This window comes from Sturnira hondurensis, unplaced genomic scaffold (assembly GCF_014824575.4).
Source record: "Sturnira hondurensis isolate 20B ecotype Veracruz unplaced genomic scaffold, ASM1482457v3 Scaffold0005252, whole genome shotgun sequence".
Lineage (NCBI taxonomy): Eukaryota > Metazoa > Chordata > Mammalia > Chiroptera > Phyllostomidae > Sturnira > Sturnira hondurensis.
The window spans coordinates 641,416-785,594 of record NW_028077883.1 but is presented as its reverse complement, the minus strand read 5'-3'; the positions used below and the strand labels follow the sequence as shown (position 1 = coordinate 785,594).

At 39.5% G+C, this 144,179-nt stretch overlaps 2 protein-coding genes across 5 annotated transcripts; both read left to right on the top strand.

Annotated features, from left to right (window-relative positions):
- Positions 1-3,305: 3,305 nt before the first annotated feature.
- Positions 3,306-4,211, top strand: LOC118987371 (taste receptor type 2 member 7-like). The gene has a single exon (XM_037046486.1). It carries the CDS (start codon positions 3,306-3,308, stop codon positions 4,209-4,211), a length of 906 nt encoding a protein of 301 aa, XP_036902381.1.
- A 34,606-nt stretch (positions 4,212-38,817) lies between these two features.
- Positions 38,818-116,371, top strand: SCIN (scinderin). Of its 4 annotated transcripts, none has more exons than XM_037046378.1 (17): positions 38,818-39,163; positions 47,834-47,988; positions 52,138-52,299; positions 68,255-68,404; positions 91,316-91,408; positions 93,527-93,562; positions 93,887-93,983; positions 94,396-94,484; positions 95,474-95,689; positions 98,146-98,267; positions 102,013-102,103; positions 106,231-106,401; positions 110,308-110,485; positions 110,742-110,863; positions 113,449-113,526; positions 115,106-115,166; positions 115,556-116,371. In XM_037046378.1, the coding sequence occupies exons 1-17, from the start codon at positions 38,965-38,967 to the stop codon at positions 115,681-115,683; spliced, it is 2,148 nt and encodes a 715-aa protein (XP_036902273.1). In that variant the 5' UTR covers positions 38,818-38,964; the 3' UTR covers positions 115,684-116,371. The 4 variants fall into 4 exon arrangements, with proteins under 4 accessions (XP_036902273.1, XP_036902272.1, XP_036902271.1 ...); XM_037046377.1 differs by having other exon boundaries at positions 93,527-93,589; positions 93,914-93,983; XM_037046376.1 differs by lacking the exon at positions 93,887-93,983 and having other exon boundaries at positions 38,819-39,163; positions 93,527-93,659.
- The last annotated feature ends 27,808 nt before the right edge of the window (positions 116,372-144,179 follow it).

Genomic DNA, 144,179 nt, shown 5'->3' with positions numbered 1-144,179 from the left:
CTTCAGTCTTCTTAGTGATTCATAAAGCACCAAAGTACTGGAAAGTAGTAGCAATTCAATGTGCTTGTTTTAAAAATTCAGACGTATGTGCAGTTATAACCAATGAGAACTAAATAAGCTGATGGCTGTGCATAGGAGGCATGCGGACATAATATCAATGTTTAAAGTTCATCCTATTTTTGGAGCAATTTACGAACATCATCTTCGAATTAGGTGACTCTTACTATGTTGTTCAAAACAAACAAACAAAAACCTCCACTGGAAGAATGCCTGTTTTCAAGGTTCATGTGAGCATTTGGAAGAAACTATGTCAACGTCTAATGTGAAATTCACTTAACAGATCATAAATATCCAATGTCTCTTGGTAGATATTGTTATTTCTTTTTAAAAAGTATTTATTTTTAGTAAAGCTTTTAGAGATTGTTTAACTTGAAAAAAATCTCTCTGGCTGGTGCCTTTCCAGATCTAAAAAGAAGCCTATGAATTATTAACTTCAAGACCCTCTTACTCTCAGTCAACTTTTCCCAGGTCTGAGAAAGAGCTCTCAACTAAAATGCCCTTTCCAAAATGAGATTCAAAAAGGGCAGATGCAAAACAGTCCACCTAAGACAGGAAAATCGCAAATGCAAATACAAACCAGCTAAATTGTGGCCAACCATCAGTGACATGTTTAGAATAGCTCTTGGAGAATTCAAGCTTTCTTTTTAATTAACTGATGTGTTTAGGAAGGCAAATGAAAGCTGAAATGCAGGATTTCAGAATAAAATCAGTTCCAGGTAAATTCAAATCTCAGCAGAATGGTATACTCCTGGACCATGCTGCCAGCTGCAGCTGTGTGAATGTACCAAATGCAAAGTTGTTTTAAACTGACTCAGTGACAAATTTTAAAGCACTTGGACACTCAGTGAGTATAGTTTCCCCATTACAAATTAATTTTTAATCTAAGAAATGAGATTCAAGCTAACTGTTTATAAAAAGTTTTGTATGATTTTATATTTTTAAGGATTTATGTATCATAGTATATGTACATTCTGAGGTAGCTGTTAAAGTATTCAATTTAAAAAATTGCTTTGTACAAAATATAATCTTCACAGATAATTCATCTTGATTACAATCAACTTGCTAATTTCTCTTTTTTTGGCTATCAAGAGTATCTGTATATTGATCCATTTTTATTGCCCTAGTTTACCATGGAAAATTAAAAGAAAGGACCATAGAAAAGGAATTAATGGGGAGTGAAGAAATAATATGATTATTGTCTTCCCAAATACTGGATATATGGTAAAGATTTGAAATTTTTAAAAATCCATTATTGGTATACTAGAATAAGATATACATATTTTGGACATATTCATATAGTCTTTGCAACAGTATAGGCACAAGCACTGAACATCTATCATAATAAAAGCAATTACCCTAATGGTCAACATGGAGTCTCCTATTTTAGTCTAACATCACACAACTAATAACATGCCATGCAAATATAAACTGGCTGGTTGTGTGTATGCCCATTATTGTTCATCATTTATTCAAGCATCTTCAACAAGCTCATTTGGAGAAACATATTCATAACAAAATATTAATTACAACAGAATTTTTGAAAAATAAAACACTATAGTTAATTGAAATTTAATTTTGACTAAGAACCAGAAGCTGTAGTGGTCTACAGTATTTGAAAACTCAGTTATCATTTCCTTTTACATGCCATCATTCACTTCAGATATTGCCCCGTCCCAGAGAGGTAACTTGAAATACTAAGCTATAAACTGACCAAATCTCATTTTCTTTCCCTTCACCTCAGGAACATGACATTGGCCTACAGAGTTTGCAATTGAGACAAAGCTTCTTCACCTACACGTAGAATGGGAATAGCTTCCTGAAGGCCATGAGGCGAGGTCCACTCAGTGGGCAGAGTCACATGTTCTGGACCAGGAAGATTGCAAGTCCAAAAACCAAAGGCAAAATTGATGTGCAGCTCTGAAAACCAGCATTTTCGGAGAGCTGGAGATAGGGCATGGAAATGCCCTTCCTGCATTTTGGGTAGGTGTGATGTTTAGAAGATGAGTGGGAGAGCGATAAAACTGTCCAGCGAATGTCACACAGGTAGCCCTGACATTGGCTTTCATGGGCTAGTGAATAAACATTCTGTGGATGACTCTGGAAGGCGTTACATACCATGAGTGATGTTGGCAGTGGGTGGCAAGCCTAATTCACTACCTTTTTTCTATTTTCAATGCTCTTACAGTCTTAATTCTTATGGAAAATGTTTAAACTGTTGAAAATATTTCTAAATAGAGTCATTATTTTCTTGCTGGGGTAAACACAGTATGAAGGCAGACATATAGTAATAATAGTTAACGTTTGTTGAGTGCTTAGCATGACCCAACCACTGAGCTAAGCACTTTGAGCACTATACTTTCTTTATGAAGTAGTAATGATTTATTTACATTTTACCTGTGACGTGGCTGAAGTTCAACAAGGTTAGCGGAACATTTCTTGAAAATGAAGAGCCTAAGCTGGTTTTAACACATAGGTAATTACGCCCTCTGCTGGTGGTTGGAAGTTTCTCTACCATCTACCTTTCACAGGGTGGATGCTCTTCAGCATGAACATAGGATGATGTCAGGAGTGGATTAATTATGCACTAGTTTTATCACTTGTTTGATGACCCTCAGAATAGAATTCTACCAAGAAGGCTATAAAAATATAAAGTGTCCCTTAGGGGAATGCAGGATTTATATACAGAATTAGTGCCCAGGAAATGATTATCATGTGTGGAGAAAAAATTGTCTTTGGTGGGGTTTGGGGTGGGAGGGAAATGTATTAAAATATCTTGGAATCATTATCAGAAAAAAAGTATACTGAGCTTGGATGCTTGGATAAATAGTAGAAAGTAGTGGTCTGGCCCAAGGATGTGGCATTTGCCATTAGGAAAAAAGAAGACAAAAAAAGAAATAATAGTAGCCCTAAGTAAAACCTCTATAATCATATTTTTGTTAAAAATGAGTAAAAGTGAGAATTGGGTGATGTCAGTATGGCAGTTTTTTCTAGGATATAATTGGAAGACAAAACCATCATTCAAATCTTTGAATTTGCATACCCACCGGCTCATTAAGGGCATCAGGTTCAAAAACTAGTCTCTCTGGTTTTCTTCTTCAGGGGAAATGTCCAGTGTAAGACTCTACTTATGATCTGGGAGTGGGCAGAGGATCTGATTTTTCAGTACATGTTCCCATCTGCAAGATCAACTGGAGGAGGTATTTAACACCATCCACCAGGAAGAGCTAAGATTTGTGGAAGGAGACATGCCCTTCTCGTTATCAGCTATTCCTCATGTTATTATCATGCTGGCAGAATTTTTTACAGGGATTACAGTGAATGGATTTCTTATCATCATCAGCTGTAATGAATTGATCAAGAGCAGAAAGCTAACACCAATGCAACTCCTTTTAACATGTATAGGGGGGTCTAGATTTGGTCTTCAGATGGTGTTAATGGTACAGAGTTTTTTCTCTGTGTTCTCTCCTCTCTTTTACCAGGAAAAAATTCATGGTGCAACACTGATGTTCCTTTGGATGTTTTTTAACTCCGCCAGTCTCTGGTTTGCCACCTGCCTCTCTTTATTTTACTGCTTCAAGTTAATAGGCTTCACTCGGTCCTATTTTCTTTGGCTGAAATTCAGGATCCCTAAGTTAATGCCTTGGCTGCTTTTGGGAAGCCTGCTGGCCTCCGTGGGCACTGCAGCTCTGTGCATCCAGGTGGAGTACCGTCAAAACCCAGAGGATGGTGTCCTCAGGAATGTCACGGGAACTGGGTGTAAACTCAAGTTAAAGCATACGAATGAAGTGCTTCTTGTGAACTTGGTACTCATATTTCCTCTAGCTGTATTCATGGTGTGCACTTGCATGTTACTTGTTTCCCTCTGCCAGCATGCTCGTCGGATGCAAGAAGGATCTCGTGGTTTGGGAGGTGTGAACGCAGAGGTCCACATAAATGCCTTAAGAATGGTGCTAACATTCTTTCTCTTATTTATTTCTTATTTTGGCGCCTTCATAGCAAACCTGACCTTCACCTTTCCTTACAAAAAGCAGCACTTTGTGGTAAAGGACATAATGGCCGCGTATCCCTCTGGCCATTCAGTTATAATAATCTTGAGTAATTCTAAATTCCAACAACAATTCAGGAGACTTCTCTGCCTCAAAAAGAACTAATGAAGGGGAGGACCAATGTAAACATTTCGTTGTTTTCCTGGCATGGAGTTAATGGGCTTGTATTTTGCTTTGTTTGCTTTAGATGGATTTTGTGTGCTCTCTCTGGCAATCCCCTGTCCATCTCCCTGCCCACAGGACATGCTGATGGATAGGATATCTCTTTTTCTAGGGCTTATGTACTTAAAAATATTATGATGGTAGCACATTTCTAAATAACTAGTGCTTGTTTTGGAGTGCCAGAAATCAGAGTACAATACTAAGGCTTCGTGTGGCTGCCCACGTAGTTCTGTTATGTCTTCCCAGGTTATTGAGAATCTTTTGTTTTAGATGAGGAAAATCACATTGTTTTCATCTAAGACTTGGAACAATATGATGATTTGACTTTTTGGTTACACGTAGCAATTTTTCAAAGGGAGTCATGAATGTAATCATTGTTAAATGAAAATTATACGTTGAGAAGGTATGTCATGGTAACGTACTCAGATATACAGGTTAATGTCTTATTTTGCTTTTGATTTGCCACTAGTTTAGGTTGATAAATGCTAAAGTGCAAGTGGAACTGTGTGTGTGCTGGTGTATGTAACGGGGCAGGTCAGACTAGAGATTACTGGAGAAAAGGAGAGACCCCAGGTCCAGGGAAACCCGCCCCCGCCCCCCCCACCCCCCCCGCCCCGACCCTACCCCTGCCCCCACCACCACAGCCTAAATCCAGCAAAAAGGCAGGGGGCCTGGAAGGCTGCCACTAGAGCCGGAGCGTAATAGCACACAGCCTTGAGCTCCTAGCTTGCAACACAGGCCTGTGACAGTGCCTGTGAGCTGTGAGGACTAGATACCCCCCACCCAGGGTGACTGGAGACTCCTGCCCAGGACTGGAAACAGGAGCAAAGACAAACAGGGTCATAGGTTAAAAAGCAGGGCACTCCCACTAGCTTCCTGTGCATGTGGTGTTTTGGGAAGGCCATTTTTGAAACAAAGTCACGGAGAAGCTGCTCCATTCGTTCGGGGCTTTCTTGCTTTACAGCTTGGTGCAGGCTCCCTATTGACTGTTGCCTCGTGGAACTTGGGCTTGGGACTTTTGGTTGCAGGTGCGCTTGGGCGCGCTGGGTCTCTGGCTGGCCCTTGCTCTCCACGTGGATGGGAGTGCTCGTCGGACCGGACCAGGTGGGCAGATGCCAGGCTCACTGGGGGCTTAGGCCCGCACTGTTGGAAGCCCACTCCTGGGGGCAGGATCCCATGCTGAGACACGTGCCTTCCTGGGCTCCAGCCTCTGGCGTACTATGGTCCCGTGCCGTGAGGCACACGGGTCCTGGACCGCTACGTGGGGACTGAGAACAGCGCACCCCAGATCCTGAAAGAGAGCTGCTTGCTGCAGGAAGATGGCGACTCTGAGACCCACGAGTGCACTTCCCAGAGAGGATGAAGATCTTTTTGCATCGCTGGCTTACGAACAGATGAGGAAATGGGGGACTTCAGAGTGGTGTTTTTTGGCTTGTAGCTTTTGGGGGAGCAAGAGAAGTTCTGGGTCTTGTGGGACAGGAGGGCTCAGAGCAGGAGTGCTCTTAGCCCCCGAGAGTTGGAATCCTAATAATAAAAACCTGTTTCCTTCAACACAAATCCTTGGGTCATGTGAACTAAGAGTGACAGGCAGCCGAACCCCAAGCTGCACCGTTACACCTACACACGTAGTTCAGTGTCTCCCGTTTTTACCAGACAAAGAAATACTTTTCAGCTCTCCGCAGTGATAAACTCATGCCCAGAGGGAATTGTGGGAGGTTGCTGATGACGAAGTCTCAGCCCCAAAACCTTCAACTGGTGCCTGGATTTTCTCCAGCTGAGAATGTCTCTACAGTGTGGCAGCAGCGAATGACTTAAAGATCTAAGGGAGGATTTTGAACTCTGTTGGTAAATTTGAATGCATTCTCCTCTTTAAGGACCTTGAATAGTCTTGCTTTGGGGAAGGAAAAATTTTTACAACAGCTTACGTCTCAGGATATCTGTTTGAATCTGTGACATCTCACTGGCTCTTAAGAAAATAACAGATGTTTAGTTATTTTCATTGTAAATAAATTGTAATTAAAGTAGATAAGAAGTTGCCAGGATGAAAAAGCAAATGAGGTGTGTGCACATGTGTATGTACGTGTATGTGTGATTTTTTTTTACTTTACAAAATGTTTTTACATACAATTTTTTACTTCCTTCTCGGAGCACTCTGTAAGGGAGGCAGTGGGATTACCTCACTTTTACACTTGAAAAAATCTGGTTTGCGTAAGGTCCCTCACCCACACCTAGTGATATAGTGAGAACCGGAACCTGACTCTTCTGTCTCTAGTACCGGTACCCTCTCTGTTCAGTTTTCTTTTTTATTATCTTTACAGTAACTTTGGATTCCAAAAGCCATAGGAAGAAATGACATTTCTCCCATGACCCGTGACATCCTGTAACATTTTCCCTGTATGTCCCTGGGAAGTCAGTTAAGAAACATTTCACACATCTTTGAACTATTTATGATTTGATCAAATTATTTATTTTCTATTTTATTTCATTTTAATACTTGGCTTACTAGCAGTCTGAAGAGATTTAAGTACAAGTGCCCCAACTGACAGTCAGTGTCAGTTGACATCACGTAGTAGAGAAATTACTAGGCCAGACTCACTTGTTACAGATCGGGGGTAGGGGCCGGTGGGGAGAGACCAGGACAAAGCCCTCCGCTGGGAAAAACTGGTATTCACTCTTTTCACAGAACAAACCTCTGGGAGAACCACATGACTCCTGGGGTCCCAGGTCCAAGCTGAGGGTCTTTTCCTTGCTAGTTCCTGAATCACACAGGTAGTCATGGAAGACATTTCGTACCGAGGTCTGATGTCCTTGGGCCACTTCTATCCTCTAATAGAGTAATTTATTTTTTAACTTAAAAATAATTTTAATGTTGTTATATTGTGAAATAATACATAGGTGATACAGAAAATTTGGAAAATACCGAAATACAGGAAGTGAGCCTAATATAGTCACTGGTAAAATTTTCATACGCATGCTTTCAGGATCTGAAATACTATGTCTGTATGTGTCAGTACATGGGTGGGGGTGTGGTGTGTCATGCATGGGGATCACGCTGTGTGTGTACACCTTATCCTGACCTTTTATTTAAATTACATGAGAGAAATTTTTCATTTTTAATGGCTATATAATATTTATTTTTATAGATGTAAGTTGGTTCTTAATTATTTCTCTGTTGTTAACTTCCATATCTCCATTAATAAAAAGAAATGTAGACTTAAAAATGTTTGTTTTATTGAAGAAAAAAGAAATGTACCCAAAGAAAACAAAGTAAACCCCCCAAAATAAAATAGAAGTCTCAAATAAAGAAAAAAGAGAATCTGTTATTATTATTACTGTTTGTACATGACTAACCAAATCAGTCCTAATTCCTTGGAAGATTTGGGCATGGGGATACCTAGAATGGTCCTGTCGGCCTGGGGACGTTTCGTGACTACGCTGTGGCCCGGGAATTCCTGGAGGGGGCTGTGGAGTATCAGGCAATCTACCATTTCGTCAGTCGGCATAAAGAAACACCAAGGCCTTAAGGAAGTTCAGTAATCAGGTAGTTAATTTTCTATTCCACAGTTGCTATACTTTTCATGTCTATTATCTCACTGATCATCAAAACCATGGCGGAGGATGTTATTATCTATATTAAAGATGAGAAAATCTAAACTTGGAAAGACAAAGTAATCATTTACTTTTCTAAGTCTGGATCTTACCTTCTAAATCTAAATTCTTATTTTTTTCTAACTGTAATTGTGCATCAACATCACCAGGGAAATATTTTTGAATTGTAGATTCCCAGGCTTATCCTAGACATGACGCGTATAGGCTCTGGGGATGGAACCCAAGAATCTGTACCACAAACCTCCATCGGCAATTCTGATACAGCAAGTTTTTGGACCAGAGTTTCTGGATCACCACACTACAGCATGTTAATGCCACTAAAAGGAGCCTAAAAATATATTCATATCGGTATAAAGTCTTTGTTAGGAGACACTTCTAAAAGCATTTAAAAGATTAAAGTTATAACTCACTCTTTTATTTGTAGTCTTTTGTTGTTGTTGTTGAAAGGAACTGATTCACATTTTGGTCACCTCATATAACAGGAGACACATGAGGTGAGTAAGAAGAAACCCTGTCATGGAAACCCAAAAATAGAAGCTGAGACTGGCTGAGTCAAAGGCAACTCTTTTGAGCTCAACAGGCATAATTTTTAGAGCCTTCTCTAGAGCTCGTCCGATGCTGTGAATCAAGTGCTCTCTGCACGTCTACTTCCCTCCCCTCGCTACAGACATGTGTTCTTTGCCTTCTGTGTGTATCTTTTCTCTATCATATTTTTCTCCTTACCGCTTCTGCTTATACATAATTACTGCTTCATTATATAAGCAATGTGCTCTGGGCCTTGATTTGAGCTCACGACTTCTCTCTAGCTATCCATTATGCTTTAATTCATGTTAGTATCTGTGATTTGCTATATTTGTCTCAATTCAAGGTATCCTAGAGTAAATCTGATTATGCTTTGTTGTTATTATCAGCCCATCTACTAGGATCAATGCTTAGACTAGGTACTACTATCCTGGGTTCAGGATCCAAGTCTGAACCAACCAACCAACCAAATTGAATCTGGAAGGTGATGCCGCTGATCTTTCCAGGACGGCCCCTGCCCTTTCAGCTGGGCTGTGAGCAGAAAAGTTTCTCCGAAAGCATCTTGGGGTGGCAGGGTGATTATCACGTGTCTGTATGCTTCTGCAATGCCTTGTTTTTTCAGGACACAGTTGAGGCAGAAGAAACCCACGGATTCCATGACGGCTTTTCATGTCATTAAAAGTGTAAAATCCACGAACAGGAGTTTGACTCATCTTCCCTTTNAAATCTGATTATGCTTTGTTGTTATTATCAGCCCATCTACTAGGATCAATGCTTAGACTAGGTACTACTATCCTGGGTTCAGGATCCAAGTCTGAACCAACCAACCAAATTGAATCTGGAAGGTGATGCCGCTGATCTTTCCAGGACGGCCCCTGCCCTTTCAGCTGGGCTGTGAGCAGAAAAGTTTCTCCGAAAGCATCTTGGGGTGGCAGGGTGATTATCACGCGTCTGTATGCTTCTGCAATGCCTTGTTTTTTCAGGACTCAGTTGAGGCAGAAGAAACCCACGGATTCCATGACGGCTTTTCATGTCATTAAAAGTGTAAAATCCATGAACAGGAGTTTGACTTATCTTCCCTTTATTTTCTAGATAATATTTTTTTTATCAAAGCAGACTTGTAATTAATGAAGGTGAGGTCTTTTACTGTATAAGACCATATATATATATATATATATATATATATATATATATATATATATATATATACCGTATTTCAAAAATAAGTAAATACGGAGAGTTAACTATCTGGTCACACTGAGAGGTGCACATGTTTATACATTTACTGTGATTGGGCACATCGGAGCTGATTTAAACCTAAAAATGAGTGTGAAAACGCCTGTAGGTACTGTATTTCTTCTGGCTTTGTCCTCAGTAGACACAGGCCTCTCTCACTCATCTCAACACTAGAAATTTTATCTTTAATTAATCAATAAAAAGTTTTTGTTTTAGTTACTGAAGCTAAGTTATTTGAGAGAAGGCTTTTCCAATTTGAGCCTGAAATCATATCCTCTTCCGTGTGAAACTTCTTAAATGGTAGATCTTTAAAAGGATTTAAAAGCTTTCTCTCCACAGTACATACCTATCTATCCAAACTTATAAAAAGATCTTATTGCTTAAGAAATTACTCCCCTTTGTTAAAACAAGATTCCTGGGTTTTACTGAAGGGATAGGTAGGAAAAGACCAGGAAGTTTCACATAAGTAATTGCAGGATGAAAAGAGATTGTATAAATTTCCCAAGGTTGAGGTTTTGGATGGGCCACATGCTCTACCGCGACACCAAAGGTTGGGATGTCGTTAGCAGACGGAGGTAGTCTGACAACAGCATGAATTAGTGTTGTATCCATTACGTGGCCCCTGATTTCACAGAGTGAAGAGAGAAGGTCAGCTTCAACGAGAGGGTGCTGGCTGGAAAACTGTAACAACTCTCTGTGTGCTGGACTTCAATGGGGCGACTCTCAGTATGAGAACCAGTGTGGGTGGGATAAGAAAGAGGACAGTGGGAAATAAAGAAATGTCGTATCAGCTTTGTAATTTTGGTCTATGTTTCTGCTCTGTGTCACAGATTCCACAGGGCAGGGGCTCCCTGAGCCGTGGAGAGTAATTGCCAGATTCCATGCTTTCAGCTGAGGGGAATGAGTCATTAATGGGTTTCTCACGATGCTGCACTCTAAGCTGATGCTATATGAAAAGACAAGTGAAAGCATGTATTTAAATGTCATAACACAGAGGGGCTGAAGACAGGCACTCCCTGGAAAATCACGAGAACTAGAGAGGATAGGGCTTTATGAACCCAGTTTTCTGTGTTATGATTTTTAACTTTCAAATTTAGGTTTTCATTTTTGGAGAGCCTTGTTGTTGGGATACGTCTCACTAATTAACTTAGAATTGCTAAGTCTATGCCTGTGTCCCTTTTTAAAAGCTTTGCTTCCCCATTATGGTCTATTGCAGATTTTCCAATACCTAGTTTCAAAAAAGTGTAACGCAATGGGCATTTTGCCTTTAAATTACGTTAACGTCATCATAGATTTTATTTTTGTTTTTCAAATATATATTAAGTTTTCTAAGGAATTTCTGTAGCTCTACCAGTATTCTCGACTTTCTAACATGCAGCGTGTGTTAAAGCTTCTGTAAAAAAATTACCCAACGAGAAAGTACTGATTTGTTACCAGATAAGACAGCCCCTCAACAAGTTTCCAGAAGGCGCCACCTCATTTCCCACTGCCTGTTCTCGTGTTCTGAAATGTAACTCCTGTGGTTTTATGAGCCTGAATGCATATAAATAACTGTTATTTTATTATCTTCTCATTTATCTCCAGCTTAAAATCGTTCCTACTTATGTTTGTTATTTTCACTTTGGCAATTGTTCCCTTTCATTAAGGAAATAAAATGGAAGGTAAACTGTTTAGCTACATTACAGCATCTGCTAATATTACTCCTTCTGTCTAAGCAAAGAAACTTCTTTCTCTTATTTTTTATTCTGGCATAATGTAAAACCGATGTTTCTTCATTATTAATATACAGAGTATTTCAAACTGCAGGTGCTGGTTAGATGATGAAATTATTAATACAATAATTTTTAAGTTAATTCATTTGTATAACATATCTTACTCATCGTATTCAAGTAACTTTTTCAAAAGTCTGAAATTCTTTAGTACCTGGAACCATAAAAGCCAGAGTGTTGAGGTTTTAATTTCCCAAAATATGCTACTTCCCCAAATCTGTGGAAACTGAGTGCCGGATCTCTTGTGCATCCCACAGATGCAGTGCAGTAACATTTTATTATATGCCCCCAATTTGCTACCTCAGAGTAGATTTTTGGATAATTCTATACATAACTTGAGTCACTTGACCAAGAAATAATATTTTCCTATCAGAAAATTCTGGAAAGGCATTCATGAAAACACTAAAGAGAATTCCAGTGGTTTTTTATGCTCGTCGCCCATCCAAAACCAACACCTTCTTCTCTTTTTGATGAAGAATTCTGCTGTCATCAAGGGTGAAAATGGATCTTAGTTGCCCTGAGAAATCTGCAGAAATATTCTCAGACTTCAGGGATCTTGAATTTCCTATAAGAGGAACCGTTGGGACTGATCACTTGGTGTTTAGTACCATATTCTTACAGGTCTGTATCTTTTCTAGCCCATTATTTGTGATTGAAATCTGGGGCTATGTTATATGTACTTTGGCGTCCTAAACAACTAATGTTAATGAACCCAACATTCACAGACACTTGAACACGGGCTTTTGAGAAAGAATCGTATGCATCTCTACAGGGAGGGAGAGAGAGAAGTACCAGCATCAAGACAGGTTAGTTTCACCCTGGCTGGTGTAGCTCAGTGGATTGAGCACAGGCCTGCGACCAAAGGATCACGGTTCAATTCCCAGTCAGGGCACATGCCTGGGTTGCAGGCCAGTTCCCTGCAGATCAACTCCCAGCAGGGGACACACGAAAGTCAACCATACATTGATGTTTCTCTCCCTCTCTCCTTCCCCTCTAAAGATAGATAAATAAATAAATATTTTTTTTTTTTTTAAAAAGGACAGGTTAATTTCGTTTCTAAAACGGCAAGGAGTTGAGTAAGCACAATTCTGCTGTGACTTCCAACAGGAAAAAACATGATCAAATTGGCCACTGGTGGAACCAGTACCCGAAAATGTATCCTTGTGTCTCAGTTCATAAACTGGGATAAAATCATAAGGAATGCACTGCCACCCAGTGGCAAACTTTCACTTAAATAAAATAATGGTTAAAGGAGTCAAAAGACTACAGACATTAGGAATCTTGCTTCTGAAACTTTATACCCCGTTAGAAAAAAATGTGAGAAAAAAAGAAGTTAACACTTGGGTCATGGGATATTCGGGGCCAAATGGGAATAACTAGCCCAAATCAAATGAACAAATAATAAAGAAAAAGCAAAATTATTTGTGACTTTAGGAGGTAACTGGAAATTTTGAATTTTGCTCACATACTCGATATCAAGGAATTTGTGTTCATTTTTTAGATGTCATAGTGGTGCTGTGCTTATGTGTCAAAAATAAAAGAATTTTGCCCTGGCTGGCGTAGCTCAGTGGATTGAGCGCGGGCCTTCGAACCAGCTGATCGCGGTTCCATTCCCAGTCAGGGCACATGCCCAGGTTGCAGGCCAGTTCCTTGCAGGCTAACTACCAGCAGGGGATGCACAAAAGGCAACCATACATTGATGTTTCTCTCCCTCTCTCCTTCCCCTCTAAATATAAATAAATAAATAGAATCTTTAAAAAAATAAAAGAATTTTTATCTTTTCGGGGGAACCTCACATAATAACTGATAAAGTGATGTGCTACATCAAAATGCTAGTAATGAAGGGAGATCCGTTGGAGGTGCATTTGAAGAATTTGAGCTAGAAGTTGATCATTTTCAGGCTGGGTGATAGTTACATGGAGATTCACTGCCAGATTCTGAGTAAATATAGCCTGTACTTAGACTTGTAATTAAAAACATAACTATGGCTCTATAACTGCTAAGTAAAGAGAAAAGAAATAAGACTAATAATACAAAAATAGCTAGAAAAACAATAAATATATTCCAGTAGGAAAATACAGAAACCTAGTTAAGTGTGTGGACTCTGGGATCATGATCCCTGTTCCCTTACTCTCTAATAATTCTGGACAAGTTATTGAGCCTTTTTCCTTCTTTATAACATGCAATAGCAGCGCTACATTTTATGGTCATTTTAAGTAATGAAGGAGCCAGTTATATACAAAGTGCTTACAACAGGGTCTGGTATAACAAGGTATTCAGCAAATGTTAACTCATGAACTATTAGGATAAAAACTGCAAAATCCAGAAAGCCATAGTCCATAATCCTCTGTACTTATTCAGAGCATCTAATCACTTCTAGTCATAGTAAAGGAAACTGTTACCTTTGGAGATGTCATCAAGTGTCATTGGTTTAGTTAAACGTTTCTCTAGTTAACAGTTAGAATTACACAGACTTGAGTTGAATTAATTTTCTTGGAGGGAGCGTAATATAAACTGTACTACCACCAGGTGTCAGGATTGTTACATTTTGGACTTCAACTGAAGCCTTTGTTTAAAACTTGACCTCACATATTAATTAGAGTGAAAACCCTTAGAAAGTGTCCTTCCTTGTAACTTTTAACATTTTCCCGACTTGTGACTGGACCCAGAGTCACCTCCTAAGAAGAGAATCCGGTTTAACTTTGGCTTGATGCCCCAAGGGACTTTTTCAAGCGGACATTTGTGATGTTTTATTTGATTCATTTCAGAAAGAGCAGATTCTCTTTCAGTTCAAACTGGTGCATTTAAACCATCTTTAAAAACCTACTTTCTTTTACAGCTTCCTGAAAATAATAAACAGTTACTTAATTTGAGGCTCAGAGAATTATTTTAGCTTTGTTTACTATTTTGTAATGTCCCTGAAATAAGTTCAGCTCCAGAAATATGTGAGTCTATGTGCATTTAAGATTAAGTTGCCAACTTTTCAATAGATTCCCTTACCTTTACCCTGTTTGAAATACCAGTCTGATTTATTTACATAGAATAAAAGAAGTATTGCTCTTCACCAAAGAGTGAATTGTTTGTACAGTATCTTGAATCTCAGATTGCCTTTTTCCAAATTTTCATCTGTAAGTTGTAAGTATTACAACAAAATCCTCAAAGTTGCATTTTTCCAATAAAATATTTGTTATTTAGAAAAATCATATTCCATATACTGTGAGAAACAGTATTTATTAGTAATAGTATCATCTTCTCTTTAAATATCTAGTATCAATGTAATTTACCAAGTTTTGTGTTAACTTATAAAAGAGAACTTTTGGATTAAAATTTAAGTTGTGACACTAAATCATTATCATCAAATTATTAATACGGGAAAGATGGAGGTGTAGGTGGAAATACTGTACCTCCTCACACAACCAAATTTGAGAACAACAAAGATTTAGAAACAAAAACACAACCAGAACAAACAGAAAAATGAACTATACCAAGTGAACCATTTATCCAGACCGGTAAGAGGGGCGGAGTCAGTGGCCAGCAGAGAGGGCTCCTGGCAGGAGGAGGTGGTTGTTGAGACCCAGGTGTGGGGAGGAAGGGAGCAAACTCAGTGAGACGCGCAAGGTGGCTGGCTGACCTCAGACACACATTCGCGTACAGATAAACCAGGCAAAAAAAGGGGCAGTGAGACAGACCCTGCAACCCAGGGCCCCAGTGACAGGAAATAAAGCCTAAAAGCACCGACTGAAAAAACTTTTAGGGGTTGAGGTGCCAGGAGAGGTTCCCAGGATCACAGGAGAGTTCCTTGGAAAGGCCCACGGGGTCCTAGAATGTACACAAGCCCACCCACCCAGGAACCAGCACCAGAAGAGCCCAGTTTGCTTGTGGGAAGTGGCAGAGGGACCAAAATCCCAGAGAGAGTGGAACAAGTGCCACTACTCCCTCTCTGACCCGACCCCCACATATAGCGTCACAACCCAGAGGCTGGGTTGACCTGCCCTGGAGAACCTCTAAGGCTCCACTCCTCATGTGTAACAGGCTCGAATAGACCAAAACATTATGACTGAAACAGAAGAATAGATCAAAGCAGCCCCAGAGCCAAATATTTCTAAGTGACCAAGAGATAGCCAACCTATCAGAGGCACAGTTCAAAATACTGGTGATCAGGATGCTCACAGAATTGGTTGATTTTGGTCACAAATTAGATGACAAAATGAAGGGTATACTACGTGCAATGAAGAAAAATGCACAGGGAACCACCAGTGATGGGAAGAAAACTCAAATGGGACTCGAATCAATGGAGTGGACCAGAAGGAAGAAAGAAACAATCAAACAGAAAAGAATAAAGAAACAAGAATTCAAAAAAATGAGGAGAGGCTTAGGAACCTCCAAGACATCTTTAAACTTTCCAACATCCAAATTATAGGGGTACCAGAAGGGGAAGAGGAAGAACAATGAGTAGAAAAGTTATTTGAACAATGAATAAAGGAGAACTTCCCCAATCTGGCAAAGGAAATAGACTTCCAGGAAGTCCAGGAAGCTCAGAGAGTCCCACAAAAGTTGGACCCAAGAAGGAACACAAAGGCACATCATCATTACATTAGCCAAGGTTAAAATGGAGGAGAGAATCCTAGAAGCAGCAAGAGATAAGGGGACAGTCACCTACAAGGGAGTTCCCATCAGACTGCCAGCTGATTTCTCAAAAGAGACCTTAGAGGCAAGAAGGAGCTGGAAGGAAGTATTCCAAGCCATGAAATCCAAAGATAATATCCAAGATTGCTCTATCCAGCAAAGCTTTCATTTAAAATGGAAGGACAGATAAAGTGCTTCTCAGATAAGATCAAATTCAAGGAGTTCATCATCACCAAGCCCTTATTATATGAAATGTTAAAGGGACTTATCTATGAAAAAGAGGATATAAAACATGTATAGTAAAATGACAGCAAACTCACAATTACTAACAACCACACCTAAAGCAAAAACAGAAACAAACTAAGCAAACAACTAGAACAGGAACAGAAACACAGAAATGGAGATGACATGGAGGGTTAGCAACAGGGGAGTGGGAGGAGGAGAAATGGGAGAAGATACAGAGAATAAGTAGTGTAGATGGTAGGTAGACAATAGACAGGGGGAGGGCAAGAGTAGTATGGAAAATGCAGAAGCCAAAGACACACGAACATAAAACTGAAGGTGGGGAATGGGGGGGGAAGGGTTGTGCAGGATGGAGGGGAATGAAGGAGGGAAATGGGACAACTGTAATGGTATAATCAATAAAATATATTTTAAAAATTATTAATAAGGTAGAAAATAAACTTTTACATTATATATTAATAGTAATATACTGGCATATAACTAAAATGGTGGATTTTTACCACTTTTGGTAATATGGTAACTTTTTAAGTGCTCAGTTAATTAATGGCAATAATGCATTTACTTCGTCACCCACACTTTTACTTTATTATTGAAAGTTGAGTATGTAATTCAATGCATAGAGAAATGATAGCATTTGCATGTGAGGATATATATACTCTGGAAGCAAGCTGGGTAGCTTTGAACTTTGGCTTCACTGCCCCAAATTATCTGTCTATCTCTTGCTTTCCTATCTGTAAATGGGGGTGATAATAATTGAATTCTATGATACAATAATTCTGTATCATAGAATTATTGTAAGCATTAAATCTGTTCTGCCATATGTAAAGCATGTAGTTAATTATGCATGTAAAGCACGTTGTCTGGCACATGGTAAATACTGACACACCATTATTGTTATTATGGGGCCATTTGTACAGTATTTACCTGGAGTTAATTTGTTTTACCCAGCATTCTTTGTTTGGATAAGTGTGAATAATATATGCATGCTATATTTACATATTATAATTATTTACATATAATTTATAAACAAAACAATAAGATGTCAACAGGGGTTGTCCCTGGGTATTGGAATAAAGGTTGAATTCTATTTTCTTTCCAAAGTGAGAAGCAAATAATTTTGTGATTGTAAAATTAAGATAATATATTTTCAAATGATGAACACATTTTAGCATGGTTTATGTTTATAAAAGTCTCGTCTAAGTGTATAATAAAATGGATTGCATCCACTTCCCTTAAACACACTATGTGAAAGTCAGTGTGGAAGACAACGCCAAGGATATTTTGTAAGACCCAGCCTTTCATCTCAAGGAACATCTAAGAAAAATATAAGGTAGAATGCAAAATATACTATTCAAGTCACAAGGCACTAATGAGAAGTTTTAAAAAGACGTTTACAGGGAAATAAAAAAAGATGGGATTTGATGTGGAGGTTGAAGAAGGACATTTATTTCAGCAGAAAGAGCACAAAGAAGAGGCCAACTTTATTTAGATTTGCATTTATAAATTTCCCCCACTTTATTGCTCCTGGGTCCTGATCTCCAAAGCGCTACCACATTCTGGGACACATCATGAGCAAAGACTCATGTAATTGTAAGTTGCTCATTTGTCTTCACACCTCTACTCCATGGGTGTTATTGCTGAAAGATAATAAACAGAAGAACGTGGCAGAAAGATTTATCACTCACAAGCCTCCTGAATGCACTCGGGATTCAAAAGTAATTTTACCAGAAGCCCGGCGGCCCATTAAATCTGCTTCATACACAGTGAGTTTGATTCTTTTTGTACAGCTGTGGGGAAATGTCCTGAGCAGAGACATTTAACAAATGTTTTCCTACTAGCTTGTGGCAGGGTGCTTGTTAATGACTGCTTTAATGCAGGAGTTTTTAATTTGTCGATGGTGTATATAGGGAAGGACACTCCTGCCATCAAGAGAAAAGCCTGCAGATCTCTGCTTTTTTCTTAAAATGCAGAGTACATTATCTAGTATTTTGGCTTTCCTTTGTTCATTAAGGTAGTTGCCAGGATGGATTGAGTTGTGACGAGTCATCCCCAAATTGAGTCCTGCTGCACTTGGAGCAGCCCACTCTGAGCAAATCGCATGCTGGTAAGAAGGCCTGAGAGGAAGACTCTGTCATACCCTCATTAAAATACATTGAAAACATGCTTTTACTACGGCTCCGCTGCTACTTGTGGACAAATAAGGCTGCTTGGTAGCCCTGTGTGTCCAACCAGAACAAAATGTGCATTTGGCATCCATGGCAACCTTTTAAAGCAAAGAGTATTAAAGAGCAATTTCAAAAAGATAAACAGCCATTAAAGCCAACACACAATTGCTTTCACTGACTTCCTTGTACCTTCCATCTTCCTTATGGGACACAGAAGGCCCAGAGGTGTCTTAGAGTGGAGGGAAAGTCTACCAAACATGCCAGAACAGGTGGGCAAAATGTTAAGATTTGCTGTTGAACACTTACCTCAACTCTTTATAATTATTACTCAAATGAATGTTCTCAATAATATGCACTTCACCCTATAGAAGCTCTGCTATCATAGGAACTATAGAGTATTTGCATTGTGCTTAAGCCATTTTCAGTGGAGCCAGGAAGACTCCAGAGCCTTAGTTATGTAATTCATTTTTCCCCCTGGTTTTCAGTGGAATTCTGAGAAATTACCAGTGACAAGTCACCATTCCAGCTTTGGCAGACACTCCTGGTGCGGCCTATGCCTGCTCAGTCTTTATCTTGCCAGAACATTTCTGCCTAACTTCCTCTCCGTGCTGGGAGCGTTCTCTGGTTTCTGGAGCTGCCCACAGGGCAGAAGTGCTGAGGTTTAGTATCACCAGCAACAGTCCCGAAGCCATAACTGAGGTGATTGTTTTGCAGTGTTTCCCTAGAGGGTTAAGCTCCAGTTGCCCCACTTCGTTGGCTTCTTTCCTTTTCCTGTCTCCCTTACTCAGATTCTCACCTTTGTTTGGGGGATCGCCTTTGGTTTCTCCAGAATCCTTAAGTGTCTGCTTCTGGAGAAGCCTAAATCAAGACACGAGAAGGCAATATTATGATCTTAGAAGACAGAAAGCCTGGCTGTATGTGTCAGCCTTGCTTCATGATCTTGGGAAGATTACTTAACCACTCTGGTCAGTTCTTCACTTGTAAGATGAGAGTAGTGGGTACCATCCTAGACACAGATGGGGCTGGGCAGAGTCTGAGTCACGACATGCCTTTTAACTTCTCTTTCCTGTCTTCAGTCACTTGTCAGTGTCATCTATGGGAAGGGGGTGTCCGGGCAGATTATTACAGTGGATGAAGTTTGGCCTTTTGAGTTGGGTGAAAGTGCTTCAAATTCCTACCAAACTGTCAATAACTGTGTAATCTCATGATTTGCTTAAGATTTTTTAGTCAATGTCTCTCAGGTTTTAGAAGAATTAAATGCATTGGCACATATAAGTTGCTGCAAAGTCCCTTATATCTTCTATATTCACTTATTATTATTACTAATAATAATATTAATAATATAGAAATATGACTTTATATTACAAAGAAAAGTTACTTAATTTTCTGTGGCTCAGTTCTCTCATTTGTGAAATGATAATAACTATAGTTCCAACTTCATAGAATTGTTATGAAAAGTCATAAGTTTATATTTGTAAAACACTTGGAACATAGCATATCACACTTAGTTATTGTTATATTTTATGACAAAACAGTGGGCAAATAGCACGTGGAACTTTGTTGTTGCTATATTTTATGAATAAAAATTCAAAAGCTATGCATTTTCTGTGTACAAAATAAAATTTACACAATGTCCAGGGACTAGCCAAGACAAGAGTTGACTGAAAGGTGAATGTGTGTGTATTTGTGTGTGTGTGTGTGTGTGTGTGTGTGTGTGTGTGAGAGAGAGAGAGAGAGAGAGATCATGTTAGTTTGGTAGGATTCATGTGGATTTGTACAAATGCGGTGAATCCAGAAAGTGAACTGTCAGCAGACCACTCTCTCAGAGGACCAGATTACACATAACTACACAAACAAGTGATAGATGACCAGAAAACTGTCTTCAAATGGGCCAAAGCTCATTGTGTATTTATAAGTAGTAGGTATGGAATCAGTCCACCACCAGTGACTTAGGGTGCAGACTTGGCCTTACACAGTTTACAGCCTGGTTATTTTAAATTGCAGGATCCTGGCGTACATAGGAGAAAGTCTTGATTGCTACTGTACTAGCAGGGGCTTCTCCTCTACAGACACTGTGTTTGAGCTTAGCAACTGGGGACGTGTTGCTAACTACTATCTTGTAGCTGAACATAAGCTCCGACCACAAAGGAAATGACATGGTCGTCCATTACCAAGTTTCTCAAAGGCGGTTTCAGGAAATCCTAGACCACTGGCGATGACGGCACAATGGATTCACGGCCTCCAGCCTCTGCCTGAACCTCGCCCTTCCCAGCCATCACTGGGCAGCATCTTCTGCTACCTTCAAGAGCAAATCGACCTGCATGCCCCATGGGCTTCTCAAAATAAAAATGTTTTGATCTCAAGTCAGAGTTTCCCCTTATTTTTCTCCTTTTAAACAATTCGATATACTACTTAGCAAACTGAACCCTGTGAAGGTTCAAACAAAATGGCTTTATTTTTTTTTTTCAGGTCATGACTTCCAAATGTACTGTGCTGGATCTTTCTTCCCTCACCTTGAGCTCCCTTCCCTTATTGGCTTTCAAATCATGACTTCCAGATCCACCGTTTTGGCTCTCACTTCCCTCCACCCCCTCCCTCCCTGAGAGATCCCGGAACTTCTCAGCAACTTTGCCTGAGACACTAACAGTGTCATTTCTGCAGTTTACACCCACGTTCTGCCAGGAAGAAGCTCAGACAAGGGCGAAAACGTGTGTGAGTCCTACCGCACGCCGCCCGTACAGAAAATCAATTTACATGGATCGTAGACCTAAATGGGCAGAAAATAAAACTTCCAGAATAAAACTGAGGTGTGAAAGAAGCTCTTACGACCCATAAAAAGTGGTATTCATAAAATGTGCCACTTGTGCGTTAGAATTCCAATCTTCTATTTATCAAAATACATCATTTAAAAAAAAAAACACTATTAACAGAATGAAAAGGCCATCGCAGAGATCAGAGAAGATATTTGCTACTCATATAACCCAAAAGAGTTTGTATTAATAATACAGGGTGGAGTTAAAATAGGTTTACAGCTTGTATGTGAAACACAGAGTTTATTCTTATATTATTATTAATTATTGTATTTTTTCTAGTACAAGCACCTGCAAACCTATTTTTGCCCTACCTTGAATGGATGACTGTACAGAAAAAAAAGAACAAAGTGTCACTACATGCAACAATGTGGATAAAAGAGAAAGATAGAGATGGAAGGACGGAGGGAGAAATAAAAACATGAAGGAAGCCTCACTTACTGTAAATTAAAACTTGCATCTCACAACGCCTTTGCTCTCCTCAGCAGAAGCCTGCCCTGCGGTTGAGGGATGGACAGTGGGGAGGAGAGCATTGTCTCCCTCTGTTCCCCTTCTGCACAATCGGACATGAAACAGTGCATTGTAACACTTCTCAGCACTTTTCTGCCCCCTGTGGCTGGTGGAGGAGATGCTTACCTGTGCGAAACAGTGTGTTTAGGAGTTCTTTTGCATCCTCTCGTTGTCTTTTAGCAATCAAACTCAGCAATGTGCAATCCTTTTCATAGGCACTTCACTCAGTTCTGTCCGGAGTACACAATGTTTAAGTTAGGTATCATTATTACTAACCATCATGATAACTATTATTACAATTTTATAGACTAGGAAACGAAAGTTCTCATCAGGAATTTAATGTTCAGAGCATGTATTCAAGATGACAATCCCAAACACAATATGCTGCAGATCACAGGGGCGTGTGCATGCTTTCTGATGAATAACCAAGAAAAATTGGCTAACGTGGTACAGTCAGTCCTCTTTCCATATCATACTTGTAGTCCTGTTCTGCTATTCCTTTTTGTTTTCATGCAGTGATGAGCTTGGTTTTGGATGGATAGCACCATAATGAGATGAGAGGCCTGAGCAGATGACGCCCAGCCTTTGCAGTCAAGTTTCTGGTTCTGGAAGTGACGTATCAAGTAAGCCTCACCCGTTGCAGAAGTTGATTCAGGAAATTATGGTCTCATATTTCTCTCTCTTATTCATTAATACAGCTGACAGGCCAAAACCCCACCGGGCTTCCCCAACTCTGTCTTGGGTGTTTATCTTCTTTGCATTTCCTTATGAAAACAGATGGATTTGGGCACCGTCCTGGATTCTGGGGAAATATGCACTCTCCCAGAGGCACGAAAGTGTTCTGAAATAACAAGCTTTTCAAACCAAAGTTGCCTACATTGAAATTACTTTGTTGTAACAGTGGTAAGAATATTGTCTGCAGGGTTATGATTTAGTTTGTGAAAGTTAGCTCTCCCAACTACGGTGGAAATGCTGATGATGCTGGTACTTTCTGTTAATGCCCAGAGTTAAAGTGATGCTCTGGCCTCAGGTCAAACTCAGCAGATAATAACGCTCCCTCATTTTGACCACTAAGCTTCTCCAAAGCAGGCATTGCAAATTGCACTTGTTTGCATCCTTCATAGTAACAAGAAGAATTCCTTATATATAGCCATGTATTCCCTTAGGGGATAAATATTACACTATCTGGGGGGTATAGCTGGTAAGGAAAAAATTTGACCTTGAAAAAATAGAGAACAATGTAGCAGCCAGAGTTGAAGTATACAAAGAAGACACTTTTCCAGGAGGATATTCCAAAGGCAAAAAGGAGCAGTTTAATTTGTGGTACAACACCGTTTCTTAAGGATTAAATTGTTCCCACAAGTAGATTCCTTTTCAGAAATATTAGGGTATTTATTTCTATTTATTTCTCAAAATATTCAAGAGTTATATACATGAACTTTATGTTCATATTTAAAAGGCGACATGGGCTAAAACAATCAGATGCATTTTGTATGTTTTATGGCATATTGAATCAAAATCTGAACCTATATTTTTCATTTTTTCCAATACATATTTTGATGTTTGAGACCCTCAAATATATTAAAATAGAGATCTCCAAGTGAGACAAATTATGCCCTTGAAGATTAGGCTTGGAGAATTTAGTTTCAAAGAAGGAATAAGTCTTTCCTTTATATTAATTAAAATTATTTTCTAAAATTTTGTTTAAAAATCTTGTGGGAAAGCAGACAAATGACTTCAAATCTCTTTGTAATCAATATTTGACAATTATTATTTTAATTCATAAACAAATAGGGGGTGTATACTCATATCACTGACATTTTTATTACATGAGTTATCTTGTCTTTTTTCCATTTTCATTATAAAAACTAATTGGAATAAAGTCAAATAAGTATTTAATATCTCTGCTTGCATAAGCAATATTAAGTGGAAAGATGAGGCAATGAATTATATCATTTCCCAAAGGATGTTCTACGTGATTAAAATTCCTTGGAATTTTAACAGTTGGGTCATGTAAGGGAACTGTATTCTAAAACAATAAATTTTAAAAAAGAAAAATAAATGGAGTAAATACTGATTAAATACATTAGACAGGTGAGTGTACTCAGGATGTGCTAGTAAAAAAGGTCGAAACGCCCTGGGGCTCTGGTCTTGGCTGTTGTCCGTTTCTGTTTACAGACTTCGTGGTCTCACTCATTCTTGTTGCTTCAAATATCATCTACATGCTGAAGACTTCCTCGTGTGAATTCCTAGTTCTGGCATTTCTCCTGAACGCTAGACCCTTACACTCTTACGTATGACAACCTACTTGATGCCTCCTGCGGCGTCTACCAATCCTTGAAACCTTGACCAATCCAAAACTTAACCAGGGTTTTCTGCCCGTCCTCTCACAGCTTTGCCTCTCTCACTGAAGAGCAATTCCATTCTTTCATTTCCCCGGGGGGGAGGGGCGGGGGGGGTGCGGACGGAACTGGAGTCATCCTTGTCTCTATTCTTTGTTCTGCGCCCTCATGTCATCAAGTTTTGTGTTTTTTACTTTACATTATACCATAAACTCAGCTAATGTATTCACTTCTAGTAAATACACTGGTCCAAATTCCCATCAGCTCTTGCCTGAATTACTGCAATAGCTTCTGATCTGGAGGTCCCCTGGAGGCCCATGCCTACTCTTTCTAACAAACAGCAGAGTAGTTTGACTCACAGAATGCAGTTCCAATCACGCCATTCTGCTCAACCCCCTCCAATGTCTCTACATTTTAAGCCTAAATTCTTTCAATATCCTACATGGTCTCCTTTGCTGTCTGGTCCTGATTACTTTTCTGTGCTCACCTCCTACTATACTATTTATTTACTCTTCTCCAGCCTCTGGGGTTCTCCTATTAACTAACAGGGAAGCTTCGTGGAGACAGGGGATTTGTCTGTGTGCTCACTCTGTGTTCCAGTGCCAAGTAGAATAGTTGGTGCATAGTAAGTGCTTATTTAATACTTGTTACATATATGATTTCATTGGAATAACCTGAGAGCTGCATGAGGCATAGATAACTTAGTTATTGATTTGCACTCTTAGGAGTCAATGAAGCTAACGTCACCCACTGGCAGTTGAAGAGTACTGGGTTATGTATGTAGTCTATTTATCCTTCTCTTCTAGTTTACAATAGGTGAAAACAAACTTTGATTTCAAACTTAATACCTTTGTGAAGCAATGTGTCCTTACACTACTTTGTATGTGTCAAGAATGTTAACATTTTAAGATTCTTGTTTTTCGTACTTGAAAGGGAATTACTGTCCCAAGGGGTAAGAAATGAAGCTCTTAGAATAAATGCTTGCACTTAAATAGTTGGTATGTCTTTTCATCAGTAATGTTGTTCATCAGGTTTACTGAGAACATTAATGATTAACTGCTCAAAGTTGCATGAGGGAAATGGTCTAATTAACATAAACCTCTTTGATAATTAGTAGTCACAACCTTGTAAACAATGGATAAAGGTTATGCTATAAACTTATGGTTACATTTCTCTTTGTGGGTTGTTTGTGAATTGTGAATTATAAAGTGACTTTCAGAAACACATTATTTTATACCACACCTGAATTTTAAGAAATACATTATATAGTCACTTTACTGAAGAAGGATAGTAAAAACCAGGCATAATAAGAACTTTTTGTATCAAAGTATGGTTTTCAGAAAGCTAAAAAAAATACTTTAAGGTATATTATTAATTGGAAATAAACTATTCTAAATCATATATATTAAGTCCACTAGAGTGAATGCTTGATGAGGTTTTACTAACTCATTATTAAGGAAATTTAAAAGATGGCCAAGCTGGTTAAAGGCCCTTTTGAGATTATGAGTATACATACACATTTTTTAAAATGTAGTAATAAGATTCTTAGTTTTTTTTAAAAAATAGAACTGCTTGCTGTCCTTTACAACAATAAAATTATAACCTGTGAGGTTATCTTTTCTACCAGAGAGGAATCATTTTTGTCCTCCCTAGAACTAAATTTACAAGTTAATAAATAACTTGGCAGAGTTTGGGACTTAGTTAATGGTGAATAGTGAGTCCTACAAGGCTATATTCTTTGGATCAGCACCAACCAATAGTAATAAAATACCAGCCCCATACAAAATTCAAAATTTTCTTGCAGAAACATTTTTTTAAAAAAGAAAAAGTAAAATAATTCTAATAATAAACTTTATTTAGCTAACTATATCAAGAATGTTTGGATGTAACATGTAAATATAATGAATTAATGAGGCACTGTACATTTTTTCATATTAAGTCTTTAAGACGTGGCGCCCATTGTACACTTCCAGCAGGTCTCAGTCCCAACAAGTCCAAGTTCAAGTGCTGAATAGTCACATGTGGCCAGTGGCTGTGTTAGAAAGTGAAGTTTTAGATGATTAAATAATTATTGAACAAGCTTGTTAATATCCCAGGAGGGTGTTGAAAGGCCATGTTGTACTTCTCTGGCCTTATTTCCAAGTTTTGGGTCATTTTACCTTGCATTTCCAAGCAGAAGTTTTAGGTTTTGTGTTTTTTTTTTCCCCAGTGGGTCTCAGGACATTAAAGGATAGCAAGTAGAAGTTTTCTACAGCACAATAAAAGTGTTTTTGTTTTTTTTACTTTTAGTGCAATAAAAGTGTTTTTGTTAAAGTGATTTTAAAGACATTTCTGTCCATCATATATATTATGATGCTTAAACTTTTAATGAAAGATTCTTTGAATTATAATTGAACTGCTCTAGCAAAATCTATCACACCACAGAGAATCACAGAAATGCATAGGGGATTACCTTGAGCCAGCAACTTTAAATTTCTTTATATTTATCGTTTACTTTTATTTTTATAAAAATTCTTTAAGATATCATTGTTTTAGAGATGGAGACACTAAGAGAGTTTATGTTACGTGACAAAGGACATAGCATCTGTAAAGGGGACCTGCAAATAAGTTCCAGGCTTCTTAACTCCTGAACCAGTCCTGTTACTCACAATGCTTCGTGCAAGCATGACTTCAACGTGAACTCTCCCAGCCCACGGCAGTGAAACAGCTAAACATTTGCTAGGCAAATTAAAATTAAAGTTAAAATCATCATCCTTTCTTTACACTGAAAGAATGATTTGTTTTCCACAAAAAGCAGGGAGAAGTTCTACCCACCAAAAATGCTTTTATGAGTAACTGTAGGAACATACTATTTTTTCATTACATAAAAAATTACGTAAGGGAGAGAAGTTACTTAGAGTAAATTTTTTGTAGTGGAATAAAATACAACACTGTTTTTCGTCTCTGCCCTACTTTATAGGCTTACCTTGTAAACTGCTCTTATCAGAAGAGACTAATTTTGATTCTCACTATCACAAAATATAATTTTGAAGATTTTTGAAATTGAAAGAGAAATGAAACTAGGAAAACCTTGTTGCTTAATCATTTTGAAAGGCAGAGACTCCTTGAGGAAATGCAGCCCAGGGAAATAAAATATGGCCTTATAAAAAAAGTTTGGCATTTTTCCTCTTTTCCTTTTTTCTAATTTAATATATATAACCTAGGGATTAACACTGTTTCCTGAATATATGGTAGGAATTACCTATGCAATTTAAAAGAATTTTAATTACATTCAACATACAATATTACATTACTTTCAGGTATACAATGTAGTGATTAGACATTTACGTAACTTATAAAGCGAGAAATTTGTAACAAATAAATGTATACCCATTTGATACCATACATAGTTATTGTAATAATATTGACTATATCCCCTATACTGTACTTTATAAATTTTTTCTTGTACTTTCTAGGAGAGAAAACTTTCAATTAGTAATACAATATATTTAGTGGCTATTAGTCTCCCTGAGTTGTTTTTTTCATCTTTTGCTAGTTTTGTCATTTCACACTTGTATTCTTTGTTCACTTGGTTTTCTGATGTACCATGAAATTGTTATTTACAACATAATTCACTTTCTACATATATCTGTTATATCTTTAGTTACTTTACCTACTTTAATCTGTGTTTAGTTTGTTCATGCACACTCTTGTAAACCATATCTCTTTTCTTCCATTTCATTTTAGTGATGTTATCTTTATTATTTTCTTTTTACATGTTGTCCTTTGTTTAGCTTGTTGATCTTCCTTATTTGAAGGCACACATAATTAATATTCTTTTTTTACTTCCTAAATAATTTTTAAAGATTTTATTTATTTATTTCTAAAGAGGGGAAGGGACAGGGAAAGAGGAAGAGAAACACTGATGTGTGAGAAAAACATCCATCTGCTGCCTCTCACGCGTCCCCAATTGCAGACCTGGACCACAGTAAGTCATGTGCCCTGACCAGAATCTATCAGGTGACCCTTCTGTTTATGGGATGACACCCAACCCACTGAGCCAGGATGGTCAGCGCTCTTCTCTAAGTAATGTTTTCAAAGTCATACATTTACTTCTATTCACTACGGTACTCACTTTGAATTACCTCCTAGAATAAGAAGTACACATTCTGCAACAATTCATCATGTTTTCTTAGCTCTAGTTGCTGCATTGGTCTGCTATTCCTTATTTCTTTCAAATACTTCCCTTCTCCCATGGAAAATATGCTCAAAAACTTAAATTTGTTATGCAATTTCTTCATCACAGCTTCCTGCTGAAGCAAAACGCTATGCTGCCTTTCTAGAGTGGTGACTTTCTTTGACAATTTGGCTTTTATAACTGCAAAGATTTCTTGAAGAGTGGGAATAAAACATAAGGGTTAAGAATTGAGAGTTTTAAAAATTAAAATCACATGAAAGGTATATATTCTCTCCAAAGGCAACAGAAGATTATAAATGCATCTGCCACCAGGCTTCCCAGATTTTAACATATTTCATTGTTGGGAACGGCCCTGCCTGGTTTCAGGAACTGTAAGCCCCCCATGGCTAAGGCTGAGTGAGCGACCTTTGGACCATAAGCCACTAAGGAGACAAAGCTTATCTCCCTGGCAGGAGCACTGCTTCTGCTCCTTTTACTTCACCCTGCCTGGCCCCCAATGCTTGATCTGTTAACCAATGATGAGTAAGATTCCCCAAGGGGGGAATGACCTAAGACAGGCATGATCACAGGGAGGCCCCAGGGAAGGACTTGGGGGGCTATGGAGAAAGGGGGTGATGGACCTTTGCCCCTCGGCTTTGACGAAGACTGACTCCCCTGAGTCTGAAAGAAGTGTCCTAAATTTCTTGGCTATCTTGCCTCCTCTGCCTGACTTAAGCCTGAAAAAATGACAGAGGATGGTGCAGCCCTGCCCTGGAAAGGGCGGGCCCCTGAAGTGATCAGGTGAAAGAATATGTAAAATCGTATGAAGCCTACTTTGCTAAGAATTCCCTTAGTTAAAATGATAAAGGCCCAAGCAGGAAATGAGTTTGTTTCCCAAAGTTTTATAGCCCTTTAGCTAACAGACCCTGACTCAGAATAGGCCCTCATAGTTCTCTGTATGCTATCTGCTGTTTGATCCTTATTGCCTGACAATGATTAATGAGTTTTTACCTGTATTCCTGTGCAAAATGAACCCAGTAAAAGCCTGTCAAGGCAAGGGTCAGAGTGCTCTCTCCTTGAGAGAGTAGCCAGGCCGCTCTGAGATGCTGCCCCCCTTAAGAAAGTAGCCGTGCCATCCCTTTTCTTCCACAGGACTCAGTTGTTCATGTGAATTTGTCTCATATCTCATCCATGATGCCACGGGTACCACAAGCTGGTGTACATATGTATACACATAAAGAATGGAAAATACATGAAAATATTTAAGTGATTATGTCAGCCCTAGCCAGCATGGCTCAGTTGATTTGGTGTTGTCCTGCAAAGCAAAAAGTCACCAATTCAAGTCCTCATCAGGGCAGAGGCCTAGATTTTGGGCCTGGTTCCAGGTGAGGGCTGTGCAAGAGACCACTAATCAATATTTCTCTCTCATATCGATGTTTCTCTTCCTCCTCTTCTTTCCTTCCCCTCTCTCTAATAAATAAAAAAAATCTTTTTAAAAATTTAAGTGATTATGTCAGAATAGTTTTTTGTTTAATCTATACATTTTCTAAATTTAATTTATATGCATTAATTCAGTAAGTAGAAAATAAATAATAAATGCTAACAAACAATTCTAATAAAAATTAAAACCAAGTTAAAAACCATCCCTCTCAAAAAACAAATTTGTACCACAGATTATCCCTTTAAAATTTTTGTCAAGTGTACCAATGTATTTTAAGATTCAAATTTCATGTTTTCCTATATGAGCCTAGCCTACAAAATTGACATTTATATGTAGAATATTAAACTATTACTTTCAGAAGAAGGGTTGTGGCAAATCAGAAATTGAGGAAACTCAGAGAGCTTTGGGGGGAAAAATCTTAAAAGAACAAGATTTTGAAATTCCTCCCTATCTATCTGAAATGATGTTGTAAAGGCTCATGACTTCAAGGAAAGGCCAGAATATCCAGGAGGGGAAGTCAAACATGAAAGTGGCACCAGACAGATTGCTCAATACAAATCTGTGTGGCGGGTAGGCCGTGGCAAGAGATGACCTCTCCAAATTTCAAACCATTCATCCAGCATTAATATTCCAATCAATTACCCTGAATGTGTGGGCTCATTACCTGGTTTTGTGTGGTGGGCCCTAGCACCTGAATAGCAAGATATGACTGTGGACTGAATTATCCTTCAAGTTCCATCACTTCTCAATTTCTGTATCTGATTTCACTTTTATATGACTATGAGAAAATTGGCTACTCAATTGATAGAAAGATTAGAGTTACAATCACCTTTGCAAAAGTATTTTATATGTAGATTAAATATTTAAAGAGCAAAACCATAAGTATAAAATTGCCTTACAGCCTGGTTAGTGTTGTCAGCTTCTGAGGATCCCAAGAATCCTAGAATCTCTTCAAGGATTCATTCATAAGCATTTTGAGAGTTCTCATACCTGTTTTTAAAGGCTTGGTCTCTTTTTCTTTTCCAACAAACAGGTGGCTGAATTCTATCTTTCATCTCTTGATTAATACCTCTATGGAATGAAATGCAGGGTCAGTGAATTTAAAATGTTTAAGGTCCTATTAGACAAGAAATAGCCTTTGGAGAAAATTCTGGCACTCGTGTGACAAGAAGCTTTTTGTTAAAGTCACAGTAACACTGATGGAACTCTGAGCTTGATGAGGATACCAAGGACTGAAAGCAGTTAGGAGAAATGGTCTATATTCGCAGACAGTTGTAAAACGATGGTGAGCTAGAGATGGGCCTGTTCACACTCCAAAGGTCACCTAATTGCATTAACAATTGGTAAAGATCGAAGTATAACCTGCTGCTTATTTTTCTCTTTGTGAAAGTTTTGAGCAATCAAGTAACTATCCAAAAGGAATGACATCATCATCGGAATCATGTGAAGAGTATCAAGTACTTATTTTAGAAAAAAAGAGCAGTGATTTCTAAAGCTAATTCAAACCACATGCAGTTCAAAACTCACAGAAAGTAGTTTTCCAATTAGAAAACTGTGTCTCTTTCAGGGCACTTAGGGACAACATTCAGAATCATTCAACTGTGCAAATAACATGTTGCATTTTTACTTCATTCTATACCCAAAAAGTGTTTCTACAACTTTTCAAAACAATTGTTTTTCCAACTATACATATTTACTCATATATATATTTTAAAGCAAACATAAATGCTGTCCCAGAGCACCTAATAACTAATATATTTATAGAGCAGCACTATACATGTTCTAATTATTTGAATCTTGTACCTTTTATAGGCAATCTAATTTAATCTTTATAATAATGTGCATATATTTTAATATATGTGTGTTTTTGTGTTTAGTATATATTCATCAGCACCATTTTACAGATGGGGAGGTTGAGGAGGTTACTAATTTGCCAAAGGCCTCACTACTTAAGAATGGAGAATTTGGAAATCTGGGTATTTATCCAAAGAAATCTGAAACACTAATTTGAAACAAATATATGCATCCCTATGTTCATTGCAGCAATATCTACAATAGTTGAGATATGGAAACAACTAAGTACATCATTAGATGGTTGAATAAAGAAGAGGTAGTGCATATATGCAATGGGATACTACTCAGCCATAAAAAGAAATGAAATCCTACCATATGCAACAACATGGATGGGTCTAGAGGGTATTATGCTAAGTGAAATAAGCCAGTCAGAAAGACAAGTGCCAGAAAATTTCCCTTACATGTGGAATCTAATGAAAATAAACTAAGAAACAAAATAGAAACAGACTCATAGAGCAGAGAACAGACTGACAGCTCTCGGTGGGTTAGAAGGGCTGGGTGAAAAAGGTGAAGGGATTAAGAAAAAAAAATATATAGCCCTGGCTGATGTAGCTCAGTGGATTGAGCACGGGCCTGCAAACCACACAATCATGGTTCGATTCCCAGTCAGGGCACATGCCTGGGTTGCAGGCCAGTTCCCAGCAGGGGACTCATGAGAGGCAAACATACATTGATATTTCTCTCTTTCTCTCCTTCCCTATAAAGATAAATAAATAAATAAATCTTTAAAAAATTAAAAAAATAGATACAGACAACAGTATGGTGATTACCAGAGGGACAGGGTGTGGGGAACTCAAAAGAGGGTAAAGAGGGGATGAATGGTGGTGCACAGAGACTTGACTTGGGTGGTGAACTCACGGTATAACAGACTGATGATATTGGAGAACTGTGCACCTGAAACCTGCACAATTTCATTAATAATGTCACCAAAAAATTCAGGTAAGAATTTTAAAAAGACAATCATAGTGACATGATTTTTAAAACCATTCAAAGTTGCAGATTATTGCTTAAAAAATAAGATTAAAAAGAATTTTAATCTTAACCAAAGTTCACCCCATCACTCATTATCAACAATTGTTATCACTTTATCAATTCCATTTCATTTCTTACTCCCCAAATTTCTTCCTGGAGTATTTCAAAGTAAATCCCACACATTGTGTCATTCTATTCATAAATATTTCACTATATCTCTAAATGAGAATGAGATGCTTTTATCTTTTTTACCTCTTCTTTTAAAGTCATATGTACAATGCATTTTGTTATTATTTAAATAATTAAATATTGCAATCACATAATAAAGGTTGTAAAAGCTAGGGGATAGTAATTAAGACCATTGGGAATAATATAGCTTCCCAAGAATACAGTAAAAATATAAGAAGAAAACGTTGAATTAACCTTTAGTACTAAGCTGATTGACAAAGTACCGATTGTTCATCAAAGCAGCAGACATCGAAGACGATTAAGAACTTCATCTTAGTATTGAGCCATGACTAGGCCTTTATAGTAAAAGCATGTGTAATTTTAAAATGACTCATTAATGAAAGAAAAAGTACTAGATCCCAATTGATGTTTTTTTTAAAAGATTTTATTTATTTATCTTTAGAGGGGAAGGGAAGGAGAGAGGGAGAGAAACAACAATGTATGGTTGCCTTTCGCTCGTCCCCTGCTGGGAATTGGCCTGCAGGGAACTGGCCTGCAACCCAGGCATGTGCCCTGACTGGGAATCGAACCGTGATCGTCTGAGTCGCAGGCCCGTGCTCAATCCACTGAGCTACACCAGCCAGGGCTGATGTTTTTTTTTTAAGTAGGTGAATTAAAAAAACAAGTTTTAGTTTTGTCTAGTGTGGAGAGGAAGGATGAAAATACACTTCCTTAAAGCACATTTTCACTTTTAATCATTATATATATTCAGTAAGTACTGGGGCTGAGCATCCCTGCTGGTTATTAATTAACTGTGTTTATTGACTATGTTCCCAGGACTTTGACATCCATTATTTCTTTTAATCCTCCAAGCACTCAAGCTTTCTCACTTCAGTTTCTATTCTTAAACCCTTAAATAATTTGGCATCAAACATAAGTTATTAAAATTTAGCAGGATGTGGGGGCAGAAAAATGATACCTTTTCTCCTACCTTCTAAGTTCTTCTAGCTGGGCCAATAATCAGATGAACAGAGACAGAGTAACAGGAGAAAATAAAATTTTTTGTGCATATGCAGTAGAAATTTCACGAAATCATGGAAATTCCAAAGACAATGAGCCAAAATTGGGTATATGTGACATTTTGAACAAAGGAGAAAAGGAGAGCTATGGACTTAGATTTTAGAGGCAAAAACAGGCAATTTGCAGGTAATTGAAAAGAGCCTACAATTAAATTTTTGCTAGTCAACCCCAAAATAATGAGATGGGGGGAGTAATCTAATAAACATGCCCCTGCTAGATGCCCTCCCATCCACCAAACTCAATACAAATTAGGTCAAGGTAAATATCTTCAGATTTCTTTCCTGGAGATGGTTTTTCAGTCTGAAGCTTCAGGGCAGAAAATGGGGGGAGGGTCAAATATTCTTTCTGACATTTTTTCTTAATAACCAGCTAAAAATCAATACCCCAAAAGGCAAAACTTTGGGGGTGGCAAAACTTGGGTTCCCTTTAAGGACTACCAGTAAAAGAAATGCATTTTTAATAATATGCTTTCACGGTTTATAATCAAAGAAAACCAAAAAAATAGCTCATGTGAAGCATTTTTTTCTCCTAGGACAGGTGCGAATCCTGTCTTTCCAGTCTTTTGCATCCATTTACTCTCAACAACTCCCTGGTCACAATGCAGCAATGGAAAGAAAATAAGAGCTTCTCAACTCTAAGAGTTTACAACTTGGGGAACGAAGATTATTTGAAGCCAACTGGTTTTGTGTGTGTGTGTGTGCGTGTGTGCATTTTTTGCCAGCTCACCCCAATAAATTGCATGCATAATGAATGAATTATAGTAGTTAACATGGTTATTTATTTTCAGGACTAAATTATGCAACATTGCCCTTGGGCATTAACATTCTGGAAGAACACCTACCTTGAACTCGACCACAGACCCCACACCTCAAACATCCTGACTGTTAGTAGTAATAAAAGACTTATTCATTCGCCTTTGCTGTTTCTAGCTGGACTGAGAGAGGACTGGTAACTTGAATTTTTTTAATGTAATTTAATCCAAAATCAACTATTCAACCACATCTCCTCAGCATGTATTCCCTTAAAGCCAGAGAGTAAAAGAATGAGACCGAAGTCTCTCAGTCAACCTGTAACCTCTGGGAGAAAGCACACTTCAGAGCGTGGGAACTGCTATAATTCAAAAGTATAGCAAAAGCATTTGAGGCACAGAGTGAAACTTAGTGAAACCAGGAGAATAATGATGATAAAGACAAATATCTTCAGTTAAACCTTAAAGAGTTGGTAAAACTTCAACAGACAGGTAATGGAAGAAGGGCAATAACATGAAGGGGAGAAAATAATCTACTTTTAAGAACCTAGATGTGAGAGAGAGAGAGAGAGAGAGAAATAAAGGCATAGAAAGGAAATTGGCCCATGGTTTTAGAGACTTTTTTGTATAGGAAACTGACAGCTCTTGTCTGAACTAGATTTGGAAATATATTCGTATGGGATTAGGTTTGAAGAAGTGAATTAAGCACTCATCAACCACAGTTGAGTTTACTGTCACTTAGTATATGGAGGCACCATTCCAGGTTTATTATTGTCCTGGAATAAAATAATCTGTCTTTATGACTTTATCTCGCTGAGCTCGATGTGTCAGTGAGCCACTTCTGCTTCCTCTGGCATGTCGATATGCTACTCACTAAAGAAATCTAGCCTGTAGCTTAGAAGTTACTGGGAGAGATTTCCCATCTCCCCAAGGAGATGAGGAAGGCGATGCTGGAAGGGTGAAGTGGGACGCAAGCCGGACGCCAAGAGAGCTCTTGGCGTCCGGCAGGAAAGAATTCAAGACTCCAGCTGGACAAGAGGTTAAAATGGCAAAACATGTTTTACTGAGCAGAGGGGACAAGCAAGAAAAGCCAGTCCACAGACGGAGGAGCCGACTACCCTCACCAGAGAAGGAAGGGAGACCCCAACCATCTCTAGAGGTTGAGTTCCTACACAGCTGTAATTGCTGGCATGGGGAGATAGAGAATGGGAAAAGATTGAGATGAACTTCAACCTTTACAAGGTGTACTTTGCGGTCTTGTGTTTTCCCTCCGTAGTGTGGGTAAACAATAAGGTGTGGGTGGGGAGCCATCAATCAATCTTCGCCGAAATTTTCTTTGTCCCGAGGCTCCATGTCAGGTGGCAGGTAGCAGCCCCTTGATTTAACTTTGACTTTAGTTAATTTGTATAGTTTTCATGCCCCTCTCCTAAGTTAAAGTTAGGTACAAAAATAATGATTGTCTATCAAAATATTTATACTAACTTTGTGACTGAGACCGGCATAATGGGAATTTGAAGTTTCACCATCCCCCTGGGACCTTGCTGATAATCAGATGTCTGCAGTTCATCTCTTACCTCCTGACCCCAAATTCCTTTGGGTCCCCACTTCTTCTGATGTAAAAGAAGCGTCAGAAGCACCCGAATTCTGTATTTTCCCAAGACAGTTCTTTCAGACACCAGTCTGCCATCTTCTCAGCTTGCTGGCTTTCTAACTAAAGTCACTTTTCTTGCCCCAACTCCTTGTCACTCAATCTATTGGCTCTTGTGTGGTGGACAGAATGAGCTTTCACTCAGTTACATGTTTATTTATCTTGTAGTTCCTACTCATGACAATCCTATGAGGTAATTTCTATCAGTCAAAACGAGACACGATAAGGTGAGGTAACTTCTCCCAGCTCAGTCAGCTCAAAAGTCCTGGGGTTAGGTAGGATTCAACCTACATCCAGACCATACCGTAATCTAGGCCTCTTTACTTCGCTGCACAGCTCTCCTGAAGATGGGAATCAAAGAAATCACAAGTGGGCAGCTGAGATGTACTTGAGAAATATTCTGAACACCCTAGTTGAATGAATACGAAGATAAAATGAGAGTGCTGAGTCAACATGAAATCATGCTGTTAATGAAATTAGAAAGAATAGGAGAAACGTATTTGGAAGAAACGATGAGCTTGTTTGAGCATGCTGAACTTGACCTTGGCAGGATCAATTAGGTAGCTATGTCTAGCAGAAAGTTAAAAGTTGAGTCCAGAGGTGGCTTAGGCAGGTCAGAGCTAGCATGATGCGGGTGAGCTCTTATCTCAGGCACAAAACTTAAGGGGTTGGCCCCCCAAAAAGCAGTAATCAAGATCAATACTATTTTAGTGTAATATGTTTTAAAATATCAAAATTAATGCCCAAGATGATAAACCAAGTATCAAAAGTTTAAGTAAAGAAAGATTAGTATTTCCTTTAAGGCCTCAGCCTCCAACATGGTTCCGTGTAGCTCTGCTAGCAATCATAATTGATTCTGCCTTTATCATAATTGTTCACATTAATTTAGACTTTTTAAGATATTGCCTCAAAAACAGTATTGACCTTGATTACTAAGCCTTTTTGTGTGCATCCCAGGCATGTGCCTCAGACCTGGTCTAAGTGAGAGGGCATTTCACTTACCTATTTCAAAGTTTTCTTTTTATTTCTTTACCAGAAGGAAATTATTTCCTTTTATTCTTATTTCTTCACTTAAAGGAATCACTTCTCTAAGAGGAAAGGAATTACCACTAAAACTGAAACTGAATTTAATAACTCTGATTACATGTCCAAGAGCATAAGTTCTCATATTTTTTCCCTAGAGAAAGCAAGAGAAAACAAGATTTCCACTTTACAGATAATGAGACCAAGACATACAATGAATGACTCAGTGACGAAGTTACAACTAAACTTCTTGGTGCTGCATTTAACTCACAGGATCAGAAGCCTCTCTAGGTACAAGCTGGAAGAAAATGAAAATATTATGTATACTTAAGTAAAAAAAAATCTTGGTCCAATAATTTGGATTGAAAAAATAAGTTTTTGCAAGCAGCATGTGCTTTTGCACTGGACACAATGGGCTTGAATTCCTCTTTGGGAGACCTCTGACAAGTTCCGAAGCCTATTTCCTCATCTGTAAAAGGAGCCTTACACACCTGCCTTTCATTGTCTGGGGAGGGCGTGGGGGTGGGGTGGTGGGGGGTAGAGAACTTAGCTAATGATATTTATCAGCCAGGATCTCAACCCACAACAGATAACACACACACACACACACACAAACACCAAAACACAAAAATTTCAGATTTAAGTCGCAGGTGAAATGGAGATAAACTTTATTGCACATCTTGTACTTTCAAAGTTTTTTTTGCGGTCGTGTAATACTAATTAAAAACTAATTAAGGAAATAAGTGAATTATACAGTATTAATAACTAGCTGGAACTCTAGTATTTGGGAATCGATGACGGGAAATGTGCATGTATAAAAGTCATCTTTCTTATTCTTTACATGGTGAACTATTTGCGTTTTCAACAATGGGAAGTAACAGTAATCTCCTTTGCCATTTCAGCTTTGGTGGAATAAAAAAATGCAAAATATACAATAAACTCTCCATCTGTATTTTACAGTGCTTTGCCTGTACTGGAAAAGAAAAACCTGTAGGGAAAATAATGAGGAAATTAGCACTTTGAAGCCAGGTAACAGGTAACTCACAAGGCAGTGCGGGCATAATACATCAGCCACAGACAGCCTTGCCTGGGAACACCCCCAGGAGGAGGGCTGCTGTGTTTTCCAGCAACTTTCTAGGCCAGCGGAGGCAGGTGGTAGCTGAGAGCTTAACCACAGGCCCTGAACGCCCGGGGAATACAGAGCTCTGTATTCCCAGAGTAAGACCTCCAACCTTCCAGGTTTTCATCCTTTCCGAGAAACCTGATGTGCTGTTTTTTCAAGGCATAAGCGAACTGGGAAGGTCAAGACACAGGGCACCTTCAACCATCAAGAACGGAGAGAGTGACCTGTGAAACGACATCGATGATTAGGGTGATCATTACCGGGATAGGCAATCTTGTTTCAAAACGATGCACCATCCAGGTATAATTGTTAATCTCCTCCATCTGTTGCCAGGGAAAACGCCCTAACTTGGAGGAGGCATTTCCAAGAGTTTCTATAAATTCCCTCCGGATCTCGAGACTTCAAGATTCGGATTTCTTCCTCCTCCCCTGGGGAAGGGTGTAGGAGTTTAGGCGCTGCCCAGGAGGGAATCCGCTCCAGGCCTGCAACTCCAGCCTCGGCACTTAGCCACACCCTTTTCGGGGCCCCGCCTCCCCGCCGGGCAAACCCTATAAAGTGGCGAAGAGGGTCTTTCTGACAGCTCTCGGTTCAGTCCGACGCCAAGGTCAGCAGGTCCTGTACTTCCTCTCCGGAGCATCGAGTGCCCGAGTCATGGCCCAGGAGCTGTACCACCCGGAGTTCGCCCGGGCGGGCAAGAAGGCGGGACTGCAGGTTTGGAGGATCGAGAAGATGGAGCTGGTGCCTGTGCCCCGGAGCGCTTACGGCGACTTCTACGTCGGGGACGCCTACCTGGTGCTGCACACCACCAAGGCGTGTCGGGGCTTCACCTACCGTCTGCACTTCTGGCTAGGTAAGGGCTGCGGGCACCGGACCTGTACTCGCCCAGGTTTGGGAGGGGCGAGTCCACAGGGAGCTGAGATTTCCCAGGGCCGAGAAAAGAGGGCGCAAACGGGGCTGTCCTGGAGACCTCGCGCCAGTTGCGCCCTACGGGTCCGCGCCTTTGGGGCTGGCCACTTTCTCCCCGCCTGACGCCAGGCACTGCGAAGTTGGAAGCAGTTTTATTCCACTGGCTTTGAACTTTGCCGTGTTCCTCTCCTGGGTTTTAAGACTGGTTCCTCCAGCTGGTTCCTCCCTCTTTCGCCTTCCAGTTCCAAACCATTCTCCCAGCCAGGGCCGCTGTTCGGCGCACAGAGGCGCTGGCCAAGTCCCTCTCACCTGCGGACAAGTTCAGTCCTGGCTTCCCTGTCAGGGAGGGGATGAAGTCAAGTTTGTGGGCATCTGCTGCAGCTGGCGAGAAGTTTTGTTGTTTGTTAACTAATCTTTTTTTTTCCTGTTGCGTAGCAGCTTGCATTTCTCTACTAATTGCGTCCATTAATGTTTGGCTACTTTAAGGCAGGATCCCACCTGCACCACGTGGCTCGCAGGTGTGGCTAACATTCCTGTCTATTAAGATGCTGGCCACCTTGCATACAAGAAGGAGACAAATAATACAGATACTGTCAATATAAATAAATAGCTTTATATGGCCTATTTATGTCTATAAATGAACTGCTTTTATAATCATTTTTAAACTCAGTGTTTATCTGTTTGAACAAGGACACTCTGGAACAAAACTGCCCCTTCAGCTGTAATTATTTTGTTGGGCTGCACTCATGCCAGACTCTCAGGACACTGGGCCTTGTGTGTTCTACTTTTTCCACCTTCTACTTTTACTCGTAAACATCCTGAATGTCCAACCTCTCCCTGTGAGATCCCGGGCCAGTGGGCACACCCCATTTAACAACGTGCTGATTATCTGAGCTTCACTGACTTTTAAAATTAGCCTGCCTCCCTTGGACTTGTGTTTCTTATTTTTCATTTTATTCCCAAGTTTATGGGGAAACCACACAAAACCACACATATATACACATTTTGAAGACCCTTTGAAAGCCACGAAAAGCCATTACTTTTACTTCCTAACATTTGAAGATTTTAAGAAAAAAAACCAGTAGAAAACATTAAGAAGCTATGTTCTCAATGTTAGTCAGCACTTGGAGCAGATGCCCAAATGACAAAGACATAGAGGAAGAAAGGACTGTATTCATCACCGCCTTTGACATTAAAGCTTTGTGCTTGTTTGAGGATGCTGAAGCTCCTTTTGGTTTCCCATTATAATCTCACTACTTTATACCAACACCCCTCAAACACTGAAACCCTAATATATAACCATGTTCATGACTGAGTGATGTCAAATAGAATAATAATGCCCTCACCTTGGTCTTCCTATCTAGAACTTGCCTTTGGAATGAATACAAGTGTCTGAAATGCTGCATTTGCCCTTTTGGGGAATTGAAATGTGAAAGAACTTCGTACTTTGCTGTGGACAACAGTTGAGTTTGACTTTGTCAGAAGATTGCGAGAGGGCTTTGAATACACCTTTAATTCTATAGGTTCTTTCTTACCCAAATAAGGTCTTTGAGCACTGAGTTTTCTAAGGCTTACACAGAATCATTATTAATTATTGACTCTTAATTACTCATTTAGTGCTCATTAAGTTAAAAAATATAATAGAAGATGCTTTGGGCAGAAAGATCTTATGTTCTTTAAGATCTGCTAAAGCTGAAATTAATAGTGTGTTAATTAATAAGTTAATTTCTTCAGTAATTATTCAGTGTGCCCAGCATTGTATAAGGCATTTTTTGCACAGGAATTATTTATGAAACTTCCCTGAAAATTTATAATCATGGAGGTACAATAAATCAAAACATGATATAAGACAGGTCTAATGTGATAGGCACCATGAAAGAGACACTCCGTGTCCGTGGATGGGGGAAGCAGAGAAGCCTTGAGAGAAAGGAGGAAAATGAGGGTAATTGGGAGGGATCTTGTGTCAAGAGAAGATCATGGGGAACATGGAAAAGTTTAGAGTAAAATAGCCAACAGGCCTTTGGATAAGATTGTTCAGCAGCTTCTCCTACTTCTGTTCCCTGAAGCAAGCATAATTTTATCCAGAATATTTTACTCTAAGATCTAAAATTGGATGAATTCATGAGGAGTAATAAGACAGATTGAGTGGAAGTTCCAAAAGGAAGAGGTGAAAGTTCAGAGAAAAAGAAAGTTTGACGTAGGAAACCAGCTAGGAGGAAAATGGAAGAGAGTGAAGTTAAAATCAGACGAAGATGAAGAGGGTAGAAACAAAGAACAGGCCAAGGAGAGGGAAAAGGGGGGAAAAGGAAGAAGTGGAACATAAAATAGGAGAACAGAGAGTCGTCTTTCCTGGTATTTCCCTCAGTGTCTTTCTAGAATACTCTTGCATATCTCAGATTATTTTATTTTTATTTACAAAGTAAGAGTTTGTTGCATGGGACTGAGAGTGTTGCATTGGTCTTTCCTAAACATGTCAGCTTTGTACCTAGTGGTTTAAACGCACCCACCTTCTGCTTCTGGTTACTTACAACAGCATTATGTGTATGATCAGGGCTAGATGATAAAGCTACTGTTGGTTACATCCTGGATTTACAGGACACGCTTTCGCCCTTGGCATTTCTCCTTGCCAGTTTTAAACTTTACATAAATATGTTTGAGAGCAACAAACATTTATGGTACAACTAGTCTGCGCTGTGCTCTATGCAAGGCACTGGGAATCTAAGAATTGGATCACACTATACAACATACAATGCAAAGAACTTATACAAGGGCTGGCGAGGATGCTGAAAAACTGGATTTTTCTCTATTTTTTGGAGGAAGACTATAAAATGAGGGGTATGAGTATTATGGAAGAGAATTTGGCAGTTCCTTGCAAAACTAAACACACAATTACCATATGATCTAGCAGTTGCATTTGTGGACATTTATTTCAAAGAAATGAACATTTATATTCATTTATAAATCTATACAGGAGTATCTATAGCAGCTTTGTTTGAATAGATCAAAACTTGAATCAACTCCAAGATCCTTCAACAGGTGACTGGTTAGACAGATTGTGGCACATCAATAACAAGGAATACTACTCAGCCATAAAAAAGGAACAAACTCTTTATTCAGCAACTCAGATAAATGCTTGGGCAATTATGCTGAGTAAGAAAAAAAGCCTAATGCAAAAATGTTACATACTGTATGATTTTATTTGTGTACCATTTTTTAAATGACAAAATTTTTGATTTGTTGTTACCAGAGGGTAGGGATGGGGTCAGGCCAGGGTAATGCAGGAGGGAGGTGGGTGTAGTATAAAACGGTACTATGAGAGATTTTTTTGGTGATGGAATTATACTGTATTTTGACCGTGATGGTGGGTATACACATATGATAAAATTATATACAGTAAAATTAAATGTACAAGCACACAGATGAGTACAGGTAAAACTGGAGAAATATCAAAAGGATAGGTGCCTGTATCACTGTCAAATCCTGAGTGTGGTATTCAGTGCTGTACTATTCTTGTATACTTACACATTAATATAATGTGATGTATGGAACTATACTATAAACTTTTTTTCTGGCTACTTGTCATTTACTTTGCACTTTGTGCAAGATACATAGTTATGGGAGGTCAGGAAGGTTTGTGTGTGTTTTGGGTAGTAAAGAGCAGGATTTTTCCAACTTCCTTTTCTGTGTTTTGCTGTTTGGCTATAAAAGAACCCAATTGCTTCTGCTTGCTGCAGCTTGCCTAGTCTATGGGGTGGGTGAGGAGGGATGAGGGAAGGGGCTCAAAAAAGCCTAGCACCTCTGGAAGTTGGGTGACTGGTGGTGGTCACTCAGGATGGGGGAGGAGCATATGCTTTGCTGGGACTGCCACCAGCCTTTCCTCCAGGCTGCCTGAGCCAGGTCACAGGTGACCGTGCTGCTGGAGGCCTGGGGAGATTTCCAATGCTGGGGCCTTGAACAGGAGAGTGGAATTCCTAAAAAAAAAAAAAAAAGTTCATCCACCAGTGACCAGGAGAGGCTTGGGGGTACCAGGGTGGTAGAGGATGGCTTTTTCCTCGTACTCCACACTTCTGTGGCAGCTGTCACTGGAAGTGGAATTGGTTGGTGGTTGGTGGTCACTGACGTTGGTGGTTGTTGGGGGTGGTATGAGCGAGCCACGGGAGGGATGGCTACCATGGTCTTGCTTGTGGGCTGCTGGAAACCTTGGCAGCAACCGCTCAGGGGGCCTCAGCATAGTCACGGGTGGCAGGAACTGGGTGCTAGGCCATGGAGCCCATTTGCAGAGGAGACCGTAGGAGGCCACTCCATGACTGACAGGTGCGGAGGTCCCCACACCATAGTTTTACAATGTGTTACCACTGAGGGAAACGCAATCTACTGATTTGTATGTCTATCTTTCCACCAATACTATACTGTCTCAATTACTGTAGCTGTGTAGTGGACATCAATATCAGATAGTTATTTTTCCTAGCTTAGTTTTCTTTGTCGAAGTTGTTTTAGCTATTCTAGGGCCTATGACTTTTCGTAGAAGTTTTATAATAAACTCATATGATCTATAATAAGCCTTGCTGTGATTTTGCCAGGAATAGCATTAGGCCTACAGATCAGTTTGGGGAAAACTGACATCTTTATTATATTGAGTCGTACAGTCCACGACACCTATATCTTTTTATTTATTATGGTCCTTGATTCTTTTTATTGCCATTTTGTAATTTTCAGCACATAGATCATGTACCGGCTTTGTTAAATATATACTTGGGGTTTTTGGAGTGATTGTAAATGGTGTGGTGCTTTTCATTTTGATTTTTTCATGTCTGTTGTTTCTATACAAAAAGACTGCCTTTTGTTATCAATTAATTTTTATGTTGCCATCTTGCTGAACACACTTATTGAATAGAGTTTTTTATTTATTTATTTTGTAGATTTCTTCAAATTTTCTATGTAGGTGATTCTCTCATTTATAAATAGAAACATTTATTTCTCTTTTCCAGTCTGTATGCTTTTCTCTTTCTACCTTATTGCAGTGGGTAGAACTTCCTGTATAATGATTGTAAGATTAATGAGAGTAGGCAGACTTGCCTTGTTCCCAGCCTTAGGGGAAAGCATTCAGTCTTCCACTGTGAAGAATTATGTTAGCTTAAAAAAGAGAGAGAGAATTTATCAAGTTGAGCATGTTCCCCTGTATTCCTAACTGGGCAAGAGTTTTGTTGTTTTATGCATAAACAATAATATAATATAAAATAACAACACAAAACAACATAATATTGCTAAAATTAGTATAGGGAAAATAAATGAGATGAAGTTCATAAGTTACTATTGGCTAGGATTTCATCATGACACAGTTGAATCTGACTTTGGTTTTCACATTCAAAGGCTGCTGTTAGTTTCATTAGTAACTTTCAACCTCTCTAGAGCAAGGACTCTGGCTTATTCATACTGATATTTTGTAGGCTAGCACAGTACATAAACATCAACAAATGATAATATAATTTAATTAACTTACTTCCAGTCTATTCATTAATTTACACCTTCCTAAAGAGACTCAGGGTTCACCTTGTACTCAAGTAAGAATACTTATGCCAAACACATCATCCTTAATGGCTTGATATTAATGTTTAAGTTTTCTTTTTAAAGCATCGCTGTACAAATCTATGTCTGTGCCTTTATCAGTGTTCTCATTTATGGATGGAAAAGCAGGCTTAAGAATGACACCAGAGTCCTTTTGGACCACAAAATTGCATGTGCGTTTTTTGAAGTGTGTTACACAATTTCCTTTGACCACAACAAGTTCACAAAAATGTATCACATCAAATGTTCTTCTAGCTACTAAATTTTTTACTAAGAAGATATTTGCTATACAGATCCTTTTTGAACGTAATAAGAATTGTAAAGAAATCAAAATCTTCCTTCAACCTGGCTGACTGATTTCCTTTCTCTAGCTTTCGTGAATATTATCAACCTGGGTTTCAGGTGAACGACCAGGCCTGTCCAGAAAGTATCCAGCCACACACTATGAAAAACAGAGGCATTTATTTTATAAGAAGAAGAAAATGCAAAATACAAGAAACATTGTACATAGGACAATGATGCCTTAGTCTCCTTCAAAGTAGATACCTTGGGACCTCACGCAGTTCTCCCAATTGCCATCAGCCCCATTGCATTTTCCCGGGGCTGATGGCAATCTCACTGGGGCTCTAAAATCGGTTCCCTTTTAAAGGTGATTTTAGTTTTGGAAAAACCATAAGTTGCACAGTGCCAAATCTGGTCTGTATGGGGGCTGAATCACCTGGGTGATTTGATGTTTTGCCAAAAAGTTCTGCACAAGACAGGATGCATGAATGGGCATGTTGTAGTGATAACGTTGCCAGTCACCACTTGCCCGTAGCTGCGGCCTTCTGAATCATCTGAATAGTTTTTTTGAGGAATATTCAAGCTTAATGCAAAATTGGATGCAGATTCATTGATCTACTCAGTCATTTTGAGTGTGATGGTCACACAGTACGTGCGCTCACTCAAGTGCATCTACCTCCCTGACTAGTACAATGAAGTCATCATTGTTCACACATGCACATTCCAGTCCACTCTCCTTGGCAGTCAGTTTACATTAATGTCATGCAAATCATTCTAATTGTGCTAACAATGGCTTTTTCTGGACAGATTTCATATAATGTTGTTATAGCTTCGAACTTTTATGCATAAATTATTCATGAAGAAAAATAGCATACCCCTGTTACCACAAAATCTTACTGTGAATGAGAGTCTGAGTATACATAAAAATAGTCTCATATTGTAATTTCTAAGAGCCTGTGCCTCAGAGTCACAGATAACTAGTTCTGGGTGGAGTTCTACCGCAGGTCAACTGTACGGTCTCAGGAAAGGTTCTTGGCAGCTGTATGCCTCCAATTCCACTGTTGTGACATGGTAGAATGTAGCTTCTGCTGCATGGGGCTAAAGATTAAATGAGATCATCCATGCAAAATAGTAGCACAATGCCTGGCCCATAGCCAAGACATTATAAATGTATAAATGTTAGCGATTACTATTTTTACAGTCATTTATGACTCTCACACAGCTTGGGTGTAGTAAGGGTTTTGAAGTGTCTTTTATAAAATCTGAGTTTCCTTCAGGACTATCCTGGCTCAGACTTTCTTGTACACTGAAGATGCTGGTTCTTAAGACTTGAGGTTTATACCTCAGTGAGGTTGCTGGGATGGGATTTAAAATTAAATGTGTTGTCAATGGAATTCTATGCAGCAGAAAGAAAGAAGGAGCTCCTACCCTTTGCAACAGCATGGATGGAACTGGAAAGCATTACATTGAGTGAAATAAGCCAGGTGTTGAAAGACAAATACCATATGATCTCACCTTTAACAGGAACCTAAACAACAAAACAAACAAGCAAGCAAAATATGACCAAAGACACTGAAATAGAGAACAGGCTGACAGGGACCAGAGGGGAGGGGGGAGAGAATCACAGGGGATAAAGGGAAGGATTCACAGGAACACGTATAAATGACACATGGACAATAACTAAGGTGGGGGGTGGAAATGGGAGGGAGGTGGGGAGCACTGGGGGGTGGGCAGGGCTGGGAATATAAGACAGAAAACTGTACTTGAACAATACTTAAATTAAAAAATATAAAATAAAATAATAAAATTAAATGTGTTGTGCATTACATTCCTGGGATAGTAATATATGCATTAACATCCAGTAAGTATCAGAATGCTAGTTCCTTTCCTCTCCCTTTTCCTTCGGAGAATATTACACCATTAAGATAGTGAAGTTGGGACAATGGGACTCAATAAGGGTGAGGTCAAGTTGTGTTCTTTGCCCATTCTAACAATCACTTTCTTAAGATGTTTAGCTATAGCCTATCATGTGCACATTCCTTACAAATACTGATATATTGACATTGGATGCCTAGAGAAAGACACATGTTTTATTGTCCTAAGTGAAATAAGTCAAGCAAGGAAAGACAAACACCGTATGATCTCACTTATAACTGGAATCAAAGGAATAAAACAAACTAATGAGCAAAGTAGAATCAGAGGCACAGTAACGAGGAACAGACTGACAGCAGGGAAGGGAGTGGGGAGGTTGGGACTGGTTGAAAGATGGTGACGGGACTAGACAAAGAGTATATATATATGTGCATCACCCATGGACATGAACAAGGGTGTGGGGATTGACTGTGAGAAGGGGGATAATGGAGGGAAGGGGGCAAAGGGAAAAATTGGGACAACTGTAATAGCATAAAAATTAGAAAAAAATTTGAAGGTGAAACAATTGCAAAATGTTTTCGTAGCTTGATGTTATTGACTGAGTGCATCTGAATCCTACTAGAATATATTATTATATCTACTGAGCATATTCAGATAGTGGTGTTTTGTTTTTTAATTTTAAAAAGAATCAGAAAGCAGGAATGCAACAATTATTTTAGTTGTTAGCAACCTAATTTATATCACACCATTTCTACTCCAAGATTGTTCTGTTGAAGATGATTTGTTTTATGGATAGGTAATTCAAAGAATGTTTCTGAGTTTGTTTTGCATTGGAATTCTTGCCATAATCCTTTTCCTTGCTTGACACGTGGGGCACTTTCCCTTGCTGTTTCAGGAAGGGAGTGTTCTCAGGACGAGAGCACTGCGGCCGCCATCTTTACAGTGCAGATGGACGACTACTTAGGTGGCAAACCAGTGCAGAATAGAGAACTTCAGGGCTACGAGTCTACTGATTTTGTTGGCTACTTCAAAGGAGGTTTGAAATACAAGGTAAGCAGCTCCCTCAAACAGCTTCTGTTATAACCCCCTTTCTCCTTCTATCCATCCGCACCTCGTGTCTTCATCACAGTAAAAGTACATGTTTTTTAACAATTTTATTATTTTTTTATTTTTTTATCCTCGCCTGAGGATATGCTTATTGATTTATTTATTTATCTATTTTAGGGGAGAAGGAAGGGAGAGAGAGAGGGAGAGAAACATTGTTGTAAGAGAGAAATATAGATCACTTGCCTCTTATATGTACCCCAGCAGGGGACTGAACCCAAGACACAGGCATGTGCCCTGACAGGGAATTGAACCTGTCACCTTTGGTTTGCAGGATGACACTCAGCCAACTGAGCCCCACTGGCCAAGGCAAGGGCAGAGATTTCTGTTTTGTTTTTATCTGTTTTTTTTTCACTGATATGTGGCCAGTACCTGCTGGACACATAGTGCTCAGTAAATGTTTGTGGAATGTATAGGGCAACCTGTGAAGTATTCTGATTTAATTACATTTAATGAGTTGCCTTTTGATAAAGTTAAGAGCTTTCAGTTATGTTGTCACAAGGAATTATTGAAGTAAAGTTACTTCAATAATTAAATATTGGTAAATTGGGTATTAGCAGTTTTTTGTTTTTTATAGTCTGAAGAATCTCTGAGTTTGCTGCAAATAACCCATTATGTGAGAATCTCAATTGTTCTAGAATATCTTAATACAGTATTTATAACAATTATAACTTCTGTTAATACAGAGAACTATGCATATCTTTCTCATATAGTGTGGTTTGATCTTGGAAATGATACAAATGAAACCATGGAGTTGAACATGTGTGGTTCGGCCTCATAAATTCAAATGCACATACACTGGCATGTGCACACAGTTTATGTATATTTATTTTAAAAAAATTAAAGAAAAACTCAAAGTGTTAAGTAGTTCTGTCCTTGTAGGGCAATTTCCAGTAAAAGATAGCTTTTGCGGGAGAATCTCCCAGTTACCTTTGCACATGGCCATCCTTCACCATCCCCCCTGCCCCTGGAGTGGTCAGGTAAAGTCTGAGGAGTACCCTCCCTAAACTAACATTTTAGAAACAGTCCCTTTCAAAATCAAACATGCTCCAGTAGGAATTCTGCAGAGCCTGCTACTTCCCTCCAGTGTATTAGCCTAGTGAAGACCCAAGAGCTCAGAGCTAAACTAGAATTCTGAATATATACTAAATTCACCCACTACAATGCCAAGGTTTATTTTTCCTCTCACCTGATTAAAGACTGAGTTGAATATTTTGTGATGCCATTGAGATGGGGACAAAACACAAGTTCTTACATCTCTCGGAATCATTTTTCCACTCCAGGATGTCAACCAACCTAAATATGGACCTGTTACCTCTCCTTTTATTTAATTCATATGAATTCCTACAATTTATGGCACATGATCCTGAAACCTCCTGTATGTCGGTGAATCCAATATTTTAAACAGCTGGGTCTTAGAGTTACTAGAGGCCTGTGCTGTGTCATCAGAATGGACACAAACCCCTTTCTTCCATATGGTACTGGTTGCCTCAGGGCAAGTTTGTAAGCTTTCTGTGCTCAGTTTTCTCCAATGTGCCATGGGTATAACAACAGCTTCCTCATATAAGTGTTGCAAGGTTAAGGATGAATTAAATAATAAAATACCTATATAGTACATACACGATCGATAGGAAATGATGTTACTAGTAATCCTTCTGGCTATTTTCAAGACATGATAAAAATAATTTTATAGTTATTGGATAATTATTTTCTAATATCAGCATTAAAACCATTACAAATCAGCCTTTTTTAGAAAGAGCATATTTGCAAATGGAGGTCAAATTTATCAGCAGAAGAAAAATTAGGTCACTGTCTTATCAACAGCGACCAGAGCAGAGGAGATGTTGAAGTTGCCACAATACTTGATAGGAAATGTAAAAGCAAAGAGTTTACTACCTGGAATAGCACAGATTATTATGTTACACCTAATTCCACGCTAAGCACTTCATGAACATTTTCTCATTTAATCTAAAGAACAGCCATGTGGTGCAGTTTCTATCATTGTCACCTTATTAAAGTAAGTAAAGGGGAGCTCAGAGAGACTGTGTAATTTTTTGCCAAGGCCTAAGAGCTGGTGTGTGAGTGGGTGACCGTCTGGCTCCAGTACCCGAGCTGGGAATGAGTATACTGGGATGCTCTCAACATAAGTCAATGGTTAAAATGCCAGGGCCATTTTTTTATGTCTGTTTGACATAGAGAAAAACTTGGCAAAGCCTACAGTTACTCAGTCAACCCAGCAACAACCACATGTAGTTGTTACATGCAGTGCAGAGGTACAGGTGGGAAACATGAAGACCGTCTTCTATCATTTCAGTGACTTGAGGTTTGTCCTTTGTGAGGCATTTTGGGGGTTGAGAGGGGCATAGCAGACTATTACCTACCACCGCCTCCTCATTTTAAAACTCCAGTTAATCACAGCTTTTCTAGACTTGAGAAGGCCCAGCCCTCAGCAACCATCTAACATACCTGTCAACCAGGAAAAGTGTATTTTTGGTGCCACAGATTTAGAGGAAGTTGTTGAATGTAAACATCCACCTTGTTTTCATTCTCTGGAACAGGTAGAAAGAGGCAGGGAGTTTCTAGGGTCAATTCAAACGATGTCCACAAACTACTTACTGTCTGATCCAGACATGTATGTAACAGTTTTTTTTTTGTGCATTTTTGGCATTAATATTAGAGGCAAAATTAGTTTTCAAGATACTGTTAAATGTTCTGATGATTTACCATATGAAATCGGCCTAAATGTAGTATAATATGCACACTCAGTCTAGTCTAGAGTCTGTAACTCTTTTTCAGATCACAGTATTCTTAGACTGTTTTCATTAGATCACCGTGTACATACTGAAAAAAAATGGAAATGGCTAAGAACAGTGTATATGTGAAAACAACTTCTATGTATTTTCATTATATAACAGTTTGTTCAGTCAAAAATATGGCAATCTTTGTAGAATTATAAACTAAGAAGTTATTATATATTTCTTCAATTTTTTTATTACAATTGCCCTAAAGTTATTTTGCCCATTGCTAACAAAACCCTTCTGTTCATGAGGGCCTTTTCCTGGAGAATGGGGAAAATTTAGTCCATGGAAACATAAAGAAACATAAAGATCACATATGCAGCTAAACCTCTGTTTTTGGATTCACTGTATATGTTTATATAATAAATTTAAAGTTAGATTATTTTATAGGTTTCTTATACTGTTAATTTTTGCACCATATGATCATAGGAGACCTTTGATCAATGAATGGCAGATATTAGTTTATACTGAATCTTTATTATGTATATTACCTCATAATTCATTAGGAAAATAAGGTTTACTGTTTCCAGCAGGGAAAAATGAAAAGATGAAAGCTGACTTAGAATACTACAAGATGTACTTGATGCAGTTAATATTTTTCAGCATTTCTTAATTCACTGTGCTTGTACTTTGTTTTGTTTTGTTTTGGGTTGGGGACGGGCAACCCAGATTCCTCATCTCTTCTCATGCAGACTATAAATACCTTGCATCTGGCATATTTAGTAAACTCTTTTTACCAAAAAATAGATGAATAAGAGAGGTGATTCTTTAAAATGTAAAGACAAGGGCTGCCATAAATATGAGTAGCCCCTACCTGGCCAGCACTTAACTTCCCTTCTCTGCTCTAAAACTGTGACAGTGGACACTCCGGGTGTGTGGGTGCCTTCGTCTGTACTCGGTACCTCTGACCGACCTCCTGTTGCCTTTGTCCTTGAAATCCTCATCTACTTCTCACTCCGTGACTTGAGAATAATTAGTTCCGAAAGGGCAAGAGCTACAGCTTCTTTTTGTTTGTGCAGCAGGTTTTAGTCCCTGAAAGTTCTTAGTATATATTTGCAATTACTTAATTGAATGTTGGAATAAGAAGGACAAACAGCCTACATTTTTGTTTTGAAAAACCTATTGATTTGCCGAGGAATTCTTTTCTTCCTGTTTAATTTTGCCCATGCACTGTGGTGGCTAATGTTCCTTGGCTTGACAGACCATTTGGGTGGAAACACCTGTGGTTTTATGCACGGCTCTTTCTGGTTAGAAGCTCACCGGTTTGGTTCTGTTTTCTCTCCCCTGCCGAGACCAGGTTGGAGGGGTGGCCTCTGGACTCAATCACGTCATCACCAACGACCTGACGGCCCGAAGGCTGCTGCACGTGAAGGGCCGGAGAGTGGTCAGGGCCACGGAAGTGCCTCTGAGCTGGCACAGTTTCAACAAGGGGGACTGCTTCATCATTGACCTTGGCACTGTAAGTTTTATATGCCCATGTAGACATCAAAAGAAAAGTAATTTGTCTTCAGATCAAATTTGAAGTTCATGTCAAGGGAGATAGTCACTTTTTCTGCACACTGAAAAGAGGTCATGTTTACCAGAGATGCAATCATATCATGTGAGTAATTGGCTAGTATTTATTAAATGACATGAAGTGGGACTTCAAAGTTTTTATTTTCTTTGATGGTTGAGGATTGTGTAGTGATTTAGTTCTTCCTACCACAGAACAGAAATTGAATAATTTTTTCATGTATTTCCCCTTCTCGTTGGACAGAGCTTCCTCTAATTATTTTTGTCTCTGTGTGTGGAAAAACATTGCTTGAAGGGAAAATTGCTTCTCCCAGAGAGCAAAGGTTCAGATCCTAAGCAGTCCGCCCGAAGAATTTCAGGCAATTTCACTTACAGACTCACACATGTACACCATACTACTTCACACCTTTTAATTTGGGTTAAATATCAGTTATCATCTTAATGGGATAGGCGAGGTGTACCTTCTTGCAAGAAAAGAGGTATACTTATAAGTTATTATTATTTTGACCAAGAAGTATTTTTCTGAGGTCTTGTGCTAGACTCTGATAGGTAGATTATAAGTTGTGTCTTTATACCTTTGTAAGGTTTTAAAAGTAGAAAGAAAGGACATTTCTTATCATGGAAAACCCATGTTCAAAGGCAGAGAAGGCAGGAAAGCACAGAGCTGGTTTATGATGGCCTTCTCCTTTTCCTCATGATTGTCATTCTCATCATACCTCATACATCTGCATTCAAATCGTCATCCCTAACATTGCTGGGCTGAGCATCGTTGAGAGACTTCATCTGCCTGTATTGTTCAGTTAGCAGGAGGCTTGGACTGGCAGCGGAATTTGCCCAAGGCTATGTTGTCTTCACCTAATCCAATGTTGAAGCCAGGATTAGACCCTAGGTCTAATGCACTGATTCCCATCAGAGCATTTTGTCTTATTGCGTCTTCTCAGGCAGTATTTTGGGAGAAAGCATCAGACAGAGGTGAAAAGAGTTCATTCCATATGCCTAGAGAAGGGACACTAAGGATTTTGAAAATGAAGCTACACAAAATTCTGTTTAAGCATTATTAATTTGGCAACAGCCCAGAGATTAAATGTGGTTAGGTCATAAATGGTTTGGAAAATGACCCCAAGCTATAAACTTCTGCATTCTCTACATTAGAGTACACCTATTCTTTTATCACCACTAATCTATAATTCAGCTATCTTGGATCACACCAGCTTGTGTGTATAGCTGAGATCATAATATACTCAAAGTGTAGGTCTCAGTGTCACACTTAGACATATGTACCCAAGATGGCAGTACTCTTGCTCTACATCTCAAGTTCATGAAAATGTCCTTTTCCACTTTAAATGCTAACCCATTCATTCCCTTAACCAGGTTAACTACTGACCCTTCGGATCAAGGCAGAAAACAAATACTGTTTCATGCCTCCAGTCCCCTGCAGCCAAAACCACAGTTTAAGCAGCTAGATGACCACATGTGTCATCAGGCCACGCAGTTCCCAAAACAGTGACACACTGTCTCTCAAAGCCTGTGCACAATCGTTAATTGTCTGTCTTAACTTGCATCTCAGCCACTTACATTTTAGAGTCTTTTATCCCATTTTTAAAGTATTTATACATATAAGATGGTATTTTTCATAGAAGAAGGGGACCTCATTTTTTTTCAACTTGACTAGTTTTAGGTTCTCACCTATAAAATTTGGGTATTTGGCCCTGGCTGGTATAGCTCAGTGGATTGAGCACAGGCCTGTGAAGCAAAGGGTCGCTGGTTCAAGTTCCAGTCAGGGCACATGCCTGGGTTGCAGGCCAGGTCCCCAGAAGGGGACACGTGAGAGGCAACTACACACTGATATTTCTCTCCCACTCTCTCCTTCCTGCCCCCTCTCTCTAAAAATAAATAAATAAAATATTTAAAAATAAATACATACAAAATTTGGGTATTTGATTAAATGATTTCTAGGGCCCTTGAATGAGAGACACTTCCCACTGACAATGTAATTGATCACTGCCACCACTTAAACATATTATTTCTTTTCTTAAAAATACTCCACATATTGTAGGTAATGTACTTGCTCTATAAATGCAACAATCCCTTTATCATGAATAGTGTTGAATTCAGCTCTTCAGCTGTCTACTCTTTGACCTTGAGCAAGGCTTTAACGTCTTTGAGCTTTAACTTCCTTATTTTTTTTCCATCTTGACTCTGGTTTCTAATGGCATGTTAAAGCTTAGCTGGCTATGATTCAGTCTCTTCTGACACACAGTCACATCTGGAAATGGTAGTTATCATCCCAGTTTCACAAGAGGGACAAAGCCTTAGAATGTGTGAGCAAGTCCCTTGCATTGGTAGGGGTTGAGTAGTGACCTGGAGTAGGATCTGGGTTTTTCTGCTTCTAGTTCACATCCTTTTTGCTATACTAAGTGGACTTGGTAGTGTATCAGATGGTATGGCTCTCTAAAATATCTTGTAGCAGCCCTGGCTGGTGTAGCTCAGTGTATTGACTGCAGGCCTGCGAACAAGAAGATCGCAGTTTGATTCCCAATCAGGGCACATGCCTAGGTTGCAGGCCAGTTCCCAGCAGGGGACACACGAGAGGCAACCATACATTGATGTTTCTCTCCCTCTCGCCTTCCCTTCCCCTCTAAACATAAATAAATAAAATCTAAAAGAAATAAAATATCTTGTAACAATTTCAGAATATGCTGAATTAGAATTGAGTATGTCTAATCTGGCTTAGAATTCACTGCAATAGTACTATTAATGAAACCATTAATTTTGTTGAACAAATATTAATAGAGTTTCCACAGCGGGCTTATGTTTGGGTGGGGTGGTAGGTTGTCATTCTAGTAAGGTATGTTCTCTTCCCATAGGTAAGGCTGGCCAATGGGTGTACGACCCACAAATCCAGGCTCATAAAAAAGGGACAAAGTCTCTATTATAAAGTTCAAGGGCCTTCATCTGTTTAATAGTAAATTATCCTGTGGACACAACTGTGTTTGAACAGCAATTAAAATAATTAAAAAAGTAAATTATCCTTAGTTTATGTAGCTATTTATACTTAATAACTTTCAAGTTGCCACCTGTTCTAATGCCTGGTTAGGGACATTTGGAATGATTTTGTTGCAGAGAAACCAGAGTTTGATGAACTCTTCTGTCATGAAAGTTTCCTACACCCCACAGGGGTACCTCAGTAGGAATCAAGCACCGGATTACTAAGGACATTGAAACAAATACCACGTTTCTGTGGTATTTGTATCTGTTTTTCTGTTAACTAGTCTTTAACCAGTTGGTATATTGCCAAAAGTTACTAGTTCATGCTAAGATCTTGGCATTACTTTAGTGACTTTAGTGTTCTGGTATGTCAGAGTAAGCAAAGAAGGTATGAAACCAACACTTTCTCTAACATAATATTTTAATCTGAGTTCATTATTTTGTGACCACTTTCTGCATTAGGCAGCACAAAAGGAAATCAGTGCAGTTTTCTTCATGGGTGTTTGATTGCCCAGGTGTGGAAAAGGCAGGTTGGACATCTAAAACTGTCTCCCAACCAAAGTCAACTGGCCAACACTAAGGTTACTGATTTAATATAAATCCTGTATCTTCGTTGTGTTTGAGAGAAGTCAGCTTTTTTGATAAATAATCACTATTATTAATTTGACATGCAATATACCTTAAAAACATTTACTATGAGAGGATTTGGGACTACAGTAAACACCCACAGTACATGGCAATGTAACTTCCTCAAACTCAAGCATGAGGTTATAAACTTATCTGTTTAATCACTTTGAAAATTGTCAACATTTTACAGGATAATTTGGATGAATTATCTTATATTTAGTATGTTTTCAGAAAATAATATGAAATGTGGTTAGATGTCAGCAATTTGGGATTTACGAAATCTTTGGAAAATGCTTTTGAACTATACGCTTGAGGGTGTTGGTGAATTTATACATCATTATTTTCCCACTATTTTTAAATATAGGGGGGTATTTGTGGACATTAACTAATAAAATCACATGTAAATATGTTGCAACAAAATATCTGTAACTACAGAATGTAACTGAATGATAATGAAAAACCCATATTCTCAAAGTTTGGTATCTGGAGTTGGCTCCTTTGGAAATCGATGCCCAAGTCAGTCACCAGTGGAGAATTAAATTTCACGGAGCAGCGAATTCTGCGTGTTCTGTTTCCTTGTCAACTTGTTTGGTCAGTTATGCGGCTTTGCCCTACTCCACTTGCTATTTATAATCTGTCAGCCCCTCTCTCATTGTTCAGTCCGCTGCTGTGGGAAAGCAGTCAGCACTTCCTCATTTCCCCGTCAGTCTTCAGCCTACGTTTTCTGACTTTCACTCCCACTATTTCTTCGAAACGGTTCTTCCCGAAGGCATATCGCCTTCTGATAAATCCAGTAGACATTTTGATCGTTATCCACTTGTCCCCTGTTCTGCCACTGACACATTTGATTACGCCCTTCTCCATCAGCCTCACTCCTTCCCTAGCTCCCAGGCTCCCCTCCCTTTCAAGTCACTCTTTTTCATTCTTCTGAACATAGTTTGCCCACCCCAAGTTTTTGTCTGTTTATGGTTTTTTTTTCAGATTTCCACTTGGATCGTTGTCTGTTATTTACACATTCTTCCTGAGCAAACTCATCTTCCCCCAAAGTTTCAACTACTCACCCACTGGTAAATCTCAAATTATATGGTCTGGTGAGGACCTCTCCCCTAAGCTCTATGCCAGTGCTTCTGACTACCTCCCAAATACTTTAGCTTGTGTGTGTCATAGGAGCCTCAAACAGGACAAATATAAAAGAGGAACTCATCAACTTCACCCTGTCATTCCAAAATGACTTCTCCTCATTGTCTCTCTCTTGAGATTAGTGACATTGTTCATTCAGGCTCTCAAACTGCTAATCCAGGAGTCACCCTGACAACTTCTCCCAAATGCTGCACATGCAGTCAGTCACCATGTCCAGCTTATTCTATTTCCTAAGTGTCCCTTGAGTTCATCCTGTCCTTTTCACTACCGTGATACCCTGTGCATAGCATTTCCCCTCAGTTGTCATGCTTCTGCTTTTGTGCACGTTGCTTCTTTGCCTAGAATACTCTCTCCATCTGCATCTCCTTCCTCCATCAAGCATCTCATCCTTAAATTTTCAACTCAGATATTGCCCTCTTTACAATGTGTACCCTGGCCTCCCCCTCTCCTCCTTCCTCTGTCCCATGTCACATTCTTTAGAATTAGGCACACCACATCTTAACTTTGCTATCACTATGCAGAGAGTTGCCTCTAGCACTGTTCATATCACCTGTCCATTCACTTGCCTCACTTACTCACTTTGTTCCTAGTACATGGCCCAGAACTTAATATCAGTCAACAAATGTTTCAACAAATGCTTAGCTGTCCAACATAAAGTGTACAGTCTCATGCAGTCCTGGGCATAAAGGTGTAGGTTTTTTTTCCATCTATAACTCAACTTGACTTTATTGTCAAGCTTCTAATTCCACAGAAGGGCTTATAATAAAATAATCTTGCCTCATGAAGGTGAAGTTTGTTTACCATTAAAGCAATTCAGACTTACCCCACCCATTACCTTTTCGGTCCCTCGGGTTGGAGTGCATGTGTAATATTATGACCTGGGCATGGGGGTCAGTTGAGAATGGAAGTTGAGTCCGGTTTGCAGTCTTCAGTCCTCATTCCTTTTTAACTTTTATTGAGGCATAGACATTTTATTGCTTCTGAGCTTTGGGCTTTGGCCTCTGTCCCAACATATTTGTTGGGAAATACCCATAGCCTTACTTGGGTCTTCTGATCTGCCTACGTATCCACTGCAAGACCCTTTGTGGTTCTGTCAGCTATCCTCCTTTCCCTCCCAGCTCAGGAACTCTCATTTCCCGGGCCACACTGAAGTTGTAGGGACCCTGTAGCCACATTGCTCTGACTGCCTAGACACTGCTCACAGTAACTTCTGCCCTAATGCTCGGGATCATGAATGACTGTATGACAAATATGTTGAAGGGAAAGTGTACCGAGCTCTTTTCGAAGAGCCATTGCACCTGATCGAATTTCCTGGTTCTCCTATAATCTCTTGCCATTCTTTTCTTGGACCTGACAAACTAGTCTTACCCTATTTCACGCTGTCACCTACTCCATGGTTCCTGCAGCTCACTCTGGCCCCTGAGGCCAAGATTGGTTCTTGATATGCAAAACCAGCTTTCTAGACTGAATTCTTTCTCTGCCCCCCCAAATTTTAACAAAATCAAGATTTTTGTAAATTAAAACAATATTGGATTTCAGACTTTTTATCTCTGTTATGACTTTAAAATGCTTATTTTAAAACTAAAAACTGAGCAAAGTCTTTGTTTCTAGATAAACCTGTCCTTACCCCAAAGTAGTTAGTACATTCCACTAGATTTATGAGGGAGAGCCATGAGGTAACAAGGAAAGATAATGAGGAAGATAAACCTAATCTTAAATCTCTAAAAATTTACCTTCAGTGAAAGTAGAATGAATGGCATTTATTGTGTGCTTAGTATGGGTTGGGTGCATGGAGTCTAAGGGTGAAAACCAGATAGCCTTTGCCCTCTGGGTTCTGTCAATGGTGAGAGTCACAGTCACCTGCACAAACCAGTAATTCACATCAGAATCATTTGGAAGTTTTTAAAATACTGATGCTTGTGATTTGAGGATTCTGATGTTAAAACCCTGGGATATGGGACTTTGGTATAAGCACTTTTAAAGCCCCACCCCAGGTTATTATAATGTTCAGTGAATATGAGAACCATTCCAATATGGGAGTGTCTAAAGGTCCTGGGACTTTCAGAGATTATATGCTTGGAGAACCACTGAGTCAGTTAAAAATAGTTGCTTCAAACAATTTATGTGGCTGGCAGAATTGGTTTTTGATAAACTGTGACTATGAAACTCCTTAGATGTGCCCAAAACACTTTGACTTATAGAGAGAACATCATTTCATCCACTCTTACTTTCACTGCAAAAAGAAGGCTCCAAGGTTGTCTCCTGGACCCAGTAAGTGGCGTGACTCCCAGCAGCTAAACTGAAATCATCCAAGTCACTCCCCCTTTCCTGTCCCCCAGGACACATCCAAAAGGCATTGCTGGTCAATCCTGTAGGCTTTAGCCTATGAAATGTCCCTTGATTCTTCCTCATCATCACCACTGCTCTGCCCTAGTTTACATACAACTGCTTCCTTTCTGGTCACCAAGCTGGCTGTGGCCCTGAATACTCACTCCATTTGTCTTCCATCCTTTAGTCAGAGATATTAAAAAAAACCCCACATATATGCCATTAGGTAGTATTGAGTTGGCTTGGGTTTGAACAATAGTAGAATAGAATACAAATTACTGTTTGTTTATACAAAAGCCAAAAAAATCATGTTTTATACTTTTGAAATTAAAAATATAATTACTAAATATATTACATAGGTCATTATTATTTTTTAAGTTATGTTTAGAAAACATCCAGCCTAGAGGAATGTCTGAATGAATGTCCATAGTTGGTTAACTAGATCTAAAGGAAAAGTGAACACAGCAAAAAAGTAAACTCAAGAGAAGCAAGAAAGAGGACAAGGTATGGTTCCCCCTTTTCCTTTTATAAAATTTTAGCTGTATTTAGGATAAGTAACTTAAAAAGGACAAAAGGATGGCTGGTCTATGATGAATTCTTTGCACATGTTATGAGTCAACATCACATTGGCTGTTTGGGGTGTTTCTTTAAACTCGGCTTCTGAAATCTTGCTTCCCTTCAAGAGCATCACTGACCATTGTTTTATTTCTGCTCTAATTTCCTTACCCCAAATGAGGTTTGGCTGCACTTTGATGTTTTACTAGTTAACCCTGACTACATAGTTTACAGGAAATTTGAGAAAACTCTAGTTTGCCCCCAGCTTGGTTGTTCTNCTAAAGGAAAAGTGAACACAGCAAAAAAGTAAACTCAAGAGAAGCAAGAAAGAGGACAAGGTATGGTTCCCCCTTTTCCTTTTATAAAATTTTAGATGTATTTAGGATAAGTAACTTAAAAAGGACAAAAGGATGGCTGGTCTATGATGAATTCTTTGCACATGTTATGAGTCAACATCACATTGGCTGTTTGGGGTGTTTCGTTAAACTCGGCTTCTGAAATCTTGCTTCCCTTCAAGAGCATCACTGACCATTGTTTTATTTCTGCTCTAATTTCCTTACCCCAAATGAGGTTTGACTGCACTTTGATGTTTTACTAGTTAACCCTGACTACATAGTTTACAGGAAATTTGAGAAAACTCTAGTTTGCCCCCAGCGTGGTTGTTCTATAAATATTACTCACTTGCTTCTGTGTCCTGTTCTAGAGGACCAAATTAATTGCCAGCAACAGATTTTCTTTACTCTCTGTTTCTTCCTTTTCTGATTTTCCAGGGCATTTTTTTTTCTTTAAGAAGTTGTGTGTCGTGAATTCACTACAGTTCAACCAGCTTCTACTAGACAGTGTTTGTGGGGCATATGTACATCATCAAATATCTGCCAGAATGTAAGTGGACTTCACTCTGAGCTGAATGGGTGCTTCCGTACTTACAGGCAGTTTTATGGCCCTTCCCCAAAGAAGAATAACATTTAGTGTTGAGTTGTTACCCTCAGGATCACTGAGGGTAAATAGTTGCCTCTGTTGCTTTGTTGGCATTATAGTTTTCCATGTTCACATCAGAATTATGAAAGGTATTTCTTCAAGCCCCCATCAAGTATTATAAATAAAACAATTTAAATTACAATTAAAACTTTTTTATATAATACGGCTCCACCTGTCTTATCAATTCAGATATGTCTTAGCTCCATGAAGAATATCTTTTTTTGCAAACCACTCCCTCTACAGAACAGATTAAGTCAAATTGCAGTAGAGAATTTTTCAAGCCCAGTGCCAGCTAAGTACAAAGTCTCCTTGTGCACAGAGTGGTGAAGTAGCCTTAACCACCTCCTGCTAAACAGAGTGAGAACTGAGCGGTATAGTCTCTTAATAGTACTGCACACAAGTGTTTCAGCACAGGGGTGGTCTGTTAGAATGGAATCCCCAACACATTATCCACCCATATGGTGGAATATAAATTGCTCAAATTTAATGAGTTGTTAAAATTCTGTTTAAGATGTTAAAGCACATTTAAAGGTGCTGCTGCCATAATTGAATGAACTATATTTGCATAAAAATTCATTAACATTGAATGAAAAGGTGTTTTAATTAATGTGACTTTAAACAGTTCTGACTTTTAGCAGTTTGTAATTAGAATCCGTATTTTATTAAATTTCCTGTTTGAATTAACCATTGAAAATGAAGTCTAGTAAATAAGATGTCACTTTTATAGAAATGGCAGCACAGAATTCGGTTAAAATAATAAGAGTGAGCGTAACACAAAGCATTCATTTTTGTGCTCAGGAAATTTTTTGTAACACTTTCTTCAACGATTTGGTCATCTTTGAGTTAAAGGGAAAATTTCACTCTGAAAAGTTTTATTATTTCTTAGATATGTTTTTGCTATTTTAAAGGTAAGAACTATGGTCTCTAAGCAATGGTGAGGAATAGTCACTATAATTAAATTAATCAGTGAATTAATATTGTGCATAGCAATTCCCATCCCAAAGAAATATTATAGAAATGATTTTGAGATCCATACCATATTATAAACTCTACAATAAATAATAATTATGTTTGTAAAATTACCACTATCTACAATTCACTTTTAAACACATTTATCAAGTTTCCATAATGCTTTACAGATGCTAATAAAATTTTGTAAAATTTTCTATAATCTCTTTGAAGTAGATGAGAGGTCATTATACAACTAAGGTTGAAAGGACAAACACTTGTTAGATGATTGCATCAATACAGAACAAGTCAGTAATAAAAGTTGCTGACAAGTCTGAGCAGTCTAGAGAGCTAACTTCTGATCTACCTACTAAATTTCACTGTAATATAAATTTTGGAAATTTGTTTCCTCAGTACAGCTGAGAAAAGAATCATTTGCAAAATCATGTGGAATGAGCTAGGAAAGGAATGAGAGCTAAGAGTCTAGATGTACCCAGGAGAGTAGCTTGCTCAGCTGCACTAGGTAATTGTATGTTACAGGTGCCCTGTAATTTGTACCAGGTGCAGGGTGTTCAGTACTATCAGCAGCTGATCTCAGCCCTGGGCGAATGCTAGAACCACCTGAGGATCATTCAAGAAACACCTGAGATTACCTAAGGGTAGGGCTCAGGTGTCTGGATTTTCAGAAATCACCTTCCTTCCTAGTCAAAGCAATCATACAAAAAGAAAGAAGTAAAACTGCCATTATTTGTAGATAACACGATACTATATAGAGAAAATCCTAAAGATTCCACCAAAACACTATTAGAACTGATAAATAAATTCAGTAAAGTAGCAAGATACAAAATGAATATTCAGAAATTGGCTCCATTTTTATACAACAATAATAAATTAACAGAATGAGAAATTAAAACAATTTCCATTTACAATTGCTTAAAAAATACCTACAAATAAATTTAACCAAGAAGTTAAAAGACCTGTACATGAAAAATTATGACATTAAAGAAATTAAAGAAGATACAAATAAATGGAAGCATATACCATACTCATGGATAGGAAGAATTAACATTGTTAAAATGACAGTACTACATAAAGCAATCTGTACAGATTCAATGCAATTTCTATCAGAATACCAATGGCATTTTTCATAGAAGTAGAACAAATAATTAAAAAATAAACATGGAACCATCAAGACCTTGAATAGGCACGCCAGTCTTGACAAGGAAGAACAAAGTCAGAAGTATCATACTACCTGATATCAAACTATACTACAAAGCTACAGTAATCAAAACAGATAAAAAGACATGTAGATCAATGGAACAGAATAGAGTGCCCAGAAATAAACCAATACCTATATAGTCAATTAATCTATGATAAAGGGGGCAAGACTATAGAATGGGGTAAAGACAGTCTGCTCAATAAATGGTGTTGGGAAACTGGATGGATATACGCAAAAAGATGGAACTAGACCATTTCATCATATACAAAAATAAACTCAAAAGGGATTAAGAACTTAAATGTAAGATCCAAAACAAAACTTCTAGAAAACATATACATTAAACTCTTTGACATGGCTCTTACTGATATTTTTTGGTGTATCTCATTGGGCATGGGAAACAAATGAAAAATAAACAAATTGAATTACACCAAATTATAATGAAAAGGTTTTACAGAAACAGAAAAGAAAAGAAAACTATCAACAAAACAAAAAGACGCTCTGCTGAATGAGAGCAAATATCCACCAATGACACACCTATTAAAGGGTTAACATCCAAAATTTCTTTTTTTAAAAGATTTTATTTGTTTATCTTTAGAGAGGAAAGGAAGGAGAGAAGGAGAGAAACATCAGTGTATGGTTGCCTCCCATGAGTCCCCTGCTGGGAACTGGCACCCAACCCAGGCATGTGCCCTAACTGGGAATCGAACCGCGATTGTGTGGTTCGCAGGCCCATGCTCAATCCACTGAGCTACACCAGCCAGGGCCCAAAATTTCTTAAAAAAAAACAACAAAACAAAACTCTTACAACTTAACACTAAAAAAGCCCCCAAATCTAACTAAAAATGGGCAGAGTATCTGAGTAGAGATTTCTCTAAAGAGGACATACAGGTGGCCAGTAGGCATATGAAAAGATGCCCAACATCACTAATCATCAGAGAAATACAAACTAAAACCACAATGAGCTATTACCTCACACCTATCAGGATGTCTCTCATCAATAAATCAACGAGTAACAAGTGCTGGTGAGGCTGTGGAGAAAAGGGAACCTCCGTGCACTGTTGATGAGATTGCAAATTGGTTCAGCCACTATGGAAAACAGTATGAAGGCTCCTCAAAAAATTAAAAATGGAAATGTTTTATGACCCAGCAATCTCACTTTTGGGTATTTATCTGAAGAAATTCAAAACACTTATTCAAAAAGATATGTGCATCCCTATGTTCATTGCAGCATTATTTACAATAGCCAAGATATGGAAGCAACTAAGTACCCAGCAATACATGATTGGCTGAAGAAGAGGTGGTACATATAGACAATGAAATACTACTCAGCCATAAATATAACAAAATCATACCATTTGCAACAGCATGGATAGACCTAGAGGGTATTATGCTAAGTGAAGTAAGTCAGAGACAAATACCATAATATGATTCATTTGTATGTGGAATCTAAGAATTAAAATAAATAATCAAATAAAACAAAAAAACCTCATAGGTGCAGGGAACAAACTGAAGGTTGACAGATGGGAGGGAAGTTAGGGAGCTGGGTGAAAAAGGTGAAGAGATTAAGAAGTACAAATTGGCAGTTACAAAATAGTCATAGGGACATAAAGTACAGCATAGGGAATATAGTCAGTAATGCTGTAATAACCATGTATGGTGACACAGGTGTACTGGACTTACGGGGGTCTAGGGATCACTTTGTAAGTTATGTAAATAAGTTATCTAACCACTATGTTGCACATCTAAAGCTAATATAATATAGAAAGTTAACTGTAATTGAGAAATAATCTTTTTACATCACCTACCTACTCCACAACCTGATTTCAACACAGTGATTAGGAGTCGACAGATCTTTGGGAATCATTTGTCCTCACTCTTCGTAACTGCTAACCTGGCCATGGTCTTCAAATTGCTTCCAAATGTGAGCCCAGCCACCCAGGTGTAGAAAAGGTTTAGAGAGGAAACATTAGAAATGCACCATTCTCCTAAAAACAGAAAAGAGACTCCCCTTGACAATGTTGAACAACTCAGTTGAATCTAAGAGTAGAAGGGATTGCAAAGCGTGGTCCTCTACTTTACTTCTTATAGAGGCTTGTATTTTTAAAACATATGCTTTATTCTTAAAGAGCAATGTGGACTGGTTCAATCAGAAACAGGGTGTGGGGAGGATGTAAGAAAGACTAGAGGTCTGTGTCCACATGGTTCAAAGTTGTAGCCCCAGGTATGGAAGTGAGCCTGCCTCACTTTAGGCAAGCAGGAAATTACTATTTTTTAAATATATTTTATTGATTATGCTATTATAGTTGTCCCATTTCCCCCCTTTATTCTCCTCTGCCCTGCACCCTCCACCCTCCACCCTCCAGCATCCCCCACCCTCCAGCATCCCCCATGCCTGCTTAGTTCATGTCCATAGGTCATACATATAAGTTTTTTGGCTTCTCCATTTCCCATACTATTCTTAATGCCCCCCTGTCTATTTTGTACTGTTTATGGTTCTTATTCTCTGTACCTTTTATCCCCATTCTCCCTCTCCCTGCTGATAACCCTCCATGTGATCTCCATTTCTGTGATTCTGTTCCTGTATAGTTGTTTGCTTAGTTGGTTTTTGGTTTTTGGAGATGCTTTTTTTTTTAGGTCCAGTTGTTGATAGTTGTGAGTTTGTTGTCATTTTACTGTTCATAGTTTTGATCATCTCCTAGTTCTTAGATAAGTCCCTTTAACATTTCATATAATAAGGTCTTGGTGATGATGAGCTCCTTTAACTTGACCTCACCTGGGAAGCACTTTATCTTTCCTCCCATTCTAAATGATAGCTTTCCTGGATAGAGTAACCTTGGATGTAGGTCCTTGCCACTCTGGACTGGAAATGTCTTGTAATCAGAGAAGAGAGACAGTCTTTGAACCTTGGTGCTCTTTTATGTTGCTGTTACTAATTTTCTTGCTCTGTTAAAAACTGCAAAAATAAAGTCACATAAGCAGTAAGTGGCCACCAAGGTCTGTCTCCTTCACACTTAACCACTATGCTAACCTCCTCTTCAAGACAAACTAGATGAAATACGTGTGGAAACGTTTTTAAAAACCCAATGTAGTACAAGTATATTACTAGCATTAATTGTCTATGTGTCAGCTTCTCCTGTTTATCTTCTCTTATTCATCTTTCTGTCCCCGACATCTAGCTCATTCCCGGCACCTAGTTATATAACATTTCTTTAAAAAAAGGAAAAAAAACAGTGACTTAATACTGTGAAAATTGAAAGTTTTCTTTCTGCATATACATGACTCTCCCCGTGAGTTAAAACTGTGTAACTTCTTAAAACTGTGTGTTTTATTCTTGATGATATATCCTGGATAATTTTCTACGGAAGTAATGAAACATTTTTCTCAATTTTTAATAACTGAAATGTAATCTGCAATATCCTTGTAATGACATGTACGTAGCCATATTTCTCTTGATGAAAAGTTTTGTTTTATCGCTTTGTTTTTGTGTCCCGTGTTTGACTACTACAGAATAGACTCTTAGAAGTGAAATTTTCTGATTCTGAAAGCACATACAATTTTTCAATATGACGCTAAACTGTGCTAAAAAAGCCTGTGTCCAGTTTATATAACTCACATCATATGTTGTGCTCACATCCCATCAGGCCTAGATACTATTAAATTTCTTTTTCTTATTAAACCACATTTAATGAAGAAAATGATATTTTATTGTTATTTTACATTTTTATTTGTATAGATTCCAAACTGTACCTAAGTCTAAAATATATATTTTAATATGCATGTTAGCTAATATAATCTATTTATTTTATAATATATCAAAATGTTGTCCTGTTTCTATTTCTCTAAATTGCTGTTGAAGTATAACTTTGATATTTAAGTATTTTTTCTGTGTCACAATTTATATAACTATTATTCTATTACTGAACATTTAGTATTATTCTAATGCCTCACATAATAATGAAAGTCCTTGTACAATATATGTAGGTTTTTTTCCTCTTTACAAATAGTTTATTAATATAAATTTTGGATACTGGAAAAATGCTTACTTTATAATGCTGAGAGCAACAAAATACAGAATGAGGCAAACATTGAGTACTATATGAAATCATATATACCTGAAAATAGATAATTTTTAAATATTTTAGTATTAAATTTATTGGAATAACATTGGTGAATAAAATTATATAAACTTCAGGTCCACAACTTTATTATAAACCGTCTGTATGTGCTCACCACCTGAATGACCTTGTAATTTTTTTAAAATTTTATTTATTTATCTTTAGAGGGGAAGGAAGGAGAGAGGGAAAGAAATATCGATGTATGGTTGCCTCTCGTGCATCCCCCGCTGGGAACTGGCCTGCAACCCAGGCATGTGCCCTGACAGGGAATCGAACCGTGATCTTTTGGTTCTCAGGCCTGCGCTCAATCCACTGAGCTACACCAGCTAGGGCTTGACCTTGTAATTTTTTTAACTTTACTTTTTGTACCTTTACTTTTTTGCTGAGTAAATCACAATGTGTGTTACGACAATGTGGCAGACTCCAGCCAGCAGGTTCTGCCTATTGTGGCTGACGATGAGAATAAATGCACCGGCGACAACAATCCTGTGGATAAAACAGGAACAGGCACGACTACTCTCTAAAGGGGAGAGCTCGTGGACCCTTGCCTAGACAGGGTTTTATTGTTTTCCTCGGGTCTTACATCAGAGAAAGATTTATTATCTATTACACAGAATATTAGTGTCTAGATTTTATGTACAGTCAAAGAAATGAAGATAACATGCAGGAGAGAAAGGCAGAAAGCTGATTAGCTCTGTCCTTGGGAAAATTCACACAGGCTTTGGAAATTACCTTGAAGAGAGACAACATACATTTGTTGTTTTAGACCAGGGTGATGGAGTTGCAAGAGTAAGCCATAACAGTCTGTATGCACGTTCTAGGCCTGAGTCCCACCGTAAAACTTGGTGTGAAGGTCTGGCTCCTGCCCACCACTTCGCTTCCATAGGTTTTTCATACAGAGCTGAGTCACATTTACCAGACCAAAACAATCCGGTCCCCTACACAACAGGACTGAATGTCTACCACATAGTTCTGCGGTCAAAAGATCTGTCTCTTTCTTTTAGGAAATTTACCAATGGTGTGGTTCCTCATGTAACAAATATGAGCGTCTGAAAGCCAGCCAGGTTGCCATTGGCATTCGGGACAATGAAAGGAACGGAAGATCTCAACTAATTGTGGTGGAAGAAGGAAATGAACCAGGACAACTTATAAAGGTACTGTGACTCAGGTTGGTTTTGCAGGCTATCACCCTTAAGTCATGGGTGTAGAGTGAGATGTGTGTGCATGTGGATGTGTGTTAGCTTTATCAAGTTCTCTCCTCCTTGGGTGAGATTAGGTCTGAGGAAACAGAGTTCTCTGAATTGCTGTACCGGGAAAGGAGAAGGTCAAGACGGTGTTCTCTCACCAAGGGTGTAACTACTGGGGAAAGCCTCGGGCCTGTCTTCTGTGGTATTCAGTGATGAAAGGATAGGTAACACTTTGGAGAGTGCCTATAAAAATATATTTTGGGAGAACAAGTAGTTTATTCATCTAGGTTTCTTGATATTTTCAAAAATACTATGATGTTTTTAAGTTTTTAAATTAACAATTATTTCATTAAAAATTAAATAAAATCTTATACCAAGAGGTTAAATAAAGCAACATTTTAAAAATATTTCAAGAATTTAAAACTAAGAATATTAGACACGAAGTTTATAATTTTTCAATATAGTTGTTAAATTAATTTAAAAGTAGTCTTCCTGGCTCTTTGTTACCTACATTACACCAGGCTGGGACATGAAGTTGTGACCAATTTTTCCCCTTTAAGAAAACCGCAGTGAGTCCCTGCATTTATATATTGTATATATTCCCTTATTGTATATATACAACTGTACATTGTATATATACAATATATTGTGTGTATTCCCTGTATAACTGATAATCTTACCTAGATTATCAGTCAAAGGGTAAGACCATATTCAGGTGTCTAGGTACATGTTGGTAAGTTGATTCCCATTTATTCATTCACCAAATGGTTATTAAACTCCTATAGTGAGCCAGGCACTAAAAGTTTGCACAAATGCTGCTTCCTTCCTTAAGCACTGAGATCCCTCATGACTTTACCAAGCCCGGTCAGGGCGTAATATTGTAAGCCTTTTTGAATATTTCTGCATTTAATAGTAGCATATGGTATCTCTGAATTTTAATTTCTGTAATTTCCTGGAATAGTATGCAGTTTTCCCCAATGATTTTAGCCATTTGCATTTAAATTTTCTTGAAGACTGTCTTGTAAATATATTTTCCACAAATTTTGATTTCGAGCAATACAATGCATTGCAGTTGCCCGATCCAATGATAGCTTTGTAATCCAGTGATCAGAAGTTATATGACATACAGATACTGATACCGATGTAGATATAGTATAGTTTATTTTTATCCTGCCAATTAGGTCACTTTCTTTTTTTTTATGGGAGCTGATGTTTTATTTTTTAAATTTACTCTGTATTGTATTTTTTTCCCATTACCATATAACCCTCCCTCCCCTCAGCAATCGCTACACTGTTGTCTATGTCCATGAGTCCTTTTTCCTTTTTGCTCAATCCCTTCACCCCCTACCTCTTCCCGCCCTTAGCTGTCATCCTGCTAGCCATCTACCAGTCTTTCCCCATTTTTCTTTAGGTTACTTTCAGTGTTTTGCTATTTTAAAACTCTACAATAAATGTTCTTGTTCATAAAAAAACTATATGAGATAATTGTATTGATTATAATGTTTTAAACTTTATTACTTTAATAACCACCAAACACAAATTTTCACAATTGTGATGTTTTCAAAATAATGTTAATAAATTATTCAGTGTCTTCAGTGGGAAGACACTCATGGCCTAATGCTAAGAGAAAAGGCAGATATAAAAATTTATATACAATATTATCTTAACTTGTAGGCTTATATTATAGTTGTATATTCATATATACATATACAGGGTCCAGCAGAAGTAACACCTGTTTGAGTGTGGTGGGTAGGGTAATAATATGGGTGTAATAATTTATAGTTTTAATTTGAACATTTCACCTAAAATGTCATATGGTGTGCTTGAGTATGGTATTGTTATGTTACAGAATTGTACATGCTTATGATTTCATAATAAGAATTTTTGAAATAAAAAGGGGTATTATTTGTGCCAAACTCTGTATATCTAAAAGAAATATGCTGAAATATTACCAATATTACCAATATTATCTTTGATTCTGGGGATATGGCTGCTTGATATTTTCTTCATTTGTCCTTGTATTTTCAAATTTATTATAATAGATATATATTCCTTTTATAATCAGAAAACAACAGGCCATCTAAAAAATAAAATTAGGAAAGGTTTAACTGGGTTTTCAATAGAATAACTGCTAATAAATTAGACCCTGAAAACTATTCAAAACAAGTTATTGATCTTTAATATTCTTTTAAGACCTTTGTTCTAGACATGTAGCCACCATCTCCTAATTCTTATATTTGGAAAAAAGTCTATAAATAAGATCTGTTTTTAGTTGATTATAACTTATGTTTCAATGGTTTCAAAGCTCTTCTCTGGTAGGAAAGGACTCGGGAACAGGCCCCATCCCTGTACAGTGGATGGTGGATGGAGAGTTCGTTAACTCTCAGACTAAGTTTCTCCATTATCATCTCGGGTCTGAGTAAGTCCCTTAGCCTTTCATTGTCTGGGTTCCTCTTCAGTTTCAGTTCCAATGACGTGCAATTCTATCTTGTCTCTTGGGCAATATCTGTGTAAGTTCTAATGATTTGTAGCATGTTCCAGGAAATGAAGCCACTGAGGTTGAGGCCTTAACTTTGTATATGGGTGTGTTCTTTCTCACATCTTGGATTAGAAAAGTCTAAACTGCCAAGTAATATATGATACTGTTAAAATAAGAAAATGCAGACCTGAAGAAATATATGTATAAAACATAACTCTGACTATAAAATATTAATGATAGGTATAAAGGACACACTGCTTGATATACAATGCAATGAGTGTCTATATATTAGGGGATTTTCATTTTGGGTTTTTTAAAAAAATCGTAGAAAACACCTGCTTTGTTCCCACTGAACACAGTCATTATATCCTGCAGTACATTTGACAGCTCTCACTCATATTATGAACTGAATTTTCAATGGGGGTCCTCACTTTTTGCCTTAAAAAGTATTCAGTGGGCTTTTTGTTTTTCTACATGTTTTGTAGCCTGGTCACAACATTTAGTAGTAGTTCAATAAATTAATTATGTCCCTGTGATAAACCAGTTTGCTTAGGCTTTCTTAATGTGGCACCTACCTATAACTATAGAATTCAAGAAGTCATGAACTTGGTTGAGAATAAGAATCACAACTTTATTTTCACTAACCTTGTAATGAAAATTTTCTCCCACTGGGAATTCGGTCAACACACCGAAGTAGCAGGAGTAGTGCCTGGGCCTTTTCAGGGTGCATTATCATTATTGCAGATGACCTCAAAATATCACTCATTGACCACAACTGGGTAATTATGATAGCTACTAGACCTATTGTTCGATAATATCATTTACTGGGTTAATGAAGAATCTCATATATTATTTTATCATGTTTGCTTTAAAGTATATTTTGATAGTTGTAGCCCAATAAAATTGGTTTCCATTGTGGCACTTTGTATTTTTTTTACACATTTAAAAAATAATTTCTTAGAAGGGGTTTGTAGGTTTCAATAGTGGTTCAAATGCGTCCATTGTACACCCACACCAGACACCTTGTTTGAGATAATGGACTGCTCTTTCCTTTTGTGAAACTAACTGCTAGAGAAAGATTCTGAAAATCTAAAAATCTTTCAAAATGTTTTTTTTCCTTGACCTTTTTTTTTTTCCCTAGGCAGTGTGACACAGTTGGTGGGAGCACCATCCCATGAACTGAAAGGTCACAGGTTCGATTCCCAGTCAGGGCACATGCCTGGATTGTGGGTTCAGTCCTAGGCACAGTGTGTGCAAGAGGCAACCAGTCCATGTTTCTCTCTCATGTCAATGTTTCTCTGCCCCCCCCATTCTCCTCTCTCTAAAATCAGTGAACAATACCTCTCGGGTATGGATTAAAAACATTAAAATTGTCCTTTTAAGTAACTTATTTTTAATGAGAATCTTTAAAAATTACTTATCAAATTTTTTTAATTTATCTTTAGAGGGGAAGGGAAGGAGAGAGGAAGGGAAATATCAATGTATGGTTGCTTCTCGTGCATCCCCTGCTGGGAACTGGCCCCTGCCGGGAACTGGCCTGCAACCCAGGTATATGCCCTGACTGGGAATCGAACCGCGATCGTCTGGTTCACAGGCCTGCACTCAATCCACTGAACTACACCAGCCAGGGCTTCAAAATTTTTGAAAGTTCAAATATTATTAGTAATGGTTTAAAATCAAGGACTTTCAACCAGTTATTTTGTTGTTGTTGTTGTTGGCTGTTTGTTTTATTGCTTATTCTATTACAGTCATCCCAATTTTCCCCCCTTTGCCCCCCTCCACCCAGCCCACCCCTTTCTCCCACAGTTAATCCCCTCTCTATTGTCCATGTCCATGAGTCATTCATACATGTTCTCTGACTAATCCCTTCCAGTCTTTCAACCATTCCCCTACTCCCTCCTGTTTTTACTCCATTTTATGCTCATGCCCCCTCTGTCAAATACTGATTGATCACAGAGACATGAGTTTATTTCTGGGCTCTCTATTCTGATCCATTGATGATTGTATCTGTTTTATGCCAGTACCATACTGTCTGGATTACGGTGGCCTTGTAGCATAGTTTGACATCAAGTATTGTGATCCCTCCAACTTTGTTTTTCTCTCTCAGGATTGCTGAGGCTACTGAGGGTCTTTTGGTTCCATATAAATTTTTGTAGTATTTGTTCTAGATCTATCAATTATCCCATTGGTATTTTAATAGGAGTTGCATTGAATATGTAGATTGCTTTAGTAGTATGGACAATTTAATGATGTTAATTCTTCCAATTCATAAACAATAATATATGCTTCCGTTTATTTGTATCTTCCTCAATTTCTTTCTTCAATGTTTGAAGATCTTTTACATCCTTGGTTAAATTTATTCCAAGTACTTTATTTTTCTTGTTGCTACAGAAAATTGGATATTTTTAAAGCATTTTTAAAATTTAATTATTGTTCAAGTACAGTTTTCTGTCTTTTACTCCCATCCCAGCCCACCCCCCAGTGCTCCCCACCTCCCTCCCATTTCCACCCACCCTTAGTTTTTATGTCCTTTATACTTGTTCCTGTGAATCCTTCCCCTTTTTCCCCTGAAATTCCCTCCCCTCTCCCCTCTGGTCACTGTCCCCCTGTTCTCTATTTCAGTGTCTTTGGTTATATTTTGCTTGCTTGTTTGTTTTGTTTTTTAGCTTCCTGTTAAAGGTGAGATCACATGGTATTTGCCTTTCAATATCTGGCTTATTTCACTCAGCCTAATGCTTTCCAGGTCCATCCATGCTGTTGCAAAGGGTAGGAGCTCCTTCTTTCTTTCTGCTGCATAGAATTCCATTGTGTAAATGTACCATAGTTTTTGGATCCATTCATTTACTGCTGGGCACCTAGGTTGCTTCCAACTCTTGGCTATTGTAAATTGTGCTGCTATGAACATTGGTGTGCGTAGGTTCTTTTGGATTGGTGTTTCAGGGTTCTTAGGATATACTCCTAACAGTGGAATTGCTGGGTCAAAAGGCATATTCATTTTTAGTTTTCTTGGAAAATTCCATACTGTTTTCCATAATGGTTATACCAGTCTGCAATCCCACCAATAGTGAACTAGGGCCCCCTTTCCCCCACAACCTCTTCAACATTTGCATATTTCATAGACATAGAACAAACACTTCAAAAATTTATGTGGAACCATAAATGACCCCGAATAGCAGCTGCAATTTTGAGAAAGAAGAACAAAGTAGGAGGGATCACAATACCAGATACCAAACTGTATTACAAGGCCACTATAATCAAAATAGCCTGGTACTGGCATAAAAACAGGCACATAGACTCATGGAACAGAACAAAGAGCCCAGATATAAACCCAACTCTCTACAGTCAATTAATATTCGACAAAGTGGGCAGTAACATAAAATGGACTAATAATAACCTCTTCAACAAATGGTGTTGGAAGAACTGGATAGCTACATGCAAAAAAATGAAACTCGAGCACCAACTTATACCATACACCAAAATAAATTCAAGGTGGATAAAAGACCTAAATATAAGCTGTGACACCATTAAAGTCCTAGAGGAGAACATTGGCAGGAAAACCTCAGATATTTCATGCAGCAACTTTTTTACTGTCCCCTAGAGCAAGAAATATAAAGGAAAGAATAAGAAAATGGGATCTCATCAAAATAAAAAGCTTCTGCGCAGCTAAAGAAAACAGTATTAAGATAAAAAGAGAGCCAACTGTATGGGAAAACATATTTGCTAATGATACCTCAGACAAAGGTTTAATCTCCAAAATATACAAAGAACTCACATGACTCCACTCTAAGAAGACAAGAAACCCAATTAAAAAATGGACAAAGGACTTGAACAGACACTTCTCCAAGGAGGACATACAGAAGATCCAGAGACACATGAAAAGATGCTCGATATCACTAGCTATCAGAGAGATGCAAATTAAAACCACAATGAGATACACCACTTTACATTGGTCAGAATGGCCATCAAAAACAAAGCAACGAATAGGATTTTTTTCTTAGTTCAACTAGTTAAATGATCCTATCATCATTACCCCACATTTGACGCTGAATTTTTAGAACATACCTTTCAAACACATTAGTATGCCCCAAATTAAAAATATTGAAACATGATTTCTGAGAATTTGTTGAAAAATTCATCTTAATTTTGAGATATTGTAGCCATTTATTGATCACAATATTGTTTTCACATAATTTTAATATGGTTTTTCTTTAGGATGATCACCATTGTTTTTCAAACCAAAGCACTTTGAAGAGTAATAGGGGCACCAACCAGATGGGACACGGGGACGGACATGTATAATTGAGAACATCTAGGGAAACAGGATGTGTGGTCAGCCTCTTGTCTGCATCTTCAGTAACCTTTAAAAGCTCATATGAAAACGTCCAATAAATAGAACTAACTAAAGCCTGTAAATAAAGTCACACTGTACTCTGTTCTTCTTTTCTCTTCACTATAGACATATTTAACATGAAAGGCTTCCTATAAATTATGTAAAGCTTTTTTCTTGGTCATTTGTTAATATTTAAAATGAATAATCCATGAATGTGAAGGAAGTTAAATATCTTACTAGCTCTAAGGTACCAAACTGTTTTTGGTGGCCCTGTATGTTCTCTAAACATTAGATGGGGTACTAAAACATTTCCAGAGGGAATATTGCTAAGGTCAATAATTAATCAATGTCTTATTAATTTTTATGATTCATTTTTATTTGTTTTTATTTTATTGAATTTGTTGCGGTGGCATTGGTTAATAAAATTATACAGGTTTCAGGTGTACAATTCTACAACGCATCATCTGCATATGGTATTGTGTGTTCCCCACCCAAAGTCAAGTCTCCTTCCATCACCATTTAAACCCCTTTTCTACTGCCATTGTTTTGAAGTCTGTATCTGATAAATGACTTGCCTGCATTTCATTCAGCTCTTTTTTGGATGATTTCTCTTGTTCTTTTGGGGCATGTTTCTTTCTTTCCTCATTTTGGTTGCCTCTTTGTGTTTTTTGCTTGTTTGTTTAATGTATTAGGTAGATCTGCTATGATTTTCAGTCTTGGTAGGGTGACTTTATGTGGTAGGTGTCCTGTGAAACCCAGTGGCACAGTTTCCTTGGTCACCTGAAGTGGGTGCTCCAGGAATGTCTCTTGTGTGGGTTGCATGGTCCCTCCTGTTGTAATTGAGTCTTGATTGCTGTTGACCTGTTCATGCATGGGGTTGACCCTCAGGCTGGCTAACTGTGAGGATCAGCCCAGACCACAGTGTACCAGCTGCTGTGCAGATACTGACCACATAAACAGAATTTGCTTCAGCAGGTTTTAGTGCCTGCTGAGCTCTCCCTTTAGATATGTCGCTTGTGAAGGTAATTAGATTCTGTTCTAATGTTGTCTGAAGCTTGCCTCTGGGTGTGTTGGTTCTGGGTCTCTTGGGAAGTACTCTGGTGCACACCAATGTCAGATGCAACTGTGCCTGGCCCTAGGCAACTGGTTTGGAACTACAAAGTGACCCATAGTTTGTGGTTGCCTCTGCTGGGCCTGAATGATTTCAGGAAGGACCAAGCTGTGTACCAAGGCCCACTCTTACGAGCACCAGGCCTGGGGACAGGTCACCTAAAATACCAAAGCAGTTTGAGATCCACCTCCACCTGTCTGCTGTCTGTTAGGCTGAGTCACTGAAAGAACCTCTAGTTGTATTCAAGTTGCATAGGGTAGGTTCTCAGTGGGTCACCAGGTAGGGGCAAGGAGTGTACCCTAGATCAGTACAGGTTCAAACTTGGTGTAAATTCTGGATCTGAGGCTACCCAACAAATGTTCCAGGGTATACCAATCTAGATGCCATCCATTGGGTGCTCACACATTTATGCAATGGGTGGGGTCTAACAGAATCATTAAGATGAGGCCATTGTATTTTATCAGGCCCAAAACAGACCAGGATTTGGCCATGTGTAGGAAGGGCTTTGCAACAGTTGGGTGTGCAAGGGAAAAAATGGCTCCTGTTTAGACCATACAACTCAGTTGTCCAGGATTCTGCCCAGATCTTGGCAGGTCATAGCTACTAGAAGTAGAGAGGGTGGGGCCGCCAGGATCCCAGAGAGTGGGACTAGCAGATCTCCTGTGATGGGGAGTTGCCAGTCAGGTTTTCTGGGAAGTGGAAGAAATGACCCCTACTCCAAGTCAGGGAATCAAGAGGGTGGAGCTATTGCATTCCCCCAGGTTGATTCCATGTGGAGGGGAGTGTACCACCCAAGAAAAATGGCCTCTGCAAGTGCAGGTGAGTGACTTAGCACAGAGAGAGCTCTGGCCAGTATCCCTTAAGCTCTCTCCCAGAGCCATTAACCCCAGTCTCTCCTCAAGCACCTCTATTCTGCTCCACCCTCCCTGTGCTGGAGCCCAGGGTGAGCGCTGGCGGACAAGATTTTTGTGCTTTGGCCCTTTAAGAGGGTGCCTGTGTCTCTTGTAGGCTCTTGTCTCTTTCTGGCTTTTTCAGAATCTTTCTGGAGATTCCAGAATCTCCACCAGTTTTCACAGGTAGATGTTATATGGACACTTCTTTCCAGTTCTGGTGCTCTGGGCTGGGGAACTTGACTTGAGGTTGAGACCCCACTCTTCTCAGGGGGAACACTTGCAGCTGAAATATCCCTCTGGGATCTCATCCTCTGCCCATGGGAATGGGGCCAGAGCTCTTCACATCTCCATCCTTCCTACCAGTCTTGGTGAGGCTCCTTCTATAATCCTGGGTTACCAGATTTCTGTTCAGTTAGTCTGTATTTGGTTATTCAGGTTGATTGTTCTATATTTTAACTGTAATTCCAGTTTGGTCCTGGGAGACAGTTAGTGTCACCTCCACCTGCTCTGCTTCCACCTTGGATCAGGTCCTTTTTCATGTTTAAAAAGACAGCATCTGGTAGATATCAAAAAGAGAGTAAGAAGGGGTAGTGGTTTGAAATGACCACAGGAAGCAACTAGAGTTTTTCTAACCCAGAAAGACTTTTTTTAAAGATAATTTAATGAACTTCTTAAGTCTCTAATTATTATAAATGCTAGTGGTGGAATTCTGGCAGTAAAAATATTACAGGGAGATTGGAAGCAGATGCTCTGTTGCCGAATGGCTAGATTCTCGCTTTTATAAAAACACCAAGCCTTCCATGCAATCATTGTTTCTGAATCTGGATTAAAAAAAAGAACTTGGAGAAAGGTTAGATTGTTGGATTATGCATCAGTTAGTTAATGTTTTTTTAACACTGTGTCGGTTCCTAATAAAGTTCAAAGATTCCTTATATCATTGTCCATTTGAGGAGATAAGCATGCATTAGATCTAAAACCGAGAGTGAGAACAGACTGTGAGGGCCCACAAATGCCAGAAAGCATGGTCAGAGTGATGCCACCATTAGTCTGAAGTTTTGTCATGATAAATTTACGCACTTTAGACTATATGAAAATAGCATACAGGCTAGATGAACTTCCAACGGATCTCCCAGTTATAGGGGTTGTGTTCATCTTGTCATGTCAACTGACAGCTTGAAAATAAAGTCATTCATTTAGTCATCCGTTTGGCAAGTTGATCAGATATTTATGATGTGCTCTTCTGGGTATCGTATAAGTGAAATTGAGAGTTGAATAGTGCAGGTAATTCTTCACTTATCCTTTAGAGGTATCTGTTTAGAACAAGAGTGAAATTCTAGTCACAGTTGCCCACAGTGCCCCACAGTGCTCTGTCAAATGGAATTTATGTCGCATTAACACTGCTTAAGTTCCTCTAGGGCAGGCACTGCCTTCAGAGCTGTGTGACCATCGCACTCTAACTCATTGCTCATGGTATTTGGATAATTAATGCGAGTAACTGTGAGCTGCAGGGTGCCAGAAAACCACACCGTTTGCTTTCCTGTTGTCCAGAGGACAGTATTGCTTTGACAGTGTTCCTGCATTTTAACCTGATAAGAATGGATACTACACTTAATTGTAGCCAAAAGGCCAAGAAGTGAGTCCCCTGCATCGGAGATGACAGTGTTGGTGAAAATATGAACACAGTCATCCTACTGATTTAGTATTAAAACCAAGGGCACCTGTAAAGGAGCAGTTAGTGTTCAGATAATGACAATTCATATATTCTTCTGGTATTCTTTCCACAGATGGAGAGTTACAACTAACCTCTTGGAAAGTAATAAGTGAGTCAAGCTTATTCATATCTACTGCAGTGCCTTCCCACATGTTAGGCAGATTATATATGCTCCGGGTAAAAGTACCTAGCAGAGTAAGAAAGAAATGGCTGGTGTCTAACAGTTTTCTTTCTGTGAGTAAACATGCATGCCGCCAGGAGGTGCAGCTGGATACTCCATCCGTAGAATCGTCTTTCCCAGGTCAGGTCACCTCCCCTTAGTGTCCAGCACCACAAACACTGACTCCTCCTTCCTCTAGTGCTCAAACCAGCTGACTGCTGGCCTCCACCCCCTTCCTGAGCTGTTGCCCCTGGTCCTGCTGCTGCCTTTTCTCACCACTGAGTTGAGTAATGATACCCCATGAACTGCAAGGAACTACACGGATGTAGTGCTTTGTCTTATAAATATTCCATATATTTGTCTTATTCTTTCCCCAAACTTTAGAAGGCTGTATACATCGTTAATGCTTCTTAAGGTTTTGTATACGTCACATTTATAAAAAGTAAAATTAGCAGCGATTTTGAACATTTAATATTCTAAGCATTGGAATGGTCGTACATTTTAGCTTTGTAATTATTTTCTATATTTTGCTTTAAGGCAATGATACTTAGCATTCACCTAAAATTCAAAGAATCATAGTGACAAGTAGTACATACTGCAAGGTTATAATGTTTCCAGAGCTCTGTAGTTGCTCTAGCTGTTTATATCTACCATTTATTGATAGCTGACTATGTGCCAGACACTATTCAAGGCAATGTTCATTTGTTGTTTATTTTAATGAATCTTCTGTTTGGATTTCTAGTATTTAAATCAGATACTCAGTGTTTTCCTCATCAGTTCATCCAGTGGGGGAAGCTGAAATATTCTGAAGAAAGCTAAAAAATATATTAATCATGTAGTTAACCATATGGTACAATAAATTTATAACAGTTCAAATAGCATTTCACTTCGTCACACCAAAGTTCAACATGAAGACTGTATAACCTTACTGATAAGGTATCGATGTTATAGGATCAGTTTAAATTACTGCCATGGGGCAGTCATTTCTGAGGGAGGTAGTTTTTCCTATAGTTTGCAGCTGGAGTGAGGGAGGGGTGATAGTGTGTAAATAGGACGGTACAGGTCTAAGACAGATGGACAGTATGGAAGGGTGGAACTCTGCCCCCGGGAAGTCGATGTCTGAGCTGATAACCTAACATAATAGTGAACTAGAATGGCAGGTGTCTAAGCTCTCTGTTTATAATGCTCCTCGTGTTTATTGTATATTAGTGGTAGTATATCTGTTTATATCTGTTTAAACACTAACATTAAGACTATCTTTCAGACATTTAGGTCAGTTTCTTCTTAGACCTTTTCCTCAGAATTAGCCAAACTCAGATGCCAAAGGACCAGATCTCTACAATTTAGTGATTCACTATTTTTTAGCATTCATTTTGTAAATTAGTTTTTCAAATACATACTAATAGTCAATAGTACTGTTCATTTTCTATCAGTTTACTTATTCAGTGTTAACTGTGGTAACAGCCCAGCCCACATATTCCACAACTCACAATTCCTTAGCATTTATTTTATAATTAATATTTGTTTATTATCAGGAGGAAATGTGTTCACATACTGGAAAGAACTCTCTAAAGTCGAGGTCATCGGAATGGTGCCTGTAAGTCCTGTTTCTTTCAGAGCCAAAAATCACACAACTGTGGGACTGGGCTATGTCAACAGTACTTGGCCAAATTAAAAACCAATGCTATTCATATTATATGTGTAATCTGGTACATCACAGCTTTATAGTTACATTGCTTTGGAGATACATGTGTATGTGTGTGTGTGTGTGTGTGTATACACACTCATGTATGTTTATCATTTACAAAATGGATTTTAAAATGCTTGCCAGGAAAGCAGTTTCTTTGTGTAAATATAGTACATTCTCTGTGTGAACCAATAGAAAGTCCTCAATTCTGGATATTCCATAACAGTCTACTAATCAGGAAAAAGACATTGGCATACTGTTAAAAGAGGATATACTAGCATCTGTATGTGTACAAAATAAGCCATACGAATATACCGGGAAGTAAAGTCTGCATGACACAGAAACCAAGTATCAGTGTATATTTCAGTAAGTGTATAAAGCAAACCAGAACCTAAAATACAACTTAATGAAGTGTGAGAGAGTGCACGTGGAGAAGACAAATATGTTGCTCAAAATCTCTTTTGAAGCAAGTGGCAAGTGCACTGCAATCGGATATCAGCCTCTGTGCCGGCCGCTGTCCTGGGGGCAGCCCTGCGTGGTGAGTCCACTTCATTGTGCTCCACACGGGTAAGGGCAGAGGGCTCCCTGGAAGGCTGTGCTTTCTGTTCACTTCTCACACTTTTTAGTTGCATTTTTATTTATGTGATACAAATGCTTCTTACCATTAACACGGAAACCCCGTCATCTAAGAAACCATTTGTCACAGATTTTATTACTGCGGAGGACAACAGCCAGCACCATTATAGCCCCAGACCTTCTCATGCTGCTGATACATCAGATACTGCATAAGAAATCTTATATAACTGACATACCCTGACTCACCAAAAGAGGGTCATAAGTACAACATTTAATGGGGAGATCAGAGAACTGTTTGTATAAGCAAGGACTAATGGCATTATCCACACGTAATTGTGAAGAAACTTTAAAGAAAGGAAGAGATTACAGCATCTTGTTCTTCCAAGCATCATGAGCTACTTCCTTGCTGCTTGCACAGGAGGTCCTTCTCTAGGCTTCGCTTGAAAGGGTGTATAGATCTGTCTTCAGCTGGTAGTTTTCAGTCTAAAATGTAAGGCTTTGACAAGATATAAAAACAACTTAATGACATTAGATGAAGATGTAACCAAGTAGTGAGTGAGTGTGAGTCAATGGGGAGGTATGTGACAAGAAGTTTAATGGTACAGTCATCAGGCAGAGCCGGGGTAGTGATACGCAGGAACACCTCGAGGAGACAGAGGGACCTTTTGACCAAAGCAGCATTGGACTCAAGATGCAAGATCTAAGTTTTGTTGAGTTTTCACCATGTTCCAGATATAGTGACAATCACTTCCCATACATTGTTTCACTTAATGTATTCCCATATGTTTCATGATTGTGAGTGGGTACTTGCTTCAGTAGCCCATATCCTATAGGAATTGTGACCGAGATTAACTGTTATGCCATTTTAAATGTAGGAACGAGGTCAGTGAGTCACTTAGTAGTGGGTCCATCCAGCTCAGTTGGCCCGAGCATCCCAAATGAAGGGGTTGTCATAAGACTGGGGAGGTGGATGGTCATTGTGAAGCATGGAAATTAGAAATCCCAGAGGCAAAGGGTGGGAGTGTCTGTTCTAACACTAATCATATAGAAATGTTCCGATGGGCATGAAGTCTTATGGAAAAAGGTTTAAGGATCCCCAGGAAAGGAAGATGGCTTAAAATCCCTATCTGGGGTTTGCTGCAGGGCGGCTTCCAGGCTGTGAGGATTTGTCCAGGGGCAGAGTCCCCAAGGAGCTAGGTGGACATCAGAAAGGCTTGGCAGCCCTGTCCTGACGGTGAAGATGAGCCGGGTTAGAACAGAGCTGATGCCAGTGCACACTGAAATTTATCACCGAACCGATGCCAGGCTTCAGTCAGAATCTTGGATCCAATACAATCAGATCCAGACTTTTGTATTCTTTACTCCCTACAGGGCTCCAATATGCAGCCGGTGAGTACAACTGTTCTAGTTCAATAAGTCGACATTCTGGCTGATGTATTTTAATAACCTGTGAGCTCTCATTCCGTGTTGTAGTAACTTGTGAGTTAGCTTCCCATGCAATGATAAATTATGAGTCAACTGTCTTGTGAGTTGTACCCTCTAAACCTAGTCTCTAATATGTTGATGTTACAATCACACCGAGTAGCAGACCTGCGTCGGGGTGAGTTCCCCAAGGCCACTGCATTCCTTGAGTCCTCTAGACATACACTGTCAACTCCAGCATCTGTGAGACATGTATGGCTAAATTCTGATTTAAATTGATTAAATTTAGATAAAATTTAAAATTTAGTTATTCACACTAGCCACATTTCAGAGTAGAAGCACGGAAGACCCTCTATGTTAAATGCTTTTGGAACTTGACACCAGTTTAGATAGCTAGTGACCCTCATACTGGACAGCACAGATATGGAGTATTTCAGTGAGAGAAAATTCTGTTGGACAGCCCTGTCCCAGGCAGTTAAATAGCCACATCTCTCTCACAGACATCCAATTCATTCTATCCTTTTATCTAGACAGGTGCAGCACGTGGTTTCTCTAAGTCTAAATTAACTTTGCTCACTATTTGATATATTAAATTACCCCTTCCTTGAGGTAGGGATAAAGGGATGAAGGTGTTTTAGAGTCAGAAAAAGCACATCTCTGAGAGCAGGAGAGCAAATGTCAGGATCTCACATCCAGATTAGGTGGAGCTGGATAAATGAGGTCACAGCTTTTCTCAAGAATTGCCTGTGCTTTTATCTCTCTGTTAGCAAGTGTATTATCTTCCCTAATAGCAAATATTTACTTGCCTTGAATCAAGTAAATACACCATAACAAGGCTATTCTTCCCTTTCACAATTTATTTCTGTTTATCATATGCTTGCAAAATACTGATTTTTTTTCTATTAGGTATAGGAAATAAGATACCAGAATGACTGGGTAATTAAAATGTTAGCTCACAGAACCCGAGAGCTTAGTTTGTTTTTATTTTAACCTGAAGCAGAGTTCACACTAAAATGCTGAAGCTGCAAGGAAGGTGGTGTCTCATTTCTGCAGAGAGTAGGAGAAGCCTGAGGACCTGGGGTCTACGCCCTTGCTTCCTTGTTGATGGGGCACGTGCGGAAGCCAAAACTCTCCACGTCTCTCTGCCTCCTTTTCCCAATCTGTCGAGCTGAAATCAGAGCGGAGCAGCACAGAAAAACTTCTGTGTCAAATGCGTCTAGGACTTGACACCAACTTAGAACATACTTATCCAAAGTGACCTCACATTTTGGGTTGTATTTTATCTTCCCTTCAGGCCACATATCATCCTTTTTTTTTCTTATTTTTTACTTTAAATACTTACTGTAAGGTTTCCAGATGTCTTGACTTTTCCATACAGAGTTAAAGGAAGGAAAACTCATCCAGAGTGAGCAAGATTGTAAATGCTGGGATTTCATATCTAAAACAGGTGGGGCTGGCTTAAAGGTTCAAAATAAGTAAGTAAAGCCAGATGCCAATGGAAAAACTAGGTAAGAATTACAAGGGTTCAGCACAGTTTTTCTTAACTGCCTGGTCCTTCTTTCTAAAAAAACACATTTACACATAGACCAACTTATGTTTTAAAAGAAATAGCACAATGGGCCATATAGGAAATCATAAAACACTGAGGATGATATATCTATCTATCTATATCTATCTATCTATATCTATCTATCTATCTATCTATCTATATATATATATATAAAGAAAAATATATGTTTTTGTTGAAATTTTATCAAATTTGTAGCCAGGTAGAAAAAAATACGTTATCACAAATCTCACCTTTGAAAAAAAAATTTTTTTTCTGATTTTTGTTTTTATGTACATACCTCTATGCTTTTACAACAAAAGTTTATACTATAGATAAGGCTTTACAATATAAATATTTACTTCATTATGGACATCTCCCTATCACATGTTTTAAATATTTTAATGTCTATACAGTTCTCCATTATATAGGTATAGCCTCATTTATTTAATCATTTCCTTTCATGTTAGGCGTCTGACAGTTTGCATTTTTAAATCCTATAAAATGTTTTGGTGTACATTAATTCTTTGCATATACTTTAATTATTTTCTTAGAATAAACTACTGTAATAGAATTATTGGATTCAATAATTAGCATGCTCTTAAGGTTTCTCCTACCTACTGCTAATCCCTTTCAAGTATTACCCTTCTTACCAAGAGATAGAATACCGAATCTTTGCCAACACTAGATGGTATCAATTTTCTCTTAACCTTTGAAAACTTGATGGTTAAAGAAGTACTGTTGTTTCATTTCACGCTTTTGGGTAGCTCTTTCCTATTTGTTGAATGCTGTTACCTCCCTTTTAAGGGCTATTCACTGACATAACACTCTGATATAGTGAAAGAACTTTCCTCTTGCAGCTTTTGTGACCCCCAAGATAGGCAGAAGCAAGAAGAAAGGGGACTAGAAAGAGAGGATGTGGAGAAAGACGAAAACAGCTAGTGCAGAGGATGGCAAGCACTGGAACCACAGCGAGCAGAAGTGTGCTGCTCAGTGTCTTTATTTGCTGGTGGTGTGCTCACCAGAAGGGGAGGTAAAGTGGCCTCTGTACAAGCGCTGGTACGAAGGAACAATTGCTTGAGCTCCAGAGACAAGGCCTAACAATTTTTTAAAATTTATTTAATTATTTTTCAAGTACAGTTTTCTGTCTATTACTCCCATCCCATCCCACCCCCGTGCTCCTCCTCTCCCTCCCATTTCCACCCTTCTCAGTTGTTGTCCATGTATCCTTTATATATGTTCCTCTAAATCCCTCCCCTATTTCCCCTGAAATTCCCTCCCCTCTCCCCTCTGGTCACTGTCAGCCTGTTCTCTATTTCAGTGTCTTTAGTTATATTGTGCTTGCTTGCTTGTTTTGTTGTTTAGCTTCCTATTAAAGGTGAGATCATATGGTATTTGTCCTTCAACACCTGGCTTATTTCACTCAGCATAATGCTTTCCAGTTCCGTCCATGTTGTTGCAAAAGGTAGGAGCTCCTTCTTTCTTTCTGCGGCATAGAATTCCAAGGCCTAACAATTAAATGAAGGCCTTTTGGAGTACCTACAAGAGCCAGCAGAGCATATTAGTCAAGAACACAGACTCCAGAGCCAGAGTTCAAGTCCTGACTTTGTCACTTATTAGCTGAATGACTTTGGGCAAGTGGCTTAGCCTATTTCTTTAGGCATAAAATGGGATGATACACAGGCCATGATAAACAGGGCTATTATGAAAATGGAATGACTTAATAAATGTAAAGTGCTTAGAATGATGTCTGGTACATAGTGATGTGTTAATATTTTAAAAGTTCCCAGCATGGCACAGAATGGCTTTTAAAATGTATTAGCTGAATATATGTAATGCCAATAAAGGCACCAAATATACAAACAGGTTCTAATACCTGTGGTTTAGACAAGAGGAGAACTATATTTTAAGGGTAGTTTCCTTTTTTCTTTTTCTTTGCTGGGGATGTTACTTCTGAAGCCAAATGTAGTTTTCAAAGAAGTAAAATAATGGATCTCAGACAAGTATAAAATCGTAATGGACAAGGCCAAAGAGGGGGTAGGATCAAGGGTGGGAAGTGGGGTGGCTGGGGTGAGGGAGTGTTGGTGGGGGGGGTGTTGGTGGGGGGGGGGAAATGGGGACACCTGTACTTGAACAACAATAAAAAAATGTGGGAAAAAATCAGGAAAAAAATAACCCCTGTGTAAGATTTTAAGTCAGTCATTCATAAGAGAACTAATAAGATTTTATAATGAATTCAAAGAGGAATTCAAAGAACAGACAGATGTATGGACAATCAGTGTTAAGATGAATTTTCTAATAAATGCAAAGCTGGCCTTAATCATGGGGTAGATCTTACTTTTATCTCTACCATTCAGAAATTTCTGTGAATCTCTGTGGACAAAATAATTTTTCTTCTATTTGTCATTTACTGAATTAGAAAACAACTCAAAGTAAAGGAAAGACGTAGACCTTTATAGCATCAAATCGCGAGAAGGGTCAAGGTTACAGAACAATCACAGGGATGTTAATTACAGCCTGGGAATAGAGTCAATAGCATTTTCGTAACTGTGTGTGGGGCCAGGTGGGTACTGGGAATATCAGGGGAACGCTCTGTGAAGAATGTGATTGCCTAACCACTGGGCTGTACACCTGGAATCAATACACAGTGACAATGAACATAAACTGTAATTGAAAACTTTAAAACAAACAAAAATCTTTCTGTTCCACCCAAGTACTAACCAGGCCCAACCCTGCTTAGCTTCTGAGATCAGATGAGGTCAGGCGTGTTCAGGGTGGTGTGGCCGTAGACAGCATGGATGGGCCTGGAGAACCCGGTGACCTACGTGAAATAATCTGGTCAGAGAAAGGCAAATACCATATGATTTCACTCATATGTGGAATCTACTGAACAAACTGAACTGACAAGCAAAATAGAGACAGACTCATAGATGGAGAGCGGGCTGACAGCTCTGATGAGGGGGTGTTGGGGGCAGCTGGGTCCAGCAAAGAGAACTCATGGACATGGACACCAGTGTGGTGATCTTGGGGAGAGGGGCGTGGGTGGCGGTGCAAGAGGGTATAAGGGGAATACGTGGTAATGGAAAAATACGATAAAAAATGAACGATTTTAAAAAGAACCTTTCCGTCCATTCAAAGATGGACTCAGTTTCTCTTAGGGAAGTATGCAACTAACTGTTCTAAAAGTGACCGAGAGGCATTAAAGGGACATGCGCCGGAGTCTCAGCCTTGGCACTTCACAGTTCTCCACCAGTGACCTTTGCTGTAAAAGGATGACAGCAGCATCCAGTTCATGGGGGCTCCTACAGGGATGAAATGACATGTGTCCAAAGCTCCAGATGCAGTATCTGACTCATAGCAGACACTCAGTAAAGTGGTGTTTTTTACTACACCACTTCTAATTAGCAGAACCAATCAAAGAATAATTGCTCAGTTGTGCTTCAGGCAGTGTTAGGTAAGGCCCTGGAGAGGAAGGTGCAAGGGGCCCCAAGGAGCAATGAAAACATCAGCCTGGTTGGTTGGAAACAGCGCTTGGTGGAGAGGCTGATTCAGGGCAGGTAAGTCAGAGCCAGCTGCTGGGGGCTTTGGAATCCAGACAGAGGGGTTTTGCCCTGCCACCGGCATTCACTTTTGAACGATGTGCAGTGCAGATTCCTGGACTTCACCCCGACCTGTTACTTTGCAGCTGGCAGATAGGAATCTGTGCTAGACAGGAATTTGGGTAATAGGAATATTACGCAAATATTGTTTGGACACTGAACTGTAAGAACCACGCCTTCAGATATAAATCTCTATGTAGAGTCATATCCTTAAAATACAGGATTCAGGTGAAATAAGGAGCTTTCATCCAGAGTCCAGAATGACTTTCTGGATGAAAAGATAAAGGGAGACTTGAGGCAGGAAGTGGACAACAGTGGGCATGACCCAGGACCAGGATGGTGAGGGTCTTCACCAGGGGAGGACTTAAGGAATACAAAGGAATCAGTGACTCCAAAGGTTATCATAAAAAAGTGTTGGGTGGGCCCCAAAGTTTGTTTTTTTCTGGAAGGTGCCTCTAGTAACACTTCATTGTCTTTAGCCTCATTCAAAATAATTCTGTTAGATTGTATTGTGACAGCTGTCATATCAGTGTGCATTTAAAAAAGAGTTTAAAAAATTACTCAAAATTGGTGAATTTGTGGGTAGCCATTTTAATATTGAAGATGGGAGAAAAGTGGCAACATTTTCGACATATTATGCTTTATTATTTCAAGGAAGGTAAAAACAACTGAAATGCAAAAGAAATGCAGTATATGGAGAAGGCTCTGTGACCGATTGAATGTGTCAAAAGTGGTTTGTGAAGTTTCATGCTAGAGATTTCTTGCTGGACAATGCTACACAGTCAGGTAGACCAGTGGAAGCTGATAGCGATCAAATCGAGACATTGAGAACAGTCAGTATCACACCACCCATGAGACAGCCGACATAGTCAAAATATCCAACTCAGTAAAGTTTTTGTGAAAATGAAAAATGTGTCGTCTTGTTAAACAGACTGCTTGGCCAGCCCAATAGAATTTAATGATTAAGTGGGCAGGAGATTCAAAGTGGAGGACAGCAAGTATTCCAAACTGACCACAGGATTTTCAGTTTGGTGGTCAGGAGAGATTCACTGACACAAACGGTGAACTGGAAACGGCCGGTCTGGTGGAAAGATCAGTTCAGTGTGGAACGTGTTAGAAGATGGTGATACTTTTAAGGGGAATCTTAGAGAAAATCATTAATGTCAAGGGGAACTCCAAGCTCAATGACAGGTCTTAGCTAGAACAATAGATGAAATTTTTATGGAACATCCTCAGATAAGGCTTCTCTGTTTCCCTTTCTTTTTAAATTGTCAAAATATGCTATTTCTTACCAAAAAAAAAAAAAGAGTATTACATGAGCCAAAACACTGATTGCTTGAGAAACCTTCAACGAGTGTTTTAAACTGAGTCACCATCGCACCTGTTGGGGCAGGGAGGAAAGCCGTATTTACAATTTTTTAGAATTATTTACTTTTTAGAGGGAGGGGAAGTGGGGTGGGGGAAGAGAGAGACAAACATGGATCTGTCGCTCCTCATGCATGCCCTGACTGGGGACTGAACCGGCAACTCAGGCACGTGCCCTGACTGGCAATCAAGCCAGTGACCTTTTGCTTTGCAGGGCAACACCCACCAACTGAACCACACTGGTCAGGGCTGTATTTACAGTTTATTTCCAAGATCAAAATGTGTGGCATAGTTGATGAAATGAGCATATTTAATTTTCCTCTTTCTAGGTAAGATGAAAAGTCCTTTAAGGGCCAGGCAAGGTGGTGAAAACTCATTTGTATACCCCAATGAGGGTTTGTTATTGAACTGAATCTTAAAATGATCCTTAGGGACACCTGACAATATCCCCCTATCCCTAGAGTTAAGCCTGTTTCTGGTAAGTCCCTTGGGTTCAGTTCCCAACTATGCTATAGTCCTTTGAGAGGCTAATTAAGATCCCTGGCTAATATGGGAATTGCTGTCTGAAAATTAAAAGTTAGAGGATGCCCTAAATCTCAGACTCAGCTGGCCCCCAGGGGAGACTTCCTGGTATTAGCCATGACCCTAACACAGACTGTTGATCCCAAACTCTGCTGTCTTGGTTGGAGTGCAGTTAGTTACAAAAAAGTGTATGAGGAGGCCCCTCACTGCTCTTCAAAGATATACACACTTCTACTATTAAAACAAACACTTTTAGTTGCAAGTGCTTTCATTTTTGTCTTGTTCCTACTTTTAGCAAAAGAGAAAAACTGTATCATAATAATTTAGTATGTATAATCACTAAAGCATTTTATTAATTATTATATAGACAAAAGGCCGGGCTGGTTCCTAGAGGAAGTACAAGTTCTGTAAGGTGTAGCTAAACTCTGGGCTGCGCCTGTCCTCCTGCATGGACTGGATTTTATATGCATTTTTATTGTTGTCTAACATTCAGCAATCTGTGCTTCACACAATACATTGTAAGGGGTATTGAGTATAAAACACGTTATGCAAGGACTTTTATTGTATATTAAATATTTGTTAAATCTAAATGAATACCTTTTTGCATGTTCTAAACTTAAATTTATAATACTATGTTATAAAAATCATATCATTTAGAATAAATTTGCATTTTATTCTTGTCCTCAACATTCTATGATATTTGTATCAATAAATTAAGGTACTTTTCTGACTTTTTTTTGATATGAGTGCACAGAAATTCAAAGCAGATTCAAGTGTACTTTTTAAAAATTGATTTGCTTAAAATTTTGCATCATATATGCAACAACAAATAATTTTGTTCATCTGACAACTACTTATTGAGCATCTACTATGCCCCAGGCACTGTTCTGTGTGCCAAGAATACAATATGAAGGGAAGGATGATGTGGTCATCAAAAACTAGCACTGCATGTAGCCTGTAACATGCCGATAATGATACCTAACCCTCAAATAGTAATGTTGATCCAAGTCTTTGTGATAGTAAATTAACTAAACCTATAGATTGTTTCTTCAAGAAACAGATGTCCCAGAAAAAATTCTGTTGCAGAACTTAACTTAGAGCTCACATTTTATTTAATTCCTGCTAGTTTTCAATAATATATTGAAATAATATATTTAAATAATATATTCCTGCTAGTTTTCAACACCTAAGCTTATAAATTTGGGCTTTTGCTTTCTTAGAAGTTTCTTTCCCGTCACCAGCAAACTCAGTGTGTGTTTACTTAATGCCATTGATTGATTTGGCCCATGGGAAAAGGCCAATGTAGTATGATTGCTGAGAAATAGGTGAGCCGGGTCATTTTAATAGCAAATATTTTATAATCTGTGTCTTTAGAAATGCAACATGCTTTATTTCTCTCTCTCTCTCTCTCTCTCTTTTTTTAACTCTGCATTCTGTAATGAGAGGTCTTTATCTTCCTTCTGTTCACTGGTTCCAGGTTTTAGGAGCGAAGCCGGAGCTTAGGGAAGGAGTTGATTATGATGACACTACAGCAGACATAACTAACAGGAAAATGGCTAAACTCTACATGGTGAGTTCGCTGTGGGGAGCTCTGCTGTTTTCACTGGACCAGAGGGGGTGGGGGGACCTGTGTTGGGAGGGGCTCTTTGCTACATTTGGATTCTCCTTGTTGCCCTCAAAGAGAAATGTGCAGGTAAAACCCATTGTTTGGAGTAGTGTATTGATTAAAATTCCTCTTTTCAATAGCTTTTGTTATTTTTATTAAAAACAACAAGTAAGTGAATTTATTGCTGTAAAAATAAAATTACACATTGTCACTGCACTAGTTGGCAACTATGTGTGTGATATATTACATTCAATAAAATGTTTTCTGCATGGAGTAAAAATCCTTCGTAAGCTTTTCCCAGTACACTCTTGATAGGCTGTAAAATCTTCACCTTATTTTGAATATCCCAGTTAGTCATAGTGAAGGCTTTCTTTGTTACAGGCAAAGCTATCAAATCAAACAGCTGGAAGGAAGCAGGGGAAAACAGCCCAGTTCTGGGGACTGGCAGACCCAGTTCCATGTCGCCTCTCTGGTGAATGACTTGTCTGGGTGACCTTGGGCAAGACATGACCATTCTGAGTCTAAATTTTCTTATCTGGGAAATAAAAAGGAGAGAGAGGAGAGATTTCCTTAGGAAACTACTCAGTTCCTTCCAACTCTATAATAACTCTATAATTTTATGATTTTATTGCTGGTGAGTGTAACAAAAGCCACAAGATATACCAGTGAGAAGATACACCCCTGCTCACGTGTGATTTTCCCAGTGTCCCCTCCCCTTGTAACTCCCTGAGCATGTGATTTGGAGCAGACTGTCACCTCCCTGCAGAATCAAAGAGTTTTCTCATCTCTGGTGGGAAGGAGGTGCAGTTGCTTATCTTTAAGTGACCTTCTAGCTCAGAACCACTGATTTTAGATGCAGATCAGATTACTAACTTGTGTGGCATAACTTCCTTTTTATAAAGGGGAAGTGGATTGTTTTCTTCCTAGATGTGGTAAATGTGTTTACCTCTTCTGTTAAATCTACTGATAATTTTAATAGAAGCCATACAAAAATATCTAAAGAGTTTGCGGCAGCTTATCTTTTTCTATAACTGTTTATAAAACTAATATTTAACAGCCGAACAAATATCTTTTATGCTGCACCCTCAAATAAAAATCCCCTTCCTCTTGGACAGCATTATGGACTACAGAAATATTTTACAATATGAACATGTTAATCCTTAATCATCGCTCCCTCTAGTGGACCTTTTATGTATTGCATACAAGTACAAAACCACTTGAAAATAGTCGTTTGGGAGTTTGAACAAAGTGAGGAAGCTGAGTCACTTAAGGGCAGTTTTTAAACATACAGAATTTAAGCCCCACCAAGATGCTGCAAAGCTCAGCCACTGAGCTAGGGAGGGCTCTGAAATCTGCACGTGTGCCAAGCACCCAGGTGGTTACTTTGTAGCTTATACAGTGACCATTGAAAACCAGTGAATTCTAATCCGAGCACTGATATCACTTTCAATTTTTAAGTCCATTTTCAACTTTAAAAAAAAGGTTTATAGTCATTTCCAAACTTTGAGAATCTAGATAAATAGCAATTAATTTGTGGCAGGAGAAGGTTGATAATGTATGCAAAGCATACACAAATTATAGAACCTATTTTGAAAAAAAATTGATAAACTATAATTTAGCAATGCCTAACATATGGCAGGCACTCAGTAAATGTTGACTGAATGTTTAAACTTCAGCTTTTTGTGTGTGCATAATGACTGTAAGATTAGTATCTATCTGAAAAGATTGCTGTAAAAATTAAGAATAATCATGTAGAATTTGTAGCATGGTGCCTAGTATATGCGAGTCTCAACAAACCTGAGCCACTATTATTATCACTATTATTTTCTGATGTTTTAGAGGCAGTGTCAAACTTTTTATTAATATTCCTTTTATCCCAAAGGACTTTTTAAAAAGCCTTTAAACGTATAATTGGGCTTGTGAATTTTGTTATTTGCTTCTTTTCTTTGAAACAGCTTACAGCTCACCCATTTGTACATTTCAGGGGTTTTCATTACACTAAGAGAGTTGTGCAATTATCACCGTAATCTAATTTCGGAATGTTGCTATCACCTCCCAGTGAGCTGCTTGTTTTCAAATTAGGTTTCAGACGCCAGTGGGTCCATGAGGGTGACGGTGGTGGCGGAGGAGAACCCCTTCTCAAAGGCGATGCTGCTGTCTGGAGAATGCTTCATTCTGGACCACGGTGCTGCAAAACAAATTTTCGTCTGGAAAGGTAAAAGAGGCCATCAACTTGGTTGCTGCACTGCAGAGCTGTAGGTATTTCTTCTGCGAGGAAAAAAAAATCTTTTCTGATTAAAAATGTAAAAAACTACCTTTCTGAGACTTAATCTGTAAATAGCTCATATAAAATGCAGGCATCAAAGCTGCGTTTTTTTTCTACTGGCATCATTTGTCAGGGACAATAGGGCTAAAAGGAGTATTTAGACANGGGTGACGGTGGTGGCGGAGGAGAACCCCTTCTCAAAGGCGATGCTGCTGTCTGGAGAATGCTTCATTCTGGACCACGGTGCTGCAAAACAAATTTTCGTCTGGAAAGGTAAAAGAGGCCATCAACTTGGTTGCTGCACTGCAGAGCTGTAGGTATTTCTTCTGCGAGGAAAAAAAAACTTTTCTGATTAAAAATGTAAAAAACTACCTTTCTGAGACTTAATCTGTAAATAGCTCATATAAAATACAGGCATCAAAGCTGCATTTTTTTCTACTGGCATCATTTGTCAGGGACAATGGGGCTAAAAAGAGTATTTGGACAATACAAAAAAAAATCTTTTTAGTTGTAGTGTTCATGACTGCACTTTAAATATATTTAATGTACTAGAAATTTCTGCCATTTTCTCAGTGTTGTATTTAAATTAAATAATTGTGTTTCTCTTTGTACGCATTTTCACCTGATCCAATAATATCTTCCCTTGCTAAAATTCTGCTTCTCTTTAATTCATCTTGTAATTTAGGTAAAAATGCTAATCCCGAGGAGAGAAAGGCTGCAATGAAGACAGCGGAACAATTCCTACAGCAAATGCACTACTCCGCCAACACCCAAGTATGTGGAAATGAACTGGCTAGAACAAGATTTCAAACATGGGAGCTCATGACATTGCCATGAAGCAAATGCCATTGCATTTGCTTTAAAGTAATGTATAGGTGGGAAGTCATTCTTCACTTGAGTGTGGGCAATAGCATGTCATATGTCCCTAGAGATCTATCTGTAGGGAGGAGCATCGATTTTCAACTGGCGTGCCACAGAATTTTTAAGACATGCAATATCTGACTATTTAGTCAGTGGTACTGACCTCTTTTCCTGTAGATTGTCAAATAAAAACACAACAACAGCCAACCTAACAATAGCAGTCTAGTGTGAATGAATCAGAATTATACCTATTTTGTCAGATCAACAAAAATATATTTTTTGATGTGCCACAGAATTTTAGTAATTCGTTTATATGTGCCATGAGAAGAAAAGAGTTAAAAGTCACTGGTATTGAGGGTGGAATTTTTCAGAAACTGGAGAAGAGACCTTCTGTGGGGCTATGTAATGAAAATAAGAGTTTATCTCTTAATATTTCCTCCATAGTCTTCAAGGCAAAATAACCAACCACAGCTGAATTAACTGGGAGCTCTTATCAGTTACTTCTTTGAAGAATCCGTGCAGACATGGACTAATACCCAGATAGTATTTGGCTTCATCATGATCAACTTAGACACTAGCCCCTTACTCTTGTCTTCTGCATCTCTCAGCCTCACCTTTTCTCTGCACGTGCAAGTCCTGGCATGAGTAACAGCATGGGATCATTTCTTCCGGGGCCAGACCTCTCATGGACCTAATGTAGAACAACAAGCCCAGCTGTGAGAAAGAGCAGGGTCAAGTAGTTTCCTGTCCTCTTGCAGTCATTTAAGAATCCCAGCTTCTACGTTTCCATCTGTCACCACAGCAACCAGGAGTCTTTTCCTTTCCTTTATGACTAGATGAAAGCTTTCTCTCAGTCTCTTAGTTTTCAGTTTCTAATTATTAAATTTCTTTTTAAACTTCAGATTCAAGTCCTACCAGAAGGAGGTGAGACACCAATCTTCAAACAGTTCTTTAAGGACTGGAGAGATAAAGATCAGAGTGACGGCTTCGGGAAAGTGTATGTCACAGAGAAAGTGGCGCAAATACAACAAATTCCGTTTGATGCCTCAAAATTGCATAGTTCTCCCAAAATGGCAGCCCAGCACAATATGGTGGATGATGGTTCTGGCACAGTGGAGGTATTTGCCATTTATTTGATTGTTTGTTTAAATCAAGCCCACTTATGCCAGTATATGTGGAAAAATAACTTCAGGAAAATACAAACTTGGCAAAGTGTGAATTTCACTTATTAAAAAAGATGGTCTAAGGCTGTAGACTAAATCTGGGAATTTAAAGCTAGAATGGATGTGGTCTTCAGTTCTAACTTACAAAGCATATGTTGAGATTCTAAAAAATGAGGTACTTTGTGTGAGTTCCCCCAATCACCACCTTCGAGGCCCAACATGGAACTCCGCTCCTTGTTTCTTGGGTGGGAACCGTTCCTGCTCTCAGAACTGGCATGTCCAGAGAGGGTGTGTGGTCCCAATCTGCCAACTACCATTGGTTTGTCCTTCCCTCGCACCTTAGAGACATTCACAAAAGCAAATTGGGCATGTGTTGTGTGCTAAAACCACAGATATTTTTAGAGTGTTCAAATTGAGTTCATTGATGATTCCTTGATTTTTTTTTACAAAAGCACTACTGAAAAAACCCTAATNTCCAGAGAGGGTGTGTGGTCCCAATCTGCCAACTACCATTGGTTTGTCCTTCCCTCGCACCTTAGAGACATTCACAAAAGCAAATTGGGCATGTGTTGTGTGCTAAAACCACAGATATTTTTAGAGTGTTCAAATTGAGTTCATTGATGATTCCTTGATTTTTTTTTTACAAAAACACTACTGAAAAAACCCCTAATAATTTTCCCTAACTCAAATCTCATCACACTCAATCCACTATTGAGTCATCTAACTGCATGAGAATGGGTGACATCACTTCTAAACTATTCTAATGCCCCCCCCCCCCCCCGCCGCGNCCCCCCCCCCCCCCCCCCCCCAGTATTCCTAAGGACAGCCACCTCCACTGAGCCTGCAAGGCCTTCCTTGGTTTAACCCTTGCTGTGCTCCCCAGCCCACCCTTCCAGGGCCAGGATGGCTCCTCCCCACCCCCTCCCCCGCCCCCACCTCCCGCCATCCAAGTGACATTCCCAGTCCTGATTTGTGATCCAGTTAAGTCCTATCTCTTCCGAAAAGCCTTCCCTCCTCACTGAAGTGGTCTTTGTGCTCAAACCATAAATAGTACTCTTCACAAAACTTATCATATAAGTACCATGGAACTGCTCATTTACTTACAAATTCCTCCTCCTACACCTCTTGTTAAGTCCTTAGGGGCATAGATTGAATATTTTATCTCTATATTCCCAGGGCTAGCTGTAATGTTTAGACTAAATTGTATAGTAAAGAGAGTTAGGAAGTTGTTCTTCCTCCTTTGAAAGACATGACGTGGGACTCGGAGCTGCACAGGGGTGGGAAATGCAAAGGGAGAGATGTCCCCCCTGTGGCCATTGTCAGGGGGGGCAACAACTGGGTTTGAGTCTGTCTCCTGCTCAGATGTGCTTTTCTGGAGCTCGGCTCAGAAATCTCCTGGTGGCAGATTTGGTTCCCTAGTACCAACCGAGTCCCCGTTGCAACCCCATGTCGGGTGACAGCATCTCTGAGAAGGCCTCTGGTGCCACCCAGGGCCACTGGGACCCAGGGGCGAGCTCTAGGATTTGGGTTTGGCCAGGCCTTGTCGCCATTGCTCCTCTGCTCCCCCGGGTGGCGTGGGAAGACTTCTCTCGGAAAGCACTGTACCTGTCCTCTCCACCTGCACAGCTCCCGATCCCCACCCTGCCCCTCCCCAGGACCCAGCAGGGGCCGTGTGTGTGTGCGTGCATGTGTGTGCGTGCCCGCGTGTGCATGCCCGCATGCATGCACGCACGCACAAACAGTGCCTGGGAGTCTCTCACTCAGGTGTTAACTTTCCCTTTTCATTTGTAGCTCTCTAACTTGGAGCATCTTAAATCTGCCACAGGATGAGTGAGGGATTAGAAAAAATATTTCTGCAAACATGACAAACAAAAACTTATAGACAGTTGAGACTTGTATAATTTCACTAACTAATGTTATCCCAATAAATTTAATTAAAAAACAAACAAACAAACAAACCTGGACCTGCCTGCTTTGATCACAATCTGTCACTCTTGCCTGAGAAAATAATGGCCTCATGCCTTCAAGTGCAGGGAAAAGGAAATTTCAAAAAATGTTCTCCCAAGTGATGAAACGTTTTATAGAAATGAAGAGATATGTTTCTGAGCTGAGTACAGTCCACTAAAAATGTCATACTATTTTCATTAATGGATCAAAAACAGCTATTTATTAATCATCTTACTCAGAATGACTCAAAGTACTCTGAAGGATGCAAAAGAAGTATAAGCACTTAAAAAACTCAATACACAACTTGCCAAATTAATAAAATTTCTTCTTGTTGCTTGAATTCTAACCTCATTAGAAAAGTAATTTAAAAGCTACTTAATTAATAGACCTAGACCAAATTTTTGAGAAGTATCATTAGATCAAGGCATTTTTAATTTTGGTGCGTGGTGCTCCACCCCTTCCAGATTTGGCGCGTGGAGAACAATGGTAGGATCGAAATCGACCGACGTTCCTATGGCGAATTCTATGGCGGTGACTGCTACATTATCCTTTACACTTACCCCAGAGGACAGATTATCTACACATGGTGAGTTTCCCTCTTTCATAAAACCATGGTTTCACGGAGGCCCAACTTTGCTCCAAAGTTAAATTGTATTAAGTTCTATGCCGTATGGGATAGAATTGTCCTCTAGTATCCCAATGAGGCCTGTATTGCTTGTGTTTATTTCTTTTGATTTGATTTTGACTGTATTTTGCAGCTGCTGCCCACAAGCAGAAATTAGATGCAAATCATTCTCTAGTCTAGGAAAAAGGTTTTGACATCCAAAGGGTAGTGGACACGTACCTGGGCACCTCATCTCCAATGCACACTAACACTCCAACTGGCCAGCCCTGGGTACCATGCCCTCTTCTTTTTAAAATTCAAAGGCCCATCCTGATTGGAACCACAAAGCTGCAATGAGGCAAACCCTGTAAAGGCCAGACATAATGAATGATTCTGTTTCCTACTCCAGAGATCTCACATCAAGGCATCCCTATTCTTTGTTCCCAAGAAATGCATGTAATGGAGAAATATGCCATTGCACCCACATCTTATATGGTTTTGCATAAGGATTTGAGATAGTTGAAGGTTAAGTTTACTAAGAGTCAGTGACAAAGCCCTGCTCCCCAGGGAATGTCCAACCAAGAGAATGAAGCCCACACACCCCGCTGGGCTGTTCAGAAAGGGTTAGGGCTTCTGCCTGAATCATGTTCTGTGTGATTTTCTGATGTTTTATTAAATGAAATCAGGTAAAATGGAATATTGCTGAGAAGACTGGAAAATAGAAAAGAATTCTCAAAGAAGTTCTTAGGGCTGAAAAGCGTGGGTGCGAATACCAGGGCAGGGCAGCATCTGCCTTCGCCCCCATGGTGATGGCAGCCTGCGGTGGCTTTATCGAAAGGACATCGACTCAGGTCTCTGCTGATATGCTGACATTTCTCTTTGGTGACTGTCCCACGAGATGACAGAGTCATATCTGTCCCCATGGTCTAACCTTACTACTTACCCCGACCCCTGACAATGAACAGTGCCTGAGTGCATCCACTTTTAGAAGGTGGAGTAACTATCTCTGTCCTGTGGGCTCTTGTTCCTTGAGTGTGGCCTGGGAACCAGAGACATCAGTGAGACCTGGGAGCCGGTTAGAAATATGGGAGCTCAGGCCCCACCTTTGACCCCCGACCCCAGAACCTGCATTTTAACAAGATCCCCAGGCACTTCCCATGCACTTTAATCATTGACAGGCAGGGCCTTAGGCAGTGGTTCCAAATGCTAGCTGCATGTAACCACCTGGGCATTTTTCACATATTTGAATGCCTGGGCCGGGTCTGATACCAAGTAGCTCTGACTCTCAGTGTGGCAGGACTGACAAGATTCTAATCACATACCCCACGGCTTTAACGAGAACCACTATGCCCGGGGGCAGTTCCGACCCCACAGTCACATCATATCCTGTCAGAGATGAACATATCTGGCCTTGTGTTCAAGAGGCCATCTTCGTAGCGACCATTTTTTGAAGCAACATGTTTGTGCCAGCAAAGTGCTAGATGTTTTCAAATATCATCTCTCTTGCTCATCACAAACTTATTTGCAGAAGGAAAAAAAGGAAGGGGAAGAATCAGGCAAACTAAGCAACTGAACACAAAGGCACCATGGTAATTGTAGCTTGTGACGCAACATTTCACGCCTCCGTCTGTAGGTCTCTCCTGACCTGAGGCTGAGTACAGCTGTGCCCTGTAGGAGTGTCCTTATTTTGCAATTTTCTTCTCTAAAATTTTAATTCAGTGAAGTGTTTGTGCAAAGCATAGCATCTATAGTGATCAATTAATTGTCCCTAGTCAGCTTTTCTCTTGCATTCTGTGCTTGGTCTCCCTCTTGATTCTCTTTCGTGTGTGAAAAACGTAACTGTGGCACTTCGATCTAACAAGAAGGTCTCCCCAAGCGATTCAAGAGGAAGTTCTGAGGAATTAACAATTTGAAATCCACAGAAATAACTATGTGGATACAACTAAAGAAGAATAAATCAGGCGATAAGTTTTAAGTACAGAAGCTACTCCTTAAGCCATTTGAAAGTACTTCCTGAGCACTTTCCACGTTCCAAGCACTGCACTACACACCAAAGGTGCAGTAGTAAAACAACAACAACAAAAACACCCCATGGCCACAAGAACCTATACTTTAAAGAGAGGCAGATGGTTAGCAAGCATTTCAATGAAGTCTCAGTGATTTCAAGAGAAGACCAAGCTGAGTGATCTTTGGACAATTACAGATAATCACCCCAGCCCACTCCTGGGCTGGTCGTGAGGAGCTCCTGGAAGAAGGGAGAGCCAAATGGGAGCAGAGGTAGGAGCAGCCAGCAAGCAAATGGGGATGTTGTTCCAAGCAATGCCGGAAAGTGCACGCTCATCTCTTAGTGATGATGTATGGCGGGAGCAACGTGACTGAGCAGATTTAACCACAGAAACTAGAAGGAGCCAAATTGTGAATGGCCTTGTAACCAGGTCATGGAGCATGAACTTTAATTTTCAGGCCCTTGGGAGCCACTCAAAGAATTTGCATGGGGCATGATTGGTTTTTGTCTTAGAGAAATTGTTTTGTTTGAAATCTAAAGAATAGACTGGTGGGAGAAGGTTGGTGCAGGAAGGTGACTGAGAATTTGTTGGCATGACCAGCTAAAGGATAATGTGTCCAGGATTTGGTGCCGAGATAGCAGGGAGAGAAAGGATGAGATAGTTTGCAAGGTATCAAGGAGCTGGCATCTGAAAGACTGGCCACAGGGGACAGAGGAGATGACGAGGTCAAGGACAGCCCCTGGAGTTTTGGTCTGTTCACAAGTGGATAGTGTTTTATTCACTGAGATATGGAATTTAGGAGGACAAGTTTGCCATTTCTCCCTTGTAAAAAATCAAGGAGAAAAGAAAGATAATAAGAATACAACACATTGTTAGTAGTTATTCTCTTTGGGATAGGACTAGGGATGAGAGGGGAAGTAATTTAATTTTTTCCAGTTCCAGGTGTTCAACATTTCTGTGGTAAGAATATATGCCTTTGGGGGATATCAAGAACATGAATTAGCTATTTGAGTCCCTCTGTGAGTCTTTACCAGCCAATGTCATGGTCTTCAATATATATCTTTGTGAATGTTGTTTGGTTCTCAGAGCTTCCAAAGCTTCCACAGAGGTAGTAAAGAGGCATTTAGAAAATAAGCAGATCTCATGAAGACTGCTTTTCAAATCAAACAACTTTGCAGTATACCTGATAATTCTGATGCAGGGATGCAAATGGGTTAAGTGCAGGAGGCAAAGTTCAAGGTCAAAGATTAGAATTCAATCCACTACTGAACGCACAATTTTGTCTTCGTATTTGTGAAACTACTTATATTAAAAAATGATAGAAGACAAATACTTTCTGCAATGGTCTTTTCTCCGAAATGTCACATAATTGAAATTAAACAAGCATTGAACGATGGCAGTGATGAAGTTCCTGAAGCAGTAAATTCCATTTTCATGAGGAGTTTACATTTAATGGGCAGTGAGCACCACACATTTATAAAGATTCACATCAAGGTAGATTGCCTTTCTTTCCTCCCCTAAGTGTGGGATTTCAAAATTAGAGGCAAAGAGGCACTAACAAGACCATTCATGGCTCAACATTGGCACTTGCAAAAGATGATGGCTTCTACAACCGTGCCATGTGAAATCACAGGAACTGAAGCCTCTGCTTCGAGTGCCTACATTAGAAGGTCTTAAAACTTTCTGATACAAGCTACCGTATTTCCCTTTGGTCCCCCCAGGCAAGGAGCCAATGCCACGAGAGATGAGCTGACCACATCTGCATTCCTGACTGTTCAGTTGGACAGATCCCTTGGAGGACAGGCTGTGCAGGTTGGAACATTTTTACCCCTAAACTCATAGAAATTCGAGTTTTACTGGCCCGATGTCTAGTTTAAGGCCCCCACTCAAGTTGTGATGGGAACTTGACCATTTCTAGATGCTACCTTTTTTCCATTTTGGAATTCAAATACTCCTACTCCTGTGCCGTAGCAATTCTCTCAGACTCTGGAAGGGAGAAAGCAAATACAATAAAAAACAACAAAATTCAAAATGGACTATTAATAGATTTAAGGGCCCAAATTATGTCATATAAATGACATAATTATGAATTATGTCATATGTTGCTCTCAGTCACCTGACCTGAAAACTATTCTGAGTTACTGCTTCCTGCTGTTAAACAGAAGTGATGAGAGTGATGGTTCCCCCACCCCCATCCCTGCAAAGATGTCAACGTCCCATTCTTCTGGACCTGTGGATGTGTTGTTATAGGCCACAGGGGAATTAAGAATGGAGATAGAATTAAGGTTGCAAAAGAGTGTATCGTAAACGATAGGAAGATTAACCAGGATGACTGGGTGGATCCAGTGTAACCACAAGATCCTTACAAGTGAAACAGGGAGACAGGTAGAGTTCAAAGGAGAGAGACTCAACTAGCAATTGCTAGCTTTAAAGATGGAGGGGCCCCCACCTGAATAGTGTAGGCAGCCTCTAAAAGCTGAAAAAGCCTAAGAAATGGATTCACTCCCAGAGTCCCCTAAAGGGAATGGAGCCCTGCCACACCTTGATTTTAACCCAGAGACTCATTTAGGACTTCGACCTCCAGAACTATAGGACAAACTTGTACTGATTTAAGTCACTAAAATCATGATAAGTTGTTATTAAAGCAATAGGAATTAAATACAGTAGTATAAAACAAACACAGATTAGTAATTCTAATTAATAGTTAAAGCATGGAACATTGTTTCACACTCTCCCAAATCATAAAAGTATGTAAAGGTGTTTTGCACAGATGACCTGAAATAAACCTGATGAGAGCATAGATCCTTCCGGGTTCCAGAATTTGGGCTGACACGAAGTCTGGCAACCAAACTGAGTGGGGTGGGGAGTGGAGGCGGGGGAAAGAGGAAGAGCAAGAGGAGAAAAGGGGATAGAGAACAAGAGGGAATGGGAAAAGAAAGGGGAGGAGACAGAGGGAAGAGGAAGGAGAGAGGGGGAGGAGAGGGAGGGAAACCGCAGAGGAGATGAGAGGGAAAGAGAGACGGTAAAAGGACCAGATGGTGTGTGTGTGTGTGTGACAGAGAGAGAGAGAGATTGGTTGATTGATTGATTCATTATGTGAGTATTTCTGGAAATAAATAATTTGTTGAGAATGACCTATCTCAAATTCTAAATGACGATTCTATATACATGCGTCAGTTGGGGCAAAACACAATTTCCTTCTTTCTGTCATCTCTCTATCAATCTATCTAGAGAAAAGTAGATAGAGATAGGTAGAGAAAGAGAGGGAGAGAGAAATAAAGTGCTGACTAGTTAGGAAAGTTTGAACACCATACAGTGGGACTCTAATATCAGAGTCTTGGCCTTTGCTTATTTAATTCCTCAAAGTGTAACTTAAGTACAGGCTTCAAGAAGACTTTGTTACTCTTCACTGTGCTCCAACCTGTCTGTCTACCTTTCTTAGTCCCAGGGGTGGCCCTGGCTTGTTCCTTGGCCTTACTGCCAGCTCTCCCTAGGGTTTCTCCCTCTCCGTCCCTCTCCCTCCCTCCCTCGCCTTCCAGCTGGAGCAGCTCTCTGGCTGGCTTTGAGGAAGAGGTCTGCTCCCGTCTGCTGGGAAAAGTATCCTCCAGGCTGGAGTTCAGGCTGAAAGCAGGCACTGGTTTGACCGGCATGGTGACATTTCTCATACAGCAGCATTCAGCCTTCCCTTCGCCGGAATGTGTCTAACTTCCTCATGCCTGATGTCAAGTGAATCAAGAATCTATATAGTACACAAGTTTTTTGTTTTGCTTGCAAAGCTTATAAATGTGTAAGAGCTTCTTCAAAGGTAATGATTAAAGAGGTACTTCAGATACTTTAGTACATATAATCTAGGATGTGTAGGCAAAATTTGGTCTTCCAGCTAGTTTTCTTTCTGCCTTGGTACTTGTTAATAGTTCATAGATATACTAAAAGGCAAATTAGATCTATATTTAAAGGTGTGTATTAACTTTTTTAAAAAGTTAAAATTGTTCATTGTTAATTAACAAATTAGTAAGATGATTAAAGTTTTTAATATACTGAACCTTATTTCACTAAAGTATTATATTCATTTCTTGAATGAAATATTTCTAACAACCAGCATCATCTGTGCCATTTAACTGATATTTAATATATCCCAGGTTATGCTAAAACTTGGAAGATATTTATTATGCCTTATAAGTTTCACATTTCATAGTAATATGTTGGAGATACCCAATGAATTTCCCTTGTTAGCCAGTTGAATCTTCACAATGAAGTGGTAATATTTAGTTTGACCACTAGGTGGCAGTAATTTATAAAAATGCACAAACAACTGAAGTCTTTTATTACTGTTTTAAACATTCTGTGTAGTCACATTACTGAAAAATTTTCAGCTTACCTTTTCTCTCTTATTCTTATTTCACAGGTAGAAAGTGTCTGAATCTTTTTTCTTTTAAGTCTCAGTGTCATGGAAAGTGCTAAGCAACAAGTAACACCTAGCTAATCTCATCCCAAGCTTTGGGACTGAGACTCAGAAGACGTTTTTATAATTTGCTACTCACTTGTTTGAATGTTTACTCACTGAGGGATAACTGTGAAGTTTGTTATTGGCAATGATCCTAGGCCTCCCTACAATAGTATATGCATCAGCATTCCCCTTAATTTGGCTTCTAGAAAAAGACACACTACAGTAGGTGAGAATTGAATTTTAGCATAGGGCTGAATAATTGACAAAAATATGGGACCAGCACAAAATTTGAACATTATGTTTTTTAAAAAAAATACATCAAGCCTCGATGTGTGTGGCTCAGTGGGTTGAACATCGATCAACAAACTGAAAGGTTGTTGGTTCGATGCCCCATTGGGGCACAGGCCTGGGTTGTGGGCCAGGTCCCTGGTAGGGGGCTCATGAGAGGGAAGTCATCATTGATGTTTCTGTGCTTCTCGTTCTTTCTCCCTTTTCCTCTCTCTAAAAATAAATAAAATTCTTTTGAAATGTATCAATAGTTTATGAAAGAAATAGGAAATACACTTCTACTGCAATATCTAGTGTTAATAGGTGAAATTAAATAATTTCCCATGTTCTTACATTTCCTTATCCTGCAGTCTTTATAATGTTTTGTTTAACTTGATTTTGGAGTGAGAGAAAGGCATTGATTTTTTGTGGCACTTACTTGCGTATTCATTGGTTGATTCTCACACACCCCGTGACTGAGGATCAAACCTGCAACCTTGGCATATTGAGAAGATGTTCTAACTAACTGAGCTACCTGGTCAGGTCTATAATGTATTTTTTTTCAAGAGCTTATAGTAGGCAAATCTATTGTTACCATTTCTAAAGTTAAGTTTAAAAATAGAAAGTGTAGTCTGTTTATTTTTGTCAGTTTCTGATGTTTGGATAGAAATCATTTATCTATCCCCAGATGGCTATTAAATTATTTTTCACCTTCGTTGTGGGGATGTGAGAACAATTGGTATGCTTTGTGTTGTCATGTTTGTGGAAGCATTTAAATGCACTTCTCTTAACCTGAACAAGATACAAAATATGTGAAAAACAAGCATATCCCTAAACATCTGTCAGGTGTGGGTACTCTTGAAAAAAGCAGTTTTCATGAAAGATGGCATACAGTAGCACTTTGTTTTTTCTCTTTTGGAGGTATAGATGAGCTCCTTACTTTATTTTTCTTCTTTCTGGAAGCAGAAAGTGGCCAGTATGACGATGGTCCCCCTGAGAAAAACTGGTTGGGAGCGCAGGGTCTGGGATAACAATTGATTCTTAAGTCAGTGACAAAACTGTGCTTGATTATTATTAATCTGCATCTTCTGTTCATCATTATTCAGCCATCTCTTAATATTGCGGCTTATTTTATTTTCAAAAAGAAACATGGAAACACATTGGGAAATGCTGCCTTCTCTTCAAGGCACCCTTCATTTTCTTTCTTCTCTCTCCCCTCCCCCAGATTCGAGTCTCCCAGGGCAAAGAACCTGCTCACCTGCTGAGTCTGTTCAAAGACAAGCCACTCATTATTTACAAGAATGGAACATCAAAGAAAGGAGGTCAGGTGCCTGCTGCCCCTACCCGCCTCTTTCAAGTTCGAAGAAACCTGGCATCTATCACCAGAATTGTGGAGGTAATGTCATGCATTCCATAAAAGGACCTGAGCCCTCAGCAAACAGTCTTTAAAAAGTTGGCAATTAAACTCCTTGCATGTTTATAGCATCCCCAGTGCTCGCAGTAAAAATACTAAAGGCAGGAGAATTGAATAAAAAGTTAACTGCAGATACCAGGCCTCTCACATTTTTCAACCACATTATACCAAAACAAATGAAATTGAAGAATAATGTAACAAATCATGCTGTCAAAGGCATGTGGCAGCTTACGTGCTATCTTGGGAGGCCGGGGGGAAGATGGATGTGGGTGCCGATCAGGTGACCACTCCAGGGAATTGGAGAGGGAAGCCCCTATCTGTCTACGTGTAATGAATGTGGGAAACAGGTTGTACTGCATTGGGCCAGACCATCACTCCACCAGCCAAACACGCTGTCTGGCAGCAGCTGTGAAAGAAGTCATATCCCATATCACAATGTCACTAGACAAGGAGACCTTCAGGTTTGGGCTAGGGCAGCAGGTGCAAGTTTTTAAATGGCTAGTGCTTTGACCTCTAGGATGATCCATCACCTTGTACGCTGGTCGCCTCAGTCACTCTTGAAATTCAAGTCTCCCAAAGCAACCTAAAACTGCCCTTCACACCCTCTCTATCCTCAAACGGCGGCCCACCTGCCAACCTTTCTTTTGTGCAAGTCATTCAGCCGAGCCCTTAAAACCAGGTAAAGTCATAGCGTCTCTCCACCTGCAACCTCACCGCTAAGCCACCCCCCCTTCATGCTCTACTGTTCTCTCAGGGTACAGATTCCTGTACAGCCCCCTCAAGTAGCAATTGTGCTTTACCCCAATGCCCCTGTGCTGCCGTCTACTAAGCAGCCAGGCCTTCCCCTCTTAGCCTTCGATGGCTTCAGACAGGCCCGGCTGACCCCATCACTCTGGCTTCGCTCATCCACTCTTGTCCTTGCCCCCTCTTCTCTCACGCCCACATGGCTGGAGACCACGTCTGCAGAGGGCAATAACTACGTAGAGCTCCTCGGGCAGCTGTTTCAGACATCTGATCTCAGACAAGCATGGCCCACTTCACTTCAGAATGCATTTTTTAGCCAATCTGAGTCTCAGACCTGAATCCTCAAACCCTTTGCATGCACCACACCCTGCAGGTCCCCTTCTCTCTCCAAATCTCCAATGTCCCTGCTCTCTGTGGGCCATGGAATCAGAGTTCACACAAGAATCACCTCTACTCCCTTCCAATTTCACCAGCTTGTCTGCATCTGTATATTCTCCCCACCTGTCTTATGAAATACATTTAAACAGTTAATACCTTTATATTGAATAATATTCTATAGTAGTTATTTATATACATTCTACATTATTTTAAACTTTAATATTAATCTATTCTTACCCATAAGTTAAAAATAAATAATATTGTTTGTATAAAGTATATATTGGTGAATAATTTAATGCATATTTATTACATAAAGAAATAAAATAGGACTTCTATTTAAGGCCAAATACCCCACCTCCACCTCACTGCCACCTCTGTCCAGGATCCCTGACCTTGAACCTCCTAGGAGCTTCTCTGGATTTTTCTCTGTCCCACATTACCCCTCCTCCAGTTCCTCGTTATTGCAGGCAATAAACTTCTCTCTCTTTTGTATTATTAATTTATTCTTCTGTCCTGAGTCACTTATTTTATAAGAAAAACACGCCTTTAAGAGACTCCCATCCTTTGTTTAAAAACCGTGTCTTGACCCTGACTCTCTCCATGACGTCCTTCCTCTGCCCCCTTCCAACCACAAATCCTCAAGACGGTCGTCTTCACTTGCTGTCTCTGCTTCCCAAAGCCCTTTCTAAAGCCACTCCCCTCAGACACGCATTCCCGCCATTCCATCTGCCCTCTCGGATCTCACTTGTCTTACCTCCCACTGGCATTTTGACAGTCTCCCTTCCCTGTGTTCTTGAAACACAGTCTTTTGTTGTTATTGTTTGATTTTTTTTTTACCACTGGCCTTCTGAAATATCACAATTACAGGATTTTTTCCAAAGCTCAAGGCCGCTCTTCTAAGGGCAGTTTTGCTGGGCGCGCCTTCCTCTGCTGGTCCTCTAAGCACTTGAGTGCTCCGAGGCTCCGTCTTGGCTCTCCTCACTCAGTTACACAGTTTAAATGCCATCGTGGGTATTGATCTCAACCAGAGTACTCTGTGCGTGGACTCTCATGTTCAATTATGACTCTTTATTTTTTAATCCATCAAATTAAAAGACAGCTAAGCTCTCATCTAGGGCACCCTCAGTTGCTCTATGATGGAAGAGTCCGTGAGAATCGCAGCTTCCTTGCCTCTTCCCCGTGGACACTTACTTAGGAGACACAGTCACAGCCTGCGTGTGATAGAGCTGCTTTAGTTCCCAGTGCCTCAAACTGGGAACTGGGATGCCTGCCCATCCTTAGGCTTTCTGAAATGCACTCGTGGACATCAATGTTTATAGGGCTTTCTGTTTTCATCTCTGGGGAGGCTACACTTTAGAACTACTTCCCTGACCCCACACCAGCCTGGACATGGGCCTCTTGTCACCCCCTATGTCCATCAACCAAGCTCTTTCCTCTGTGCCAATGAGACATTGAGATTAGAATCGGAAGTCCTGGTGTCTGGAATTCTCTGTCATCACATCTGATAGATGCCTTTGAGCTTGGTCCAGGAGACCTCGTTCCCCCTGAAAGAGGAGGATAACTACATCCCTGGATGTTACCAACCCCTCTTCAATGTTTCCAGTGGCCATCCCTTCCTCCTATACCGTTCTCTCTGGGGACAGGGCCTCACGACCTGGTGGAATCCAACTCTACACATAGCTGATGCTTTCATCGGGCACCTTGGTGTGGCTGGCCAAGCAGCACCATTTGGCAGCACTGATAACCAGCTCCTTGGAACACTTTCTTCGCCTGGCCTCAAGAACAACACATTCCCACTTTCTTCCTCCCTCAAGCTACTTCATCTCGATCTTGCTTACTCATGCTTCATCTCCCTATTGTCACTCCTGACACTGAGTCCCACAGTCATGCACAAAATGGTACACATGCTGTCACAGTGACACAACCACATAGCCAGATAGAGGTTCTCACAGACACTGACACAGTCACGAAATCACGGGGTCCTAGACACAAAGACACAAGCCCATCCTAGACCCTCAGGCTCACTGCCAAGCCTGAGCCTCTGAACATGCCTGACCCTGCCCAGAGGTTCCACCTTTAGCCTCACTCTCCTGCCAGATCCAGGCCCTCGGGGTCCCTTCCACATGGGAGTCCACGTGGGGCAGTGCTGTGTTCACCTGCCTGGTCCTGGACAGTGTCCCTGGCTTCTTGGTTGAAAGGAAGGGGTATGTCAGTGCTGTTTTTAATCCACTACAAACAGTCTTTTATCATTTAAGCAATGATTTATCAGAGCCCGGAGCACTGTCAGTGAAACTGTATTATTGTTTCTTTGCTTACATTAGACTCCAATCCCAGTTTTGTGATTTGTAGGTGTCCCTTTGGTTATCTGATAAACCTTTTCTTTTGTGTAGCAGGGGGAAAAATGAATACCTTTGCTTCATGTAGGTCCTTTGTAAATATTATTCCCTTTTTTTCGATAATAGCCCATCCTAGTTTTTATGATTTCTCTAAATATTATCTTTGCTACTTATCACTTCGGTTTGGTTAATTTTATTCTTCGAGCCTTGTGCTCCTGTCTGTGGATGGTGGGGAGTGAAACTGACACAGGCCCAAGTGCCCCTGCTCCAGTGTCCTTAACGCCAGGGGGCGTCCATGTGCTGCCCTGAATTAGCTCCCTGGGATCGCGCAGGAGGCCATGGGTGAGGTGTCGCAGTCACAGTTTCTCTGGTGTGTTTATTGAAGGGGCAGAATGAGTTTGGATCATTGTTATTTTTCTTCATACTGCAGGTAGATGTTGAGGCAGATTCCTTGAATTCCAATGACGTTTTTGTCCTGAAACTGCCACAAAATAATGGCTACACCTGGATAGGAAAAGGTGCGAGCCAAGAGGAGGAGAGGGGAGCGGAGCACGTGGCCAGTGTGCTCCAGTGCAAAACCACAAGGATTCAGGAAGGAACGGAACCGGGTGCGTACTGTGGGGTCTGGGCCACTAACCAGAACGAACTTACCTTTGGTGTGATTGCTCATAGTATAATTTATTCTGTCCATAAATAGTCACTTTGTAAAGGTTATGGCGGGTGGGGGTTAAAATTCATTAGCTGCCAAAGTGGGTGATGGCACCTTCCCTATTTAAATAATTTCTTAACATTAAAGTCAAGGTAAGATATTATTTGTTAGTAATATCTGAAAATGCATCGGGTAACGCAGTGTGTCTCCCACAGAGGAGTTTTGGAATTCCCTTGGAGGGAAAACCCACTACCAGACCTCTCCCCTGCTGGAGACCCAGGCTGAAGACCACCCGCCTCGGCTGTACGCCTGCTCTAACAAAAGCGGAAGATTCGTGGTAAGGGCCTGGCTAGACTTTCCAGTGTCGGCCTGACACGTTCCAGCCCCATTATGCTCTGATTCTCAGTCTCCACCCCCCTGCAAACCGTAGGGGGGTGCTCTTACCTCGCCGCAGCGTAGTTTTAAGAATCGATGATGTTATGGACGTGAAAGCACAGGACTGCTGTAACGTACTATATAAATCAAGCTGCTCTTAAAAATACCAGCTACCTTGCACCGGTGTCGGCACTTGTGTGGTTGGATTTGCTAATTGAATAACTTGACATTTCCTGTGCCGGCAAGAGCGGTTTCTGATCAAATGACGTAAATGTTACCCTTCAACTTCCAAGGGGAATAAAAAGTTTCGCCATCCTGACTGAATAAAATATATTACAGAAATACTAGATTCATTGGCCAAAATCACCGAAAGCTACATATGCACCTGCAAATTAAATGAAATCAGGAGGAATGTTTTATTTTAGAGTCATTCTCAGGCTCTTAATTCCAGGTATTTGGAAGTAAAAGTATCTGTGTCCAAGAGTGATTTTACGCTGAGCTCTTGGAATATTCTGAGCTGCAGCCCAGCATCTCAGGTTAACCAGAAAATGTCTTTCTCTGTTTGCCAGGCAAGGCTCTTGTATTAACTTTTTGTTTAAAGAACAAGTTCTTTTACTATGTAAAACTTGATCTAAAGATTTCGTCACCACTTCCTGGTGAATACATGTTTTATTTCTCAACACACACTTGAAAATTTTTTAAGTATTTTCTCAGGTACATGCTTGCTAGAAATAAAATGCTTTGAAGTAGAAACTGCTTAGGTGCAAAGCACACTGGATGTTTATAAGTGATTTGACCTAAAATTAAAGATTTAAATAGTAGATTGTGATAAATATTTCATTGTTGGCCACCGTAATTGCTCACCTACTTTTCAAGATGCCACTGTATTTTATAAACTTGTCATCAGAACAATTTGTTATTTTACTCTTTTGATTGTTATTCGATGTTGCATCCAAACAACTTCTTTTTCAGCATATGCTCATGTAATTTTTTATTAGTATTATTTGCTTATATTACTGTAAAAAGTACAGCTTTGAGAGCCAGTCTGCCTGTGAGATATTACTTACTTGGTGATATATTATTTGCTGTCTGTGTGACTGTAAGCTGGTTACCTGCCATCTCTGTGCTGTAGTTTTCTCATCTGTTAAATGGAACTAATGCTAGAATCTTTTTCATAGGGTGGTTTTGAATGTTAAATTAGTTGTTGTATATAAAGGATTAGAACAGTACAAAGTAAGTGGCACAAAGTAAGTAATATCTAGGTTTTTGCTTTTTAAAATGTTTATATGATTAGTAAATATTCTGTAAAAAGATAATGTAAACAAATTCATTGTCCTCTGTAAATGGTTAGCTTTTCATGTGTGTGTGTGTTGTTAACGATCTCAGTACCCACCCATACAGCAGATGTATGTATTGCCATACTCAGAGAGCAGCGGATTGCCTAGGACCTGGTTTGTGGAGGCTGAGCACAGCTGGGAGGTTCTGCTATGGCTGCAGGTTGGGTTCATGCCTGCCTTTCCCATGGCAGACCCCAAGGGCACAGGAGGGTCCCTGCTGAGTCACATTGGCTTATATGACATGGCCAAGGTCACAGTCAGCTCTACCAACTCAACTGCACTGCAAAGTCACATGGCAAAGGGAAGGAATGAAGAACTGGGCACTGTAATCCAATCTACCACACCTTCCTAAGGAGCAGGAAGGTTTTATCCAGAGTTCTTTAAAAATATTGAACTTTAATACATACTCATTAGTACTGGGTGTGTTAAACTGACCTTCTCTGCTTTACCCTTTAATATTCACTACAGAGAACACAATTCAACCCACTTAAAATAAAAATAATAAAACTTTGCACATGGGATATCATTATAATTTTATCTTATTAAAAATTGTTGATTTATAAAATGACCATATGTATTGACTTTAAGAAAATAACTTTGACCGACAAAAAGAAAGAGAATTTAATACCCAGACCATAAACTCAGATGTGTTGATATAAGAAATGTCCAAACCTGTAGAGAATTTTTATGAGTTTATTTGAGCCAAAACTGACAACATATGCCAGAAGCAGATCTCAAATGCTCCTGGAATAACAGTTTTGCAGCTTCTTTCATGCATTTGAAATTAAGGAGGGAGCATGAGGAAGGTTACAGGGAGGCGGGAGGGAGCAAGTGGGGATTGCATTACAGGATAGGTAATAAGATTCTGTGCTCTCCTCTTCAATACCTCCTTCCAGGAGTATTACTTCTGGCATTTCAAAGGTGTCTTAACCCAGATGCACAAGAACAGTGGACAGGACAGGCTGAAAACCTCTAACTAAAGAAGTTATAAGCCTGGGACGTGACTACCCACCATGGCCTGCCCAGTTAGGAATGTAGGAGCAGATCACCTTGTGTCGTTACTGTCCACAGAATAGATCCCTCCCCACTTTTTCCCCACACATGCCTGTAGAGGCTTTAGGAAGGCATCATAAATCTGTGAAGTGACTTGTCTATATATTAGAAAAATTACTACTTTACCATTTGGTCATAAAGTTTTTATACCTTTCAGATTGAAGAGGTTCCAGGAGAGTTCACCCAGGATGATTTAGCAGAAGATGATGTCATGTTACTAGATGCCTGGGAGCAGGTAACCTTGTATTTTGTTCATAACCAGAGTGTGCACTTGCAGCTGGGAGCTGACAAAATCTGCTTTGAGAAGTGTCAAGTCTAATAATAAATGGACCTATGGATTTAGAACACATTTTAAAAAGACAATTTCGGCAAAACATCATAGTGATGCATGTAGCAAGTTAATGTCTTAATGTAAAAATAATTTCATGGTTACGGTCTTTGGCTATATAAATTTAGGCAAAAAAAACCTTCTATTTTTCAATTATTTGTAAAATTCACTCCATCTCCTAACTTGCTCATACATTTATATATTCATTTAACTAATAAATGCATTAGTAAATAAAATAAATGGGTATATTGGGGTACAATGCCATGGGGGAGACAAATATGCAAAATTTCTCTTGAAATTTGACAAGAGGTCATAGGAGATTCTTCCCCTAGGGAAGAAACAGAATAGTTTTGAATCTGCAAAGTAAAGTATGTTTATTTTGGAGAAAATTAATAGTGATTTAACATGGCACATCTGACCATTGTTTTTTTTAACCTCCATTTACTATTGCAAATTAACAGTTATAAAAGGGGAAAATAAATATGTTAGAAACTAAATGACATAGAACAATTACAAAATATTTGCGTATCTGAATTTGGTCTAATCTTAGAGTCAACCAAAGCTATTGTCATTTGTAGGTCTGCTGTTAGTTGCTAAGTTGTTCAGTTCTATGACCCCTTCGTTCTTGTTAACTAGACTCACTGTGGTGGTGATCACTTCACGGCAGGTACGATAGCAAACTCTTGTCTTACACACCTGGAACTCATATAAAGTTATGTGCCAATTATACCTCACACATTTTATGTACATTATCTTGCTATTACATTATAGTTTGTTCTACACCCTGCAAGCCAATATTTCAGCCCTTTCAGTGTGAATTAGAACACAATCCACAGCAGTTTGACCAAAATGTCTCTGCCAACAAGTGACTTTAACGTGATTTACATATAAGGTCATTCAAGAGAATTTTGCAGCGCTGAAGTACCCGACCTACATATTTCAAAAGGAGAAGGATACACACAGAATAGATAATGAAAGCAGTTTATGTAAAACCTCAGTATTTAAATACTAAAGGTTATAGCACTCTTACCAAATTGTTGGAGGATGTGGTACTATGGGACTAAGCTTCAGTCAGAGGTTCATCAGTCTCTGATTCGTGGCGTGCCTACAAACAAGCTGAGAGCATACCTCCTGTAAAATATAGAAATAATGATGGTTTTAAACACCCCAGGGGAGGGTGCAAAAAAAAACCACAGTCAATAAGTTGTTTTTGAGAAAGTTCCCTTTATGAACTAGACAATGTTATATAAACACAGACTATCCGAATGTGAAACCTGAGGTGCAACTTGTCAGGATGTAAGTTTCGGTGTCTCCTAGTAAGTGTAGACTTTGGCAAAGTGGTTGAACTTCTCCACATGGCTGTGTCCCTATTTCTAACTCCTGGGTTGTTGTGAAGTTTAACTGAGCAACCTGTAGGAAGAACTTTGCACATGGCCCAGCTCCATACTCCCCAAACAGTAGGCATCATCATTGTCTCATTTTTCAGATTTTTATTTGGATTGGCAAAGATGCCAATGAAGTTGAGAAGACAGAATCTCTGAAGTCTGGTAAGCTAGTTATCAATTATCCTGAAAAATTTTAATTCACTTACATTTTTTGTTACAGAAATAGTAAAACCTCCATAACTGTTGTAATCTAGATTATTTTTTAATTCCTTTTGGATAATGCTGGGCTTCGGCACATTTTTTTGTTATTGAAAACATAAGAATAATTATGCCATAAATAGAATTCCATAAAGTTTGGATTTTTTTCAAGCAATAATGAAACTCTCATGGGACCTTCTGTAGTTGATGAGAGAAATCTATAAGTAATTGTTCCTATGAAACAGTATTTGGCTACTTTGGGGCAAGGAGGATTTAATTTATTACCTTTGTTGGAAACTTTTCATTCTTTGGCTGCTTAAAACTAATGAAATTTATGTCTTTGTACTTTTTAGCCAAAATGTACCTTGAGACAGACCCTTCTGGAAGAGATAGGAGGACGCCGATTATCATCATAAAACAGGGCTATGAGCCACCCACATTCACAGGCTGGTTTCTGGGGTGGGATTCCAGCAAGTACTAAACTGACTTTTGTAGGAAAAAAACACACACACACTGTTTGGAGGGTTAAAAGGGGGGTTTTGTTTGTGGGATTTTAGGAAATGAACCTAAGTTGTCTGGGTAATTTTTAAATGCCTGGTTTGGGTTTGAAATTCTTTTTTAAACTGGATTTTCTTATGTTAATATTTTAAAATAACCTAAACTGCACTTCTGTTATGGACCATTATTAGGTCTGCTTGCAACTGATCTATACCTTTTTATATTACCTTTTATAGATGAAAAGCTATGCCAAGCTAGGGGACTTTGCCAGGAAATTTTATTATTCAGGAGCCACTGGCCAAACTTGTTCCTTAACATGCCAGAGAAGACAGCCATAATGTTTCAGAGGTTATCCTCCTCTCTCTGTGTTGTGTTCAAAAGAATAATATATTTGCACTAAAGTTTTGTTAAGGTGGCTTTAAAAACTTGTTTTCCTTCTTTAGCCAATGTGACTTTGATACCAGTGGCTCTTTGGGGTCATTTTCTAAGAGAAACTTCACCTTTTTTGCCTCTTTAAAAGCCATTAATAGCATGGCTCTTTCATGACAAAATGATTTGTGTTCTAATCCACTTAGAGATACTAATATTTGACAGTACATGTTTAACATCACCAAAAATGTACAAAAATTTCACTAATGCTTTCATCATTAAAATATATCTTTTTAAAAGGTTTTTTTGTTGTGACATTTTGTTCAAATGTGATATGTGAGTTAATCAGATGATTAAAGATTAAATACGTTTATGCATAAATAAACTTAAATGTCAAAATCAGACAACCTGCTCTGTCTGATATGGCTCAGTGGATTGAGTGCCAACCTCCAAATCAAAGGGTCCCCAGTTCGATTCCCAGTCTAGGGCACATTCCTGGGTTGTGGGCCAGGTCCCCAAGTAGCAGGCACATGAGAGGCAACCACACATTGATGTTTCTCTCCCTCTCTTTCTCCTCCCCTCCCCTTCACCTCTCTAAAAATAAGTAAATGAAATCCTTAAAAAAATTTGATGACCTTTCCATGGTTACATATTTATGAAAGATATGTATTATATAGTACATATGAAATCTGAGTCCTGTTAAAAGATAAACTGCGGTATATTAAAAGTTCTAAAAGTTTATTTGACCAAAAATCAGTTGAAATTAGGCAACGCCAAACCAGTAGGAGTTCAAAGTGTGGCATCTATAGATAAAATGGGAAACCAAGCAAAGAAACTACTGATTGGCTATAGCCTATAGTCTAGTTGGTTGTTCATGAATGATTGTCCTTAGGTTTTGATTTTTGTAACTTGAGGCATTTACAAACTTGGATTTCAGTTTGCTAACGCAGGCCTCCACAGCATCACAACATCTCCATCTAACGGCCTCCTTATTTAAGTAATTTAACAGCCCCAGAGAACAAGGGTTGGGGCAGAAGATGGAGCTCCAATAAAGTAGAAACCAAATTTGGCAGTAGGTCAGGAGACAGCTGAGTGAGGCAGGGAAGCTACCCTTCTATGGAATGCGAAACCTGGGCTGGGGGTGATCTAGGGAATTCTCACCTCCCTCCGGGAAAATGCAGGGTGTATGTGTTTCAGACTAGGTCCTGGCATGGGGAAGTGGGCCCAGTTCCACTGTGGCCTAAATATGAATGGTCTTGTGGGGGCTTGGGGCTTGGGTGGGTGGTAAGGGCAGCAGTGAGAAGCTACACTTCCAAGGACTGCTCATTCGTTCAGTAAATATTTATTAGGCATCTACTTGGTGATGGGTGCTATTTTAGGAACTTTGGATTTGATGTGAATGTAACAGACAAAATCCCAAGTGTTATAAACTTTATGTTCTGGAAAGGAGACTAAGAAAAAATCAGTAATTTCACATATAAAACATTGAAAGTTCTATGAAGGAAAAAAGTACAGGGAATGGGAACAGAAACTGCTAGGTGAAGAAGGAGGTGAAGTACAATATCAACAGGGTTGTTAGGGAAGTGCTTGTTAGGCAGGTAATCAGATTATTGTCAAGGGGAGGGAGTGATCCTTGTGATCCTATCCAGGCAGAAGAAATACCAAGCACAAGGGCTTGGAAGTGGGAGTGTGCCTGATGTACTGGGACTGACATCATGAAGGAGCAGGGAGATTCTTCGGGGCTCTCTCCTCACCATACTAGATTAGAGCAGAACTGCTGTTTCAAGCCTGGGCTGTGAAAAGACCCCTTTCCCAGATCCCAACTATAAGTACTCAGCGATGTGGACATGGGAGGAGAGGGCCACGGCATTAGCACAATCAATATGGGAGGATGTAGCTCCTGAGCAGCACTGCTCTGCTGAAGCAGTGCGTGATCACCAAAATTACCAGCAAGTGTGTCTGCTATATCAAGAAGACTTAGGAACCCTACTGAAGGGCAGTGGGTGGAGAGAGGGTGAAAGATTTGTAAACGTTTCCTGCAAAGGGGAAGTTAGGGAGCTGCTGCTTTAATTTCACACCCAAAGCTGATATATCTTGAAGAAACACCCAGAACACATTGAAAACCAGTACAGTGGGGAGGGGAACCAGTCCACTTCTTTTTTCAATTATATTTTATTTTTTATGCTACTTTGGTTGTCCCCACTTTTTCCTCTTTGCCCACCTCTACCTAGTCTCCCCCTGCCCCCACTCAGGCCATCCCCACACAGTTGTCCATGTCCTTGGGTAATCCCTTGACCTTCTTTCAACCAGTCCCCACCCCCACCCCTCTAACAGCTATTGATCTCTTCTATGAATCCATGCCTCTGATTCTATTTTGTTTGTTAGTTAATTTTGTTCATTAGATTCCACATATAAGTGAGATCATATGGTATTTTTCTTTCACTGACTGGCTTATTTCACTTAGCACAATAGTCTCCAGGTCCATCCATGCTCTCCCAAAAGGTAAGAGTTCCTCCTCCTCCTCCTCCTCCTCCTCCTCCTCCTCCTCCTCCTCCTCCTCCTCCTCCTCCTCCTCCTCCTCCCGTTATGCAGTAGTCCATTGTGTAAATGTACCACAGCTTTTTTATACTAATGGCACTTGGTGGATTATAGATGGGCCATTGTCCTATAGCATGTGTAGTCTTAAAACTCAAGTTATATGTAAACCTGCATAGAAATTAGTCTTTTGGTTTTCTGGAATGTGGTGGCATATAGCCAATTAATACAAAAGTTTCATAATAAAATTTCTATTTTGGAGGGCTATAGCTAATGCTTATTCATTTTTAACATGAAACATTAGATTTCTCACTGTGACCGGTGCGGCTCAGTTGGTTGGGTGTTGTCCCACAAGGCAGAAGATCACGTGTTCAATCTCTGGTCAGAGCACATGCTTGTGTGTTACGTTCAGTCCCCAGTCCAGGTGCACAACAGAGGCATTTGATCAATGTTGCTCTGTCACATGAGTGTTTCTCACCCTCTCTTACTCCCACCCTTCCCCTCTCACTAAAAATAACTAAACAAGATATTTAAATAAAATTAGATTTCTCTCTTCTCTTTGATTTTCCTCAAAGATTTTTGGATGAAAAAAACAAAAATATCAATATATTGAATCCTCAGCTATGAGTGTTTACAGACCTTTCCTTGCTTCAAATAAGATCAAACACTCATTTTTGTGTGAAATTAGTAGCTATAAAACAACAAAATTTAGCGAATCCAGGAAAACCAAATGCAAATCAGAAATATTATAGTCAGAAGTAGCACATCTCAGGAATTTCAAATAAGCAATCAGATTATGATATTAAGTTGAGCAAAAAAAAAAAAAAGAACCCAAGTGAACTGTTTTATTGTCTTAGCTATTGTTTGTTTGCTTTGTTTTTCAAGACAACTAGAGAATTGGCTTCAAAATAACATATATTAGGCAGGATATTCAGAGGGCTAAAATAAATGTAAATATTTGATTTTTTAAGGCTCTTAAAATATTCACTGAGAGAAAATATTCTGGGCCATAAAACTGATCTCAGTAAATTTAAAGTATTGAAATGATACAAACTATGTTTTCCAACCACAATGAATTAAACAAGAAATCAATAGTAGAGGTATTTGGCCAATTCCCAAACATTTGGATAAAAGGAGAAACCACAAAGGAAATTAGAAAATATTTTTTTTATCTCAATGAAAATGTAAAATAGCACACCAAAAAATGTGTGGGAAACAGCAAACTTAGTGCTTAACAAGAGATTTATAGCATTAAATCCTAACACAACTAAATAGGAAGACCTCAAGTCAGTGATATGAGTTTTTACCTAAAACTGTAAGAAGAGCAAAGTAAATCCAGAGAAAACAGAGAGAGGCAAGGCAATGAATGACTGATACAGACTAATTTTAAAAAGGGGGGGGGAATATTGCTAATATCAGGAACAAAATGAGGGTATCATCACAGAACCTATGGGCACTAAAAATAAAATAAAAACCAATTTTATGCTTATACATTTGGCATATTTCCTATTGTTGGGAGACAAACTACTAAAGATAATTCAGGAAGAAATAGGTAACCTAAGTAGCAATGTAAATACATATTCAAGAAATCGAATTCACAGTTAAACACCTGAAAGAAAAGTCTAGGCCTAGCTGAGCTTTACTGGTGACTTCTATCAAACATTTAAGCAATAAAACCAAATTCTATACAATCTCTTCCAGATAATAGAAAACTTCTAGACTCATGTCTGAGGCCAGTATTACTCCGATCAAAATGAAACAAAAAGATTGTAAGAACAGAAAACTATTGTACATATCAGTATTCCTCAAAACACCGATGTAAAAATCTTAAAATTTTATCAAATTGTATCCAACAATACATAAAAATTAAAGGGGTTTTACCCTAGAAATTCACTTTAACATTTAAAAATTGATCAAGAAATCTCCATATTAGCAGCTTAAAAGGCAAAACAATGTGAACATCAATAACATCCATAATAAAACTCACAGAAAACTAGGACTAGAATAGAAATTCCTTGATCTTCAGAGATACAATAAAAACTGCTGACATCGTATTGAAACGAAGACCAAATTTTTGCTACTAAAATCTGGAACAGGGTAAGATGTTTGTTCTCATCTCTTTCATATTTTACTGGAAATCTTAGCAAGCCTATTGAGGCAAGGTTTCTCAACCTTGGCCCTGTTGACATTTTGACAAGTTCTTGTTTGCCCTATGCAATATGAACTGCTGGGTGGCATTTCTGGCCTCTGCTCACAAGGTACCAGTAGCACTCTTCTCTTCCTACCGCCCATGTCCAGTTGTAACAATCAAAAACGTCTCCAGACATTTCCAAATATGCCTGAGGGGAGAAGGAAGCAAACTTGCTCGCTGTGGAGAACCACTTCAGGAAGGTAAGAGAAAGAACTAAAAGGCCTGAAAATTGGAAAGGAAGAAGTAAGTACTGTTGGTGGAAGTGATCTGGTCATTAATTGTCTTTGAGTGCTCCCAGGTGATTATAATATGTAGCAAGGCTAGAGGCCCACTAGAGCCTGTTGCAGATCAGATACAGCTCTCTACAGCTCGTGATGCCCACTCCCTTCACGAGCCAGGGAGCATTCTTATCCAGCCATCTCTTGCTTAATTGTGCTTCACTTCATTGCACCGCACAGGTATTTCTTTTTCTTTTTTTTCAAACTAAAAGCAAGTCCCTTCCAGCAAAAAGATTATGACTCATTGTATCACAATACTTGCTTTACTGCTTTGATCTGGAACTAAACCTGCAATGCCTCAGGTATATCTGTACTAGAGCTGACCCTTGAATAATGTGAGGATTAGGGGTGCCAAACCCACCACCACACTCACCTTCCCCCCAAGAATTTTTGTTACAAGGTTGGGAATCTGTGGTTGGGAATGCAAAAATAGTGGTTTTTTGGTATGCAGTTGGTTGAATCAGCTAATGTGAAACCCATGGATACTAAGGCCTGAATGTATTGGAATATTTAACAGGGGGCAGGGGGAATCCATGTATATTGGACCCACACATTTCAAACCAGTGTTGTTCAAGAGCCAACTGTATTTTCAAAAACTCTCGTCAGACACAGCAATTGTTACCTGGCAAAACATCCCTCTCACTCAAAAGCCATGTGTGTGTCTTATCCTGGCCTCAAATAAAATTTGAAGCAGTGAATAGTCTGTGAAAAAAAATTTCTACACATCAACAGCATAAGATTTATTTTCTGTTTATCTAGAAATATATTTTTATTTTAAAGCATTAATGATGGAAGTTGGCTATTTATATCTCTTCAAGTTCTTTAAAACAGTGCTTTGCCTGATTAAAACAAAAATTAAGAAATTAAAAAAAAAAACCTTCAGAGATATGCCCATCCAAACAGCATAATAGAAGGAACTCTTTGTCCATGTTAATGAAAAAAGACTTTACTAGTTCCTGAAAACACTGAGAAACAGTCATATTTACTTTTATTTTAGGTTGGAAAGCTGTAGTGTTTCTAGGCAGGTTAGGTGTAGCAGCGTTTTTTGTCTAGAAGTATTTTATACTGTTTTCCAGTTTTGAGGTTCGCCAGAGTGCAGTCATGTTCACTTTATCTTATACTCACCACATGCCGGGCTACGCTGACATCATGTATATCCTGACATCAGTGTTTGTATGTACACCCCGGTGTGTGTGCTACTGCCGGTGAAACAGCCGGTTGATAGTGAAGGGAACCCTGCCCTCAGGGAGCTGTAGTCTAATGGGTGGAGACAGAAAAAAGAGAAAATACTCAAATACATATGCTGCCATATAGCAATCAGTGTTGTGAAGAAAAATAAGGCCAGAGAGGAATAGGAATTGCAGAATGAGGGATTCTATTTTACACAGGGAAGTCCCCTCCAAAGTGACATTTGGACACAGACCTGAAAACAGTGAGGGAATGAGTCTGTGATGGTTAATTTTATGTGTAACCTTGACTAGACCATAGGATTCCCAGGTACCTGGGTAAACAGTAGATCTGGGCCTGTCTGTGGGCGTGGTTTCTGAAAGAGGTTAATATTTGAATGGGTGGGCTTTGTCCAATCTGTGAAGGGTCCGAATAGAACACAAAGGCGGTGAAAGGCTGAACTTGTTCTCTCTGCCTAACTGCTCCAGCTGAGAAGTCTGTCTCCTTCTCTTGGACTGTGGCTCACCATGGGCTCTTCTGGTTCTCTGGCCTTTGGACTCAGACTGGAATGCACACCACCAGCTGTCCTGAGCCCCCAGCTTGCAGGCAGCACCCTGTGGGACCTCACAGCCTCCATAATCATGTGAGCCAGTTTTTTATAAAAAATCTCACTTTGTGTACACACACAGCCTATTAGTTTGCCTTCTCTGGAGAACCACGACTGAATGATGAATACAGAGCTCTGGGCATGTCCCTGGGTGGGACCCGCAGAGCCTTTCACAAAAATCGTTGAGAAGCTGCTTGGCTTGTTCAAGAAATTGTGAGGAAGCAGTGTGGCTAGAGTAACTGAGAGAGATGGAGGAAGCTGGAAAATGAGGTCAGAAAGACCGTAGAAGCACAGATCAGTGGAATTTCCATTTCTTCTGGGTGAAATGTGGTAGAGTGACATAATTTGTTTCCCATTTTGAAAGGCTCATTCTCGCTGCTGAGTTGAGGAGAGACTGCAGGATCACAAGCCTGGAAGGAGCGGCCCGTTAGGCGGCTTTGAATATATCCAGGCAGAGCTGATGGTGGTGGTGAAGAGCGACTGGATTCTGATATGTTCTGTGTATGAAGCCAATAGTGGGGTTGTGAATTTGATAAAGGGTGTGAGAAAATGAGAGAAATCTAGTATCACAGGAGTTTCCGGCTACTGAGCTTGCAAACATTGTGTGGGGAAAGGCTTTGATGGGAGAAATAGGAGGTGATCATTTTTGCTTATCCTCTTAGACAGTCAAATGAAGTTGTTGAGTAGGCTGTTCAAGTTCAATAGAGAATTGATGGCCAGGAACATATATTTGCTATGAGTTAGTGTATAGATACATTTAAAGACATAAGGATGGACCTTATGACCTAGGGTGTGAGAGTAGATAAAGAAGATGTCTGAGAGGATTACTGGATCCTGAGATGTCTTGTTTTGTGTAGGTGTGGGAGGCAAGGAGGATCCAGAGAAGGGGATGAGAAAAAAATCCTTGTGAGGCAGGAGGAAAACGGAGGGAGCCCATGAGAGAATGTTTTACTGAGGTGGTTGACCCTCTTCCATCATAAACCTGTGAAGTATAAGGAAACAACCACACGTGCCTTCCTGATCACTTCCTAATGTAACTAAGTATTCTTGTGACTGTTCTAGTGGGTGCTTATGCGGTATTCATCACCACATTGTGCATTAATTAAAGTAATGGTTTTTAACCCAGGCCAATTTTGTTCCTCAGGGACATTTGACAACGTGTCTGGTGACATGTTTTGTTGTCTCAACTGGGGGATATTTAGTGTTACTGGTATCTAGTGGGTAGAGCCCATGGATGCTGTTAAATATCCCACAGTGCGCAGGACAGCACCTAACACCAAAGGGTTATCTTGTCCCGAGGGCCACAAAGTCCAAGGCTGAGAATCCCTAACCTATAGTAACCACATTTCAAAAAGGACATAAAGCAGTGTATTACTACAGAGGACTTTTTTAAAGGACAAACTAATATAATACCTCATGATAAGGAAGCTGCTTCATTTTTATGTAATGTTTCACAAAAAAACAATACAATCTTTGAATTAATAAACTAACTTTGCCATATTCTTATCATCATAAAATAGAAACTCTATACAAGAAACCTAATTATTTAACACATATAAAATATGTAGGTACAGGTATGTGTATAAGGTAACATTTTTTCTAATTTTATGCACTATAATTTTGATATTCTATGTTTAAAGTTGATATTGTTGAATCTTAGTATATTCACATCTCCTATTGCTACTATAACAAATTTTTCCAAATTTAGTGGCTTAAAAGCAAATAAATAGATTGTCTGTTAGTTCTGGAGCTCAGAAGTCTCAGATGGGTCAATGGGGGCGCTCGCTTTCCTCCTGGAGACTCCAGGAGCAGAAGCTCCTTCCTGCCTTTTCCAGCCCCTAGAGGCCTTCCAGATTCTGGGGCTTGTGGCCACTCCTTCCATCTCTGAGGCTAGCTGTGCGGCATCTTCAGAAATCTCTTTCCCTGTGTAAACTGCTGCGTGACCATCAGGAACAGCTCCTTCTCAGACTCTGACTTTCCTGCCTGCCTCCTTCCCTTATAAGGATGCTTGTCATTACATCGGGCCCACCTGGGTAATCCTGGGCAATCTCCCCATCTCAAAAGCCTTAATGTGATCACACCTTCAATGTCCCTTTGCCACGGAAGGTAGTCTATCCACAGGATCCAGATAGGTTGTGATCAGAGGGGCTATTCTGTCTACCGCCCTGGCTGAAACCAGTACTCTAGGTGGTTGGCATACTGGGTAACACCGATTGATAACCTGAGAAGCAAATAGACTTCCCCATTCTCTTTCACCAATTCCACCTGCAGCCTGGACCCTCATTTTTAAAATAAAATAAATAAATATAATTGTAATTGCAGGGAAATCTAGTCAGCACTTCATCTCTTTTTTAATCTTGGCAAAATTGCCAATCTTGTCCAACCTGACACTCTTATAAACAGAGGCAGGAGGAAATTCCTCTTGCTGGGCTCACCATAAGGCAGCTGCTGTCTGCACAATTACAATAACACTACTCGAAAAGCAAAAGTATAGGTGGGCAGTGAAGAAGACAAGAGACTGTAGAGGCTATCTCATCTGAACTTAACCAAAATGGAAATATTTTGAGCAACTAGTGATCTTAATTTTTTTAATCCTCACCAGAGGATATGTTTATCGATTTTTAGAAAGATAGGGTGTCGGGGGAGAGAAAGAGATTGCCCCCCTCTCAATCCCGATTAAGGACTGAGACTGCAACGTAGCTATTCCTCCTGACCCAGGACCAGACCCTCAACCTTTTGGTGTTCAGAATGACACTCCAACCAACCAAGCCACCCAGACAGGACACTAAAAATCTAATTTAATAAAATAGTTCAGAGCTTTGGTTCTGGGTTTTGAGAGTGGCATTTTTCTGCTCTAGCCACAGGGTACCTGTGCATTTTGTGTATTTGAAGATCCAGCAGGGACATTGCTAGATTGATAATATTCTTGGTGGGTTATCAGTGAGGTTAAGCAGCAGGCTTTTAATGGTACATAATATTCAACCCAGGTTTGAATGAAAAGAAGCGGCACATAAGATTTTTGACTCCTGAATATAAAAGTGCTTCTAAAAAGGTCATATTTTATAAGGCCGAGTATTATTTTACAGGAACTTTTATCGAGGGCACCAGAGATAGCATCTTTTTTATAATCCTTGAATCTTCTGCTCATTCGAGTCTGCATTTTATTCTTTTGTCATGATGTTTCTGGCCCCAAGAGGTCACCAGTGACTGAAAGCAGACAATTTGCATAATGACTGTCTGTCCCTGTGGGAGTCACATAACCCCTTCTTTATGATGATGTTCCTCAAGAGAAGAGGTCACCTCCAGACACAGTATATGTCTCAGGAATTTCACAGATAATATACAGGAGCCAATTTTTCCACATCCCAGCACCCAAACTGGCACTAGCTCAGAAGAATGTGTAGGCAAAAACAGTCACAGAATAATGAATATCCAATTTTAATGTAAAAGAGCTAATAAAAAGTATGAAAATTATGTTCTATTTTTTTATAATGATTACAGGTACCCTGTAGTTTGTGAAAATACTCAATGATTCTAAAATTTCCAGTTCTATGTTTTTTTTAAAATGTACTTTGTACTTGTTGGCTTTTAGGATAATTATTAAGTGAGACCAAAAAGGAAAGGGTGTAATTTTCTTTAATTCTCTAGACATGTTTTTCCCCTTAGAAAGTAATCTATTCAACCTTGGCAGAATCGGAACCCCTTCCGGGCGCCTCTATAATGAAACCTAAGAGCCAAATATAAGGGACAGATTACTGATGCTGTCAGACTTCCGTCACTTCGTCTGAAGCACTGTGGTTGGTTCAATAATAGTGCAAGATTAAAGAACACTGTGTGGTGTCTTTAAAATGTTTTTGTTAATTTTAGAAAGGAAGGCAGTGGGGGGTGGGGAGAGAGAGAGAAAGACATTGACTTGTTGTTCCACTTATTTATGCACCTTCGTTGATTCTTGAATGTGCCCTGGCAGGGGATCAAACCCACGACCTTAGCCTAGCAGGACGGTGCACTAACCAACTGAGCTACCCAGCCAGGACCTCATGTGGTGTCTTGATAGGTCCTTAGATTAAAAGATCTTTGGAAGAATCCTGGCTCCACCACTACTAATTGGGCCAGGTATATTAGGTAAATCACTACATGACTTTTCAACTTCACTTTCCTCTATTCATTAAGAATGTATTTGCCTGCCTACTCACCTTACAGTCCAAGTGTTAAATGGCCTTCACTGGTTAGCGTGGGCTCCAGGGAAAAAACAACACAGATGCCTGCCATCAGGGGGAGATGGCTGGGCAGGTAACCCAGGTTACATCAAATGAAAAGAGGAGGAGGAGAGCGTGGCACAGTTCAGGGTGGATGGATTATGAAGACAAGGACTGTCTGAACAAAACCAAAATAAACAGATGTGCCAGAAGAGGATATGCTGAAGGAGGAAGTTATAAGCCTAATGAAATCTTGGGCAGGGGAAGAAATAGGGGTATTGCGAGAAGCGCAAGGATTGAGTAGAATAAATAAGACCATAATGGTGGTGAGAGTGGAGAAAGCTGAGGGCCAGAAACTACTACTGGCTTGGAGTACTTTGTGCTCCAAGGGGTTTGTTATGTGTGCAGCAGTAAGAAGTGAAAAATGAAATGAGCAACACCTATGCAGAAGGTAGGGAAGAGTCCTTCTTTGTAGAAGGAAAAAGCAAAAGCCCCTTTTACAAGAATATTAACCATTTTATGTACTTACCTCTTACTTTAGCACATACAGTCTTCCACTATCAAACACATCAGTACATTTTGATTTTATTGAACATTTCGGAAAGTACAATGTAGAAATTTTAAAAGGTATTCTCTCTAGCTCTGAAAAAACTGAAGGGCTAAGAACAATGTTTAAAAAGCAGAATGCATTGTAAATTCAAAAATAAGGACAGGTGTCTAGTCTCTTCTTTTAAAAGGAAACGTTTAGTCCTTCACTTTTCTGTTCCCTTTTCTACTGGCTAAGACAGGATGAGTCTCGGTAGCCACCTTGGGCCCCGAGAAGGAAGCCTCAGGTAGCAGCAGCTGGCAGAACCCCTCTACCACGGCTGGGTCTGTTTATTTCATGACTGACAGATAAGAAGAAAGAACTTTACATCTTATTTGACCCTCAGCATTTTGGAGTCTCTTTCTAGAACAGTTCAGCCTGTACCCTAATAAATATAAAAACTCCACTTCTGGTTATCAGAAGTGGAGTTTTACACAAAAATGTTCCAACACATGTGGCCCTGCCTTAAGGTGAAGAGTACATAGATACTGTGGGCTGGGGAGCCAACAACACTTTTTATGGTAAAATATTCAAATAAAACTCTTACCAGTGGTAACTAAGAAGGCAGAAGAGACCCAGCCCGTTCCTTCTAGAAAGGCGTTAGGGAAATTCAGAATATGAACTGCCTTCTTAGGCAGTGTACTGGCTGTCCCTGGCAGCTTTTAGCAATGCCCTGTGAGAGAGATGGAGTCAGACAAGCATGGATCAGCTCAAAGCAGAGATGAAAGGAGATATAACTCTGCTCTATTCTCAGCAAGAGGCTTTTTAATCTAAGTGGATTGAGGATTAGTAACTGGAAAAGCCAACGGTTTTCTGTAAACAAAATGAGAGTAGATAAAGTTGTCACTTGGGACTTTTTGCTCAAGAGCCTTCCCTTAAATACTCCCCATCAGGCATGTGAGTGAATCCACAGAGTGAGGGCGCTGTTTTCTAATCCTAGGGAGAGAAGGCTGATAGCATTGTCATTTATATCCAGATGAAGCCTTTGGCTGTCATTCGTTTCATATACAACTACCTGGAACGGAAGAGACAACAAACCAACTAGGTTTTTGAGCAAATTGTACTCCTAAAAATCTCAGAAGTCTGGTCTACATAAGTATGTGGTTGTTCAGACATTAAGCATCTCCTGAGATCCTAACCCAGCAGTAGCAGAGAGTTGAGAAATGTGCACTGCTTTCAGCTTGAAACTTAGAACTTGTCCATCATCCCATCTAAACTGGGGATGAAGGGATGGTCTCCAAGGTGCATAGCAGATGTGTCTCAGGTTATCACGGACAGAGAAGAATTTCCCAAAGGACAAAGCCAGGAAACCAAGTGCACAAGGAGTTTCCCAGAAAGCAGAGTCAGGATTCCACCAAGAAACTTGCTCCAGTGCTGGTGAGGGGAGTCTTTGCGATCTCTGCCCAGCAGGTTGCAGCTGTGCTGTCTACAGGTAGAGCCGTGTGTTCCCATTCTTCTCTTTCCCAAGTACACATTTGTATTACAGTTATCCTGGTTCTATTCCACTGCCGTATATTTGTGTATTTGGGTGTTTGTGTGAGGGAACATTGGGGCTGAGGAAAGTGACATGAAATCATCTGCTAGTTTGGTGGCCACAGAATCAGAAAGAGCTTCATCAAGACTCGTGGAAAGAACTTTGCACCATGTAGAGGTTCTGGATTTGGGGCTAACCTGAATTAGACACTCCATTGTTCACCCTTGAAAAAGAGACGTGTCCTTCTTAAAAGAAACAAGAGACAACTGAGGTATCACGCAATTAGTTTATGGTAGAAGCTGCTAACTCTCCCCTAGTAACTTGATATCCCTAAATTCCTTCAAGTCATAGGACCCACCACCATTTTAGCATATCTGTAGTTGTCCAAGTGGGAATGAGATTTCTCAGTGTCACTTGGAGCTGATTATGACCACATGAGTCAGTACTGACATTTACCTAATAGGATATTTACCTAAAAAGGAATCTTTTTGTTACAACAGTGATCTTGCTCATTAAGAAAGATAGCATTTCTCCAGCATTCAAAACAATGATGTAAGAAGTCATTTAACTATTTCTGAAAATAATAATGGAGTGCAAAATAATAGAAGACATTTTAAGTATGTTATGAAGCAAGGTTAAAATTATACTTTTTTAAGGCTAGTGAGAAGAAATGGTTAAGGAGGACTTTCTCATAAAACTAGTAAAGAGCAAGGTTAGTTGGCTAATGTGCATTGTATTTGGCTCTGTCTCTGTAGTTTACCTACAGGCATTTCTCATCTCCATTTTCTAGGTGTATAGTAGGGCCTCAGTTAATACTTATTGAATGGCAATCTGAAAGAGAGATAGATGGCAAGATAATAAGAAGGAATGTTATGAGAGGATAAAATGTTTATTTAGTTGTGTTGAAGAATGTTTTAACCTGCCCCCAAAAGGAAAGAGAATAAAACATAGGTTATAATTTCTGAATACAACATAGCAAAGACATATGCATGAAAGAAAAACATGATACAGTTAATTACATGAAAATATGACATGCATGTTTAAAGACCAGCAAGAAACTTAGAATTTAATGTGTAATACACATAATCAATGTTACAGTTACACAAATACTAATTTCTTTTATTGAAAAGGAACTCCTACATATCAGTAGTCAACAGCCCAATAGAAAAATTGTCAAGGGACATGAAGAGACAGTTCACAGAAAAGAATGAAAATTCCAATAAATATTGAAAAGATATTCCATGACACTCATAATTTGACTAATCCAAAATAAAACAGAAGAATCCTTTTTTTGGTCTATCTACTAAATTGGCAAATGATAAGGTATCAACAAATGTTGTCATAGTATAGAACAACTTCTTCACAAATATATTGTAAATGGGTGTGTAAATTGGTCAAAACTTTTTTAACCTATAACAAAAAGTATTATTTTTGTAGAGAAAAAAATACAACTGAAACATGATATGTTTATCAAATATGTACTAATCTAAAATCAAGGACATTAGATGGGGTACTTGCAGAAGAGAGAGGGGTATATTTGTTCTCAAGCAAGCTCAAGTGCTGACATCCCTTCAAACTGATATTGTAGCCTATTTTTCTAATATTTAATGAAGGGCAAAGGGAAGCGAAGGATCCAGGTCTATGAGCAGAGAGCAGTCTCACTTCTCTCTGACCCAAAAAGTGCATACTCTCCCCGGTGCACCAGAGTGCTGCCTTGGACAGCCGTTTAGAGATCATCAACAAGATCGTCTATCCAAGCATGATTTCTGGTTTCTCACCTCCTCAAATAATTTTTCACAACACTTATTCCTAACAGTCCTGCAAAAAGAGCTGCTTTCACATTGTGTTTTTGTGATGTTTGACCTCCAGCAATGTTAGGGACCCACTATAGACTTACGCATTGAGCAGCTGTCCACCTGGCTGATCATTCAGTCATGCATACCAGTCATTTTCCAAAACTCAACGTTATAAACATATATTGCACTACACAAAAACCAGCCCTTCTAGCAAAATAAATAAGTTGAGATTTACTTTGAATTAATTTTTTTTTAAATCTAATGGTTACTTTAAGCCTAATGCATTTTGCACTGGGTTTAAACTTCAAAGCCTGTGTATGCCCAGCGTATGTAGAATGACCATTCCTTCCAGTTGGCTGTGGTCCCTGGGTAAGAAACAACCCAAGAGAGAGAATAAAAAGTCTTATAAATGTACTTCCCAAAGAATGATATTTTAAAAGAGCCATTAAACCTATAAAACATGGCTCAACATAAGTATCCACTAGGGAATGGCTAATAAATATTTTACTTAGCAATACCATGTAAAAAAACCGGTGAGGATGTGTTGTAACTAGAACTTTCATTCACCACTGGTGAAAGTGGGAAATGACACATGGGTTTGAAAAACTTTTACTTTCTATTAAAATGAGCATTCACCTGCCTTATGACCCAGAAATCCCAGTCTGTGATACATACCCAACAGACACGCATACAAAAGTGCATCAAACGATATACTTAATCCTTAAGTGATAAATTTCTTTTGTGCATTGGCGAAGAATTGAAGATACTGATTACCAATTTCCTTGTATAATGCAGTCATTGGAAGACAAACCAAAGGTATTATCTTCCCTTGTGTATTGCCACTCATGGTTCTCTCTTTCCTCGTGATGTGAAAAGTAGCCTGTTACTTGACAACACAAGTCCCCCACTAAGATGTCATTTTGAGTATGTAATTGACTGATTTTGCATGTATTTTATCAGATGGACATGGAGACCATCTCTTCAGAATAAAGATTTCTAATATATATATTTTTCCTAATTCAAGAATATGAAGTCAATAGTCACTATGGTTTCTGTTTCCTGTGAAAATTGGGTCTTTTAATTTAGTTAACATGAAAAAGTCCATCTTACTTTGAGGGATTATTTTTAATGTTATAATAAAACAACATATTTAAAATGCTTGATCATAAAATACTTTTCCATGATTTCTGCACTGATTGCAAACAATAGTGAACTAAAGTCTTTTGCCTGCAAGTTACTCAGTCTGAGGCTCTAATAATTCATTAGTTAAGATTAATATTGTTGTTCTACAAATCATTCTGGCTAACTCCAACTCCTAGGCAAACAAGTCAACAAGAATGGGCCATTTCCTAATTACCTGACATTGGCTTTGGCTGTGGCAGATCTAGAGCTGGAATGTGTTTTGTCCGATGGTCCTCCCAGGGGACTAGCTGGAAAGGGGTGAGGACGACAGGGGAGGGGCCCCAACTCCTTAGAATGGTCGGAGGAAGAGATGAACGCGGACATGTTTTCATGGCGCATGACCCACCAACGGTGCTCTGGAGGGTGAAATTCTACTGACCCACTTCCTTTTCCAATGAACTGGAAACAGCAGCTGAGTGTGGAGTTCTCAGTATTGTGATACCTTCTGGAAAACAGTCTCGTGCCACATTTCAGGTTTCTGGTAGGCGTAATGGAGCTCAGGGCAGACTGAGTTCCAAGTCGAAGAAGAAACAGGGAAGGCAGGCAACTGAAGTCAGGCTGATTGTCTCCATCGTCTCAGAGGAGCCTGGTGCGTGGAAGGCATGATGGTGAGACAAGGTGGTTCCGAGACTCACCTGTCGGATCTCTGTAGCTCGGTGCCACTCCCTGCCTTTTGCCTGTGAGGAGTCACTGCAGTATTTATATCTATCCTTTCTTTTAGGTAGATTGCCTGCCAAAACTGATGAAATATAAAAAAACAGAAACTGCAATTGCTATGGAATATAAAGTGGGTGGAACTGTTGTGTTTTTTCTTTCTTTTTTTTTAAAGATTTTATTTATTTATCTTTTAGAGGGGAAGGAGAGAGGGAGAGAAACATCAATGTATGGTTGCCTTTCATGCATCCCCTGCTGGGAGTTGGCCTGCAGGGAACCTGCCTGCAACTCAGGCATGTGCCCTGACTGGGAATTGAACCTCGATCCTCTGGTTAGCAGGCCTGTGCTCAATCCACTGAGCTACACCAGCCAGGACTATTTTTTCATTCAGTGGATCTAACATAGGCACCACTCTGCATGTGCGTTTTGAAAGCTCATTTGGTTATCCATTTGTCTATGGATTGAATCCACTTCTCTATGGATGGTAAATGCAGACTTGGCTCTATTGAAACACCACCTTTAAAAATTGGGAGCCATAAGGTAGGTAGCTAGACCTGTCTGTGGAGTCAGAAGTTCCCCTGAATTGGTGATGCCGGCAATTCACCAATGGAGGTAAGAGGTGTGCTAGAGAGCCTGTGCATTTGGGTGCAGATAATCACACCCCCATGATAACGCTGCAGTAATGAAAGAGATACAATTCAAAATGTGTCCATGGTCATCCAGGGGAAGACTATGGCTTAAATAAGGCATCATACTGCCACTTAACCCAGAGACAGGTATCACAAGTATTGTGACAGAAATCACTGTCCCTACTCAGAACCATGTTTAACATGTTGGTAGAGACACAGTGACTGGCTATGGTAACGAATCCTGGCCATAGGCTGCCCCATGAAACATGTGCAGTCCCTCACTTTACACAGAGTGTTTTACATGTGACCTTGGGGGTTTTTTGTTTTTGTTTTTGTTTTTTTTTACCTACGCAGACTGCTGCATGTAGGTATTGAATGTTCACAATGGCTTCCCTCACTCAATATCAAACAAAATCAAAAGAGGCAAATTTCTCAGAGCAGAGGTATTTATTCCCATGTTTGGGCCTCACGTATTACTTCCTGGTAAAGTGGCTGCTGGCGTTCCAGAGGGTTCCACAGTATAGCTGTTGATGCTGTTGTTGCTGTTTTGCGGGGTGCCCCTTTATAGTACGTGGCACATGTACAATGCTAAAATCCACAGGCTGTGGGGCAAGAGGAGGAGGGGTTTCTGACTACAGTGCTCCCGACTACAGTGCATTTTTAACAGGCTTAGTGCTGCAGAACCCAGAAGGCAGATTTGGGAAGTGACGTCCCTGCGTAGACGAGAGGGTAATACTTCTGCAGTGAGTTTCCCAGGCAAATGCTGCAGGGACTGAAGTTCTCAAAACTAAGACAAAGCATCAGTTGTCCAACTGGAAGAGTAGGTTCTGACAGTGTAGGTCTGGATGGATCAGGGTGCCTCCGAGGCCAAGAAGTAAAGGAATCTTTTCTTTCCCTGAACATCCTTGGCCATTTCTGAGTACAAAATATCACAAGTACCAGGGTATACACACGCACACACACACACACACACACATGCACAGACAAACCTCTTCATCTTGTTTTGTCAAAGAGAAATTACTTTTATTTTTCTTATTATAAAAATGTGACCTAGTGCCCTGACTGGTGTGGCTCAGTGGGTTGGGCATCATCCTACAAAGCAAAAGGTTGATGATTGAATTCCCAGTCACGGCATGTGCCTGGGCTCTGGGTTCCAGCCCCAGTCGGGGCATGTGTGAGAGGCAACCAATTGATGTTGCTCTCGCACATTGATATTTCTTTCCCTCTTTCTCCCTCCCTTCCCCTTCCTCTAAAAATAAATAAGTAAAATCTTTTCTAAAAATGTGACTTACTTTAAATGCCCTCCAATCCTCTAATCTTGGCACAGTAAAGCAGCCTAAAGAAACAGAGATCTTCCGGAGATCTTCGGAAGTAGATCCAAGGTTTACTTGGGTTCCTCTTGAGAAGGCAACCAATAGGAATTAGTATTTTAGAACCTAGAACAAGTTTTCCCCTGAATCTTCTATTTCCCACAGCAGCTGCTCATTTTTCACTTTTTTGATCATTCTCTTTCCACCCTCCCTGCCCTCAGCTTCCAGCCCAAATTCTGTTCTAAGTGGGAGTTTCCTTTATACCCTACAACATGGTCAAGAGCAAAAAGAAACAAACAGTAGCTGGCTGAGCTGGCAAGTGATGATTCTGAACTTTATTCTCACAGTTCTGGAGGTCAGAAATCTGAAGTCAAGGTGTCGGCGTGGCCAGGCAGCACGAGAAGTCTTCAGGGAAAAATCATCCCTTGCCTCTTTCAGATTCTGGGGGCTCCAGGCATTCTTTGGTTTGTGCTTACAAATGTCTTATTCCTTCTTCACATGGCCTTTTTCATTGTGTCTGCTCTTCTTATAAGGGCACTTGTCTTTGGATTTAAGGCCCATCCAGTTAATCCAGGATGACCTAATTCAAAATCCTTAATTACATCTGCAAAAATCCTTTATCTAAATGAATGTACACTCCCAAGTATAAATTTACACTTCAACTCAAATTCTCCTGTATAACTACATACAAAGTAAAAGCCTAGATGGGTACAGATCTCCACCTGTTACCCCCTTTGCTATGTTCCCTGACATAGTCCAGAGCGCAGGCTAGTTGAATTGGCTGAGCTGTGTGTGAATACAGGTAGCTTGGCTCCACAGCCTATGCTCCTAACCTCTCTACCCCAGCATTAGCCAATGCTCCTGAGAGTATAATTGCTTCCACCTGGTAATGAAAATCCCTGCTAACTAGACCCGCACTAGAACTTGAAGCAGCTTTACCATAGAAAGAATACAGAAGATGAGTCAGAGCAGAAGTTGAAAAAATGGGAGTGTTTTTCTATGTCAAGTAAGTTTCAATCTGCCAAAATGGAGATTATAGTGCGACCCCTCTTTGTCTTTGTCAGGAGTCGAGGGGAATTGCTCAGGCACCTCGAGAAATCCTGACCCATCAGTGATGGGCCATCTATGTGTTTATCTCTCAGACAATAGGAAGATCGTGACCTTGAACAGTTTAACATGGAGAATGTTCTCAAAATCTTTTAAAGAAGGAGCCTGTGGAAAAAATGAGAAATGAGAGGCTCAGAATTTCCCTATACATATGGTTTCATGCTTCTGGGAGGCCAGGGCTCTTGATGACCAGTGTTCAGCCTGAATGAAAGGGGTGGTACATGTCTCTCCCCCTTCTCTAGAGGCAAGCATGCCTTCCTGCCTTGCTTTCTTCTTTCCATCCTTCCTTTCTTCCTTCTTTCTTTCCTTTATTCTTCCTTCTTTTCCTTTTTTTCTCTCTATTTCTTATTATGTAGACTTCTCTTTTGCAAAAGTACTTTTCTAAACCATTTATTATAACATTCAGTCAAGCAATTTTTGATAAATGAAACAGAAATATTAAACAGCATGTGTAACCCTTATATAATTCAGAAAAGCTGCTTTATTCATTGTCTTTTGTGGCAAATCTACTGAAGTTATGAAATGAAGGTTACTCCCTAAAGAATGCACAAAAAAGATTTCTTAAGACATATTGGTTCTACCTTGAAGGCATTATGCAAAGCAAAATAATTCAGACAGGGAAAGATAAATATTATGTGGTATGTGAAATCTTTTTTAAAAAGTGGTAGAACTCAGAGAAACAGAGAGTGGTGGTTACCAGGATCTGGGTGGGAGAAATGGGGAGGTATGGGTCAAAGGGTAAAAATGTCCAGTTGTAAGATTGACCAGTTCTGGGGACCTAATATATAGATAGCATGGTAATTAAACTAATAATACTCTACTATATACCTGAATGTTGCTAAGAGGGTAGATCTTAAATGTTCTTACCACACACGCACAAAAGAAATGGTGATCGTGCCATGGAATGGAGGTGTTAGCTTATGCTATGGTGGTATCATTTTGCAACAGTTCTATGTAGCAGTCTACACATGCTGTACACCTTAAACTTATGCAATATTGTATGTCCATTATAACTCAATAGAGCTAGGGGGAAAATAAAGTAAGAGAGTGGGGAAAAGGGAGATGTTGCTCTAGGTTTAGGGGCAAATATTTTCCCAGAAAAAAAAAACAAAAACAGACCTTCCTTATATCAGCGCATGTGATAAATTTGGGTGAAGTCATTTAGAATATTTATATAATGGTTTATTTACAAGTTGACTTTGAACTTCACTCATACCTTAAAGTCATTCTTTATCTGTTTCCATCATTTTCACAACCTTATGATAGCTTGCTGAAAATGTAAATGCTTCACCACAAATCATGTCATCATTCAATGGCATACCTTATTCGCATTAGTGAGAATTTAAAGTTGTATATTAAATTCAGAGATATAGCTTGTTTTCCCAAAGCATATTCTCAGCTGGTTGACCCATTTAGAATGAGGTTAGCAAATATAAACTCTTTGATGATACAAACTCTAAGATGATTCAAATATGAATCATCTTAGTTTTTACTTCATATTTCATTTTTTTCTTTAATTTTCAGAAAGCATTATTAATTCATAAATAATTTTTCTAGATTCTGAGCCCGTGTTTGGCCAAGAGTGAGGATTTCTATATTAAATCATCAGTACATGTGGTTAGAGAACAATTAGCAATGAACTACAGAATTCTGCACTAAGAAAAAAATTAGGTGTGAGAAACATTCAAAGAACCTCTGCTTTCTGCAGAGCTCAACATGAAAATCCCTAGACAAGAGTTTCTTAGCTAAGTTTTATCAATCTTTACCACTTTTCTTCTAATATGAAGAATAATTTCACAATGATAATGACATATCCAGCCACTTTCCCTGCATATATTTCATGTAGCATATATTTATATTTAATATCTGTTCAGTGCTAAGACATTGGAAAATGTGGATCTATAATATTTGAGAGTTGATCTTTCTGAATGTGAATAAGACTTCATTAAGTGGAAATAAAACTATTTTGTTCTAATGGGAAAGCTTTCATTGCCAAGGTGTATGAGAGAAATATTAGAATCTCTCCTTTGCCCCATTGCTCCATATATGCTTTAACCCTAATCCTTATACTAGTTGCTCATTTCTTCAAAGTAACTAGCTCTATTGAATGTCATTGATCTATTTTATGTATACCCACATCTTAAGGATGACACATCTGTTACCAGTTTAGACCTTGGTGGTGGAGTTTGGCTGAGGAAGAATTCAGAGCCATAAATTCTCTAATGCAAACAAATTATTTAGAAAGTCATAAAAGGCAGAAGTGAGCCCTCCTGGCTGCCTGGGTTCAGGAAACAAGTTACAGAGGTAAAAGTAGGGCCCTTGGAGCTTAGAGGAAGAAAGCAAAGATACACGCCTGGAGGGAAGAATGGGGGAAGAACAGGTCTGGGTGTATTCTAGAGGGACAGGGAGTTCACATTGGGTCCTTCATCTTACGGGTTTGATCTTTTTTCAAAGTGGAGTTTCAGGTGAGGTTTTAGGGGAGGATCTCAGTAGAACATTTATGAGCTTTCCAGGTGTGTCCTTTCAGGGTTATGGTCTCTACTGATTGCCAAGGGTTATGGTCTCTATCTTGTTGCCAAGATAGGGGGGTCGTTAGTCAATAGAGCTGATTCTGATGTCAGCCATGGTATCACTTGGTCTGGTTTTGCTGCTTTTCTGGGCCTGGAGCTAAAACACAACTGAAGCCTAGATGGTATCTCTAGTTTGGCCAAAGTTCTGTCTCTGTGGTTAACAGACCTGAGGCTTTGTTATTAATTACTATTTGGTGCAGGCTAGACCCTCATAGTCCTGAGGGCTTGTATAGGAGTCGTATGAGGGCCCCTTGTTCATCCTCTGAGGGGGACCTACCACAGGACTAGTGACCTGCAAAGGGAGGAAAGGTCAGGGGAGAGTCTGAACCACATGACCAGAGATATGAAAGGTCAGGGAGTCTAAACCGCATGACGGGTGACATGCTAGGGGAGGAAAGGCCACTGTGGGGCGGGGGGAGGTCCTACTCTATACTCTTTGTTTTCCTAGTTTTTCCCATTGTTAGGCATCTGGGAATTTCTGTCCTGCTGACCTGTACCTGGACTCTTGTTTCTGCTCTGCTCATGTCCGCCTAACCACCCACTGTATCACATCTAAGAAAAATAAGCAAGTGACCCAGGGAAGAATAATGCCAGTATCATGATGAGGCTGGGATGAGGGTGGTTTTATTAATAGTGACTAAAATTGATCCACTCCATACGATTCACATCATATTTCTTTTCAAGCGTGTTTATGTTCTAATTTCCTGGGTCTCTGTACACTATGTTGAATATATATATAATATATAGTAACGTATTGAAAATCTATACATCCTTTCCATTTCTATCATATTCACTTCTTTCATATATATTCAACAGCTTACAATGAGTGCATATACTTTGTGCTATGGTGATGTAGTCCTGAGCAAAATAGGCTCGGTCTAGTAGGAAAGTCTGAGAACTTAAGAGAAAATTATACCACATGTTACAAAGCCAGTCTTGCTGAGAGCACGTAGGAAGGTTGGTTTGGGATTTGAAGCAGGGTGGGGCAGGGGTGGCTCAAAGAAGACATTCTAAAAGAAGTGACACTTAAGTTAGACTCGAGGAGTAAGTAGAACTTCTGCTTATTATAAGAGTAAGAGTCAGGCAAATAAGAGTCAAGAAAACTGGCTCCGGGTGAAGAGAGGAGCAGAGATGATGACAAAGGAACCTGCTGGCGAATGCCTCATGTTTCAAGGGTTCAGAGAAAGCTCCTTTGGAAAATGCTCCTTTTTAGTCAACATAGTTTTTACTTCTTTCTTAGGAACAGAACTCTGATTTTATTTAAAGGGTCAAAGCAGCCAGATTAGAAGAAACAGAACAATAAACAAAAAACTACCTTTTCCTCCCTGACTTAGAGGGAAGGGCCACTTAGCAGAGTTCTGGCAAGGGAAGCTGAGCAGCTGACTAAGTGACCTATGAGGAGGTTTTTCTTTTCTGATATAGCTACTATGTCTTCTGTGTTCTTCCTCCTTCGTCCCCTACCTGGAAAGTGGCTATGCTGCTGGAGGTGAAGCAGCCGTCTTGTAACCAGGAGTAACCAGAGGAGGAAAGCTGTGAGCTGTGAGTGGCAGCATAGGAGGGCATAAGGAGGAGTCTGGGAGGTTGAGGATACCTTGGAGCCTCTGTTCTAGCCCCGTACTCTCTACCCCCAGATTTCTTCATATGGTACATAATAACAATAATAATAATATCATACCCATTCTGTTGTTCAGGTCACTGTATACATGTGGCTGAATGTAATGAGACAGTGCACACGGCTGTGTAAAAATGAAGGGTAATACAGCAAGCAGTATGCAAAGTCAGTGGGAGACCTTCAAATGTTCACAAGCTTAGACTATTCTTGGAGGCTGTGGGATACAGGTAGAAGATTTTAGATAAAGAAGCCAGTAGCCAAATTTGCACGACTGAAAGTTCCCCTTGGCTGCAGAATATCCTGAAGAGAATGTACTGGAGGGGGTACGAATGGAGGCAGGAGGACTGACGAAGCAGGCAGCCAGGCAGATGTGAGATGGGAATAGCATGAACCAGAGTGGCAGCTTCAGGAATGAACAGTGAACGGTGGACACTGTACTGAAGTGGAGAATCAGTAGGAAGAAGTTTTCAGGTGATTGGATATAAAAGGTAAGAAAAAAACAGATGAGTGAAGGGTGATGGCTTGTTTCTGCCTCAGTCAGCTGGGAGGGTGGTATTATCACTCCATGAGAAAGACACGATGTGAAAACAGGCCAGCTCTGAGAGTTTGTAATGCCTATTGGATGTCCATGAGGCTATGGGAGTTCAAGTGTTGGGAACACAGGTCTCAGCTTCCAGGGCTAACCAACCTTTTGGTGTCTCCGGGCCACACAGGAAGAAGAGGCGTTGTACTGGGCCACACATTAAATACACTGTGACACGTAATCACAAAAAAATTTTCATAATGTTTTAGGCCACGTTCACAGCCATCCTGGGCCACATGCAGCCCACAGGCTGCAGGTTGGCTGCCTCTGTGCTTAGACGATATCTCTAGGTAGAAGATATAGATTTGGGAGTCATTGTCATTTAGATGGTATCTGGAATCACAAGCAGAAATGTGGAAGCCCAAGAAGGCATGTAGAGAGAGAAAGGGTAAGGTCAGGACAAAGGAGAAATAACATTTAAGAGAGAAACAGTAGGGAAAATGAAGTTTAATGAGGAGACTGAGAAGAAAGGCCAAAAAAAAAGAGAGACAGGAAGCAAAGACTGGTACCAGAGAAATCTGGAGAAGAATGGTATTGACAGATCAGGAAGGTCAAGTCCAAACTCTGTCAGCTTCAGCTCCAACAGCCTTTGCTGACTTCAGTTACTGTGGAATCGCTGGGGCTAAAGAGGCAAGATCTTAAGAAGAGGCAGTACAGGAAACTCCTGAAAGAAGTTCAGCGTGGTTCCCGACAGTGCAACCTGTAAGCCAGGCTCGCTCTGGCCCTCCAGCAGGTTCAAAGAGCTACCGAAGATCCTTATCCAGCCCCTTTCTGCTAACTAACTAGAACTGATTTCATTGGTTGGGAGCTTATACATGCAGAGCAAAATGTTGGTGAAATTTTCTTGGGGAAAAAGAAAAATAAGATGTAGCTATTTCTCGGTCTGACCTCGGTGAGGGCTGTCCTTGTAGAACACTAGTGGACAATGCAGAAAGTCCCGTGATCTCAGAAGAACTCCCAAAATTGCCTTAGCAACATTATCTTAAAAAAACCTTTATTTGAGCTGCTTAGGATGGAAAAAAAATCTTGGAATCCTGATCCCTTTTAAGTCACTTAGACTTAGGTTCCTAGAAGGGGCATAAGGGAAACACAAGGCAAATTTAAACTTTAGTGTTCATTAAATTTGTTTAGTGTTGCAGACCGCTCTGCCAGGTTTTAGGAATTGTATCTAGACCCCTTGTGGCTAAGGTCAAGGAACGACCTCTGGAATTTGAGCCCCAGAAGACAAAGCTTGTCTCTGGTAGCAAATGCTGCCTCAGTTTCCTCTCCCTGCCCTCAAAGCTTGGAAGTCAATGACGGGTAAGACCCCTCACAGTGGAGGGCAACCTAAGCCAGACTACATCACTTGGGAGGCCTTCATGGAAGGACTGGGCGGGGGGGGGGGGGGCTGCAACAAAGAGGGAGCAATGGACTCTAGCTCCCCACCCCCTGGCTTTGACATAGCCCTCGAGTCCCCATGTTCTCTGGGAGAATTGCTTCCTGGCTCTAATCCCCTTAAGCCTGAATACCTGATGGGGAGAGGTGCAGCTCCTTGCCTTGCTAGAGCGTTTCCTGGGGAAAAATCTGGTATCACAAAGACTTGCTGATAAACCTGTGAAATCTGCTCTGCTAAGAGTGCTTTCATTCATATGTTAAGGTTTCAAGCAAGAAACCCTAAAACTCTATTCCTGACAGACTCTGACTCACAGTAAGCCCTCAGATTTCTTTGAGATGTTATCTACTGTTTGATCCTTGCTGCCCTGTATTCCTGTGTATTACAACCCAATAAAAGGCCCTGGAGGAGGGGGCTCGAGACCTTTTTCTCCTCGTAGAAACTGGCCACTGCTCACTTCTCCTCCCCAAGCAGATCACTTCTCCTCCGCCTCACATCATGTCTGAGGCGTATTTACTCTCATCCGTGGCACATGGGGGGACTTGCAAGGAAAGTTGCCCCCACAGTTTAGGGATTTTTTTTAAAGATTTTATTTATTTTTAGAGAGAAGGGAAGGGAAGGAGAAAGAAAGGGATGGAAACATCAGTGTGTGATTGCTTCTCACATGTCCCCCCACTGGGGACCTGGCCTACAACCCAGACTGGGAATCGAACCAGCATCCCTTTGATTTGCAGGCCCGCACTCAATGCACTGAGCTACGCCATCCAGGGGTAGGGATTTTTTTAGGGTTTTTGATTAGGGCTAACATCATGAAGGGAGATTTATGTGGTGAGATCTATTGTAACAATGGTTAAAGAACATCCTGTATTTCTTTTGCATGTTTTTATAAATAGGTTTCATGATGCCTTTTATTTCTTCAGATACTTGTACAGTATGAACAAGAGGCAGTCTATAAATATGGTATATATGTACCGCTAAACTCTGTGTCTGCATATGTGCATGTTTAATTTCCAAGATATGAATATCGAGCTGTCAAAGAGATTCATACACATAGCACCGTCTGTGTTTATGCCAAAGTTTTACCGGTCCCATCAGTGTTCAGCTTGGTAAGGAGTCCAAATGTTCGGCCTGGATGAGAATGTATACAGCACAGCTGCCAAAACTGAGATTTGTGTCTTTATCCACTGGCACTGCGGGTTGCCAAATACCTTTGATTAATCTGTGTTTACTCCGCTTCTTTGATGTTGTAGTGGTACAATTTTTATGCTTTATTTGGAGTGGATTATGGGTGAGATGAAAACACAAAACGGACGCAATTCTCAACTGAACCCCTGAAAGGCATTCTGTTGTTTTTATGGTGTCTCGCATGTGTCGCTGGAGAGAGTCAACTAGTGTATGTTGATTATTCACTTGTCAAACAGTCACTCTTCAGGTGAGCAGATATTTTGATGCAAAAACTCAGGAGATCTATGCAAGTCTGATGATATTTTCCCTCTGATGTAAAGTACCTATAATGAATTCAGTTAAAATGTTAGTTCTTGGGAACGCAACATAAATAAGAGCCTACATATCTATCCTGAAAAGCATGTATTGCCAATATCTATGTTTTTACCTCTCTAAATGTGCTAGATTTAAATATCCTTCTACTTGGACAAGTGTGTAAATCTTTTTTAAAGAAATATGATCTACTTGTGTAAAACTGATTAGTTTTGGAATTATTGCTATCACCCTCCCCTCTTTTTACCAATTTAATAATTTTTTGCATAGTCAGTGTTTTATAATCATCATCAAAATCAATTTCAGAATGTTTTTAGAACCCTGAAAAGAAACCCCATGCCCATTAGCAGTCACTTCCCATTTTCCCCAACCTGCCCCCTTCCCAGCTTTAGACAACCACTATTAATACACTTTCTGTCTCTATAGGTGTCCTGTACTTGACATTTTATGTGAATAGAATCACACAATATTTGGTCCTTTGAGGCTCATTTCTTCCACTTAGGGTACGGTTTTCACAGTTCATCCATGTTATAACACGCACCAGCATTTCATTTATTCTTATTGCCAGATAACATTTGTTTGTATAAATATGCCACATTTACATGCCACATTTTGTTTTTCCATTTATCATGCCATGGGCATGTGGGGTGTTTCCATCCCTAGCTATCATGAATAATGCTGCTATGAACATTCACATACAGATTTTTTTAATATAATTTTTATTTAATTCTTTTTCACGTACAGGTTTCTGTCTTATATTCCCA

Coding starts and splice junctions, on each gene's coding strand:
- LOC118987371 (XM_037046486.1), top strand. CDS start 3,306: ATGCCCTTCTCGTTATCAGCTATTCCTCATGTTATTATCATGCTGGCA.
- SCIN (XM_037046378.1), top strand. CDS start 38,965: ATGGCCCAGGAGCTGTACCACCCGGAGTTCGCCCGGGCGGGCAAGAAG. Junction 95,690..98,145: donor ATGGTTCTGGCACAGTGGAG/GTATTTGCCATT, acceptor CACCCCTTCCAG/ATTTGGCGCGTGGAGAACAA. Junction 110,486..110,741: donor TCAGGAAGGAACGGAACCGG/GTGCGTACTGTG, acceptor TGTCTCCCACAG/AGGAGTTTTGGAATTCCCTT.